Raw genomic sequence first — 144,179 nt, 5'->3', positions numbered from 1 at the left:
GGCCCGCATGGAACTGTTCTTATTCCTGACCACCATCTTACAGAACTTTCACCTGAAATCTGTGGTGGACCCAAAGGATCTTGATATCACGCCAGTTGCCAGAGGGCTTATCTCTATGCCACCTGCATACCAGATCTGCTTCATTCCTGTCTGAAGAAGAGCAGTGTCCTTTGGCTGCTGCTGTGCTGTCCTCTGGAATCTCCTCTTTGGAGCATGCTCCACCACCTTCCCTGTCAGGCATATCTCCTCTGACCTGCTTCTCCCCACCTCATTCCTTTGAATTCCAGTGAACATCCAGCCCCACTGGAGAGAGTGTCCTCAGTTTTCAGAAAGGTGTGCTCCTGTTCCCTTATTCCAACACTTGCATTACCCACTCTGCATTTTAACACAAAAGTGGTTTTTCAGTATGCCATCACTCTAAACCAAGAAGAATCTGGGGGACATTATGGGAAGTGCAATAAGTCATGCACAGCAAGATAAAGTAACATGATTTTAATTTTTGAATAATAGAAAAACAAGAAACTCTTAGATTAGTGATAAGCAATGGTTGCTAGAACTTGGGATGGTAAGAGTGTGAGTGGATTCAGAAAGAAGAGAAGATAGTTAAAGTTTCAAAGTTTAGAGTAGACAGGAGGAATGAGTTCTGATGATATAGTGCAGAACATGGTCCCTATTATTAATAATGATTTCTTGCATGCTTGAAGATTCCTAAAAGGGGAGGTATTAAATATCCTGCCCATAATTAAAGGACAAATGTGTGAGATAATGACTATGTTTATTATTCTGATCAGTCTTCGTTCCATGTGTACATATATCACAATGTACCTCATAAATACATATGATCACTACTTGTCAACTAAAAAAGATATGGATGTAGATTAAAAATTAAAATGCACATGAAAACTATATTGTTTCCATTTTTAATAATATTCATTGGAAAAGAAAAATACATTAATGAGGTGTTGACAGAAGTGTGGAACAATAGGCAGCTTTATACCCTGACAGAACAATGTTTCAATATTGCTACTCTAATTATCTTACCAAAATATATAATTTTCCCTTCACCACCATCTTCCCCATCATTCACCTCTGGTTCCCCTGCCCTCCTTTAGCCCTTTCCTCTTTTCTTTTTACTTACTCTTTCTCATAATTCTGTGAGATAGTACTTGTATGAGTCACCATTACTGCCTCAACAAATAACACAAATATAATGACTGAAAACAACACACATTAACTATCGTAGATTTCTGGGGATGAGATCTAATATCATCTCCCCTGTTGTAAATTGATTCTGTCAACTAGTATAGTTCTTTTTGGGCCTCTAGGTGAGATACATGTTCCTAAATTTTTCATTTTGTAGAGATTGCCTGCATCCCTTGGCTTCTGAGTCCTTTGTCACATTAATTCAACCTCAGTGTCCACATCTGCTACCCCCTCATAGCTTCTCATTTTTCTTTTATATAATCTTTGCTGAATCCAGGTGTGGTGGTGCAAGCCTGTAATCCCACTGGATTGCAAGTCTGAGGTGCAATGTTCACAAGTACATGGCCAACCTCAGCAATTTAGGAAGGCCCTAAGCATGTTAGAGGGATTCTATCTTAAAATAAGAAATAAAAAGTGCTGGGGATGTGGCTCAGTGGGTAAGCAGCCTTGGGTTCAATGTCTGCTACCAACTCCCAATGCAATCAACAAAAACCTTGTTGATTGAATTGAACACACCTGCATACTACAGTAGAATCTATCCATGTTATGACCCTGGACATAATCACATCTACAATATCACTTTTATCATGTAAAGTACCAAATTCATGGGTTCACAGGTTTCAAGGATTAAGATGTAGATGCTTAGGGATGTGAGGTCATTATTAAGACTATGACATTATTACTACCAAGATAATTCAGACAGACTTTTCTTAAGTATTGTGTTTGGATTCACATGTCAGAACAAGGAGGGGAACCTAAGAGCCATCTGGCTATAAAACTAAAGTTTCCTAATCATGTGATGTTAGTTCTTTCAGTGTCTTTAAAGGTTTTTTTTGGCAGGTAATGATTTACTGATATATTTGTTAGTATTTAATGGAAGGAGAAGATAGTTTCAGATTTCAAAGAAAAAAAAAAAAAAAAACAGAGTTCACACCATGGATCAATATTCAGCAAGGAATGCAATTTCTTAAACACAGCACAGTAGACTAAAATGTACTAGAGATAGGCCTTTAGGATTTTATTTTATTTTGGGTACAGAGGGTTGTTCTAGGGGAGCTTATCCACTGAGCCACATCCCTAAAACTTTTTAAAATATTTTATTTAGAGGAAAGTTCTCACCAAGTTGCTTAGGGCCTCTATAAATTGCTGAGGCTTACTTTGAATTCATGATTCTCCTTCCTCAGCCTTCTGAGATGCTGGGATTACAGTCACTCACCTCCCTGCCTGACTGCCTGAAGGATCCTAAAAGAAACTATTTAAAATCTAGAAACCTAGGCTGAGTCAACTTTCAATCATTTCATAAGGAAATATCAGTGATATTATTGAATGTATTGGATTTGTAGTATTCAGAGAGAAAAAGAGAAAGAAACAGAGAGAGAGAGAGAGAATCAATGTGATAGATATAGATAGATGATAAGGAACTTATTTGAAAAATTGACTCATATCTTTGGGAGAAAGAAAAGTCCCATGGTAAGTGATCTGCAGTCTGCAGAACAAGGACAACCAGTGGTGTGACTCAGTCTATGTCTGTTGGCATGAGCATTGGCAGAGTATTGCCATTTGAAAACCACCTCACAGATATACCCAGAAATTAGGCTCTTGTGTATCACTTAATCCCATCAAGTGGCAGTCTAAAATTAATCAATATATCTCCCCAGCACATTCTTCCCCACCCTGAGGGGAGGGTTCTTGCAAAAAAGAGAGAAACACAAGACAAAGGCGAAGCTGGATTCTGGCTCAAAATTTCCAAGAGGGTGGTCAAGGTGAAAATCTCAGAGGATGTTAAGGTTGGTCACAGGAGGAGAGATGGGCTCTAGGGTTCCAGACCAAGTAGAGAGAAAGAGGAAGAGAAAATGAAAGTATTGAAAGTTACTAACCCCTTCCTCTTTTTGCCTTGCTCACTGATCTGTCAATTGGAGTGACATAAACCTGAAGCAGTTGTAACTCTCAGCTTCCTTTCTCACTAGTACAAGGTAGGATGGAATTGCCAGTACTGTAGGTTGAAGTTTATCTAGACAGACATGATTGAGAAACTCCCAGGGTGGAGCTGATACAGAATAAAATGAAGGGAATTCCAAAGTTGTGGCTTAAGTCTAATAAGGCCTCTGTGGTTTTGTTGGGTGATACCTTCCCTGGAAAGATGAGACCAACACACACTTAGAACCTAGAAAATGATGATTTATGCTGGGAGACTGGAAGTCTGGGGTCTCCCAAGAATTCTGCTCCTGTAGGAGAGGAGTCAATCCACAAACTCTGCTGCCCACAAACAAAGGCTCCCCAACTGAGTCCTTAAGTGTGTACACACCCTCCTGTTCATTTTCCCAACTCTCTGAAGCTGGTCATGTGAGCTGCCAGATTCAAAGGGAAAATGAGTTGGATTCCTCTTTGTAAATCCCCCTGGGAAATTCCTTGTGTCTGCTTCAATCATGCTCTACGAGACACACTCTAGACCACTCATAGGCACTCGTGGGAGCACTATGGCAATGTTGCCATGATCTTACACGCTCCTGCAGCAGAAAGCTGCAGTGTGGCCTCTTCAAGATGGTGCCCAACCTCAGCTTTCCATAGCCAGTTAACAAATACAGAGAACTTATCAAACACCCGCCTCCTCATTAAACTTTTCAACTAACAATCTTGGGTGTGTGCCACCTGTTTCTATCAGACTGTTAAAAAGTAAGAGAAAATAGTTAAATGTCACTTCCTTAAAATTTTTTCCTTTACCCTCTGACTGCTCTTCCTGCTTCCAAAAGGCCAGTCAGGAGTTCCTCTCCTGGGACTCCCATGCCAGCCTCTAGATAGCACTGGCCACACTACTGTTTCATTGACTGTTAATTCATATTCCTCTCTCTGAGAGGGAAGCTCTGTTTCTTATTCACATTTGTATCCCTGGATGTGAGTTTGGAATTGATACATATAAGAATCTTGGTAATGCTATTGATTGAACTGGCTTTTCAGGTTCAATGAGAAGAGTCTTTTTAGAATTGGACTTCTAGGAGCTCCTAAGAATCTCTATAGGCTCAGGAAGTAGAATTAGTGGGTGGAGACTCAAAGCCACTGAGAAAAATAACTAACATCCTGGACATTGGTAATAGTGCCTCTGACCTCCAAGAAGAGGCTGTGCTTATAGCCCAGAGTAGTCTCCACACATAGCCTGCTCTGGTCTCACTTAAGCACTGATGCAGAAATGAAAACAGAGCTTGCTTGCCTGCTGAGAAAGCCATGAAGTAGTCATTGTCCTCAAAGTTGTCACTTGCATGCAGAAAGAAGGCAGGGTCAAACTTCTCTAGACTGGGAAACTCCTTGTCATCATGCAGGACAGAAATCATACATGGTATTGTGTCTGTTCCCTGATAATCTGAGAAACAGTTGAGTTTGTAAAGCAATCATGCAACTTGAAAAAAATGGACTTCCCTCACTTAATCTCGTTTTATTGATGAGTAGAGTGAGACACAAAATGAGAATATTTTTGTTCCCTGTCACATAATAAATTAATAGCAAGTCCATCTAGTTTTAAATCATGCAATACCTGGTCCCAGGCACTGTTTCATTGACTGAAAGGCCATCCTCACCAGGGTGTAGGCTGACACCAGTAGTTACTGTGCACATCAAGTTAGCTTACTGAAGTGCATTGCTCTACACAAGTAAATTGCAATATTGTGTAACAAAGTTGATACAACTGAAAACTGAGCTTTTCTTTCTTTACTTTTTATTTTCATAGAATCAAGTTTGAGGCATTCTTCCAACCTCAGCTTGAACAACCTAGAATTCTCCAAGATGAGAGAAACTGGTACACACCTACTGCCATGTTTCCTTAATAACTACATCATCGTCTTTGTAGAAAGCAGTTGCGATTTCTAAGTTTTTCAGAAATTTGGAGTTATAATTGGCACATCCTACTTTTTTTAACATAGATTCACTGCTCTCAATGTTCTTCTGTGGAGTGAGTTTTCCTGCATACCATTATTTTTTTACGTTGAGTTTCATTTTCACTTATCTTTACTTTTTTCTAGTTTTCCTAGTGATTTCTTCTTTAACCTATTGGTTGTCTAAGAGTATGTTCTTTAACATTCACATTTCCTTGTGTTGTTGGTTTTTAATTTCATTCAACACTGATCAGAGAAAATACATGATTTTAATATTTTAAATACTTGAGAATTATGCCTCATCTACATATGGTCTATCCTGGAGAAAATTCTTTGTGTACCTCAGTTAAATGTGTATTGTATAATTGCTAAGAAAAGTGTTCTGTTATGTGTTAGTTATAGTTGATAACTGGTAGTATTTAAATTTTAACATTTGTCCAGATGCTTAATATCTTATTGAAAGTTGAGTGTTGGAATGTCCCACTTCTATTTTACAACTATTTTTTCTCTTCCATTGTCAATGCTTACTTTTTACATTTTCAGGCTCCCTTGATTGTTACCTATACAATTATAATGTATGTTGTAGGTACATTACCTTTTTTTCTAATAGAAAATATTCTCATTTCTAATATAAAATATATTTTATATTGAATTTGTTCTTTTTAGATATACATGACAGTTGAGTGTATTTTGACATTATATACACATGGAGTATAACTTATTCTAAGGAGGACCCAATCTTGTCCTGACTATTTATTTGTGAACACAGGAATGTTATGTTTAATTCACTCTACTGTTTTTCCTATTCCCAATCCCTCTCTTTCCTTCATTCCCCTTTGTCTAATCCAATGAACTTCTATTCCCCACCCCCACTTTATTTTGTGTTATCATCTGCATATCGGAAAATCATTTGACCTCTAAACAAATTTTTATTAATATGGATTGTGTGATATTGCTATGCCATCTCCCTATTTGGTTACTAATTGCACAGGAAATCATTCATTTTCTAACTTTCAACAGAATTGTGTTTGGTATGAGTGAGTCTCTTTTACACTGCATATTACTTCTATAGCTTTTTTTAATGGTGTGCCTAATACTTTTCCAATTGTAGAGCATAATGATATTAATAATTTTCTTCTCCTGTAATTCTATCTTATTCTGCATGACTTTTATACTTTTTTCCACATTTCTTCTTCTGTTGACAAGTTTTATTTGATCACTTTGTTTATATTGCATTTTTTGATTCCCCCTTGGTTTTTCTCTGTATAATTTTTCAAGTTATTTTTTAGTAGTTACCATGGGGAATACTGTTAACATCCTCAATTAACAAATATCTAATTTGAAATGATTCTCAGTTAGTTTTCAAGTACATACAGATTATTCTGCTCTGATCCAACAGAGTACTTTCTCCTTGTCTTCTTTTGGTCATAAATTACGACTTTTTTCATTTTGTGCCCATAGCATATGTCTTTAATTTTTTTTAATTAAATTCATTGATATAATAGAGAAAACAAAAATGGGTTAAATACAAAGTAGAATGTTATTGATATTTAAATTCATTGGCAGAGCTACAATTCATCAGGGCTAATTCTTAATTTTCAAGTGATTTATTTCCTTTTTTTTTTGCATTTTATTCTCTTTTTATTGGTTCTTTTTAGTTATACATGAGAGTAGAATCCATTTTAATATAATTATACAAACACTGAATATATTTTATTCTAAATGGGATCCCATTCTCATGGAATAAAAAATGGTGGGTTTTGCTGGTGTATTTCTATATGACACAGGAAAATTATGTCAGATTCCTTTTGTTTCAGCAACAAAGCTGAGTTGCATAACATTTCTTGTAGGAAAGTTGTACACATGATGAATTGCCTTACCTTTTGTCTTACCTTGAAATATCTTAATTTCCCACATATTGTGAATGGATAGTGTTGGCAGGCAGAAAATTCTTCATTGACAGTTTTTCTGTCAGCACTTTAAATCCACGTTGCCACAGATTAATGCCCTCCATAATTTCTGAGGAAATAACAGCTGTCACTTTTATGGAAGATCCTGTATGTGATGAGTCACTTCTTCTTTCTACTTTCAACAGTTTCTGTTTTTGGTTGTTAAGTGTTTTTAAAATATGCCTTGATATGTGTCTCTTAGGCTTTATCCCACTGGAGTTTAATTTCCATCTTCAGTAGAGTCACGACTTCCCTTAAATTTTAAAGTTTTCAGCCATTATTTCTTCAGACAGAAGCTGCCTTGTCCCTCTTCTCTTTCTGGGACTTCCATTAAGGATATCTTGCCATAGTAGGTGGACATCCATAATCCCCTTGGTTCTATTCACTTTCTTTTGTTCCCTTTTCTTTATGTTCTTCATACAAGGATATTGCTCTTGTTCTATCCTCATGTTTGGTCTTCTGTCTTTCCTTCATAGAAGTCTGCTTTTGAACATTTGTGCTGAATAAATTATTTTATATATTGTATTTTTAATTTTGGAATATCTGTTGGTTTCTCTCTTTAATTTCTTTCTCCACAATTGATATTTTGGCCTTTTTCACACATTGATTTTGTGATTTTTTTCAAGTTTACTTTTCAGAATACATATAATTTTATCAAGTAAGTTTGTTATCTGATCTCCTGAGAGGAGGTTTTTGTCAAATACTTATTTTAGCTATTTATGGACTTTATTACTGACTTTTTTCACTGCATAATTTTTATAGGATATTTAAAACTTTGGAATCTGTTAATTCAAAAAATAAATTATTTTTATTCTTCCATTGATACAATTAATATAACATTTCAAGAAATGTATTTATTTTCATCTGTGATCAATTGAATTTCTATCCCTTTATGTCTATAGCCAATTGGAGACCTGTTAAATGTTTCCTTACATTTTTACACCCAATAAGTAAATGAATTCATTTTATTTCTTAAAATTCTTCACTTAGTGATTCTAAGAACATTGCCTGTGTCCATGATTTTTAAACAATAAATAATGTCTGCTCCTGTCCACCAGCAATCAAAGTCACAACTTAAGCAGGGCATGGTGACCCACCCCTGTAATCCCAATGGTTTAGGAGTTGTAATCGCAGAGACTCAAGAGGCTGAGGCAGGAGGATAGCAAGTTTGAGGGGAGTCAGTGCATCTTAGGAAGACCTGTTTCAAAATAAAATGTAAAAAAGTGTTGGAATGTAGCTCAGTGGGAGAATTCCCTGGGTTCTATCCCCCAGTACTACAAAGGAAAAAGAAGTCACAACATTGATGTTTGAAGAAAAAAGTCCCCATTGCACAGTTGGAGGCCAGCAATCTGCACAGAAACAGTACACTATCCCCCATACTGCCTCCCATATTGCTGGGTGTGAGAAATGTTAGCTTTTGTGTAAGATGCCCAATGTACTGACATCTGTCAGACACTTTCTCCATCAAGTAGTTGCCAGGAAGATGCACATATTTGCCTAGATTTTGGAGCCCTAAAATAATTTCTCCAGATTGATTGCACATAGTCAGTGGTTGATATGCTTTAGAGACAAATTTCTGACATCTGATCTGCCATCATTGTGACATTACTCTAGTAATACCACAAAATCATATGAATATTTCAATCTCTGGTGTGGAATGCATTCCACATAGTTAAGTTTTCTTTCAACAAACTTGATTTAACCTAACAACTATGATAAGCTACATGCCTGTAACTGTTCAATCTCCAACTTCACTTCAATAGGTCAAAATATTAACCTTGGTTTGTAAATGTACCACTTGAACTAATTTTATTTTGACTTAAGCCTTCAGAGTAACTCCATGAGCTCAGAAAAGAACCTGAGGTTGGCATTACCATGAAAGACTGTCTCTCTCTAGTTATTACACATATTGGGAGGGTTTACATCTTGCTAGTGGGGCTGCTTTAGAAAACATTGGACACACTACAGGTGATCTGGAGGTTAAAAAGCATTATCAATTTAATGCTAGGCAAGAAATCTGTTTTAAAATTATATATATATATATATATATATACTGTGTGTGTGTGTGTGTGCATGAGTGTGTGCATGTGTGTGTGTGTGTGTGTGTGTGTGTGTTATGTTAATTTTCTCCTGTACTCAGTACTTAATTATCAGTCTTGTTGACAATACCGTGTGGCGTCACCTTCTCGGTACTAAACTTTGGCTTTCTCGTTGGAATAACTTCTACATATCACATTTCGGCAGTTGATGCATCAACTGCATGACTTCAACTTTGAGTGTCACTTCAGTCTGTATTTTCCTCTTATTGTGGTATTTGTTCCCTTGACCAAGTAGCAGTGGCCTCCCACTGGATCACCATAATGGTGGCATATCTCTGTGTGTTACTTCATTATTGTGCACTAGTAGCTAGTTCACTATTTTAACTTCATAAGGGGTTTGTAGGCAAGATTGAGTCCACTGAAATTTTTGGCAAAAGGGGTAATTTGCAGACCCTTGATTCAGGCTTATAAGATCTAGCATGAAATGTCCCTGTTTTTCCAATTCCTTTTAATTTTCTGCTTCTCTGGAAATAAAAAAAATATATATAGTTATTAATGTGCTAAGTAAATATTTGTTTTATTTACCATAAATACATGTAGTCTCTCTATGATTGCTTCTAAGACTAGAACAATAGCCCAAAGCATTAGCAAATTGAGTACTTTCCATTTTTCCATACTTTCCAGATTTAGCATATAATCTTCATTTTCATGATTAAAGTCTCATATTTCAAAATAATATTTACTTTACCTCCTCATCATATCTATGATTTGAAGAAGGAGAGATGAAGAAGGAATGAACCACAATAGTTTTAACTTTCATCTTTTTAGGAAATAAGTGACCTCATGAGACTTAGAAGTAAAGAGACTCATAAATGAAAATTTTAAGCAAAGAAGGAGTAAGGTAAATAATATGACCTCTGGTCAACTGACAGCAGTGTGTACCATACCATATAGATATTTCTCCTGATCCTAGGATTACCACAGTCTGTATTAGCCAACTGTAAATTACTGTGACTCATTTTGGATTCAGTATGACTGCATATGCTGGTAAATATTTGACAAAATAAAACAAATATTCCCAGGAAAAGCACAATCAACAGTTGAAGTTTATTTACAATCATTTGGTAATCGCTGAGGATGGTGTGCTTAGTGCTGGGACAGAGACAGCAAGCACCAAAGAGAGAGGTGTTCTCCAGCACCTAGTGAAACACACATGTCAGAGTTCTGACCACAGGTGATGACTGATGTGAATTCCCCAGGGATGTGGGGAAGAGGCTCCTAGTGTGCCCCTCTTGTTTGCCTTAGAGAAGCTTCACTCTTCCAACTTCTGTGCCACCAGCTATAATCAGGAGGATGGCGAGAGAAGTGAAGAGGGCATGGCAGAAGGAGACAATGGAGCTGTGGTGCAGAGTCTGGATTTCAGGGAACATGGAGTGTGGTTGGCACAGCACATAAATTGGCATGGGATTATCTATCAGGTTCCTTATATAAATGCCCCTTTATGTAGCAAGTGAATTCTTGCAGATGCCTTTTCCCATTCTGATAACTCTAATTCTGGTAAGAAAAAAGGAAACTCTGTTGTCAGGATAATGCTTATAATTAAGTTAGAAATGTTCCCTGCTGTGGGTCTTCTTACATTTCCTTCCCTCTGTGACTACTTTGTGGTATCTTTGAGATATGAAACAATTTTTGTTAAGTTTCAGATATGATGCATCAAACAAATGCAGACTTTCAGCTGGTGTTTATCTCCTTTCAAAGTATCCTTCTCCCTGGGCATTCAAAATGATGTCCAGTTCTGTCCATGATACAGAATTGAATTTGATATAAATACAATCACTGGTAGAATGTAGGCACTAAATTCTCTCTCGGACATTCTCCTGTCACTGGAATACTGAGAACAATTGTTGTCTCACAGTTTTTGATTGCTTTGTGACACGTGGTATCTGGTGTTTAATTGGTTGGAACACATAAGAGGAGCAGTGACAATCAAGTGCACCCTAAAGGTGACTGAATATCAGATAAATACACTTAGATGTAGTTGGAATGCATCTTAACAACATAGCAATATACTTTCAAAGCAATACTAGAGAATATATTTCACAGTCATTACATTGGTAGGTATCTGTACGGTTATTCTCATTTTTGGTGTTGAATATTTAACCTCTAGTACTGATTGAAGATCTACAATAAATGCAAAAATTGGTTACCATTGGATTGAATACATTTTAGTCAATTACATAATTCATAATTAATACATGAATGCTGGTTTGAAATGAAACTTATACATCTTCCCTTCACTCTAGCCTAAATACCCTAGAACGTCTCTGAAATAATTTTTTTCACTTCCAAAAAAATAAATAAATAAATAAATAAATAAATAAATAATTAAATAAAAAAGTAAAAGAAAAGTGATTACTTCATGACTTCCTCATCAGGTAATAGAAACTCATTTCCATGTGTTACAGAGGACTAGAAATCTTTCTGGGATTGGTTGGAAATTATGTGATGCCTCCCTAGTTCTACTAGATTGTTTCTTAGGAGCATACTCCAATGCTGGTGCACTTCCCTTGCTCATGATATCCTCAATTATGGGTCATAATAGTGGGACTTTAAATTTTTAACATGAACATTTCTTCCAAATTAAGAAGCTATTATATAAAGTGTTTGTGTCCTTCATTTATATACATCACAGATGTATGAACGATTACCCCTAGAAGGTAAAACGCATTAAAGTTCTCTTCATTCATTAGAAGACGTGATCCCACTTCACAACTTGATTGTCTTCTGGGTAGTGTTGCACATATCCTAGGCTCAGCTGTGAAAATAGAAGTCTCCTGTAGCAGAGAACACACCAATAGCCTGCTCCCCAATCAGGGAATCAGATGAGTAATCAGTCCATTGTGATGCAATAGAACTAGTGTCCTGTGAGAGCAGGGAGCACAGAACACTGGGGTAGAGGCAAGTCTGCATGAGAAGATGGCAGGTTTGCATCATTTCATACTCCACTATGAAACAAAAAATGGAGAAGAAACTATCATAGTATAAATGACAGCTGAGCTGCCTCAAAAGGGACAGAATGGAAGAGAAGAAAAGGGAGAGCATTTTGAGGAGGGAATGTATCACAGAAAGAGGACAGTAGTTCTCAATCAGGATTGCCAGAAATTCTGTTAGAAAAAATGGAGACACCAGGCACGGTGGCACATGCCAATAATCCCTGCAACTTTGAAGACTGAGACAGGACGATCATGAGTTCAAAGCCCGTGTCAGCAATGTTGAGGAGCTAAGCAACTCAGTGAGACCCTGTCTCTAAATAGAACACAAAATAGGGTTGGTGATGTGCTCAGTGCTTGAGTGCCTCTGAGTTCAATCCCCTGTACCTGACCCCCCCAATACCATTAAGTGATGGAAACATGGAAAATATCAAGGTATTTCAGGTACCCTGAAATAATCATAGAGCATACCTCTTCCAGTGATGAGCATGTGTCTTGCAAATTGGATCACCACACCTGCATTGTGTATCCTGAAGACTGACCATGGAATCTCTGTCCTTGATTCTGTCACTTCAATGCCTGCTCTATGCCGGGATTGTAGATACAATTAGAAGGACAGACCTCTCTTCAAGTTCACATTTCCACACAACAGAAAGATAAACAAAAAAATGGAAATAAGTATGTACAGATGAGATGTATCAATGAGAACATGAAAGTTATGTTGAGAAAAACTAATGATGGCAAGATTTTATTGCTTGAGAGGATCACAAAGAGTAGAAAGAGGAAATGAAATTTGACCTTGGTACTTAGGTTGTATAACAAAAGGGCATTGCAGACAAAATGAACCACATGATACAATACTGTAAGTTATTACTCTGTTGCAGATGGATAAACTGTGGATTGAGGGGGTCAAAAATAGTGAAATATATGTAAATATGTATTTTTTAAAGATGAAATATTAGATAGTTAGCAGTCTGTCATTCTTTGCCCATATACCTATCTGACTATCTTTCCATACATTTCTTCATCCTTCCTTTCATCCAATCATTCAACACCAATTACTGTGTATTTTATTAGAATTGCACTCATCATCATGTCACAGTTACACATAAAGAGTAACTACTGCCTTTGTTTTTTTCTCTTCTGGAATACAGACATGTGTGGAAAAGGACATGGCTCTCATAGAGCTCCCTTTATTCTTGACCACTATTGTATAGCACTTCAACATGAAATCTCTGATTAAGAAACTTGATACCAAAACATTTGCATTTGCTTCTCTGCCACACAGGTACCTGACTATCTGGCTGCTTCTGGGTTGTCAACGACAGTCCTCTCCTCTCGGACACTGTTGACATACTTCCCCTACTGAGGATGCCTTCTCTGCCTTCTTCTCACATTTCCCCATACCCACAGGATCCAGACAATACCCTGTGTTAATTTTAGAGTATGGGACAATGTACAAAGATATCTGCTATTCTCTGTGCCCTGGTACACTAGCATGGGTGACCCCAAGTGCCAATGATTACCTAATGTTGAGTTGTTCATGTGTCATTCAGGTACAACAGAAAAATGATTAACATGTGATAATACAGGGCATTTCTCCTCCAGATGATCTCAATAATAATCATGATTAATTTCTGGTTTCAATTTCAACTTTCAATTTGGGTAAATAATTCCAGTAAAATTGGATCCCAAAAGGACATGCTGGCTCTGAAAATGATAAGCATAGAGTGTGGAAAGGGGAAGTGTTAGAGAATCTCCTTGGCAGGACAGGGATGTAGCCAAGAGGTAGAACACTTACCTAGCATGTGTGAGGCTTGCAATCAGTAGCCAGCATGGAAAAGAAAAAAGAAAAAAATATATAAAGCAAAAAAAAGTTGTTTGGATGAATGTCACCTATAGTTACTAGATATATAGATTTAAGACACAGAAATAGCATCAGGCCGCTGAAAACCATAGTAGGATACTGTGGAGATCAATCATGGGGGGAAGCAAACATTAAGGTTACAATTCATGCCCCTGTTTTGTGTGTTAACATAAAAATAAATGAAAATTTGGGATAGTCTCTGTACTGCATGTTTCCAACTCAGAATCAAGTATGAATTTGTTCTCCTATTACATATATAAGCATATATTGAGCATATATTGAGCTTAGTCTTCCCTCCCCAACAGAACAAATTGCCTGAAAGCACGAGCTTTCCTATCATTTTTCTACCTTCTACACATTGTTTTACACTCAACATAAATGTGATGGCAATTTGTTGCTATGTCTCTGAAGTCATGAGTCTCATTTCATCTCCAGAACACACCAAGTGACCTTCTATTTCATGTGTAATTCTACTTATTTTTCCCTTCCTTCTGTGCAGAAATGTATGAAAGGAGAAGGGTCACACACTACCCTTTCTGACCTCCTCTCCCAGAGGAAATCACTGTATCAGGTGTTTTAAGGTAATGCACTAGTGCCCAGATGCACTACTCTAGCTGAGCATATGTACATCCTCAGTGTTTCAGGTCCAAGGCCCCTACTCAATTCCTTTCCCCTCCCCCATGCAGGGGCATCTTTTTCTGCCACATGGCTTAGAGTTGGGGTTGGGGGTGATGCAGGCCAGTCTTTCCTTCTTACCTTCTTTAATGTGTTTTTTTATTGTCCCAAACTCAGGCACTAAGACTCATCTGGCTTTTTAATCTCCTGTGAAAGTGATTTGTTGCATAACTAGATAGTCTTTCTGTGTGTGCACAATGTTTATATTGCTCATGTTTAATAAACAAAAACTAGAAAAAAATCAAAATTATCCATCTCCTTATAAGTGTACAAAAAAATCAAGGTACTCTATGTAATGCAATGCTATTCACTAATAAAAAGGAATGAACTACTAATACATGCCAAGGAAAAGGAATATAAAACATATTCTTGTACATTAAAAAAAAGATACAAGAAAATATAAAAACCAGTGGGGTATAGGGAGGAATTCAGGGGGAGGAAGAGGGGAGGGGAGGGCAAAAGAAGGTACTGGGGAATGAAATTGATCAAATTATGTTATCTGCATTATGAATTGGCCACAATGAAGCATGCTTTCTATAAAATTCTTATTCACCAATAAAATTTTAAAAAGAAATTTGAATCTATGTAAGAAGAGCAGAGGAGAAGGAGTGAATGAAGATAAAACAGCCAGAGATAAAATATTTGTTTCTGCAGTGTTCTAGGTCATATCCTATCATATGACATTCTTGATAAGTCAAAACCATAGATAAAGAAAGCAGATCCATGGTCGCCAGGGCCTGGAAGTGCAGAAGGACAATTGGTTGAATAGGAGGACAGAGAAACTTTATGTGGTAATTAAAATATTTTATATATATATATATATATATGGAAATATATATATAAATAAATATAAATATATAAATATTGATATATATGATTATATATCATATATTTTATATATTATAAAAAAATTAAGACATAAAATATAAATAATTTATATAAATATATTATATAAATAGACTCAGTATTTACTATGCTGCTTAGGCTGGGTGTAAGCAATCCTCCTGCCTCAGCCTCCTGAGTAGCAGGGCTTACAGTTGTAGACCATCATGCCAGCAAAATTTTATATCTTCATTGTTGTGTGGTTGTAACATTGCATATATTTGTCACAACTCATAGGAATATACACAAAAGAGTCAGATGTATGTCTGGAAATGTAGCTCAGTGTTAGAGTGCTTGCATAGTATGCACAAAACCCTGGGTTTGATTTCCAGCACTGAAAATTATTTTACATTACATTACTTAGAACCCCATTACAAATAGAACAAGGTATTGTATAAAAATGAACATATGGCGGAAAGCAAGTTTCCCTCTCATTTTAGCCCAGAACCCAGTTTGGACTTTTCAGACACATCTGCCACCATCAAATAATAATATATCTCTCCAGGGAATATGATCCTTCATAATTACTCTATGCACATAAGGCAAATAAACCTGAATGCAACAAGTTTATGCAATTTGTTAATTTTATCTTTATGTTCACCCAAATTAAAGGTATTCTACAGTGCTTTGATTTTGTATTTAATAAAACAATGCAGATATTGACCTATGTTGACACATATATCCACACTATTTATGCTTAATAATATGAATACATTATTATGCTGCTGATAAGATTCAGGCAATTTGCACAATTTCTTTGTGACAAAAAACTATGAAATGAGAATATAGTAGAAATTTTTGTTTGCACATGGGGTATATTTTTCTTTTTCTTTCTTTCTTTTTCTTTTTTTCTTTTTTTCTATTTTAAACACCAGGAATTGAATTGAGGGTGCTTAAACACTGAACCATATTCCCAACCCCAGCTATTTTTTATTTCTTATTATTTGAAACAAAGTCTTGCTAAGTTGCTAGGGCATCACTAAGCTGTTGACGTTGGCTTTGAACTTGCAATGCTCTACCTCAGCTTCCCAAACTGCTGCAATTACAGGTATGTGCTACTGCACCTGGCTTACATTTTTATTCTAAAAGATACTGCCAAATTGTTCTTCAAATTGCAAGTACCGGTTTAGCATCCTGCCAGCAGCATGAGAACGTGCTAATTTACATATATCCTCACCAACATAATGTTTTCTCAGCCTTTGAGTGCATCAATGATGTGGGCAAAATGATATCTCCTAGTGTTAGCTTTTATTCTCCAGTTATTACCTGGTTGAATTCTTACAGCATCATAATATAAATAAGTATTATCAACAGCGTGCAAATGAGAAAGCCAAGGCTCAAAGGGATTACAGACTACCCAATATGACAAGAGTTTCAGAGCCAGAGTTGATACTAAAGTCCTCTGAACTCCTGGAGAAGACAATTTTTTAAATTAGGTAAACATTTCTCAGTGGCTGCCTGATTTTTCCTTTTCTAGATACACTTGAGAGAAAGCAGTACCAGATTTATTTAGAAGAGACAAAGGGGAAGTACTCTTTCACATAAGTGACACTTCTTTCATCCTCTTCCCTATGTATGTGACTGTGATCCTGATGCTTCATTTTCCTGGCTGTGAAATCAGAACTCCCAGCTGAGCCCACCTGACCCCCACACCAAGGTCGGAGTCCAGCAGCTGAGCCTGCCCGCCTGTCCCCCTACTGCTGAGTGACTCTGCACCTGCCTCCATGCTGACTCAGCACACCCTCGCTGGGACTCCCCAGCTTCTTTGGAGGATGGTGTAGGCATTTTGAATTATTCACGAGGGCACTGCCATCATCATTGGAAGGGAAGCTCCCTTTCTGTGACACCTACATGAGACTGGAGGCCCTTTGACAGGTATCTCTATTTACTCACTTACATCCTACACCCTTCCCCATCCTCTTGTTCACAACTAGAAATGCTGTAATAGTAACTAAACTCATTCTGTTTATTTTAAAAATGTTAAAGTCTTTATAGGGGCTATCTGGTTCAGCGCTACATATTCTTTGTATTTGGTGCTATTGGTATTAATCTCCCATTCAAAGGAGAGGTAGTGGAAAACTGCAGGGTCGTAATAAGCCTGCAGGGGGAGAACTTCAATATCTCTGATTCACTGCTAGAGGGGAATATACAGAAACAATATGAAAAAACAGGGGAAGAAAGTGTCCCTAACAAACCAAAATGCTATTGTGATAGAATCCAATGACAGTATGGCAATAGAAATGACAGAAAAATAGTTTAGAATCTGCATACTTAACATGATTCAAAGCAAAAAATGAGATAAGAGAGCAAATGCAGGTAATGCATGACCATTTCAGTAGACAGTTAAAAAAGAAAATGCAAGAATCAAAAGAACAATGAAGAGAGAAAATTCTGAAAAGAAAATAAACAGAAATACTTGAAAGAACGATACACCAAATTAAAAACTCAATAGAAAGCATCACCAACAGAATAGACCCTGTGGAAGACAAATCTCAGACAATGAAGACGAAATATTTAATCTTGAAAATAAAGTTGAACAAACTGAGAAGATGTTATGAAGCCATGAACAGAACCTCCAAGAATCTTGGGATATCATAAAAACATGGAATTTAAGAATTATTGGGATTGAGGAAGGCACAGATACAAACCAAAGCCATGAACAATCTGTTCAATGAAATAATATCAGAAAACTTCCCAAATCTGAAAAATGAAATGGAAAAACAAATACAAGAGACTTACCGAACACCAGGTGCACAAAACTACAACAGATCCACAACGAGACACATTATAATGAAAATACTTCATGCAAAATAAAGATAGGATTTTAGGGGCTGTGAGAGAAAAACATCAGATTACAAATAAAGGGAACCAATACAGATATCAGCAGATTTCTCAGCCCAAACACTAAAATCAAGAACGGCCTGGAACAATATATTTCAAGCTCTGAAAGAACATGGATGCCAACCAAGAATCCTATACCCAGCAAAACTAAACTTCAGATTTCACGATGAAATAAAATATTTCCACAATAAACAAAATTTAAAAGAATTTACAAATAGAAAGCCTGCACTACAGAACATTCTCAGCAAAATGCTTCATGAGGAGGAAGTGAAAAGCAACAATACAAGTCAGCAAAGGAAGGAACTACCCTAAAGGAAAAGCAAATCAAAGGACAAGTAAAAAAAACAAAAGCAACCAAAATGACCAGGAATACAAATCATATCTCAATAATAACCCTGAATGTCAATGGCCTAAACTCAATAATCAAAAGACACAGACTGGCAGATTGTATGAAAAAGAAGGACCCAACAATATGCTGTGTTCAAGAGACCCATCTCATACAAAAAGACATTACAGACTAAAGATGAAGGATGAGGAAAAACATTCCACGCACACGGACCCAGTGAAAAAGCAGGGGTCTCCATACTCCTATCAGATAAGGTGAACTTCAAACCTAAGTTAGTCAGAAGGGATAAAGAGGGACATTTTATACTGCTTAAGGGAAGCATAAAACAGAAAGACATAACAATTTTAAATATTTTTGCCCCAAACAATGGAACATCTATGTATATCAAACAAACACTGCTCAATTTTAAGAATCAAATAGACCAAAACACACTAAGAGTGGGGAACTTTAACACACCGCTCTCACCACTGGATAGATCCTCCAAACAAAAACTGGCCAAAGAAACTATAAAACTAAATAATACAATCAATGATATAGACTTAATGGACATTTACAGAGTATTTCATCCACATTGAGTGAATGTACTTTCTACTCAGCAGCTCATCGATCCTTTTCTAAAATAGACCATATGCTATACCACATAGAAGTCATTAGTAAATAAAAAAAAAATAGAGATCCTACCCTGTATCCAATCAGACCATAACGGATTGCAATTAGAAATCAACAATAAAATGACAAACAAAAATTAGTCCTACACCTGGAGAGTAAATAATATGCTATTGAATGATGCAATGATAACAGAAGACATTAGGGAGGAAATAAACACTTAGAGGTAAATGAGAACAATGACACAACTTATGAAAATCTCTGGTACACTCTGAAAGCAGTACTAAGAGGAAAGTTCATTGCATTGAGCTCATACATTAAAAAAATCCAAAGTCAACATCTAAATGACCTAACATTACATCTCAAAACCCTACAAAAAGAAGAACAGATCAACACCAAAAATATTAGAAGACAGGAAAAAATTAAAATCAGAGCTGAAATCAATGCAATTGAAACAAGAGAAACAATTCAAAAAATTGACAAAACAAAAAGTTGTTTTGTGGAAAGAGTAAACAAAATTAATAAAACCCTACCACACTAATAAGAGAAAGAGAAAGAAAACTCAAATTACTACAATTCAGAATGAACAAGGAAATTTCACGACAGACACCATTGAAATACAAAACATAATTAGAATCTATTTTGAAAATAAATACTCCAACAAAATAGAAAATATCAAAGACATTGACAAATTTTTAGAGACATATGATCCTCCCAAACTGAATCCTGAAGACATACACAATCCAAACAGACCAATTTCAAGCACTGAAATAGAAGAAGCCATCAAAAGCCTACAAATGGAAAAAGAGGGGTGGGAGGGGTGGAGGGGAAGGGAAAAATAATAGAATGAATCAAACAACAATACCCTATGTAAATTTATGATTACACAAATGGTATGCCTTTACTCCATGTACAAACAGAGAAACAACATGTATCCCGTTTGTTTATAATAATAAAAAAACAAGGCTTACGAACCAGGACCAGATGGATTCTCAGCCGAATACCACAAGAACCTAAAGAAGAACTGATACCAGTACTCCTCAAAGTATTTCAGGAAATAGAAAAGGAGGGAATACTTCCAAATTCATTCTATAAGGCTAGTATCACTCTGATAACAAAACCAGAAAAAGACACATCAAGGAAAGAAAACTTTAGACCAATATCCCTGATGAACATACATGCAAATATCCTTAATAAAATACTGGCAAATCACATACAAAAATATGTTAAAAAGATAGTGCACCATGATCAAGTGGGGTTTATCCCAGGGATGCAAGGTTGGTTCAACATCCAGAAATCAATAAATGTCATTCATCACATCAATAGAAGAATCACATAATTATTTCAAGATGCTGAGAAAGCATTGATAAAATACAGCACCCCTTCATGCTTAAACAGTAGAAAAAATAGAAATAGCACGAAAATAACTCAACATTGTAAAAGCTATCTATGCTAAGCCCACAGCCAACATCATTCTTAATAGAGAAAAACTGAAATCATTCCCTCTAAAAACTGGAACAAGACAGAAATGCCCACTTTCAACACTTCTTTTCAACATCATCCTTGAAAACACTTGCCAGAGCAATTACAACAAAGAAATCAAAGGGATGCAAATAGGAAAAGAAGAACTAAAGCTGTCACTATTTGCTGATGACATGATCCCATCTTTAGAAGATCCAAAAACTCCACTAGAAAACTTCTAAACTAATAAATGAATTCAGCAAAGTAGCAGGATATAAAATCAATACATGTAAATCCAATGCATTTCTATTCATAAGTGATGAATCCTCTGAAAGAGAAATTAGAAATACCACTCCATTCACAGTAGTCTCAAAAAAAAAAAAAAAAAAACTTCAGAATTCATCTAACAAAAGAGGTGAAAAACCTCTACAATGAAATCTACAGTACATTAAAGAAAGAAATTGAAGAAAACATTCAAAGATGGGAAGATCTCCCATGTTCTTGGATAGGCAGAATTAACATTGTCAAAAAGGCCATTCTACCAAAGGCGCTATACAGATTCAATGCAATTCCATTTGAAATCGCAATGACATTCCTCATAGAAATAGAGAAAGCAATCATGAACTTCATCTGGAAGAACAAGAGACCTCGAATAGCTAAAACAATCCTGAGTAGAAAAAGTGAAACAGGAGGTATCACAATACCACACATTAAACTATACGACAGAGCAGTAGTAACAAAAGCAACATGGGATTCGCACCAAAATTGGCAGGCAGACCAATGGTACAGAATAGAAGACACAGAGACAAAACCACATAAATATTGTCACCTCATACCAGGCAAAGGAGCCAAAAACATACAATGGAGAAAAGATAGCCTGTTCAACAAATGGTGCTGGCAAAACTGGAAATCCACATGCACTAAGATGAAATTAAACCTCTATCTCTCACCCTGCACAAAACTCAACTGGAAATGGATTAAGGACCTAAGAATTAGAGCAGAGACCCTGCACCTAATAGAAAATAAAATAGGCCCGAATATTCATCATGTTGGCTTAGGATCAGACTTCCTCAACAAGACTCCCAAAGCACAAGAAATCAAAGCAAGAATCAATAAATGGGATGGACTCAAACTAAAAAGCTTTTATTCAGCAAAGGATACAATCAAGAATGTGAAGAAAGAGCCTACAGAGTGGGAGAAAAATCTTTTCCACACGCACTTCAGATAGAGCACTTATCTCCAAAATTTTCAAAGAGCTTACAAAACTTTACACCAAAAATACAAAGAACCCAATCAATAAATGGGCCAAGGAACTGGACAGACGCTTTACAGAAGAAGACATACAGGCAATTAATAAATATATGAAAAAGAGTTCAACATCTCTACTAATTAGAGAAATGCAAATTTAATCAACTCTACGATTTCATCTTACTCCAATTAGAATGGCTATTATCAAGAACACAAAAAATAATAGATGTTGGTGTGGATGTGGAGAAAAAGGCATACTTTTACATTGCTGGTGGAGTTGCAAATTGGTGCAACCACTCTAGAAAGCAGTGTGGAGAATCCTCAGAAAACTTGAAACGGACCAACATTTTGACCCAGTTATGCCACTCCTCATTTTATACCCAAAGGATCTAAAATCAGCAAACTACAGTAGCACAGCCACATCAATGTTTATAGCAGCTCAGTTCACAATAGCTAGAATTTGGAACCAACCTAGATGCCTTTCAATAGATGAATGGAAAAAGAAACTGTGGTATATATATACACAATGGAAGACTATTCAGCCATGAAGAACAATAATATTATGGCATTTGCAAATAAATGGATGGAATTAGAAAATATCATGCTAAGTGAAATAAGGCAATTCCAAAAAACCAAAGACTGAATGTTTTCCCGATAAGTGGAGAATGATACATAATGGGGGTTGGGGGTTGGGGAATGAGGGAAGAACTGGGGAACTTTAGAATATGTAGAAGGAAATGAGAGGGAGGAGGGTATGAAAAATGGTGGAATGAGACAGACAGCATTACCCTATGTACATGTGTGATTACACAAATGGTATGAATCTACATGTGTACAACCACAGAAATGAAATGATGTACCCCATTTGTGTACAATGAACCAAAATGCAGTCTGCAAAAAACTTAAAAGCTAAAAACAAAAAAATTAAAAAGAGAAAAAAAAAAAAAAAAAAAAAAAAAAAAAAAAAAATCAGAACACCCCAACACAAAAGAGGCATGGTCTTACGGCAGTAATTACCACCAGCCCGTCCATGTCTCAGAGGAAGCCATCCTTCTCAAAATTTTTCATCAACCATTCCAAGATTGTGTGTGTATGTGTGTGTGTGTGTGTGTGTGTGTGTGTGTGTGTTTGTGTGTTAGGAGAGCACAGTATTTTTGTGTCCTACCTTTCTGATTAGGTCCTTAAGTATGAATATTGGTCTCAGAGGTGCAATTGCTGCATTGTCAGTCTGTTTAACATTTTAGAAAGGCTTTATGATGTGTGCACTGTAGATATTTATAATACTCCCAATTTGGTAATGGAGGATAAGAACATAGAATCAAATGCAATGGATATTTTTAGAAAAATTAATGAATAATGAATAGAAAGTGGAATAAAAAAGAATATCAATAATTCACTCCAATTCAATTCAATTTGGCCACACAATGAGACAGCCCCCAAAATCCATTTTTTTGTTTTCAGAGCTTTTAGTGGTGGAAGATGTCTTTTTAAAAAGTGTATTCATGGTTTGATAATGTACTGTGGGTATACAATATGTAATGAGCAAATCAGGGTAAGAAGCATCTTCATCACCTTAGTTTTTCCTTGAACTTCTCTCTTTTGGTCATTTATAAGATATATAATAAATATAATAACTAAAGTTCTCCTGTATGCTGAAAACCATTAGGGATTATTGCCACTATCTAACTATATTTTGTTACCCCTCATCCAAAAATGATGAAAGATACCAAATCCTATTTGGAAAAACCTAAGATATGTGCTGTCCAAAACAAAGATCTCATGACACACATCTAAATTTAAATTGGATAAAAATTAAATTGAAAATTTTAATAAATTGAAAATGACCACTGTATTGGGCAGCAGAGATATAGAACAATTCTATCATTCAGAAAGTTCTATGGACAGGACTAAGACTAGTAATTAGCAAATCACAACCCATCCAAATCCACTCTATAATCTGTTCACATAGAGTCTTTTATCTAGTAATTTTTAAAAGGAAAAATAAATGTATTCTATGACAGATTATAAAAATCACTGTCCATAAATATTGGAACGCACCTTTTCTCTCATTTATGTATGATCTAGGAGAGTTTTCGTGTAACTAGAGCAGAGATATAAGGGAAAATAAGGGAGACCCTATTGCCTAAAAAACTAAAATATTTAGTATTTGGTTGATTTCAGAAGAAGTTTGCGAACTTTATCTTAGACAATTCTGTTCATGTCACTGACTGACTCAATGTTTGAGAGCAGAACTTCTTTTTATAATTCATATGGGGATCATTAGAATATGCTATGCAGTGTTGCAACTTCCTTCATTGGATTGTACCATGCAGAAAAAAGCTCACTTCCTTGGACTGTGGACCTTCTATACTCAACAGAAACCAGGCATAACAGGATTCTTGCTTGTATGCTTTACAGAAAACAGAATGAAGTGGAGCATCTAACCATTGTATGAAATCTCTCATCATCAGGTCAAGGCCCAAAACCTCTCAGGAAATTCCTCATTTTCCTCTTCTACAAAAAGTGAAAATAGTACTTCTAGCCTTACTAAAATCACAGTTCTTTCTCTACCTTGAAACCTCAACTTTTAGTACTATCATTTGTAAATTTCATTAATATGTTGTACTTTAAGTGAAATGGAAGAGCTAGGAGCATAAGGACCTGAAAGTCTAAATGAATATAGAACTTAATTTCAGTTGGACTCATTGGAAAGATGCTGAGATAAAAACCTGTGCACAGCTGGTGGAACGTCAGAGGTTGACTGCAGTCAATTTTCAATGGTGTTAGTCAATAACTCTGAGTCAGGGTAGGAAGTGTTATGGCAATCTGACTACCTAGTAGGGGAGGGAAGAATTCTTTCTGGAAGAAGATGAATATCATTTGAAACTGCAGTTTTTCTATAGAACTGTACTTATGCAAATATTATTAGGCATTCCAAATACAAATCTGAGAGGCCACAAAAAAAAAAGAGTGGGAGGAGAGAAAAACAAGAAAAATAATAGTTACACAGTAGGAAATACGATCTCCTTTATTTTATGAGACCAGCATTACACTGACAGAAACATGACAGAGTTCAAGAACAAAAATTGGAGAATAATCTGTCAAAATGTGAATAAAATTGCTGGGGAGTGATATTGGCCAAATTAGTGTTATACTGTTTGCAGGCACTTATATGTGACAACAAATCTCATTCTCATTAATGGGTACAAGAGTAATGCACCAATAAAAAATGTAGGAAGAGGAAAAAAGTCCTTAACAAGCTGCAGTAGATCAAGTTATGCTATGTGTCTAAACTTACAATATGCATATTTAGTGGAGAAAGAGACCAAAATATATCACCATCAATGTATGATCAATGGATGCAGAGAATCCATTTCATAAATGTGTACCTTAGTGGCAAACAGAATGATATATAAGAAGAAAACATCAAAAAACAAAGAAAAGGAAAACATCCCTCATCTGATCAAGAATATCTTCCAAAAAGTACATAAAACATTATTCTCAGTAATTTGATGTAAAACTTTCACCTCCTGCTGGAGTAAAACAAAATAAAAGCATGCTCAACACACCACTTGTATTCAACACTGTGCTGAATTTCCCAACCAATGCAATAATGTAAGAAACAGAAAGTAAGGTCATTATCATTGGAAAATAATAAATAAAACCAATACTAACCAGATAGAAGGGTAATGTACATAAGAAATTCCAAATGAATCTAAACACAAATTATCAGTGATTAATAAAGTTAATAAGAATTCGAGCTATAAAGTCATTAAAATAAAACTGTGACTATATGTCCATATGCCAAGAATAACAAAATGGAAAAGGCATTATTTAAATTGTACAATTTACAATGCCTTCTGAATTATTCATATTTCTAAATAAAGATCTATTTTGGATTCTTGATATATACAGTTGTGGAACATTTCTTCCTGGTAAGGAAGTTTAAGATGGATCTCTACTCCATGCAAAATACAAACCCCAAAGAAATGTGCACCCACATCCCTCACATCCCTCATATCCCTCACATATTAGCTTTCAAAATATTAAACAGTTAATTAATTATGCTGAAAAATATGCCAGGAGAATGTTCTAGGAAATTAACAAACTGATTCCAAAATTTGGAGAGGGTAGAAAAACAATCTCGAAGGAGTAGAACAAATATATAACATTCACACTGCTGGATATGAGGAATAGTTCGAAGCTTCATGACCTACAGTGATCCAGCATGAGTCCAACAAGGTGATATGGATGAGTATTATACTTCTCTCATTTAGTGTTGGTAGAGGATTGGGACCATTCTGCTAATTTGGGGACTTCACTGTGGGAAGAACAATCTTACTTGGGAATGGAGTGGTTTCTGAATTTAATGTCACAGGTCACTGCATGGGGCAGACTGCTTGGGAGGAGGTCTATGTATCTGGATCTCATGCAGGACAGCCTCTGTATAAGGCATACTGCTCTTGTCCTGCATGCAGGGGCTTTGGTGTCAGCAAATCACATGGTCAATCTCTTCCTGAACTTTATCTGGTAAGATATAGTTAACTAATGGAAAATATAAAAACAATACATTTCTTAAAATAATTCCAGGTTATATGAAACTTTGTGGTTGTATCTAAAAGGTATTAGACTTCTATGCAAATAATACTTCTGGACATATAACCAGATCGCCTTGATACTATCTGTAACTATCTATTTTATCAATATTTATCAACAAATATTGACAGACATATATATTTATATACATATATTGTGAGTCATATACATTTATGACTCTCCTATAATCTAGATATTAAAATATATGTACAAACTTGTATAAGCCTAACATACCAGCATATATATCAAATATTGTTAAATGACAAAATGTTTTATAATATCAAGTTAACACAGAATTACAGAATTATCATTGCAGAAGAAAACAGGAATAAACATTATTTATATCAAAATAATATGATATTATAAAATTAATTTTCACTGGATTTATATACATGCATATCTGTCTCTGTATGTGTGTGGTTTTTGTGTAAGTGTGTGTGTGTGGTTTTTAGTGGGACCGTTTTCAATCTCTCATTCCTTAAAAGTAGCCTTTTAGAATCATTCTAGAAGTCTTATGAATTATTCATGTTTCTAAATAATATTCTATTTTGGTTTCTTGATTTATACAATTGTAGAAAATTTCTAATGGCTTCCCAGTAAGGAAGATTAAGATTGATCTCTACTCCATCTAATATACAAACTCAAAGAAATATGCACCCACATCCCTCACATCCTTCCCCTCTCCACTGCTATATATTTGGATCACAATTTTTGATTGTATCAATGTACTTTGTTTACAGGATTATGAACATATAACTAATGTTCACTCTGTAAGTGTATGCTTCATTCATTGCATTTGTTTAACCTACATTTGAACAACTTAAACCAGTTCCTAATTGTCTAGTTGCTTATTTTATATTGTAAACAAATGCTTAGGTTGATGTTCCAAACATCTAGTGATAATATTCTAAATTTTAAACTTCAAATACTCTCTTCTATTTTCCTTATCTTTTATTGCACCTGATTTATCTTCTTGCTATGGACAATTGGTTGTTTTCTAGGCCTGGGGAAGAACCTTTCCTTAAACTCCTCTCCTTATACATGGTTCCACTGATTCCTGGGACTTGGGACTGCCTCTTCCTTGATTTCAAATATTTGGATGGAGCATATCCTCTAGTAACTATCTGTGAAAGTGAAAAGAGGAATAAATTATGTAGCAAACATGGATCTTAAAACATATTCCATTTTGTTGATTTTTTAGTTTTGTTGTTCTTTTGAGTGTGTCTGTTTATTGGTTGTTTGTTTGTTTGGTTGGTTTGGGTGGGGGTATTTGTTTCTGTATTTTGTTTCCTCTTGTTTGTCCTGGGGATTGATCCAGAGACCCTCTAACTCTGAGACACCACCACAGACCTTTTGTTTTATTTTGAGACAGGCTTCCTAGCTAGCCTTGAATTTGCCTAAACTTCGTGTTTCAACCTCCCAATAGCTGGGAGTATAGGCTTGTGTCAGGACAGCTGGCTCTTACATTTTCCATTGACATACAAAACAACAGTTGCTCTTTAAAACTCTGATGCCCTCCTGATTCATTGTGCTTTATATAAGACTATGTTTATTTCCAAAAGTGTATGTGATTTTTAACTTTACTTTGATGTTCTAAAACTGATTACAGAACTCTTAGCTTCAGTTTACCTAGAGAAGAAACCACTCTTCCTATGACAGAAAAACACTTAAGTGCTCAAAAGAGTTCTAGAGGGCATATGTACATTCATTCTGCTCTCTGTGCTTCAGAAATTTGTTCAAGGTTTGTTGGCTGTTTCCTCTACTCCTCTTCTCCCACTTCCAAAGGAGTAATTTTCATTTGTGACTAACTTATAGTAGTATTTATGGGGTCCTTAAATAGGAAAAGATGGTGTTTCTTCTATTCTGCTATACATTACTGAAATACTTTAAAGGTACATTTATAGATAGAGATGTTCATGAAAGATAAAATTAATGGAAATATATTTCTAGAATAACAAAATTCTTTTCAGCATATCTTCTAAGTAGCAACACTTAAAAAGGTTCGTCTTCTAACATTTTAGCAGACTTCTCAGACTGTAGTCATATGCCTGCAGTGTCATTAATTTTCTAAAGTTAATATTGATGCTCCAATAAACAGTTTTGATTTCCGTATCTAGCATTAGAGCATGAAATTTTGAGAATAGGAAAGATTTCCACAAAATCTTCCAAGAACACACCTAATATTCCAAGTTGTTTTTCCTTTCAAAGACAAATGTGCAGTCTTATGCCAACTGATGCTGGCTGTTGCATGCTGCAAATCACCTTCAAGTGGAATCCAGACATAACCAGAGCTCCCCTTCTTTGCTACTGCCCATGCTGTCCTTCACTTCTCTCAGTCACTGTGTCCTACTCTGCCATGTTCTCTTATTTTTATACCTTTATTAAATTTGGACATATTATAAAGGGAGGCACAGAAATTGCAATAATGTCTTTCCTCAATACAAAAAAGATAAAGGACACTACCCGTGTCTCTCCAAAATTATGTTGTGAAATTCACCCTGCTCACCATCAGCAGTCATATTTGTGACCCCTGGGTGCTTCAGCAGGAGCAGGAGTCCATATCTCAGAGTGGTGTTTGTTGTCTCTGTCCCAGCTCCAAACAGGTCATTCACAACATTTACTAAGGCTTCAATGGTAAATTCAGAATGTGGGTTGCCCTTTTCCTAGGAATAATGCAATGCACATATTTCACAAATGATATAGTATTTAATTATAATAATTTCTAAAGAAATCAAATGGTTATAAAGGTAAGTGAACAGAGAAACAAAAGAACACAATAATATAAAAGAGTCTATGTGGTATGCTAAACTACAAATTAATTGACCAAATGTCCATTTTTCTACCCTCTTATACCTAGTTGTTTCCCATCCTTTTTGCAAACAGGAAGAACATACAATGTATTTCTAATTAATAAAACACAAACAAAAGTCTGTTGGTGCCACTTCTCTTTTCTGCTTTCTACATAACATATAGACACAAAATGTAGGTAAGAAAGAAATGGTTTTGAGATTGCAAGATTTAAGAATGAAGATAAAAACTAGAATATTAAATACAATGTTTTAGTTCATTTTCTGTTGCTGTAACAGACTACCAGAAACTGGGTGATTTATATAGAATATATAGAATTGTCCCAGCACCTGTCACCACTGTTACATTGCAAAACAACTTTCAACATGAGTTTTTGAGGGGACAAACAAAATGCAACTGTAACATATGGTGAAGGAAAATGAATGTACATGAGTCTCTGATATTTTGGCCTATTGTACTAACTCTAATCTGACCCACCACAAGTCTTTCTTTATGTAAGATAAATAAACCCAGTATTTAAACTCTCATAATTGAGTCTTCTCTTACTTGTAGATAAAGGTGATCACAATTCAGAAATAGATAAATTAGGATTATATCACGGGAGATAAAATAACTTAAATCAACCTACCAACCTACATACTATAAATGGATAAATTGTATGGTATGTAAATTACACATCAATGAAGTTTTTATTTTAAAGGAAAAAAAAGAATATGCAGTTTTCTTCTTCTGATGAAAAATTTACTTGGACTTAGGATTTCCCACACATTCATTCAGAACTGAAAAATATGCAAAAGCTAATATGGCAACACAGTGTAAAATACATTAAACAACCAAAAAATAAAACAAAAAAGTAGAAGGAATTATAAAGACAGAATGTATTCCAGATGTGAGGTGCCAGGCAACATGGCTTAGGAAGAAAGTACAGAAATGAATTCACCCAGAAATTCAGCCTGCTCTTAGGATACCAATTGAACAAGATACGACAAACATGAAGACAGAGTTGAGATCTTAACTGTTCATGTAGAATTAAGGAGAGAGTAGGGATGACACAGATTCTGAGAACAAGGGGCTGACTCAATACAGCTCTCACACACTGGAAATTTAGAAATAGAAAGCATGTGATAAGATCAACTAATGTTGATTTAGGACTAGAGTATTATTTGACACAGACCTGACATCAATAAGGGTTAATTTTAAATAATGAACATGGGAGATAAGAAAACATAGAGAAACTCTAACATATAATTTACATATAAAATATGTAATTTCATAACTAATCCAAAGGACAGAATTCATTTTCCAGGGCTTATGTAATATCCAGGTAGTCTAGAGGATGTTTAGTAACATGAATTTCAAAGAATACCCAAATAGGAACATATTATACAACATGGAGAAAAGCATTTAGTATAGCTAAAATGGAAGTACTAAAAATAAGGAAAAAGGAAGACCAGAGGAACCCACAATATTATAGCAATTCTCGAGCATGAATTAAACATCAGTTCTACAGAAAAAAAACTCAGATAGGAAGACTGTGGGAGATATTCAAAGTGCTAGCAGACAGGTGAATACCAGAGACTTCAGGTTCTGCAGCAGAAAGGAATTAATAAAACCAACCTCAAGAGTAGCATCCAGTGAGTGCTGGCTCAGTGGGGAAGGGGAAGCTTCCCTTCCATGAGACACATGAATCTGTCCTCCAAGTTTAAGAAAAGCAGACATCATTGTCCAACACAGTCACATTGTGAAAAGAAAATATGTCAGATGACATGATCCTATTCTTAGAAGAACCCACTACCCCCACCAAAAAAAAAAAAAAAAAAAAAAAAAGACCAGTAGAACTAATTTTATAAAATCATGACTATAGCAGGATACAAGATCAATATACAAAAATCAATAGATACTCTGTATTCTTAAAAAGAAATCTGAGAAAATTTTGAGAAAAAAATTCCATTCAAAATAGCTTCAAACTTCAAAATGACTAAGAATAAATCTAACCAAGGAAGTGCAGATCTCTACACTGAAAATCATAGAATGCTAAAGAAAGAAAATAAAGACAACCATAGAAGATGGAAAAACCACCCATGTTTTTGGACACACAGAATAAATGTTATTAAAATGGTGATATTACCAAAATTGACGTACAGATTTAATGCAATCCTGATCAAGATACAAAATATATTCTTCACATAACTAGGAAAATCACTCTTAGAATTTATATGGAGAAACAAAATACGCAGAATATCCTAAGCAATATTGAGTGATTAGAATAATCCTGGAAGCATCATAAAGCCTCATATAAAATTATAGTTTAGAGTGATAGTAATGAAAACAGCATAATATTGGCAGAGAAAGAAACATGAAAACTAATCATACAGAATAAAAGACACAGACAAGTTCATGCAGATGCCGTCATCTGGTACTTGACAAAGCCGCCAAAACATACTTTGGAAAAAATACTATTTTTAACAAAGGATGCTGAGAAAACTGGATATTCATATGCAGAATAATGTAACACGATTACTGTGATTCACCCTCCATAAATGTAGACTAAAGTGAGTCCATGACATAGGCATTATATTAGAAACTCTTTAACTCCTGGAAGAAAACAGGGTCAGGATTCTAACATATTGTTATAGGTACCAACTTCCTGAATAAGATATCGAAAGCTCAAGAAACAAATCCAAGAATCAATAAGTGGGATGTCTTCAAATTTTCTTCACAGCAAAGAAAGCAAGGGTATGAAGTGCCTACATATTTGGAGAAAATCTATTTCAGGTATTGTTCTGACAGGGAATTAATATTGCGATTTTATAAAGATCTAAAAAAAAATCCTTAACACCAAACAAACATAACACAATTAGGAAAACAAAAAATAAACAGACATTTTTCAAAAAAAGAAATGTGAATCCACAAATATATAAAAAAATCCAGAATTTCTGGTCATCAGGGAAATGCAAATCAAAAAGTTATACTGAAATATCACCACACTCTGTTAGCATGTCAACCATCAAGAATACAAAGAACAATAATTGCTTTGGAGGATATTAGGGAAATGGTACACTCATACATTCTCGGGGGGACTGAAAATTTGTAAAACCACTTTGGAAAGCAGTGCAGAGCTCTGCAAATACCAGGAATGGAAACACTACATGACCCAACTCTTCCACTCTTTAGAATTTACCCCAAAAGAACTAAAATTAGTAACTGTAGTGATACATGCTCACCTGTGCTTATAGCGGTGCAGTTCACAATTACTAAGTGATGGAAACAAGCTTTATGTCCCTCAATGGAAAAATGGATAAAAAAATGTTGATAAATATAGACAATAAAGATTCATACTATCATAAAGAAGAATGAAACTGTGTCACTTGCTGGTCTATGGATGAAACTGGAGAACATCAAGATAAAAAATGCCCAGACTCAGAAACTCAGAAAGGTAAAAACTCAATGTATTTGCTTCTATGTCAAGTAGACGAAGGGGATCAAGAGGGAGAAAGAAGGGAGGGCGTGGAGCACAAAATGTACCAAATTAAGCATACATGCAGGACTCATTGTGGTATGTTCACACATGGACACAGTTATTTATATGTATGTGTATATATATATATATATATCCATCATCCTCAGTAGAAATAGTTAAAATAGGGAAACCATGATAGCTTTAAAAAATCAGTTTGAACTTTTAAGTGTTAAACTACAAATCCCTGCAATTTAACTTTCTCTTTCATATTCCACTATTTTTTTCTCTTTTTCCTCCTTTCTTCACTTTATACATTTTACTGTTTCTTTTTACACTTGCTTTTAGAATAACCAAGACCAATTAGCCTCTTAGACTTCATTCATTTGGTTGGTGACTGTCTACCCTGTGATAAATTTGGGCACATGGAGGGCAGCAAAACAGAATGGGGAGGAACAAACTTACTCATAGGAGATTCTGAAATTGAAAACCTGAAAGGGGAAAAGACCTCTATTTCAAAACCCTGAGAAAGAAAAAAAACATTTTTTTCATTAAGGCAGATATTGCATCAACTTCTTTATTCTGTTTCCTAGTGTCTGCCCAAATTTGGTATTTTGTGTGAAATATCTCTAATTTTATGTATTTTGTCAATTAACTGAATCATCTCAATTTATATTTTCTTCTCTTTGGTATCCATTTCCTTCCCAAGTCCTTCATCTTTATATTAACCTCATTTTAACTTGAATCTCCATTTCCTCCACCACACTCTTTCTTTCATTTTTCCTTTTCCTTTTACTTTATTTTTAATTTACTCACTTTATCCCTACTTCCAATGAAATTTATTATACTACTATCAATACTTAATCTTCTCAACCTATTATAAACCCATATTCTTTGGTCAATAGAGGGGTAGTGATCAGTAATAATAACTTCTGTAATCATTATGTTAATTATGGTTTGCTCCTTAATTACCATTGTATGAGTGGTTATTCTCTCCTACAAAGGGATACCCAAGAGTTAAATTAAAAATTTTAAATTCTAATTCGATGTGCTGAAGCTAATGTATCAGGTCTTATTATAAGGAGATAACTATTTACAATGGGCCCTACAATAAAACAGGAAGAGGAATTCATCTCAACAGATAACGTGAGCAAACAGGACAAGAGGACATCTACAGTTATATATATCTTGCCAATAACTGAATTCACAGATTTAGATGGAGATAAACTGTCAAAGAATTAAAAGTTTAATGATTAAAATGAACAATGAACCAGACAAAGGTCTAAGTGATGAACGAGGAGAGAAAATATGAAAAGTGAAAAAACATTTAAAAAAAAAGAGAGATTTTTTTTTCTCTTTTTTTTTTATTGTAAACAAATGGGATACATGTTGTTTCTCTGTTTGTACATGGCACAAAGGCATACCATTTGTGTAATCATAAATTTACATGGAGTAATGTTGTTTGATTCATTATGTTATTTCTTCCCTTCCCCCCACCCCTCCCACTCCTCTTTACCCTCGATACAGTACTTCCTTCCTCCATACTTGCCCCCCTCCCTAACCCTAACTCTAACCCTAACACTAACCCTTCCCTCCCCCCCATTATGTGTCATCCTCCACTTATTAGCGATATCATTCATCCTTTGGTTTTTTGAGATTGGCTTATCTCACTTAGAATGATATTCTCCAATTTCATCCATTTGCCTGCAAATTCCATAATTTTGTCATTCTTTATGGCTGAGTAATATTCCATTGTTTATGTATACCACAGTTTCTTTATCCACTCATCAATTGAAGGGCATCTAGGTTGGTTCCACAGTCTGGCTATTGTGAGTTGAGCAGCTATGAACATTGATGTGGCTGTATCTCTGTAGTATGCTGATTTTAAGTCCTTTGGGTATAGGCCAAGGAGTGGGATAGCTGGGTCAAATGGAGGGTCCATTCCAAGTTTTCTAAGGAATCTCCACACTGCTTTCCAGAGTGGCTGCACTAATTTGCAGCCCCACCAGCAATGTATGAGTGTACCTTTCTCCCCACATCCTCGCCAACAACTGTTGTTGCTGGTATTCTTGATAATTGCCATTCTAATTGGGGTGAGATGGAATCTTAGGGTGGTTTTGATTTGCATTTCTCTTATTACTAGAGATGTTGAACATTTTTCCATATGTTTGTTGATTGCTTGTAGATCTTCTTCTGTGAAGTGTCTATTCATTTCCTTAGCCCATTTGTCGACTGGATTATTTGAATTCTTGGAGTAGAGTTTTTTGAGTTCTTTATAGATTCTGGAGATTAGAGCTCTATCTGAAGTATGATTGGCAAAGATATTCTCCCACTCTGTAGGCTCTTTCTTCGCATTGCTGATAGTTTCCTTTGCTGAGAGAAAGCTTTTTAGTTTGAATCTATCCCAGTGGTTGATTCTAGCTTTTATTTCTTGTGCTATGGGAGTCCTGTTAAGGAAGTCTGATCCTAGACCAACAAGGTGAAGATCTGGACCTACTTTTTCTTCTATAATCTGCAGGGTCTCTGGTCTGATTCGGAGGTCCTTAATCCATTTTGAGTTTAGTTTTGTGCATGGTGAGAGATATGGGTTTAGTTTCATTCTGTTGCATATGGATTTCCAATTCTCCCAGCACCATTTGTTGAAGAGGCTATCTTTTCTCCATTGCATATTTTTGGCTCCTTTGTCTAGTATGAGAAAATTGTATTTATTTGGGTTGTGTCCGTGTCCTCTATTCTGTACCATTGATCTACCTTTCTATTTTGGTACCAATATCATGCCGTTTTTGTTACTATTGCTTTGTAGTATAGTTGAAGATCTGGTATTGCAATACCCCCTGTTTCACTCTTCCTGCTAAGGATTGCTTTAGCTATTCTGGGTTTCTTATTCTTTCAGATGAATTTCATAATTGCTTGCTCTATTTCTGTAAGGTACGTCATTGGGATTTTAATTGGAATTGCATTGAATTTGTATTGCACTTTAGGTAGTATGGCCATTTTGACAATATTAATTCTTCCTATCCAAGAACATGGAAGATCTTTCCACCTTCTAAGGTGTTCTTTAATTTCTTTCTTTAATGTTGTATAGTTCTTATTGTAGAGGTCTTTCACGTCTTTTGTGAGATTGATTCCCAAGTATTTTATTTTTTTCGAGGCTATTGTGAATGGGGTAGTTTTCCTAATTTCTCTTTCTGAAGGTTCATCACTTATGTATAAAAATGCGTTGGATTTATGGGCATTGATCTTGTAACCTGCTACTTTCCTGAGTTCACTTATGAGTTCTAAGAGTTTTCTGGTGGAATTTCCAGGTTCCTCTAAATATATAATCATGTCATCAGCGAACAGGGATAGTTTGAGTTTCTCTTTTCCAATTCGTATCCCTTTAATTTCTTTGGTTTGTCTGATTGCTCTGGCCAGAGTCTCGAGAACGATGTTGAATAGAAGTGGTGAAAGAGGGCATCTGTGCCTTGTTCCAGTTTTTAGGGAGAATGCTTTCAGTTTTTCACCATTTAGAATAATATTAGCCGTGGGCTTAGCATAAATGGCCTTTACAATGTTAAGGAATGTTCCCACTATCCCTATTTTTTCTAGTGTTTTGAGCATGAAGGGGTGCTGTATTTTATCAAATGCTTTTTCTGCATCTATTGAAATAATCATGTGATTCTTGACTTTAAGTTTATTAATATGGTGAATTACGTTTATTGGTTTCCTGATGTTGAACCAACCTTGCATCCCTGGGATGAAACCCACTTGATCATGGTGCACTATCTTTTTAATATGTTTTTGTATGCGATTTGCTAAAATTTTGTTGAGAATTTTTGCGTCGATGTTCATTAAGGATATTGGTCTGAAATTTTCTTTCCTTGATGAGTCTCTGTCTGCTTTAGGTATCAGTGTGATATTGGCTTCATAGAATGAGTTTGGGAGGGTTCCCTCCTCTTCTATTTTATGGAATACTTTGAGAAGTATTGGAATGAGCTCTTCTTTAAAGGTTTTGTAGAACTGGGCTGAGAACCCATCTGGTCCCGGACTTTTCTTTGTTGGTAGGCTTTTGATAACTTCTTCTATTTCAGTACTTGAAATTGGTCTATTTAAATTGTGTATGTCCTCCTCGTTCAGTTTAGGCAATTCATATGTCTCTAGAAACCTGTTGATGTCTTCGAGGTTTTCTGTTTTGTTGGAGTACAGATTTTCAAAATAGCTTCTAATTATGTTTTGCATTTCAATCCTGTCTGTTGTGATATTTCCTTGTTCATTCCGAATTTTAGTGATTTGGGTTTTCTCTTGTCTTCTCTTTGTTAGTGTGGCTAAGGGTTTATCAATTTTGTTTGTTTTTTCTAAGAAACAACTATTTATTTTGTCAATTTTTTGTATTGTTTCTTTTGTTTCAATTTCATTGATTTCAGCTCTGAGTTTAACTATTTCCTGTCTTCTACTACTTTTGGTGCTGTTCTGTTCTTCTTTTTCTAGGGCTTTGACCTGTAGTGTTAGGTCGTTTATTTGTTGAGTTTTACTTCTTTTATTAAATGCTCTCCATGAAATAAATTTCCCTCTACGTACTGCTTTCATAGTGTCCCAGAGATTTTGATATGATGTTTCTTTGTTCTCATTTACCTCTAAGAATTTTTTAATTTCCTTCCTAATATCTTCTGTTATCCATTCATCATATAATAGCATATTGTTTAATCTCCAGATGTTGGAATAGTTTCTGTTTTTTACTCTTTCATTTATTTCTAAATCAATCCATTATGATCTGATAGAATACATGAGTCTCTTGCAGGCAACATATTGTTGGATCTTTCTTTTTAATCCAATTGCCAGTCTATGTCTTTTAATTGATGAATTCAGGCCATTAACATTCAGGGTTATTATAGAGATATGATTTGGTTTCCCGGTCATTTGGTTCATTTTTTAAATTTTATTTATTTATTTGTTTGACACAACTTGTTTCCTCCTTTATTTGACAATTCCTTTAGGATAATTCCTCCCTTTGCTGATTTGCTTCTTTATTTTTCATCTCTTCCTCATGGAATATTTTGCTGAGAATGTTCTGTAATGCTGGCTTTCTTTTTGTAAATTCTTTTAGATTTTGTTTATCATGGAAGGATTTTATTTCATCGTCAAATTTGAAGGTAAGTTTTGCTGGGTATAAGATTCTTGGTTGGCATCCATTTTCTTTCAGGGCTTGAAAAATGTTGTTCCAGGACCTTCTAGCTTTTAGGGTTTGGATTGAAAAATCTGCTGATATCCGTATTGGTTTCCCCCTGAATGTAATTTGGTTCTTTTCTCTCACAGCCTTTAAAATTCTGTCGTTATTTTGTACGTTAGGGATTTTCATTATAATGTGCCTTGGTGTGGGTCTGTTGTAATTTTGTGTATTTGGAGTCCTATAAGCCTCTTGTACTTGATTTTCCATTTCATTCTTCAGATTTGGGAAATTTTCTGATATTATTTCATTGAATAAATTGTTCATTCCTTTGGCTTGTTTCTCTAGGCCTTCCTCAATCCCAATAATTCTTAAATTTGGCCTTTTCATGATATCCCATAGTTCTTGTAGATTCTGTTCATGATTTCTTACCATCTTTTCTGTTTGTTCAACTTTGTTTTCAAAGTTAAATATTTTATCTTCAGTGTCTGAGGTTCTGTCTTCCAGGTGTTCTCTCCTATTGGATATGCTTTCTATGGAGTTCTTAATTTGGTTTATTGTTTCCTTCATGTCAAGAATTTCTGTTTGTTTGTTTTTTTTTCAATATCTCTAACTCTTTATTGAAATGATCTTTTGCTTCCTGAATTTGCTCTTTTAATTGTTGATTGGTGTGATCATTCAATGCTTCCATTTGCTCTTTCATCTCATCATTCAGTGCGTGCATTTGCTCTTTCATCTCATCGTTTGCTTCTCTGATCATTTTAATTATGTACATTCTGAACTCCTTTTCTGTCATTTTTTCTGCCATGCTGTCATTGGGTTTTATTGGGTAACATCTAGATTTGTTTGCAGTATTTTCTTTCCTTGTTTTCTCATATTGTTCAGGTATCAGTTGACCGCTGTGACATTGCAGATTTCCTCTATTGACTTACAATATCCCTGAAGATTTCTATATATATCCCCCCTTAGCCTTCAGTAGGCTGAAGTCTTGGAGGAAGTTGATAATGCGGTGTTCCACAAGGAAGCTGCCTCTCTAGGAGTGGTGGCCTTCAGGTGGGGTATAATCCCTGCTAGTGGGCAGAGGTGCCTCCACTTGTTGACCAATGGTCATCCATAGGGGACCTAGGCTGCAGGCTGAGGCAAGGCCTGTTTGGGCCTGAGTCTCTGGTTTTACCGTCCTTGTGGGGGAACCTCACCCGGCAGGGAAGACTCACCCGGTGGGGAGGTCTCACTGGTCAGTTCCCTCCTAGAGGTTCACCTTAATTTACAGCTACTGCCTGGGCTGGGCTGCCTTCCTCTGCAAAGTTCCCAGGGGCCCGGCCCTACCTCCTGGGCCTGGGAGCCTCACCCTTCGCAGATGAATCTCCTTAGGCTGCCCCTCCTCAGAGAATCTGCCCGCAGGCCTGGAACCTTCGCTCCGCCCTAAGCCTGTCTCTGTGCGGCTCTTCCACCCAGAAGCCTCCTAGATCCTGGGACCCTGCTCTGCACCTAATCGCCTGGCTATGCGGCCCCTCCTCTGAGCAGCCACCTGGGGCCCCGTACAATCGCTCTGAGTCCCAGAGACCCGCCACACGCCTCTTCCTCCAGACAGTCGCCCAGTAGTCCGGTGCGATCACTAGGAGACTAAGAAACTCACTGCATGCCTCCTCCTCCCACCAACCACCCGTAGCCTTGGGCAATCAACCACTCTGAGTTGAAGTGACCCTCCCCGTTCCTTCTCCTTCTCCAGATAACCCCCCGGGTGTTCTGGAGCGGTCGCTCTGAGTGGCTCTGAATCCACGTGACCCGCTGCAGGGGTCCTCTGGGCAACCGCCCGGAGCTCTGGTGTGACCACTCAAGACCAAGCGACCCACCACGCTTTTCCTCCAGGCAGCCCCCCTGTATTCAGGAGCTGTCACTTTAAGTCCAAACAACTCACCACTCGCCTTCTCCTCTGAGCAGCCGCCTGGAGTGCTAATGCAGTCACTGCGAGTCCAAACGACCCGCCGCACTCCTCCTCCTCCTCCTCCTACTCCTCCGGGCTGGCCCCGGTGTTCAGAAGTGGTCTGAGTCCAAACACCTTGCCACGCAGCCCCTCCTCTGGCAACCGCCTGTAGCTCTGGTGCAGTCACTCTGAATCCAAGTGGCCATGCTCCTCTTCCTCCTCCTTGTCCTCAGGGCAGGCCCCGGTGTTCAGAAGCAGTCGTTCTCGCCACACGGCTTCTCCTCTGGCAACCGCCTGTAGCTCTGGTGCAGTCAATCCGAATCCAAGTGGCCATGCTCCTCTTCCTCCTCCTTGTCCTCAGGGCAGGCCCCGGAGTTCAGAAGCAGTCGTTCTGAGTCCAAACAGCTCGCCACGCGGCTTCTCCTCTGGCAACCACCTGTAGCTCTGGTGCAGTCACTCCGAATCCAAGCGGCCACGTTCCTCCTCCTCCTCCTCAGGGCAGGCCCCGGTGTTCTGAGCCCACACAGCTCTCCTCGCCACTCCTCCCCTGGGCAGCCACCGGAGCCCCAGTGGTTGCTCCAAGTCCCAGCGCTGTGCCGTGCGGCCTCCTTTACGGTGCTCCCAGTTGTCTGAGTTCACTGCTCCAGCGGGGGGAGGGGCGTCTCGCCGGCAGCTCTACTTCACAAAGTTTCCTGTGTTCCGGGACCACCGTCCCATCCGGACGCCTTCCTAATGGGTGAGAGTCACCCGGCTGCTTTGAGTTGGTCCCAAGTGTCTTAATATCTCCTCTTTTGAATCCTGAGTCCTGGAGCAACATGAAATGCAGCCCCCCTCTAGGCCGCCATCATGAAACCTCCCGAGAGATTTTGAAAAAGAATTTTCCACACCTATGGAGTGAGAGGCGCTCCAGATAGGACACATTCAGAACCCCAAATAAAAAAGATCAAAAAAGAACCTCTCCAGGACACATCACACTTAAATACCTATCATACAGAAAAGAAGAATTTTAAAAGTCTCAAGAGATAATATTATATCACATTTAGAAGTATTCCAGGCAGAATTACTTCTGATCTCTTAACTGAGACTCTAAAAGGACAAGTTGGAATGGTGTATTCCAAGAATTGAAAGAAAATAATTGCCAATCAAGATGACCATATCAGGAAAAACTAGCTTTCATTACTGAAGAGGAATAAAAAACTTTCCATGTGAGAAGAAACTAAAATAATTCATCAATACTAAGTCATCAATACCAAATAAATAAATAAATGAATAAATAGAAGAAATGCTATACACAGAAGTTAAAAACAAACTTTAAAAACAGGAAATAGATAAATCAATGAAAAGACTAGACCAGCAAATGAGAAACAGGAAGTATTTAAACATTGTAAACAAATCAAAATGAAAGTAACTATTAAATGCATTTCTATAATAACTGTTATGCTTTAAAAATGAGGTGTCCTACACAAAAGTTTACATGTAAGAAAGGGCAAGAATTCTCAGACATAAAATGACTAGATTATGAGAGTTGTAGCCTAGTCTTTAAATTAACCCATTGATATGGTTTACATGGGCAGTAAAGGTTTGCAAGTAGGGTGTGGCTGGATGAAGTGGGTCACTAGGGGGTGTGCCTTTGGGTTTACATTATGTCTTTGGTGAGTGGAGCTCTCTCTCTGCTTTCTGATCATCATGTACTGAACTGCTTTCCTCCAACATGCCCTTCTGCCATAATGTTCGCCTCACCTCGGGGCCCAGAGCTGTGGTCAGCTAACCATAGACTGGACCTCTGAAACCACGAGCCAAAATGAAATTTTCCTCCTCTTAATTGTTCTTCCCAGGTCTATGGGCACAACAACAAAAAAGTTGCTAAAAGAGAAATTGGGGAATGGGGCTATAGTTCAGTTGATAGAATGCGGGCCTTGCAAACCGAAAGCCCTGGGTTCCATTCCCAGGACCCCAGGAAAAAAACAAAAGAAAAATTAATTAATCTGGCAGAAGAAATTTCAAGGAAATATAGGCTGCTGTGTCATGCATATTGCTAGTGAACTTTGGCCAAGTTTACTGTGATAATTAGAAGCAGAAAAAAAAGCAAAAAGATTTGTTTAGCCTGAAACGTCCAAATAAAACTGGGGCTACAGAATTTTTGGTTTTTAAAAAGATCATAGTCACTAAATACATGCTAAGTACTTTCAAAAGTTGGAAAGATGGCTTGTGGACCTCAAAGGAATTGGCAATGTCACACCTATCTCAGGTTTAAGGGTTTAAAAGTAAAAATGAGTTTGAGAAGCCACCTTGGGAGCACCCTGCCTTCACAAGTGCCTAGGAAGATGTTTCTATATGCAGAGTGATGCAGGCAGAGGGACTGCTGCAGCCATGGTCCCTGGAGGCCTGTTTATTGCCCCAGATGGTGGCAAATCTTGGTGTCAACCATGTGGTGCTGGTACTCCAATAATGCAAGATGCTAGAATCAGGAGGACATAGAGGCTTTTGCCAAGATTTCAAAGGAGATCTGGGAGGCCAGACTAAGTGGAACAGGGTGAGATTCTGTGCAGATAGCCCCTGAAAGGGCAATGCATGAAAAAATGAGCAGGAAGCTGACGCTGTTGTGGAAACCCCAAGTTTAAGAAATGCTAATAACATGAAACATCTGCCAAGGACAGCTATAGGAATTGAGTATGGATTAACTGGACAGTAGCAGTAGGCCAGTTAGGTGTGGCTGGAGAAGTAGGTCATTGAGAGTGTGCCTTTGGGATTTATATTTTGTCCTTGGTGAGCAGAGCTCCCTTTTCTGGTTAACATGTCCTGAGCTGGTTTCCTCCACTATGCTCTTCTGTCAGGATGGTCTGCCATATGTACCGCCCAGACCTGTGGAGTCAACCAACCATGGACTGACCCTCTAAAATCTTGAGCTAACATAAACATTTCCTCTTCTATCTTGTTCTTGTCAGGACTTTTGATCACAGAAACAAAAAGCCTGACTAAAAGTGATGAGTGTAAATGGTCTCAACTCTTACATTCAAAGTCATATACTGGCAGAATGGATTTAAAAATAGGTACCAACTATATACTACTTTCAAATTTTCATCTTATATGCAAATGCATACATAGGTTAAAAGTGAAAGGATGGAAAAAGATATTTCATGAAAATAGAGAACCAAAACAAGCAGGAGTAGGTATTCTAAAATAAACAAAGCTGGCTTCAAGAGGAGGGGAAAAGTGTCAATTCATACTGATAGGAAACAATTCACACAAAGGTAGTGATAATGTGGTAAAGTGATAGTGTTTATACTCGAAATATAAGTATATATAATTACATAAGGCAGATACTACTCAACTTAAAGATTCAAATAAGCCACATTGCAATACTGGGTAATTTTAACATACCTCTCTCCCCATGAAATAGGTCATCTAGACATCAAATCACTAAGGACTGTTCAGACCTAAAATTATTATTAAGTGGGCATAGCAGACATGTATAGAATATTTCACCTAATAGCAGCTAAATTCAGCCTCTCAGTTGACCATGGAACTGTCTCCAATTTGACCATATTTCAGGACACTAAGTACTCAGTCTTAGAAAATATTCTTCTTAAGTCCCTATAATCCCTTGCATCTATCCTATCAGGTCATAAGGGAATGAAATTAGAAATCAACAGCAAGAAAATAACCATAGAAAGTACATAAGGAACTCTGAAGGAATACATTAAAAAATCAAAAGATTCTAAATACCCTAAGAATGTATCTCCAAGGCTTAGACAATTCAGAACAATGCAATCCCAAATAGTGTAGAAAGAAGGAAATAAAATGCAAGCTAAAATTAATGAAAGAATAAAAAAGTACAACAGATTAATAAAACAAAGTCTTGATTCTTTGACAAGATTAAACAAGACTGATAAAAATTAGCCAAATTAAGCAAAACAGAAAAGACACAAATTAATAAAATTCGAAAAGAAAAAGGAGTTACTGGAGACATCTCTGAAATCCAGAGACTTATTATGGACTACCTTGAAAACTCCTATTACTGTAAACCCAGAGGCTTGGAAGTTGAGGTAGAAGGATGTGGAATTCAAAGTCAGTCTCTGAAAAACTTCGGTGCTAAGCAACTAAGTGAGACCCTGTCTCTAAATAAAATACAAAAATAGTGCTGGGGAATATGACAAGATGCCCCTGAGTTCAATTCCTGGTACCAACAGAACAACAACAACAACAAAACAAAAACAAAAACACCTACTATTCCAATAAATAAGAAAATTCTAGAAGTAATAGGCCAATTAATATCTAGATACAATACTTGAACCAAGAAGTCTTAGAAACCTTAATCATAGCAATTGTAAACAATAAGACAGATGCAGTGATAAAAAGACTTCCAGAAAAAAAAAAAAAAAAAAAAATTCCAGGACCAGCTGAGTTCAATCAGATCTTTAAATAACAATGAGTGCAGTTCTTTTCCATATTATTCCATGAAATAGAAAGTGTGCATGTGTCAGGGGGTAACTCCAAATTAATTTCATGAAGCCAATTACCCTGAACCTCAAAACAGATTAGGACACATCCTGGAAAGAAAATTAAAACCAATAACCCTGATGAACATAATGGCAAAAATTCTTAATAAAGTGTTGGAAAATCATGTTTGTAAGCACACTAAAATTGTACATCTAGAAAGAACAAATAAAATAATTGTACATGATGATCAAGTTTGTTTCATTCCAAGGATGACTGTACGGATGATTCCAAATCCACAAATCAATAAACAAAATTAATCACATAAAGAATCAAGGAATAATAATCACATGGTAATCTCAATAGATGTAGTAAAAAGTCTGAGGCAGACTCTAGCACCTATTCATGCTCAAAATGCCAGAGAAATCAAGGCTAGAAAGAACATTCCTAAACATTAAGGGTTGTATATTACAAACACCAAATCAAAATATAGAAAGTAGGAAAAAACTGAAAACCTTTCTTCTCGGCACTCAGGAAAATAACATTGATGTCTATTGTCACTACTTTAACTCAAAAAAGTATTTGATCATTCAGTCAGAGCAATTAGGCAAGAGAAGGAAACAAATGTGATACAAATAGGAAAGAAAGAAGCCAAATTACCACTGTTTGCAAATGACAAGATTTTGTATTTGAAAGACCCCAAAAACTTCACCAGAAGACTTTCAGGGTTTTCAGAAAACAAGTTTAGAAAGGTAACAAGGTAAAGATCAAAACATAAAAATCAATGCCTTTTATGTACATCAATAATGAGTCCACTGAAAAATAAATCAGGAATATAATTTCATTCACAACAGCCTAAAAACAAAACAAAAAAATTCAAATTCAAATATCCTAGGAATGAACCTAATTAAGGAGGAGAAAAATCTCTATGATTAAAACAATAGAACTGAAGAAGAATCTGTAGAAGACCTTAGAAGAAAGGAAGACTCCCCATGTTCTGAAATAGGCAGAATTAATATTACCAGAATGACCATATTACCAAAGCAAGTTATAGACTGAATGAAATCCCAAATAAGATAACGATGCCATTCTTCACTGAAATGGATGAAAAGTTCTAAAATTCATTTGGAAAAATAAAAGACCCAGAATAGATTAAGCAATATGGAGCAATAAGAGCAATACCAGAGGCATCATAGTACCTAAGCTCAAATTATACTGCAGTGTTCTGGCAACAAATAACTACGTGGGTCTGTCATGTAGACTAAAGAAAAAAAAAATAAATAAAGATAAACCTAAGTGGATACAGTACTTCCTTGACAAAGGTGCCAGACACATACATTAGATAAAAAAAAAAAAAAGCTTTTTGTTCTGTTTTGTATTAATAATTAGTGCTGAGAAAACTGGATATCCATATGTCAATGAATGAAGATAGATTCTTCTCTCCATCCATTTCATGGGTCAAGTCATAATGGACCAGAGACCTAAGAATCAGACCAGAAACACTGCAATTGCTGGAGAATAACAGAAAGTCAACTATTAACTAATAAGAACAGGCATTGACTTCAACAATAAGACTTCTAAAACACAAGAAATAAAATAAAAAAATAACAAATGGGGATAGCATTAAAGGAAATATTTAAGAATATGAAGAGACAACCTACAGAATGGGAGAGAAGATTTTGCTAGCCACTCTTGTGTCAGAGGATTAATATCCAGAACCCACAAAGAACTCAAAAACTTTAACACAAAAATCCACAAAAAACCCAACTAAAATGTGAGCAAATGAACTAAGCACACACTTCTCAAGGAAGGAATAAAAATTGTCAACAAGTATATGAAATATTAGTCAACAGTGTTAGCAAGTAGGGAAATTCAAATTAAAACAATACTGAGATTTCATCTGCCTCAAATTAGAATGGCAGTCATCAAGAACACAAAGAGTAATTAATGCCAAAGATGATATAGAGAAGAAAATAATACTTTTACACTGTTGATGGGGTTGAAAATAAGTACAATAACCATGGAAATCGTTATAACGTTTCCTCAAATACTAGGACTGAAACCACCATATGACCCAACTATACTACTCCTCAGTAATTATTCTAAAGAACTAAATAAGGAAAAGAAGGTTGGGGGGATCCATAGAAACCAGTGGTTAATCAGTGGAGATAAAGGGGATCAGGGAAAATGAAGAGGTGAAAGAAAGGGGAAATACTGGACAATAATATTGACTGAATGGCATTATTATAGTGTGTGCATGTATGAATACGTATCAACAGTTGAACCACTATGTACAGCTATAATGCAGCAATAAAAATATATGAAAAAAAAAGAAAACAAAAAATAATAAATGTTGGAGAGGATCTGAAAAAAAAGGAACACTTTTACACTTTTGGTGGGATTGGAAATTAGTACAACCATTACGAAAGTTAGTATGAAGATTCCTTAAAACAGTAGAAATGGAATCAAAAAATGATGGTTATTTCACTCATTTATCTAAAAGAATTAAAGTCACATATTGTAGCAATACATGCATGTCCATTTATAGCAGTAGAGTTCACAATAGCCAAGTTATGAAACCTCCCTAGGTATAATTCTACAGATGGATGGGTAAAGATATTGTGGTAACACAATGAAGTTTTACTCAGAATTAAAGGATAAAATGTCATCTCCAAGGAAACAGAACATAATGCTAAGTGAGATAGGCCAGATTCAGAAACTCAGAGAACAAGAAGAAAAGACACCTCATCAATATGGAATAAAAGATCAGGACAGACGAGAAAGGGAATGAGGAAGGGAGAAAAAGAAGGAAAGGGATAGTATAAGGGAAAGAAACTGACAAATTTGTGCTATGTGCATATATGAAGGTAGCAGTATAAATCCCACTCTTACAGATAATTCTAATGTATCAATAAAAACCTTTTTATAAAGATGGCAGTAAGAAGCAATGACACAAAGATGGTGGAGTAGGAAGTTCCAGGTGTTACTCATGTCCAGAGAAATTACTATTGACCTAGTATGAACTTTCCAAAACAAATTTTTGGAACTCTGGAGTCTAGTTGAAAACTAGAATCTCCAGGGAAATATTTGATAAAGTTCTGAAAAATCTCAGTGTCTCCCATATCAGCTCTATTCCCTATACAGCAGCACCCACTGCAGGCAACTGTGAGGACTGATTCTACAGTTCTGTTGCACCTTGTTGGTTTCACAATGGGCAACAGGAATTATGTCCTACAAATATCCCCTTTGTATGCTGTGATCTCTTGATCTTGATCATTGAGAAGCCATTACACAGGCTAGTCATTTGATACATGCCCATTCTCCCACACATTGAATACAATCACTTCAGTTTGAATTTCCGTGCTCCAATTTTATATTTTGAAGCTTGTTTATGAATATTTCCTTTTCAACTGAGGTAGAAATTTTGTCTTTCCTCAGGTAGATTATTAGTATCTATAGAATAGGACCCATGCATTCTAACTATTTAATAATTCAATTTTAATTCTTCAATGATAATTCATGTAAATCTTTAACGAAAAGATGTGCTTCAAATGCCTGTCAAGAATGTCTTCCCTGACTACTTAACTATTATGAATAACCATAGAATTAATAACTCAAACACAAATTGCAGAAGCAATCAGATAACAGAGCTGTGGTTCACATTCTACCTCTTCCATTTTAATCAGGAAGAAGTCAATAAAGTCCCAAGGTTTGTTTATATCAAGGGATTCTTGTTCTTTTATTTTCTCCAAATAATACTGTTTCATATCAACAAAATTCTTAAGATACTTCTTATGACTCCCTGGAAAATAATCAGTAAGGGAGGAAAATTGTGGCAGACTTACAAAATAAAAATACTTATTAACTAGAAACAGGTAATATGGACATATAAGTATTATACCTAGCTATTTTAGCAACAATAGTATTAAAAATAATTTAAAAATTGGTGTCCACCTTGAGGGAGAAATTTTTATTGTAGATATTTTTAAAATTCTCAATCTTATAGAAAGGTTTGAGGGAGAGGAGTATGATCAGGAGATTATACTCATTTTTAGAGATAAGAATAAGTGTACATAAATTCTCCCTTATCAAACCAATTTTTTCCTATAATCTGGAAATACAGATTGGTATGGATTACCATGATTGATGCTTTAAAGATGAGAAGAGAATTTAAAGGACTTTGGGTAACTAGAGACAGAGTACCATGCTTGGTCACTGAGAATTATGCTCAGTGTAATAGAGGGAAGAGAACAGATTGAGGGAGGAGGCGAGGAAAAGGGGAAGTGGAGGGGACTGAATTAGAATACATTATATCCCATGATTTTCTAATTTTGTCAAATGAACCTTATTGCTATGTATAATTAAAAAGAACTAATAAAATTTTTAAAAAAATAAAAAAGGAAAGAGCATAATTCTATTCTCTGCTTTTCCTTATGTGAAGCTGTCCAATAAATATAGAATAATTGCTACAGAATGGGGGAGGTTTTGAAAATACCTGAAATGCAATGGAAAAAGTAACTGTGCACAAGCAAAATTAGGAGCCAATTTACTTCAATGAAGAATGCAGAACCTGCTAGCTAAGCATAGGATAAAACTGTTTTTTGTTTTTTTTTTTTGTTGTTGTTGTTGTTTTGTTTTGTTTTGTTTTGTTTTGTTTTGTGGCCTTACACACAGAAATGCAATAATTTCATTAGCCTAACCCTACTACCTTGTCAGGTCGGATGCCACCTGAAGCACTGTAATGGTTTAGATGAAAATTGTCCCTAAGACCTCATGTGTAAAAAAATGCTTTAAAGATGAGAAGAGAATTTAAAGGACTTTGGGTAACTAGAGACAGAGTACCATGCTTGGTCACTGAGAATTATGCTCAGTGTAATAGAGGGAAGAGAACAGATTGAGGGAGGAGGAGAGGAAAAGGGGAAGTGGAGGGGACTGAATTAGAATACATTATATCCCATGATTTTCTAATTTTGTCAAATGAACCTTATTGCTATGTATAATTAAAAAGAACTAATAAAATTTTTAAAAAGATAAAAAAGGACAGAGGATAATTCTATTCTCTGCTTTTCCTTATGTGAAGCTGTCCAATAAATATAGAATAATTGCTGCAGAATGGGGGAGGTTTTGAAAATACCTGAAATGCAATGGAAAAAGTAACTGTGCACAAACAAAGGTAGGAGCCAATTTACTTGAATGAAGAATGCAGAACCTGCTAGCTAAGCATAGGATAAAACTGTTTTTTTGTTTTTTGTATTTTGTTTTTGTGGCCTTACACACAGAAATGCAATAATTTCATTAGCCTAACCCTACTACCTTGTCAGCTCGGATGCCACCTGAAGCACTGTAATGGTTTAGATGAAAAATGTCCCTAAGAGCTCATGTGTAAAAAAATGCAAGAGGGTTTAGAAGTGAAATGACTGAGTTCTGAGAGCCTTAACCTAATCAGAGCAGTAGTCCACAGACAGGGATTAACTTGGTGGTAACTCTAGGAATTTAAGTTGTGGCTAGAGGAGGTCGGTCACTAGTGGTGTGTCTTTGTTGTATATATTTTGTCCATGTGAGTGGGGTCTCTGTGCTTCCTGGTCCAATGTCCTGAGCTGCTTTTCCCCACCACACCTTCCTGCCATTAGGTTCTACTCACCTGGGGACCCAAAGAATGGGGCCAGTCATCTAGGAATGATACCTCCACAACTGGTAGCTCCAAAGGATCATTTCCTCCTCTAGATTGTTCTTTTCAGATTTTTTGATCATAGCTGTGAAAAAGCTGACTAAAACAATCATAAAAAAATCTCTACCTGTTCAGGGCGATTACAGAATTTATGATCCCATTCTCCCTCCTTAATATCTTTAATGAAAATATTTCTATTGTGTGTATGTGTATGTCAAGCATTGATTATTATTTTTTTCTGGTACTTTTTAGTTATACATGATAATAGAATTGACATGATTACAGCAGCATGGAATAAAATTTATTCTAATTCATTCCCCTGGGTCCCTTCACCTCCTCCTTTCCCTTAACCACTGTTCCCTTCAGTCTACCCTCATGATGATTCTGTTCTTTACTCATAGATTTCTTTTTTTATGGATTAGTGTCTTGTGTATGTACATGATGGTGAGATTCATGGCATTTTATATGTGTACATATGAATGCTAGGACAGATTCAGTCCATTGTCTTTCCCTATCCCTTCCCTCCTCTCCTTCATTCATTCCCCTTTGTCTACTCAACAGATCATTCTTCTAATATTTTTAATCTACCTGATCTTATTTTGGATTAACTTCTGCATAGTAGAGAAACAATTGAACAATTGACTGTGGGATTGGTTTATTTCACTTAGCCTTATAGTCTTCAGATTCATCCATTTACTTGAAAATGCTACAAATATTTTCTCTTTATGACTGAGTAGTATCCCATTTGAATATATACCATTTTTTTTCCATTCATATGCTGAAGGGCACCTAGGTTGGCTCCATAGCTTACTTATTGTGAATCGAGTTGCTATAAATATTGATGTGGCTGCATCACTGTAGTATGCTGATTTTTCTTCCTTTTGGTATAAGACAAAGAGTGAGATAGCTGGGTGCTTCCATTACAACTTTCCTAAGAATTCTCCTTATTGCAAATCCATATATTTGTTGATCATTTACATGTCTTCCTTCAAGAAGTGTCTATTTGGTTCCTTTTCATTCATTGAATGGTTTGTATTTTTTTTGGGGGGGGTTAATTTTATGAGTTCTTTTTATATCCTGTATATTGTTTCCCTTCTGAAGAACAGATAGCAAGGATTTTCTATCATTCTGTAGGCTCTGTCTTCACACTTTTTTTAAATTGAGATGTCTTCACACTTTTAATTAATTTCTTTGCTGTGAAGAAACTCTTTAATGGATGACACCCCTTTTATTAATTTTTTAATTTTCTTCCTTGTACTCTACGAGTCTTGTTAAGGAAGCTAATTCCTTAACAACAGCTGATATGTTGGAGTGAGGGTCTACATTTTCTTCTAGCAAGTGCAGGTATTCTGGTCTAATTCCGAGGTCTTTAATCCTCTTCAAGTTGAATTTTGTGCAGGGTGAGGGATAGGGGTTCAATTTCATCTACCACATATTGATTTGCAGTTTCCCCAGCACCATTTGTTTAAAAGACTTTCCTTTCTCCAACATTTGGTTTTCGAACATTTGTCAAATATTACATAATTGTTTTCCTCCCAAGTAAAGTGATGAAATTTCTAACTGGTGATTAAATTGCAGCCTTTGTCAGTGATAAGTCCTCCACGGGGGCCTGCATGTGCAGTGAGTGCCATGACCTTGCTCAAATGCAGTAACCAAATTCTTTATAACGATTAGGCTTTGGGGGTTACTGGGTAAAGCACTGGACAGAGAACCAATGGACTTGGATATCATCTCTTATGTGGGCATTCATTTACCTGTGCATAAAGTAAAATAAAGGACTCAATCATATTTCCCTGATACTCACTTCATGATGCCCAACTCTGGGCTAGACTTTGTTGTCCAGACTCATTTCACTGCTTGGACAAGTAGAAGGCTTAAGCATTCTTCAACAAAATATCACTAATTTTCAAGTACCTTTGAAAAGATCAATTTACAAACACCTGCTCATGTAAATATTAGTATTGATTATGATGATTTGTTTGGAGTGGGTCAAAGTATGCATTATAACAACAAGCTCAGTTGCCCACAGTCACCAGAATTGAACCTTAGTTTGTATAACATGGGTGAGGATCCCAGACACTTGGGATTTTTCCAAGTCCTTTGCTGTAATTTGACATGCCTCAGGGGATTATTTCATTTATTCTTTTAACCAATTGACTAAAGCCATTGAAAGAGAAGTAGACAATTTGGAGGCTGCCAATATTCTGACCAAACAACTGGCTTATGAAAATGCTAACCAAGATTGTAAGGAAGTCATGAAAACTATTTACCATAAAGTGAAAACTACAGTTTCTGAATTAATTTGGAACTGAAACTCATAAAGCAGCTTTATTGGCCACTGATTTAATGCCCCTCATTAAACTCTGTTACAATTGTAAAAACCCTGGCCTACTTCAAAAGTATTGTAAGATAAAAAAAGAAAAAAAGGGCCACAAAAATGGCCCAATTGGAAATATGCAATGTGTCATAAAAGACTTGATTGACCTAATCAATGCATATCTCAAACAGACATGTTGGGAAACCCAATTACAGGTAACTTCCTGGCCCAGGATCAAAGGAGGAGGAACCCTTTTCACCAGCAGAAGTAGATGTCTCCTTCACAAAAGTTTCTGATCAAATGAAGCTCCTTCCACAAATCCTTTCATGCCATAAGAGGGAATGCAGGGGTAGATTCAATCACTATTGAGGATGCTCAGCTATGTTTCTCTGGGGAAGTTTGTAAAATTCTACCCCACATTTAAGACCTCTACCCAAAGATGCCTTTGTTTTAATTTTGACCCACTCCCATAGTGCTAAAGAAGGAAAAATTATAATACCTGGAGCGATTGATTCTGATAGTGGTGTACTATGCCTGCAAGTTTAGTCTCATATGTCATTAAATCTCTCTAGAGGCTTCTCCGTAGCTCAAGTAAATGTGATTCCTTATATTACTGCTCAACAACCCCTGTTATTGAAGCATGTTTACCTATTACTGAAAATAGACCAAACTTATCCCTTTTTTAAGTGAGCAGTCAATCACAGGGTTATTGAACACCTGTGCTCATGTTAGTTATACCACTCTCAATGTGGCCTTGTGCTTGGACCTTACAAAGGGCCACCCTATTTGGGGCATAGGAAGAAATAATAAACAGGTGTCTAAAAGCTATTTATGGTTGTGATGCTCTGATTCTTCTAACCCACAAGTAATTACTCATATTCAACTGAGCATATGGCAGTTCCTTTTCTTATATGAAACAGAGCCATCTTACACAAGTTAAAAATGTGTATGAAGTCACCTTTTTTATAGAGGCCTCTGTGAATTTGACCACCTTCTCCTTAAAATGGAAGATCACCACTCCAGTCTTGTTCAAGTAATAAACATTGTCTAACAAGAAGGTGGCAAGACACAGAGGTCCTTATTCAAGAATAGTTACAATTGGAACATATTAAACCTTCTATCAATCTGTGGAACACTCCCATTTTTATCAAAAAGAAGAAATCAAGGAAATAGAAATTATTACAAGATTTAAGAGAGATTCATAAAGGTATACAACGTATAGGTCCACTTAGGTGTGGATTTCCTAACCATAATCTAATTTCTCAGGGTTTTTCCTTATAAGTAGTAGACCTAAAAGAATGTTTTTTTCTTTTTCTTTTTTTTTTTTTTACCATTCCTCTCTTTCCTGATAATCTAGAGAAATTTGCCTTTGCAGTTTCTGTTTTCAAACATCATAATCCTGCTGATAGAGATCAGTAGAATTTTCTTCCTCAAGTTATGTTAAATAGCCCCACATTCTGTCAACATGTTGTGAATAAGGCTCTTCAGCCATTGTGACAATTATTCCCACATGTACTTGTTTATCATATGGATGATATTTTGATTGCTGGGACAATATATACAGAAGACATTTTAACTAAATTGCAACACATTTTATTACAATCTTGCCTCCATGTGGCTGGAAAAAAATTCAACAACTCCCTATTAACTATTTAGGACATAATATACTCCAAGGATATTCCATTCCTCATATTCCAAAATTAAATCTTCCTTCCAAATTTTCCTTAGTAAATATGCAACAATTTTTAAGACATTTAAATTGGACCTTATAATATATTACTTTAACTACTGATGTGCTGTCACTTTTTTTTCAACTGTTTAATAAACATCATAATACCACCAGTTTTTTCATTTAACTCCTGTGCTGACAGCTCTGTAGTGTGTTAATGAAAAATTATCTACAGATCTTATAGACAGACTCCCAACACTCAATGTCCCTTTATTTCTAATAATCATGACATACATAATCAAGACTTGTATATAATAGAGTGGTTATATTCTCCTCAGGACTTATTTGTCCTGTTTTACATGCAAAGGATGAAGTCAGTTACAAACTCATTTGCAATATACCATGACTACTAAACAGAAGACCCAAATTTGGACCTTTATTTTGTCCACTTTGGAAGTTTGAAGAATTTATCAGTTTCCAGTGCTTATCCACCTATGCACCAATACCCAGCTGAATTTTTCTGGATCATTAGCAGGGCTTATGTCATAGATGTTTTGACTGAGTAAGTCTATGATAAGTACTGGAAGTCTGTATTTTTAATGGTGACCCCAGATGATCTTAGCACTCATAGGTTGAGACCACAGATATCTCTAATACAGCAAGAGATTGATTACCATGGAGGCAGCATCAGGCCATGCAGTACAGCATGGAAGAATAATTTCCCTCACCTTGCCACAATTCATAGTGTACAGACTGCAGCTTTGGGCAAAACCCACAAGGATTCTGTAAACAGCTGGTGAACCCTGAATGGTTCTTTCCTTCACTCTTTTATGCTACTTCCCAGCCCATAGGTTTTTTTTTTTTTTTTTTTTTTTTTTTTTTTTTAATTGCTTTATTGAAGTATGGCAGAAAAATTTAAAAAAATTATATATATATATATATATATATATATAGTGTGTAAAAGTGTGATACTTTGATTTATGTAGACATTGCCAATTGATTATGATGGCCAAGCTAATAAATATGTACACCATCTCACTGTTCACATTTTCATGTATGTGTGGTGAAAACACATTAGCAAATTTCAGGTGTAAGATATGTTATTATTTACTGTAGTCACAATGATGTTCCTTAGGTCTCCAGTGCTTATTTACCTAGTAGCAAAAGGTTTGTACCCTTGGATCAACATGTCGTTTTTTTTCTCCCACATCCCAGCCCCCAATAACCACCAATCTACTCACTGTTTCTATGAGTTTGAGGCCTTCTAATTGTTTTGTAAGATTTCACATGAATGTATGGTCATGTAGTGAATGTCTTTCTGTGTGACCATTTCCCTCATCATAAAATCCTCAAGGCTCATTCCATGTTGTAGTCATGAGTACGTGGACCTTTTCAACATAAGGACTGAATAAGTTTGTCTTTTATACATAAATCACGTTTGATGTACACATTCAGACACTAGTGAATGCTTAGGTTGGTGTCATTTTTTGACCACTGTAGATAAGGCTGTAATGAATGTGGAGTATGGATACAGTTTGCACATACTCATTTCAACCCTTTGGACTCATACTAAGAAGTGGTACTACTGGATCATATTGGACTCCTATTTTTAAATATTTTGAGAAGCTTTACAGTTATTTCTGTAATGGTTGTATCAATTTACATTCCCCCACTCCTAAACAAAAGTTCCATTTTCTCTGCATCTTTGCCAAAACTTGCTATGTTTTCACATTGATAACAGCATTCTTAACATGAGTGAGATGATATCTCATGGTGATTTGAATTGCATTTTCTTGATGATAAATAATGTGGCCATCTTTTCACATACCTGTTGACCATTTGCATGCTTTTTGAAATATTATCCATTCATATTCTTTGTCCCTTTTTTGTAAATGTAAATTTTTACTTATGAAAGTGACCATAGTTGAATGAGAATGAAATATTTCTGTTAATTAGCATCATAATACATTTCTGTGCTATTTTTTCCAATTAATTTTTCATATTTTAATTAATTTTTCATATTTTAATTAATTTTTATTTGTTTTAATTAGTTATACATGGCAGAAAAATGCACTGTGATGCATTCTCCTTCTTCTGGTTTTACATGACATAGGATACCATCAGTCATATAGTTATACAGAAAATACTTTCTGATACATTCTGATATCATTCCTACCCTGATACCCCTCCCCTCCCTTCACTCCCCTCCACCTAAGTAACTGTATTCTTCGCTAGCCACTCCCTTCATTGTTGTGAATTAGCATCCACATGTCAGAGAAAATGTTTAGTAATTGTTTTTTGGGTTTGACTTGTACCTGTAGCATGATATTTTCCAACTCCATTCATTTACCAAAAAATGCCATACTTTCATTCCACTTTAAGTCAAGTAATATTACATGGTGTATATGTATATGTGTATATATATATATGTGTGTATATATATATGTATATATGTACATATATATGTATATGAATAAAATGTATATATCAGATTTTTTTGAATCCACTCGACTTTTGAATACTTAGGTCCTAGGCCTGAGACCCAGAGACCTTATTCCTAATAGAAGAAAAGTAGGCCCAAATGTTTATCATGTTGGCTTAGGATCTGACGTCCTCAATAAGACTCCTAAAATATTAGAAGTTAAATCAAAAATTAATTAATGAAAGCATTCAAACAAAAAGCTTATTCTCAGCAAAGGAAATGTTCAATAACATGGAAAGGCAACAGAATGGGAGAAAATCTTTGCCACATGAACATCAGATAAAGCATTAACCTGTAGGATATATAAAGAACTCAAAAAACTTAACACGCAAAAATGCAAATAACCCAATCAATAAATGGGCTAAGGAACTGAACAGACACTTAACAGATGAAATGCAACTGATCAACAAATACATGCCAAAATGTTCAATATATATAGCATTTAGAGAAATGAAAATCAAAGCTACTCAATAATTTTTTCTCACCCCAGTCAGAATGGCATTTATCAAGAATACAAACAATAATAAATGTTGGTGAAGATATGAGGAAAAAGTTACATTCATATATTGCTAGTGGAAATGAAAATTGGTCCAATTTTTATGGAAAGAAGCATGGAGATTCCTCAGATAACTTGGAATGAAACCCCCATTTGACCCAGCTATCCCACTCCCCAGTTTATTCCTCAAGGACTTAAAATCAGAGTACTACAGTCACACAGTAACATCCATGTTTATAGCAACTCTTTGTCCATTTTTTATTAGTTGGTTTCAGTTTTACCTAAATTAGTGCCTTGTGGATACACACAAAATTAGATTCATCGTAGTCTATTTGTGTATATATACATAGAAATTTTTGTCAGATTCATTCCTTACTTCTTCAATACTCCCATCCCATTTCTCACCCCTCAATCCCCTTCTTCCTACTAGTAATTTCTTCTATTTTTGTGGAATCTATCCTTTAATTTTTGTCCCTTATTTTGGTCTAGCATCCACATATCAGAGAAAACATTCAATTCTTCACTTCCTAGATCTGACTCATTTCCTTAGCATGAGGGTCTCCAGTTTCATTCATTTTACACCTTGCCCATTTTTAGTAAGGTTATTTGTGAAGTTTTTTTAAGTTTAATTTTATTATTATTTATTTATTTATTGGGGATTATTAGACATTTTGGTAGTATTTTCTTTCCTTCAATAGGGATATTTTCTCTTTATATATTCCTTTGGTGTGCAGAAATATTTGTAGCATGATTTACTCAAACACAGAGGTTGAAAGCCCATTTCAATAAAGAAAAAGAGATATTGATAAGAAACTAGTCAGAACTCCTGGAAATGAAAGACACACTGAAACAAATAAAAATTCATGCAGAGCATCACAAAGAGATTAGATTGTGCAGAAAATAGAAAATCACAGCAAATGACCCTGAATCACTGAAGAGCAAGTGTACTCCAGATTTTTGACATTTTCATATTGCTGTCAAAATGTTAAACTTAAATGTTTCTTTTATCCCAGTTTTATCCCAGCATTTTTTTATTACATTACCTCTAACGATGGAAAACTATAAATAAAATTTAAAAATTAAAATAGAATTAAAAATTACTTCACACTTTACAAGTCATTGTCAATTTATTAATCCTTTACAAGCCATGTGCATTGACACAATTACATTACTTAAGGATTTGATGAAGTTTTCAGTAGCTATCTACAGGGTATTCCCAAGTAGTGGGAGAGCCATGGGTCATGGTAGGAGTTTCCCTCTTCCAGAACTCTACCTCCACAGTGAGAAGAGAAGCAGACATGTGAGACTGATCACCAGGATCACAACTGGATCCACTGAAGACTTCTCCCTTTCCTGAGACAACTGTGAGCTTGCAACCAGTGTAAACCATACTCTTAATCAGAATGTGTTCTATTAACACAAAGTGCTGAGCCAATCTACTGGATAAATTCTGACCCCTTCTCCTTATACATTGGTCACCTGTTAAGAATAAAAACAAACTTTTTTACTCTTGCTCTCCTTCCTGAAACTCTATCCATGAAAATCTAGTTTAGCAACTGCGGGGTAGATCCCAGTAATTGGTATTTTAAAACAAACAAGCAAGAAAACTCAGAATCACCCAACCTCTGGAGGTACCAAAGTGCAGGGAAGATTAAGAAAAAATGAGGCATTTGGTAAAAAAAAATTGCTCAACAGGCTAGATTCTCACACTGATGACTGGTTGGAAATTCATGACTTGGAAGAAATAAGTGTACTCGTGTACTCTGACTTTTATATAAAATATTGAACTTGTAATCATCAAACTGAAAGAACATTTATCTTTAAAAATCAAGTTTTTTAAACATTTTAGATATTTTGGCTGAATTTACATCCAAAGTACCTAAGCATACACTAGGTAAAACAACTTAAACGTTTTGAAATACCAAACACACATCATTATGTAACTAAGTAAACATACATAGCATTTCCTATTTAGCAACCCAAACTCCCAAATCCTGGGGACCAGAGGGCAGAGATTATTATTTTTATTTGACAAATGGGGAAACAGAGATTCTGTTGAGCCTGGAAGACCTTCATTCACACAGCTCACAAGGGTCAGAACTGGAGTTTGAAGGAGCTCTGATGCCCATAATGGTGTGCTGTGGCTTACATCAGAGCTGCCTCCAAAGCCACTTTAGAAAAGTAAAGCAAACACCACACTGGTTCTGTTCATAGACCAACAAGCTTCTCCTCATTTCTCTACCCATTATTTCACTTCCAGGATAGCTGGGTCATAGATTGTAACAAAAGGAAGAGTCACAGAAGGAATTCTCTCCTCACCCATCAATAAAGAGGTAAAACTTATTCAGCAGAACTGAGGAAGAGTTGATCATGGAGAATTGAAGGGGAGGACTTGAGAAAATATGGCTCTGCCAATCTCTCACCTCTTCCAGATGGCATGTTTCTGTTGCTGTTTAGTATGTCCTTGTCAGTAGTGGAATGAAAAATATTGGACCATAAGGAATATTTGAGACAGATAAACAGGCATGTGGTTTAGAGGTGGATAGGAGCCAGAGAGTACACTTAATAGATTCCGAGCACAGAAGAAACTATGCAAATTGGACTGTGAGACGTTATTTGATAGTCATGAGTTGCATTTCATTGGATTGCTGTGTACTACTAGATCACTAATGCTAATGCTATGCAAAGATGTGTCCCATAAAGAGACCATTGTGCTTGTTTCAAATTGGCAGGCATTGTTATTTACAATGTATTTAGTAAGGAAAATTCTGTGAAGACCCCAGTAACATAATGTTAAAAGGTGTTCTCAAAATAAACATGTAATTTCACATTCATATCACTTTTGATTTTCTTAATTATCTTTAGCTAAAGTAAAATTATCTGCACCTTAGAAATGAAGAAGCAGTACCTCATAGATGCAATGTCTTGGCCAATGGTATACAGACTGCAGGTGGCAGAGGTGAGACTGAAGTCATATACCCTGCTGTAATAGAGTTTACTCAAAGTAAAAATACAGTTCAGGGCCTGGGGGTGTAGCTTAGCAGTGGAGCGCTAGCCTCTCACATGTGAGGCACTGGGTACAATCATCAGCATCACATATAAATAAAGGTATTGTGTCCATCCACAACAAAAACAACAATAACAACAATAACATATTTTTTAAAAATGCATTTCAAACAAGTTTAGTGTTCAGGAAGGTGCCCTACTTTGAAATAATGCCTGATTACACTAATTGACTTTGGAAATAGTTGTTGACAATATTACAACATTCATTGCCTAAAACAGGGTCTGAAGAATTTGATTTTTTAACCTTTAGAATTTTCCATAACTTAGGTCTTGATGAACTTTTCATCCATGTGAAAGTGCAGCAGTACTGTGTTGTGTGACTCACAGAACTAGGATCTCTGAACTAACCATCTCAGACTCTAAACACAGATAAACCACATTTTCTTAATTTTGATAAAATAAATATTATTATTAGTGTATTAGCTCGATTCTCCATGAGATGATTTTCTATCCTATCTTTCTTCATTCCCTCAAACTCTTGCCTTACCCTTTCTCTTTTTATAGAGACAATCACATAGGAATTCAAAATGAAGGACCTAGCAAAAGTAGTACTAAGACGGAAGTTATAGCAGTGAATGCCCACATGATGAAATCAGATTCAAATATACAACCTAATGATGCATGTCAGGGACCCTAGTAAAGCTAGAGGAAACTAAACCCAAAATTAATAGGAGGAAAGAAATAACGAGGATCAGAGTAGAAATAAGTGAGGTAGAGATTTAAAACTGTAGAAAAAGATTAATGAGAAAATGTAAATATAAAATCAACAAACCCTTAACTAGACTAAGAAGAGAAGATATAAATAAATAACATTAAGGATGATAAATGTAGACATTACAACTTATATCACCAAAATACACATTTTAATCTAGAGTATTATAAAAATATGCAAGAGGATGAATGGGAAAGTTAATGGAAAGATTAAATTTCTGAACACACTTTGCTTTCCCATATTGAATTTTAGGGCATGATATCCACAAAAAGACCAATAATTGACAGTGAAATTGAAGTAATAAATATATTCCAACAAATAAATGTTGAGGATAGAATAACCTCACTATGGAAGTCTATCAAACTCTCACAAAGTTAATACCATTTTTTGTTTTTTGGTCAAATAATTGAAAGTGACGGTATTTCTTCAAACTCATTTAACAAGGTTGGCATCATACTGGTTAAAATGGGGGTCAGTAAAGTTTGATTATTTAACCTTTAGAATTTGCATAAACCCAGGACACAATGAACTGTTTTCCAGGGCTAGAAAAAGCAAACTTGCTTTCTGACTCTCAGAGATCTAAAGTCAAAACCAACCAATCTAATCTCTGATAGAACCACACAGACTTAAAAAAGAAAAAAATCTGATTGCTGTCTTTGCATCAAGTTTATTCTACATGATAAGAATGTTTCTAATCTCCTCCTACAGAGTTTCTTGCTTCCCCTTTTCTCTTTTTAGTGGAGGAAATAATCACACAACATATCAAAAGTTATGGAAAAACTACAGGGTAACTCTAAGAAGGAAAGCAAATAAATGCCTGCCTTCAAAAAATTAAAAAATAAAATGAAATAAAGAATCTAAACATTCATCTTAAGGACATCGTAAAGCAATGGAACACTAAAACTAATAGGAGAAATAAAATAGTAAATATTAGATCAGAAAAAGATAAAACAATAGTCTAAAAAAACCAATGAACCAAGGTAGGCAAAATCAACAAACATTTAGACAGACCAGGGAAAAAGAAAGAAAACAAATAAGTAAAATTAGAGATAATAAATGACTCATTACAACTCATAGTACAAATATAACATAGAATATTACAAATTTTTAAAGAGACTATACATTGAAGTAGGGGAAAACTTAAAAGAAATAGATGTTTCTGGACACGTAAATCACCAAAATTGAAATATATGAAGACATAAAATCACCAACAGGCCATGGTGGACCGTGAAATTGAACCAGTAATCAAATATTTCCCTACTAATAAAGGTCCAAAATAGAATGATTTCACTGCTTATGTTAAGTCTACTAAATTACTAATTTAATTAATTAGTTCTACTAAACTCACAGAAGAACTAACAACATTGTGTTTTGTCAAATAATTCCAAAGAATTGAAAGGGAGGAAACTCAAACTCATTCTTCAAGTTAACAATATTAAAATAAGTGGAATTTTTATATACCATTAATAGGATTTCTGAGAAAGAAACAATGACAGGAATCCCATTCATTAAGACTACAGGAAAATATTAAGGATCTAGGAAAAAACTTAATCAAGGAAGTGAAGGATCTCTATACCTTTCCAAAGTATTTATGAAAGACATTAAAGAAAACACACACACACACACACACACACACACACACACACACACACACACACAGTATTTGAGAGATAGAAAATGTAAAGACCTCTGTCTCATGTTTATGCATTGGAAGAATTAGTACTGTTGGAAGGGTTACAAAATTCAAAGGAAATTATATACTATATATAATCCTCATGAAAACACCAATGAAAGTTTTTATATGACTGAACAAAAGAGCCCTAAAATTTATATGGAAGTATATTTTTAAAAAAGGCAATATTATCTTGAACAATTTCCAGACTCATGACAGATGCATGACAGAGGCACAGTTAGAAAGCTAGCATGATGCTGGCATAAAAACAGACACAAAGACCAAGGGAAAAAATAGAGGTTCCAGAAACGAATCCATGCATCTGTGGAAAATGGTTTTGAGAAAAGGAGCCAAAATCATACATTGAGGAAAGTCACCCTTTTCATACAACTGTGAGAATTATAAATCCACATGCAGAGGATTGAAAGCTGACTCTATCTCTCATCTGCATAAATCAACTCAAAGTGGGTTTTGTCAAAGAAGTATAAGTAAGACATGACGTCAAAACTGCTGGAAGAAGATACAAGGGAAATTCTACGTGGCTTTGCTAGAGGCAATGATAATTTTTGCATATGATCCCAAAGCACAGAAAACAAAAGCAAAAGTGCACAAGTGTATTACATCAGATTAAAGTGATCCTAGACAATGAAGTAAATAAATAATAGAGTGTAATAGAGTGATGAGTCAGAATACAGGTTAGGATAAAATATGTGCCATGTATTCATGTGACCAAAGATTAATATCCAAAATATATAAAATAAACAAACAAACAAACAAAAAAACTAAAAAATCAAAGGTATCCAATTAAAGCCTGGGTTAAGGATCTTTAAATTTTCTGCTTTGTTTTTCTCATATTTTATTGGTTTATTATAGTTGTACTTAAAGGTGAAATTTGTCATTACGTAAGTGTACACATACAAAGTAGAATGGTATAACTTGGCCAGTATCATTCACTAAAATTTCACTTTATCTTTATCTCCTTCCTCTCTGTGGTCCCTAACCTCTACTGATGTTCCTTTGATATTCATCATATCCCTCACACCTTTCTTTTACTTTCTTCTCTCTAGCTACTACATATAAGAGAAATCATATGACCATTGATTTTCTGAGTTTGGCTTATGTTACTTAACATAATTTTTCCAAGTTCCACTCATTTTCTTACAAATGGCATAATTTCACTTTTCTTTATGGCTGAATAAAACCCCACTCTGTATGCATGTATCATATTTTATTTAGCCATTCATTCATGGACAGACACCTACGTTGGGTGAAGTGTGTCATGGAGGGAGGCTGCTTGTTCCCTTTATGACAGCAAATAAGGGTGGGGGAAGGAAGGAAGCAGGAGAGGGAGGGAGGGAAGACCTTAGGGAACAGGCACCTATCCAAGGCACACACCTAGTGACCACCTCCTACAGCTATGGCACTCCTGCCTATAATTACCACCCAGTACTTTTAAACTAGATGGACCAATTAAGTTACAACTCTTACAGTACAATCACGCCACATTCTGGTACGAATACAGAAACTTTTAGAGGGGGAACACCTTATATTCAAATGGTAATAACAAGTATCACTTCTCTTTGTGTGTGTGTATATATATATATATATATCCATCCAAAGGAAATGTTATCACCTCATTATTTTAGGCAAAATAAGGCAGATAGACAAAGAAAAGTACTATGATATACTGAATGAAAGAAAGGTGTCAACATGAGTTTACAATAGTGATTAATAAAGGTTGGGATACAGTGAGAAGTAAGGAGGATAATAAAGGGAAGTTGGATTTGACTTAATGCAAGATGTCTACAAGTGATGGACTATCACCTGAGTCATGCTAATATGTAGAATTAATGCATGTTAAAATTTATAAAGAGAATTGCAAACAGACACAGAAGTTATTTCAGAGATCCACTGGTCTACTACCTTAATTTAATTTAGTTTAGTAATAGGATATCGGTGACATAGTAGGGAGAAATGTCACCAAGGACTCAATACAAAAGTTTGTTTTAGAATTCATGTCTTATGGATTCTAAAATCCCACTTCAGTTATTCTCACATCATCAAGACTTCTCTTCACTGCCTAAATGAATGGAGAGGAGGCCTTAATATGAAGCCCCTCACAGATGCAGATGCATCAATCTCTCTTGGCTAGAGCTGTATGCTTTTATGTAAATATTTTCATTAAATAATAATTTCAAAATAATTACAAATGAAGAGTCTGAACATTTGCAACACCTGGAAGTGATAAATGTTTGAGGAAGCAGAAATGATAATTATTGTGATGACCATTATGAATTTTATATGTATTGAATTATCATACTCTACCTCATAAATATTAAATAAATGGATATTATGTGTTAATTCAAAACGAATTTAAGTAAAGTAAAAGGAAGCAGTAGAAATACAATTTCTCAGCAAGATGAGTGATTGAAGTAATTCAGGGAAATTTAATATCAGACTATCAGAGAGTGAAATTCTGGTGTTCTGAACACAGGACAAGAAAAGGTACATTGGAGTCAAATTACTGACAGTAGTAGTATCAGGTCACATCAGATGGGCTGGTTTGCACCAACAGAAAGAAGGAAAACATATAAAAAAATTTGGCACAGGAATATTGGTAAAATGGAAAGGCAATCTGAATTTAGCTAAATCAAAGGTGACATAGTGAGCTGTTGTTTAAAAAGTGTCCATGTTTCTCAAAATTTAAGCAGAGAGCTGTGGTGGAGAGCATCATAAACAGGTCACATAGCAACTTACTGTACAGGAACCTGGGAGATCATAGCACATATTGAAACAACATCCTAGTCAACACACAACATGTGGGCTGGGTACTCCTGGAAGAACACAATTGAAACAGGCACAGAGAAAATTGTGCCCAGGGGGATCAAGTCAGAGATATGGAGGTGAGGGCAACTCACTTTCCCTTTGTGTGCTACCTCCTGTGATCAGCTGAAGAAGATGGTTAAAATAAATAGAAAGATATGATTGTGTTTGGGGACTGTGTCTTAAAAGGCCATTTATGGGGGTTGTGGAGTGTGTGACCTGCAATACCCCATCCATCCATGCTGTTGGTTACCCTGCCCTGTGAGTCCAATTCTAAAAAGACTCCTTCATGTTAGAGGCCCAACAGAGATCAGTGTATGTCTGAACCTAGCGATGTGTTGATCTAATCTTTCTAAAGTATACGCCACCTGACAAAATATCTGTGTTTTAATAAGAACTAGACTCCAGACACAGAAACATTCCTTTTCTAACTCTGCATTATCCCGGCCCAGGGATTGCATCAGTCTTACCTTTCTGGACAAAAGTCCAGTACACAGTACTTTCCACTCTATCCTTCCTTGCACAGGTGAGCAGAGAAATTAAGGCCCATTTCAACCAGGTTTTGATTCTAGGCCTCTCTAGTAGGTAGTTTAGTAAACAACACAAAAGGAGAAAGAGTTTAATAACCCTGAGCTTTTGCTCTTTTTAAGACACAATAATTTGAAAAAAGTGCTGCTCATCAGCAGGAAATTAATATTCATCCTTATCCATAGTTTCAACCAACACTAGTGGAGAGATAATGTTTTCATTTTTCAGTAAAAATTTTTGGTTGTTCTTGATATATTTGCAAGTAGGTACATGCTTATACATATATCCATACCTGTTTACATATTTTTCTCATTTTTCTTCATTATAATTCTGTTATTGTCTTTGATTTGTTTTTGGAGGATAAGTTTTTCATTTTTTCTCTTGCTATTCTTTTTTATTCTTTCTTATCCCTGTAATTACCACATTCTCTTGCTCTTTTTCATCTTTATATTTTGTTTCCTTTATTTGTATTTTTTTTTTTCTCATTCTTTATGGTCATGGCTGGCTACTTCTCTCTTGCCCTCTTCTTGTTACCTCTTCAGTATTTAAAACTTTCTTTTACCCTCCAAATATATGTTCTGTTCTTTTTCTTAATTTCTTTCTTTCTTTCTTTCTTTCTTTCTTTCTTTCTTTCTTTCTTTCTTTCTTTCTTTCTTTCTTTATTCTGAATTGATTTCCTTGTTACAACCCATGCAGCAAGGATTAGTAATAAAAGGAGGGGTGAACAAGGGTTTAAAATTAAAGGACTGAAGAAATACTTAGAAATATGACTCAAATGAATGAAAAATAGTTTCAAAAGTTGAGGTCTGGGAGGTGGATCAGACCTGATGGGTAAGATCCGTAATAAAGGAAAGAAAACATGAATTGTTTAGTTAAAGGATTCAAAAACAGGCTCAGCAAAAGCAAGACCCTAAACAAGTCAGTGAGACCCTGGCTCTAAATTAACAATACACAATAGGACTGGAGATATGGCTGAGTAGTTGAATGCCCCTGAGTCCAATCCTTGATAGTTCCCCACCAAAAAGAAATTCATTTAAAAATCTCACCAATATATTATAATATAGAACACAAAACTTCAAATATTAAAGAAAATGTATATGATTTTGAATATTAAGTCAATAGTTTGTAAAAATCATAATCAGGATATACAAGAATTCTGGGAAAACATTAAGTGATGAAACTTAAGAATAATTTGAAGTGAAAAGAAAAGGGATATAAGTGAGATACAAGTCAAGGATATGGTAAAACTTTTCAGTGAAATAATTTCAAAAAATTTCTAAATCTTGGGAATGAGATGGACATCTATGTACAGGATCATTCAAAATTCAAAATAGACAAGACATAAAAGAACCTTTTCATGACACATTATAATTAAAAGTCTAAACCTAAATTGAAAACACATATAATTTTAAGAGCCTCCAGAGAAAAATGTCAGGTCATATTTAGAGGTAGGCCAAATGAAATTGCTTCTGTTTTCTCAACTCAACCCCTAAAATTCATGTGGTCATCATTCCAAAAAGAGAAGGAAAAGTATTGTCAAGTAAAATTGCTATATCAGGCAAAACTATTCTTCAGAATTGAAAGAGATATAACAAATCTCTCAAAAAGAATGGAAAGCAAAACAATTGATGAGTAAAATGTTTGCACAAAAGAAAATACTTGAAGCAAAGAGAAGCCATTAAATATGAAATTTAGCATTAGTGAGTGGATGAATCTCATTGGAAAAGTAACTAATCAAATGAGAAACAGGACAAAATTAAACATTAGAAACATCAAATGGCAGTAATTAACAAATATTTCTCTATAATAACACTGAATATAATTGGTTTTAAATCTCCTAATAAAAGAAGATTGAATTAAAAACAGCTATATGTTCTTTGCAACACACCTTACAGTCAACCAGAGATATATGATAAACTTGAAAGGGTAGAAAATGATATTTCATTCAAAGGGCATCCCAAAACAAGCAAGGTATTTACTCTCATATCCGACAAGACAAACATCAAGTCCAAATGAATCAGAAGAGAAAAAGATATCAGTTTATATGGTAGGGAACAATCCAAAAAGAAGATGAAAGCATATACATGTTTATTTCATAAATGTCAGTCCACCTAGTTACATACTCTAAAATACTTGACATGAAGACTCAGATAGACTGCAATACAATAATAGGAATGATTTCAACACATCTCTCCCACCAGATGAGTCACCCAGGCATAAACTCATTAAGGACTCTTCAGAAGTAAAAATACTATAAATCAAATGGTCCTAGCAGACATCTATAAAGTAGGTCATACAGCTACCTAAATTAACTTTTGAACCAGCTGCTCATGGAAACTTCTCCAAAACAAAACCAGTAGAAGAACAGGAATCATTAAAGTCAATGCTAAAGTTAATGAAATACACAATAAAAAATACAAAATAAAATATATCAGTGTAATGAAGAATTGGTTCCTTGAAGAGACAAACAAGGTAAAAAAACCTAAGGGATCATACAGACAGAAAGAAGGGGACCCAAATAAATAAAATTAGAGATGAAAATGGTGATGTCCTCACTTATATTACAGAAATCCAGATTATCATTAGGGACTATCATGAAATTGTATATTCCCCAAAATTGAAAAATCTAGAGGAAATGGAAAAATATGTAGGCACAGATGACATACCAACATTGAACGAAGTGGATCTAGAAACCAAGGTAGAAAAATAACTAGCAATAAAATGAACCAGTAATAAAAGCATGCCAACAAAGATAATCCCAGTATCAGATGAATTCTCAGCTGAATTCTATCAGACCTTTAAAGAGGATGTAATGCTAATGCTCCTCAAATTACTCTGTGAAGTAGAAAAGGGAAAACTTATGCTAAATTCATTACAGGAAGCCAGAATCACACTAATAATAAAACTAGATAAGGATACACCTAGGAAAGAAAACTAGAAAACAAATGTTACTGATGAACATAGATGCAAATTTCCTTAATAAAATGTTAGCAAATTATATTTAAGAACACATTATAAAGTTTGTACATCATGATTGATTTGGTTTCTTTCTAGACATATAAGAGGGTTCAACATAATCTAACCAACACATATAATTAATCACAAGTAGTATTAAGGAACAAAATCATATGAACATCTCAGTAGATGCAGAAAAATTCTTCTTAAAAATGTAGCGCCCATTCATAATAAAAACTGATCAAACTAGAAATAAGAGCATGCAAAGATACCCTACAGACTGAAGAAAATCTTTGCCAGGAAATCTTTTTAAAAATGTTTATTTATTTATTTTTTGGTAATTTTCTACTTCTTATTTTTAGATCTACATGAGAGTAGATTGTGTTTTTTATTTGCATTTCAGAGTCATTTTGAAATATTATACATATGTGGAGTTTAACTTATTGTAATTAGGATCCCAATCTTGTGGTTGTACATGACTCTTTTCTCAGTAGGATTATTATCTAGAATAATTAAAGTACTCAAGAAACTTCTTGCTAAAAGCAACAAGGGCACAAAAACAAACAAAACTCAAAAAAATAAAGATATTTTACCAAAGAACAAATATACAATGCCTGACCAAAACTATATTAAAAAGAGTTCAATATCTTTAGCAATCAGGAAAATGCTCTCTTTAAAACTACACTGACATTTCGTCTCTCCAAGGTAGAGTGGCAATAATCAAGAATATAAATAATAAATGTTAGCAAGGATGGGGGAAGAAAAGAACACTTACACATTGTCAGTGTTACTGCAAATTACTACAAACACTATGAAAATCAGCATGGAGACTCCTCAGAACCAGGGATGGAAAGACCTTTGACCCAGCTATTCCACACATAAAAGTTACCACAACAAAGTAGTATGAAGATGCTATAGAAATACATGCAATGCAATGAAGAAAGTGCAATTCACAATAGCCAAGTTATGCAACCAGCCTAGATTTCTGCCTGCACCTAAATGGATAAAGAAAAACTGGAACAAGACAAAGGTGTCCTCTTTTACCACTTCTATTCAACATAGTCTTCAAAAGTTTAGCCAGAGCAATGAGACAGATGAAAGAAATGAAGGGATAAAAGAGGAAAAGAAGAACTCAAAGTACTACAACATGCTGATGATATGATTCTATGTTTAGAAAATACAAATAGCTCCACCAGAGAACTTCTAGAAGTAACAAATGAATTCAGCAAAGTAGCAGGATATAAAACCAATACCCACAAATCAAATGCACTTCTAAATGTCAGTGATGAAATTAGGAAAACGACCCATTCACAAGAACCTTAAAAATATATATACTTGTGAATCAACCTAAGAAAAGAGGTGAAAGACCTCTGCAATGAAAACTACAGAACACTAAAGAAAGAAATTGAAGAAGTCCTTAGAAAATGGAAATGTGTCCCATGATCTTGGATAGACAGAATTAACATTGTCAAAATGGTCAGACTCTCAAAAGTTCTATCCAGATTCATTGCAATTCCAATTAAAATCCCAATGACATTCTTCATAGGACAAGTAAAAAGCAATCGTGAAATGCATTTGGAAAACAAAGAGATCTGGAAGAGACAAACCAATCCTTATGAAAAAGAGTGAAGAAGGAGGCATCACTATCCAGTTTCCTCCACATCCAGCATGCCTGAGGGAAAGGGTTTCTGTTTGAGGGATGGGCTGGCTGTATGTTAATCTCTAAGAAACTTATTCAATAAAACAACCACAGGAGACAATGATCCTTTGAATCAAGGACATGACCCATTGAACCATACCAATGTGGCTCTAATAATAATGGAGGAGACTAACTTCCCTTTTTTTTATAGTTGTAAAGGGGGACTGAGAGGAGTTTCCTCTGTGAGAAACAAACAGGATGGGGTGGAGTTGAGGAAGCCATTTGCTCTAGCAGGTTGTCCCAACAGGACCAGCAAATTATGGACGACCAGTTACTCTACACTGAAATCACATATTCAGGAAATTGGGTACAATCCCTCAATGAGTGCCTGTTCCTGAAAGTGAGACCTCTGCTTCTGATGGTTTGAACAAGACTCATCTTGCTAGTCGTAGATGTGTCCCCATATATCACAATAACAGACATTGAACTGTACTACAGAACAGTAGTAACAAAAATGACATGGTTTTGGCACCAAAACAGACAGGTAGACCAATGTTAAGAATAGAGGACACAGAGCCAAACCCACACAAATAGTGATATCTGATAATAGACAAAAGTATGAGAAACATATGTTGGAGAAAAGATAGCCTATTCAACAAATGGTGCTGGGAATATTGGAAATCCTATGTAGTAAAATAAAATTAAAACTCTATCTCTCACTCTGCACAAAAATCAACTCAAAGTTGATGAAAGATGAATGTACTTGAATAGAGAACCTGCACACAATAGAAGAAAACTTAGAATCATTCTCCACCATGTTGGTTTAGGACCTGACTTCCTTAACAAGAATCCTAAAGCACAGGAAGTAAAATCAAGAATCAATAAACAGGATGGATTGAAACTAAAAATCTTCCTTTCAGCAAAGGAAACAATTAATAACATGAAGAGAGAGCCTACAGAGTGGGAGAAAATCTTTACCACACACACCTCAGATACAGCACTAATCTCCAGGATACATAAAAACCAAAAAACAAAAAAAAACAAACAATCAAGGAAAAAACAAACCTTAACACCAGAAAAACAAATAACCCAATCAACAAATGGGAAAAGGAGAAAAAACTTTTTAGTTTGAATCTATCCAATTTATGGATTCTTGCTTTTATTTTTTGTGCTATTGGGGTCTTGTTAAGGAAGTCTGGTCCTAAGCCAACATGATGGAGATTCGGGTCTATTTTCTCTTCTTCTTGGTAAAGGGTCTCAGGCCTAATTCTTAGATACTTGATCTATTTTGAGTTGAGTCTTGTACGGGGTGAGAGATAGAGGTTTAATTTCATTTTCCTGCATACAAATTTCCAGTTTTGCCAGCACCATTTGTTGAAGAGGCTATCTTTTCTCCATTGTATGTTTTTGGGACCTGTGTCTAGTATGAGATAACTGTACTTATATGGGTATGTCTCCATGTCCTCTATTCTGTACCATTGGTCTACCTGTCTATTTTGGTGACAATACCATGTCATTTTTGTTACTATTACTCTATATTAGAGTTTAAGATCTGATATTGTGATAAGTCCTGCATCACTCTTCTGCCCAGGATTGCTTTGGCTATTCTGGCTCTTTTATTCTTCCAGATGAACTTTATAAATGATATTCTGTTTCTTTGAGAAATGTCATTAGGATTTTAATTGGAATTGCACTAAATCTGTATAGCACCTTTGGCACTATGGCCATTTTGGTAATATAAATTATGCCTATCCCAGATTATGGAACCAACCTAGATGCCCTTCAGTTGAAGAAGGCATAAAGAAACTGTGACATATATATCCAATGGAATATTACTCAGCCATAAAGATGAATAAAATTATGGCATTTGCTTGTAAATGAATGAAGTTGGAAAATATCATACTAAGTGAACTAGGCCAATTCCAAAAAATTAAAGGTTGAATATTTCCTCTGATAAGTCCATGACAATATATAATGAGGGGGCTGGCTGGGGGAAGAGAAGAAAGAAGGAACTTTGGATGGTGTAGAGGAAAATGGAGTGCAGGGGGTGGGGGACAGAAAGATAGTAGAATGAGACAGTCTTACCCTATATATATGTATGATTACAGGAATGGTGTGAACCTACATTGTATACAACCATGGAAATGAAAAGTTTTAACCCATTTGTGTACAATGAATCAAAATGAAGTCTGTAAAAATTTTTAAAAAAAGACTTTAATAAAAAACAAAAAACAAAAACAAAAACAAATGGGCAAATGAACTAAACAGACACTACACCTAAAAAGAAATACATACAATCAATCAACAGAGATTTGAAAAAATATTCATCTTCCCTATTGATTAAAGAAATGCAAATCAAAACTTCTCTAATATTCCATCTCACTCCAGTCAGAAAGGCAATTATCAAGAACACAAGGAACAATAAGTGTTGGCATGGATGTGGGGAAAAAGGTACACTCATACATTGCTGGTGGTATTTCGAATTGGTGCTACCACTATGGAAAGCAGTATGGAGATTCCTCAGAAAACTTGGAATAGAACCACCCCTTGATCCAGTTATCCCACTCCTGAGTTTATCCACAGAGGAATAAAAATAAGCATATACAGTGACACAGTCACATTAATGTTCATAGAAGCTCAATTCACAATAGGTAAACTATGGAACCAACCTAAATGCCCTTCAATAGATGAATGTATAACAGAAGTGTGTAAAGAATAATACTCAATCTTAAAGAATAAAATTATGTCATTAGCAGATAAATGGATGGACCTGGAGAATATCATGCTAAGTAAAATAAGCCAAATACCAACAACCAAAAGCTGAAGTTTTTCTCTGATAAGTGAATGCTAATCCATAATGCGGGTGTGGGGGAAGAATGAAGGAACATTGGATTTTGTGGAGGGGACCGAGGCAACAGGAAGAGGTGTGGGAATGGGAAGAACAATGGAATGAGACAGACATTATAACCCTACATACAGGCATGATTACACTACTGGTGTGACTCTGCACCATGTTCAGCCAGAGGAAGGAGAAGTTGTGCTCCATTTGTGTACAATGTGTCAAAATGCATTCTACTATCACGTATAATTAATTAGAACAAATTTTTAAAAATTTCAGTCTTAATTGGTTAAGCCTTGAAGAGACTGCCCATGAATTCTACTTTCTTACTATTGCCCAAATTATACCTCAGAGGAGAATATTTTTCATTCTATAATTCTCCAATAACACAACTAAAAAAACAGAGAAAATGTGATTTATATACTCAATGTGTTTGCTTTGTACATGTATGAATACAGCACAATGAATCCCAATTTTTATATAATTATAATATACCAGTCAAGAAAAAAAGAAAAATAAAACATACATCAAGAATAACAAGAACAACAACAAAAAGAAAATCCAGTAAAAAAGTAAAGGGGAAGTGCCGGGGGATGGAAAAGAGTAAATTATGTTATGTGCACATGTGAATGTCACAAAAGATATTTGTTATTTTATTTCTCCTATTACCGTTAGTTTTCCCTTCTTTTACTAGATCCTTGAGATGCATCATTGTTATTTGAATTGTGTATTTTTGTATAGGCATTTATTGCTGTTCCTTCTTACAGTTACCCTTTCTTTTTCCCACAACATTTTTTATGTTGTGTTGTGTTATTCTTTTTTTCTATAAAAAGAAAATAGGGTAAGCAAGATTTTCTGTAGGGGGAAAGTAGAAATACTCATTTTATTAGGAATAAAGTTAATGATGCAAAGAGAGCCATCAAGTCACTTGTATTTAAAATAAGTCAGTATGGTTCTTTCAGAGATTGGAGCCTGATTTGATTGGTTTGGACTTCAGATCTCTCTGAGTCAGAAAGCAAGTTAGTTTCTGCTTGCCTTGGAAAAAGAGTACATTGTGTCCTGCGTTTAAGCAAATTCTAAATGTTAAAACTATCAAACTTTTCTGACCCCATTTCAACCAGTATGATTCTGAGATTTTACATTGAGAGTACTCTGCCATTCAATTTTTTGTAATTATTTGACCAAAAAAAAAAAAAAATGTCAGTTCTTTCATGACAATTTGATAGAATTCAGCAGTGAGGACATTCTATCCTTAACATATTAATAGGAAAATATTTTCTTATAACTGACAATATTACTACCCATGTTGGTCTGTTTATTGTGCTCCTATCTCATAGATGACTTTTGGTAGATTATATGTGTGCATAAAGTTAACCATTTCTATTAGATTTTCCATTGTTTGATTTACAACTTTTTATAATATTAATGATCTTTGAATTTCTGTGGCATCTTTTGTAATGTCTTTTTCTCATTTTATGTACTTTTTTTTCTGCTTTTTAAGCTTAGTCTAAAGATTTTTTTATTTCTTCTCATAAAAATCATTCATTGATCTTTCATGATTTTTAAATTTCTCACTTATTTCTCCTCTGATTTTTGTTATTTCTTTCCTTCTGTTAATGTTGAGTTTACTAGCTTCTTCTTTTTCTTGGTCCTTTAGATACTTACTTAGATACATATATGAAATTAATTTTTAGCTTAGCAATTCATTGTTATAAACTTCCTTCATAGTATTATGATTGATGTATCCCATAATTTTCGTATGCTGTGTGCTTTCTTTCTTTCACTAAAAGAGAAAAGTTCAGGCAGGAAATCATGGAAGGATGGAAGAGGGTAGAAAAGTCTATCTCATAGACAATAAAGCTAATGATCTAGATAAGACCCATGAAATCAAATTTGTCTAAAATAAATAAGTGTGGTTCTATCAGAATTAAAAGCCTGATAGCACATTGAATTACATGACATGCCATGTGAATCATACAACAAATTGCTGTGTCCCCTTAACATGGATAAAGAGTTCATCCAAACTTCAGTTAATGAAATTTCTAAAAGATAAAAAATAAAATTTTATGAACCACCATTTTAAACAATGAATGCTGCGATTATTGTCAGGGATTTTTTATGTCACTGATTAGTATAATCAGGAGACTGCAAAATAAAATATACTCAGTAAATATTGAACTTGTTTGAACTACCTGTTTTACTCTAGGGAAGACTGAGACTAGAGGCACAGGAGTTCCAGACTCTGTTCTACCACTTATTATCTGTGTCTTTGGCCAAGGCATTGCATCTCTGAGGCCCAGCTTCTTCATTTCTAAAGTGGGGATAATTTTACTTTAGCTAAAGGTAATTAAGAAAATCAGAAGTGATATAATAATGTCTGAAATTACATGTTAATTTTGAGAATACATGTATATGTGTGCATTAAATATACATAACTGGAGTCTTGACAGTAATCATCCTTACTAAATACATTGTAATTAACAATGCTTGCCAAATTAAACAAGTACAATAGTCTTCTTAAAGGACACATATTTGCACAGCATTACCAGTAGCGATCTACTAGTGTACCCCAATCCAATGACATACAATTAATCAGTACCAAATAAAGTCTCATATTCCAATTTGCATAGTTTCTTCTGTGCTGAGAGTCTATTTGGTGTACTCTCTGCCTCCTATCCACCTCTAAACCACATGTCTGTTTATCTGTCTCTAATATTATTGCCTGTGGTCCAATATTTTTCATTTCATTATACCTGACAAGGACATACTAAACAGCAACAGAAAGAATCCCATCTGGAAGAGGTGAGAGATTGGCAGAACCATGGTTTCTCAAGGCCCACCCATTCAATTCTTTGAAATCAACTCTTCCTCAGTTCTGTGGAATAAGTTTCACCTCTGTACTGATGGGTGGGACTCACTTATATGCCTCTTTGCTTGTAGAATCTATGACCCAGCTATCCTGAGATTGAAATGATGGGTAGTGACTTGAGGGGAAGCTTGTTGGTCTATGAACAGAGCCAGTGTGGTGTTTGCTTTACTTTTCTAATGTGGCTTTGGAGGCTGCTATGATGTAAGCCACAGCACACCATTATGGGCAGGAGATCTCCTTCAAACTCCAGTTCTGACCCCTGTGAGCTGTGTGAGTGAAGGTCTCTGGGCTCACAGAATCTCAGTTTCTCCATTTGCCAAATTAAAAATAATAATAATCTCTCCCCTGTGGTTTCCAGGATTTGGGGATTTGGGGTGCTAAAAAGTAAATGCTATGTATATTTACTTAGTTATATGATGATATGTTTCATATTTGAAAATGCTTAAGTTGTTCTACATAGTGTATGCTTAAGCACTTCGCATGTAATTTCAGTGCGTTTAAAAGACTTGATTTTCAAAGATAAATGGTCTTTTTGTTTGATGAAATATTAGAAGTTCAATATTTTAATAAAAGTCAGAGGTACACTTATTTCTTCCTCTTCATGAATTTCCAACCAGTCATCAGTGTGAAAATCTAACTTGTTGAGCAATATTTTGTATCAAAGTCCTCATTTTTTCTTAATCCTACCTGCACTTTGGTACCTCTAGAGGTTGGGTGCTTCTGTGTTTTCTTGTTTGTTTTAAAATACCTATTCCTGGGATTTATCCCAGAGTGTTTGAAGTAGATTATCATGGATAGAGTGTCAGGAAGGAGAGCAAGAGTAAAAAAGTGTTTTTTCATTCTTATCTGGTGATCAATGTGCCCTCAGAAGGGGTCAGAACTTATCTAGTAGATTGGCTCAGCACTTTATGTCAACAGAACACATTCTGATTAACAGAGCACTATAAAGGTTTACACTGGTTGCAAGCTCACAGTTGTCTCAGGAAAAGGAGAAGGCTTCAATGGATCTAGTTGTGGTCCTGGTGATCAGTCTCTCCTGTCTGCTTCTCCTCTCACTAAGGAGTCAGAGATCTGGGAGAGGGAAACTCCCACCAGGACCCATGCCTCTGCCAATTATTGGGAATATCCTGCAGATAGATCCAAAAAACATCAGCAAATCCTTAACTAGTGTGAGTATGTTGATGCTTCTCCAGTGACTTGTAAATGGTAAATAAATTAATTCTTCATTTTAAATTAAATGGTAAATACATTAATTCTTCATTTTAAATTAAATTTAATTAAATTGCACACGGTAATTTATTAAAAGAGATTGTTGCACAGCAAATACTCTGTGGATTTTCATGTTTCCATTTCTTTTTATAGTTTTCCATTGTTGGAGGTAGTATAATGAAACAATGCATCTGAAATTTAAAAAGCATTTAAATTTAAGATTTTGGCGGCAATATGAAAATGTCAAAATTCTGGAGTACACTTGCCCTTAATTGTTTCATGGTCATTTGCTGTGATTTTCAATTTTCTGCACGATCTAATCTGTTTCTGATGCTCTGCATGAATTTTTATTTGTTTCACTGTGTCTTTCATTTCCAGGAGTTCTGACTAGTTTCTTTTAAATATCTCTATTTTGTTTTATTAAAAGCATCTTTCAACCCTTGAGTTTTCTCTCAATTCATTTTTAGGTCTTCCTTTGGATTATTGACCCTTTGAATAATCAGTTTTTTATCATCTCTCCCTGGAATTTCATGTACTTTCCTCTTTTGGAATCTTTTTTAGGAGAATTGTGAATTTGGGGGAAGAATTGTTTGTCTGTTCCCTAAAGTTCTCAGAGGTCTTGAACTTGCAAGTTCATTGAGCTGGATTCCCCTTTCTTTTTTATAGCAATGTCCTTTTGTTTTGAGACTTTTCTCTGTTTTTGATATTTGAGGAGGTCGAGGAGTGTGACCTGAGGTCCCCTTTGGTGGATCCTCCTTGGGGCCTGGTTGTTGGTCTCAGGGTTTTGTCTCCCCAAATCTATGTGTTGAAGTAATGTTGAGGATGAGGTGGTGCTAGAACCTGTGTGGGGGGGTTTCCTTGTTACTGGACTGAATTGGGGGTGTTGCTTGGGAATGGGATGTCTAATCTGTGAACCTGAAGTGACCCTCTTACTTTCCAACCCCCGTGAGAGGAAGTGGTGGGCCAGGAGCAGCACTACTGTTATCCACACATTACAGCCTTAAGACAATGTCCAGTATTTATTTTGACATCTGGAACACTCATTGCCACCTATAGAGGAAGGCATAGATCAACAATAAAAAAAAATTGTGTCTACATCATGTATAATGATAGAAATGAAAAGATCTACACCATTTGTGTAGTGAATCAAAAAGAAGTCTGTAAAATTAAAAAATATTTAAAAAGAAAAAAAAACAAAAAAACAAAACAAACACACAAACAAAAAACTGTGAACAAGATCATTCATTAGACAGCAGAGATCTACTACATTGCGAGCTGTGTTAATAATGATAGCAGCACGAATCAGTAAGGAATTGCATAGACTACATAATTCTACATTTAGGGAAATTATAGTTTTTTGTGTGGAGAGAAAATAGGGTAAAAATGCAAGACAATGTTTGAAATGTTGTAAAAAAAGCAAGGAGAGGAGAGACAGGCGATAGATCATAAATGTTAATTATAATGAAAGAGGAATAAAAAATTTACACTAAGTACTTTACAAATTAAGAAGAGGAAGAAGGAAGAGGAAAATTTGACTCTTATAGGGCGAAGAGAGTGAAGAAGGGGCAGTAAGAGGGACAAAATCCAAGGTACAGCCATCAAGCAAATGTAAGATCAAAACAATCCAAACCATGTGTGAATACACCCCTCCTATGTGAAATGAAGGCTAAATAACAACAGGCGCAGAAGAAACAGTACAGGTGAAAACAAAATATATATTCATGCTGTGAGAACACACACACACAAATCTTGCACAATGGAGCAAGGGAAAAAAAATAAAATACAATGAAATGATATTCAAAAGTGAATTAGACATACATGACAGCAGAATGCATTTAGACACATCCCCCATAAATGGGGTGTAATTTCTCCTTCTTTTGGTTGTACATAATGTAAGATCACAGGGGTCATGTAGTCATATATGCACAGAGGTTATGAATATGCAATTCATCTACTATCCTTAATATCCCATACCCCTTACCTTCCCTTAACTCCCCTCTACCTAATCCTATTCTTCCCTAGCCAACCCACTCCCCTATTGTGAATTACCTCCTGTGTATCAGATAAAACTTTCCACCTTTGTTTTTTGGGGATTGGCTTATTTCACTTAGCATGATATTCTCCAGTTCCTCCATTTAGGGGCAAATGCCACAATTTCATTTTTCTTTAAGGCTGAGTCATAGTCCATTGGGAATATACACCACATTTTTTAAAAACCAATTCATCTGTTGAAGGGCACACACACAAATCTTGCACAATGGAAAGAAGTAAAAAAAATAAAATAAAATACAATAAAATGATATTTGAAAAAAATATTTAGAAAATCTTTATTTGTCGTTTTTAAATATACATGACGGTAGAGTATTATTTGACTCATTATATATACATAGAGTACATTCAACCCAATTAGGATCCCATTCTTGTGGTTGTACTTGATGTGCAGTTACGCTGGTTGCGTATTCATTTATGAGCTAAGGAAAGTTATTTCTGATTCTTCGTACTGCCTTTTCCATTCCCGTCCCTCTCCCTTCCCTTCATTCCCCTTTGTCTAATACAATGAACTTCTATTCTCCTCTCTCTACTACTATTCTTTGTTATGAGTTAGCATCCATATATCAGAAAGAACATTCGACCTTTGGTTTTTTGCTATTTTCTTACTTCACTTACCATGATGTTTCCCATTTCATCCGTTTACTGGAAAATACCATAGTTTCATTCTTCCTTCTGACTGACTAATATTCAAATCATTGTGTATATACTGCATATTCTTTATTCAGTCATCTCTTGAGGGTACCTATGTTGGTTCCACAGCTTGGATCTTATGAATTGAGCTACTATAAACAATGATGTGGTTGTGTCACTGTAGTATGCTGATTTTTAAGCGTTTGGGTATGAATTGAGGAGTGGATAACTGGGTTAAATGGTGGTTCCTTTCCATGCTTTGTAAGGGGATCTGCTTTCTAGAGTTGTTGCACCAATTTTCAGTACCACCAACAATGTATAAGTAAAACTTTTTCCCCACATCCTTGCCAATATTACTGTTACTTGTATTCTTACTAATTGCCATTCTGACTTGAGTGAGATGAAATATCAGTGTAGTTTTAATTAGCATATAGAGATGTTCAACATTTCTTCATATATTTTTTGACCATTCTTATTTCTTCTGTGAAGTACTCGTTCAGTTCTTTGGCTCATTTGTTGAATGGGTTATTTGCATTTTTGTGTTAAGTCTGTGAGTCCTTTAATTTTTAAAAATAAAGCAAAGAATGTATATAAATGGGGTGAACATGAGGGGGAAAACAGGAAAAATATTAAATGGAACTAACAAGGCTTTTCCTACCATGGTGGTCTGAATTGTTAATAGAGATGGGTTTCATTCATATTTATTTATTTTTTTGCTTTGTGAGTCTAGATTTGAAGTTTGGACTTTGTTAAGCCAAGTATTTTTGCATTCGTAACTTAGTCAGCAGTCAGACACTGTGGCTAGGAGCCCCATTGTTGTAGTAGCTCTCATTTTCCATTTTTCCAGTGTAGGTGGCATTCACTGGGGAGTGATGACAAATTCTAAATTCCTGTAATGGGAATGGTGCAGAGTTCTAAATTGGAAGTTAGTAGTTGGGGTTTAGTTTTGGTCATTTACTGTTACTTTCTGCCTAAGGATTAATTATACTTACAGTGTCACTATTTCATTAACAAAGTGATCTGCTGCATACCTTGTAGCCATCAAAATTAAATTTCTCTGAAGAAGAGAAATATACTTCAGGCAAAGAAATACATATGAGATATACTGTGGTAAGATGGTGAAGTATGATATTCCAGTCTTCATCACCTTTTTCACAAGAACAATAGGAGAACATAACTAGAAATGAAAAACCTCCAGTAATCTCAGGAGTTCATCACAGCAACACTATTATGTAAAAGATCAAAAATAACTTCTCCAGTACTAAGGAGAATAATTCCATTTTACCTGCATCTTTCTGTGCTCCAGCACATTACAGCGATCATCCACCAGAATCACACAGGATTCATCCCAGATATCCAAGGGTGATTCACATGCATAAATCAATAAATGTGACACATTATGTTAATGAAATGAAGGACAAGAACCACAGGAGCATTTTGATAGATTCAGGAAAAGCATTTGACATATTTCAAAGTCTTTCATGATGAACATTCAAAAACACATGACACAGAAGGAATTTTTCACAGAACACTAACGGCTATGGGTGACTACCCAATATTTAACATCACACTGAAAGTATTTCTCAAAAATTTGTGAAAAGTCAGGAATGCCCACTGTGCTACCCTTACTCAGCATAGAACTCAAGTCTGGACAGAACAATTAACCAACAACAACAAAAAAAAAATAAAACTAAAAGCCATAGAAACCAAAAAGAAAGAAGCAAAATATTATCTGTTATGGAAAACTTTAATCTGAAAACAATTAGAACTAATAAATGAATTCTAAATAAACAGGAAGGGCTGGGGAGATAGCTCAGTTGGTAGAGTGCTTGCCTTGCAAGCACGAGGCCCTGGGTTCGATCCCCAGTACCGCAAAAAATAAATAAATAAATAAATAAATAAACAGGATACACAAATGACATACAAAATTCAGCAGCATTTTTAGTAATAAATAGATAATCAGGAAAGTATTTCTTTTACAACAACATGAGAAAGAATGAAATATTTAGAAATAAATTTCAACAAGGAGGTGAAAAATCTGCATGCTGAAATATAAAAAAAATCAATGAAAGAATTTGTAGCAGACAGAATTACATGGAAAAATAATCCATGTTCACAGATTGGAAGAATTATTCTATGAAAAATACAAGGGTATCTATCAAAGAAATTTTCCAAGTCTTAAAATTTGCATAGAACCTCAGAAGATTTTGAACAACAAACAGTACCTTATGCAAGAAATCTGAGGCTTCAAACACTGTACAAAGCTGTAGTAAATGAAACATGACCATGCAGGCATAAACAGATACATACACCCATGGATCCCATGGAGAGTCCAGGAAATACACCTACTCACATACATTGACTATTTATTCACCAAAGGGCCAGGAATACACAGTGGGGGAAGGTAAGACTCTTCACTGAATAGCATTTGGGAAATTGTACATCAACATGCAAAAACCAAATGAAATTAGATTCATTTGTAACACTACACACAAAAATCAATTCCAAATAGATTCAAGACAAAGGGAAGCCCTGAAACCATAGAAGTACTGAAGGAAAACGTGGGGAAGATGTTTCCTAACCTTTTTCTAGCCATGCTTTGTGTACATTTCCCTTTTAATTGACTCCCAGGAGTCATACATATTTATGTAGCACCATTGCATGTTTGATACCTGTGAATTTTGTGTAATGTTCAAATCAAAGTAAAAATATCTATCTTTTCAAACGCTTATCATTTACTAATGATGAAAATATTCCATATTCTTTCTTCTAGCTGTTTTGAAATGAGCAGTACATTATCTGTCATTGTCCTTCTGCACAACATAATGCTAGGACTTATGTTTCCAATCTATATCTTTATAATGAATGAGGACTTTATAATGAAGGAAATGGCCACACAGAAAGACCATTAATAGTGACTGTTAAAAACAAATAAAAAATCCTCAAACTCATAGCAATAAAGAGAAGAATGGTGGTTTTTGGGAGTTGGGATGTGGGAGGAAGGTGAATTTTTTATTCCAAGGTTATAAAGAGATTTAGTTACAAGGTGAATAAGCACTGGGGACCTAAGGCACAACATTGTGACTGCAGTAAATAATAATGCGTCTCATACTGAAATTCCCTAACCTGTTTTCACACACACACATGAAAATGTTAACACTGAGAGAATGTATATATTAATTTGCTTGGCTGTGGTAATCAATTTGCACTGTCTACATAAATCAAATTATCACATTTTACACTCTAAATATATAAGCTTTTTATTTTTCAATCATACTTCAATAAAAGCATTAAGAAAACAAAAACAAAAATGAAAAACCTATTGGCTAAGAAGCAGCATAAGAGAGTAATATAGGGTCCACTGGCTGATAACACAATCCTTGTGGGTTTTGCACAAAGCTGCAGCCTATACTCTGTGACTTGCTGCAAGGTGAGGGAAATTGTTCTTCCATGCTATGCTGCATGGCCTGGTGCTGCCTCCATGGTAATCAATCTCTTGCTGTGTTAGTGATATCTGTGTTCTCAACCTATGAGTGTTAAGATAATCTGAGGTCACCATTAAAAATACATACTTCCAGTGCTTGTCATAGACTTACTTAACCAAAACATCTATGACACTACCCCTGCTAATGAACCAGAAGAATTCAGCTGGGTATTGGTGCAAAGGTGGATAAGCACTGGGGACCAATAAATTGTTCAAACTTCTGAAGTTGACAAAACAAAGATTCAAATTTGGGTCCTCTGTTTATTAGTCATGGTACACTGCAAATGAGTTTGTAACTTTCTGACTTCATTCCCTTAGCATGTAAAACAGGACAAATAAGTCCCCTAAATGCATTGCTGTGAGACCAACCATAACTGACAGCTATCATTGCCATCACATTTGTAGAAAATATTCAGAAATATGTACAGATTCTTGTGGCACAATAAAATATAATAAATATAATGAGAATAATCTGAATGACAGTCTGAATCAGTCAAACATGTAGATCGAATTCTGATCTTGTTTATGAAATATTTTCACTTTCTTTCCCATTTCCAGTTGTCAAAAATCTATGGCCCTGTGTTCACTCTGTATTTGGGTATGAAGCCCACTGTGGTGTTGCATGGATATGAAGCTGTGAAGGAAGCCCTGATTGATCATGGAGAAGTATTTTCTGGAAGAGGCAGTTTCCCAGTGCCTGATAGAGCTAGTAAAGGATTAGGTAAGTGTGTGTGCATGTGAAATGGGAGAGCAATGGTCATGGTGATGAGGAGAAAGGAAAAGAGAAAGCCAGGTTGAGCTTGACCATCTCTGTGGCTGCCATTTGTCAACTTCCTCTACCTCGCCTGGGATATTCCTCCTAGATTCTGCTCTCCCTCATTTAGGAGTTGCTTTCACTAATGGAAGCAGATGGAGAGAGATGAGGCGCTTCTCACTCATGACTCTGCGCAATTTTGGGATGGGGAAGAGGAGCATTGAGGACCGCATTCAAGAAGAAGCCCGCTGCCTTGTGGAGGAGTTGAGGAAAACCAAGTGTGAGTGACTCATCGTATCACTGTCCTTAACAGACTGCTCTCTTCTGTGTCTAACAGACACGTTTCAGCAACAGCCAGATGGTAATTATGGGTGCTGTCAGTCCTCATGTGGAGGAGGGATGATTTGAAGCAGAAAGTCAGAGTCTGTGGATCTGTGCTGCCTGTGCACAGGCATGAGTGGGCTGCATGGTGGGTGTAAAGGTCATGTAATCCTCCTCTGACCAGTGTTATTTCTGTTTTCAAATCATTGCATCTTGAAGAGAGAAGGCTTAGTGATCCATTCCCTTAAAGAGACAAAGAGCAGGGTATTCTCAGGGCACATTTGTGAGCTTCCCATTCCACATTTCACCATTGTCCATTGGACACAGTGGATCTGAAGCAAGTGAGGTGTGCTTGCTCCTAATTGGACTGTGGTTGTAGAGTCCCTTTTGCTGTCTCACATCTCTCATGATTTCTTCCAAGACCAGTGCCTAGTAACTATTTTTATCAATTGTTTTCCATTGATTTGAATATCTCCTGGAAAGTGTCACTAATCATGCTTACGGTAATCACTTACTTCTCAATGTCTTCTCTACTGACTCATGAAGTGTTATTCAATGTCTCTGATTTTCAGGTTGAAACCAGATTGCTCTATTTTTACATTTCTCTTCCAATTTAAGAAGAAAAGAAAGACTAACAATCAGACCTTACCAGTGAATGATATACATAAAGAATTTTGCAGGCTTCTCTAATTACCCTTCAACTCCCTACTTAAAATAAACCTTTGTTGTGAACACTCAGGATACTGGAACACTTAGAGAGCCTGATGGAAGAGTAGATGATTTGAATGCCTTTTCTGATCCATGCACTATAATTCCTTTGCATAATTTTTTATTCATTTTAAAATTATTTTATTGTAATTTTTGTTGACATTTAATCAGTTCATCTTAATGAGGATCTCTATGGTATTCCCACACATGTGTGCAGCAAATACTATTAAAATCCATCCTCTTCATCTCTCTACTTTCCTCACCACCACCACACATCCTTCCTCTATTCTACTCTCAGGTTCACATTCATTTTACCTTCCACACCAGAGAGAGACCATGCAATACTTCACTTTTGGATTCTGACCCCTTACTTACCATCAGTTCCCCCAGTTTTGTCTTCTTTGCAGTAAATGACAAGATTTCATTCTTCTTTATGAGTGAATACAAATATATTGTGTATTTATAACATATTGTCTTTATCCACTCATCTGTTGATAACCACATAGTGTCATAATTATCTTAAACATGCAGGAATGTATATGGTATCTTGATTTCATATCTTTCATCTGTGTACCAGAAGCAGGACACCTGGATCATATGGAAGATCTGTTTATGTTTGACGAAACAATATACTGTTTTCTATATGAATTTCCTAATGAACATTCCCACCAACCCTTATAAGGTGCCCTTTTTCTGCACACCTCTCCAATAATGTTATTTATCGTATGTAGTGGTTGTAATTAAGGTATCTAATTTTCGTTTCTGTGTTTTAACTATCATATAGTCATTCTAAGTGGGGCAAAATGATATCTCATGGTAGCTTTGATATGCCTTTCCCTGATGTCTAATGATATTAAGCATTTTAAAAATGTGTTTATTGGTCATTTCATTTCTTCTTTTGAGAAGTGCCTATTAAGATCATTTGGCCATTTATTATCATATTACTTGGGGTCTGTTGTTATGTTTTTCATTTCATATATATTGTTGATTTTAATCTTACATGAGATGAATAATTGACAAATATTATTTCCCTATCTTTAGGGTGTCTCTTCACTCTATTGACTATTGTGTAAGAGCTTTTCAGTTTGATGTAATATACTTGCCTACTTTTCTTTTAGGGTCCAATACAAAAATGTCAACATTTGTATCCATCTCCAGGTGTTTCCCCTTTGTTTTTTTCTTGTTCTTTTAGGGTTTCAAGTCTTATAGTAATGTCTCTGAGCCCTTGTGAGTTGAATTTTTGTATGAGGTGAGAGACATGGGTCAAGTTGCAATCATCTTCATGCTCCATTTATTGAAAAGGGACTCATTTCTCCACCATAACTTTTGGTAACTTTTATACGAATCAGTCAAGTGTAGATGCATGTCTTCCCTGTCCCAACCCCCGGAATCTTCTCTCTCTTTCTTTGTTTTATTTGCCTGTTTTTCCACCAGTTCCATGATATTTTGCTTACTCTGGCTCTGTAGTATGGCTTGAACTCAGGCATTGTCCTGCCTCCAGCTTTGTTTCTCTGCTCACAATTGTCTTGCCTTCTGTACTTCCATGTGAATTTTAGGATTTTTTTTTCTAGTTCTATGATAAATGTCTTTGGTGTTATCATGGGAATTCTATGGAGCCTGCAAATTGATTTGGAGAGTAGGATTCAAATGCTCCAGTTGATGAGCATGGGAGATTTTTCCATCTTTGTGTGTGTGTGTTTCTTCTTCAACTTCGTTCATCAGTTTTTTGAAATTTTAATTGTAGAGGTGTTTCACTTCCATGGTTAATTATTTTTATCAAGTAAACTTTAAGGCTATAGTTTTGAAGGATACTTGTTTCCAAATGAAATTTATTGATCGCCTAATTTTAATTTTCTTTTTATATTCCTAATTATCTACAGTTTTGATGACAAATATAATTCTGCACTGAAATTGTATTAACAGGGGCCTTTAAAGTGAACTTTTAAAATGTTTTCAAAAAACTAAGGAATACTGTGTGTTAGAATGGCTTTAAAATGCAGTGGATTTGAATGGAGTTCTATGAAAACCACTTTTACACTGTCTAGAAGGTAAAAGTCAATTTGACATTAACATAAAAGTGATAATAACTTTTAGCATGCTGAATATTTTTCATCTCAAGGGAAGTTCTCAATAGATATTGCTAAGAGGTTCTACAATTACCTTTCCCTGCTATCTCAAAGAGAAACACATTTTTATGTATATTTTAATGTTAACTTTTAATGTTTCCATTTCTTTAGCCTCACCCTGCGATCCCACCTTGATCTTGGGCTGTGCTCCCTGCAATGTGATCTGCTCCATTATCTTCCACAATCGTTTTGATTATAAAGATCAGCATTTTCTCAACCTTATACGGAAATCAAATCAAAGCCTGGAGATTCTGAGCTCCCCATGGGTTCAGGTGAGACAGAATCCTATCCCTTCTTCCTAAAAAAACACATATGATCTTTATTCCGACCAATATGTCCAAGCAGTGAAGTGAGTCTAGACACCAAAGTCTAGACCAGAATTGGGCATCATGAAGTGAGTATCAGGAAAATGTGACCGAGTTATTTACTTTATGCACAGGAAAACGAATGCCCTCATTAGAGATGACATGTAAACACTTTGGGTCTCTGGCCAATGCTTTTCCCTGCAACCCCCAGAGACTAATCTTTATAAAGTACTTTGGTGTTTGCATTTGCGCAAGGTCATGGCACTCAGTGGACATTCAGGACCCTGTTGGAAACTCATCACTGACAAGGTTGCACTCCAATCACCACTTAGAAATTTCACTTTACTTGGCAGAAATAGAGTTATCTGAAACTTGACTAGGTTTCCAACAGTATATATTGGAGAAAAGATAGCCTTCTTAACAAACAGTTAGGGGAAACTGGAAATGTATGTGTAGTAGAAGGAAATTGAACCCCTATCTCTCACGTGAACAAAACCAAACTGAACGTGGATCAAAGATCAGGCATTAAACTAGAGCCCTGTACTTACCAGAAGAAAATGGAGGCCTTTCTGTATCATGCTGGCTTATGAACTGACTTTCTCAATAAAACTCCAGAAGTGCAAGAAGTAAAATCAAGAAACAATAAATGGGATGATATCAAACTAACATCTTCACAGCAAAGGAAACCATCAAGAACATGAAGAAAGTGCTACAGAATGGAAGAAAATCTTTGCCACATGTACCTCAGACAGATTGTTAATCTCCAGGATATACAAGGAAGTCAAAAAACAAAATATCAAATAATTCAATCAATAAATGGTAAAAGGAACTAAACGGACACTTATCCAAAGAAGGAATATGAATGTTCAACAAATATATTAAAAAGTTCAACATCTCTAGCAATTAGAGAAATGCAAATCAAAACTACACTATGATTTAATCTCACTCCAGATAGAATGACAATATCCAGGAATACAAGTCACAGGAGATGTTGGGAAGGATATGGGGAAAAGGGTGCACTCATATGATGTTAGTGGGACTGCAAATTGTTACATTTACTGTGGAAAGCAGTATGGAGATACCTCAGAAAACTTGGAATGATACCACACTTTAACCAGTTATCCCACTGCTTGGTATATATAAAAAGGATTTGAAATTAGCATTCTACAGTGATGCAACAAGATCAATATTTATAGAAGTTCAATTCACAGTAACTAAACTATGGAGTAACCTAGGTGACCTTGAATAGATGAGGGGACAAAGAAAATGTGTTATATATCCAGTCATAAGGAAGAATGACTGTAGTGGCATTTGCCAGTAAATGAATAGATCTGAAGGCTTATCATACTAGGTAAAATAAATCAGTTTCACAAAACCAAAGATCAAATGTTTTCTCTGATACGCAAAAACTAATCCAAACTAAGGTGGGTCAGAAGAAAGAGAAAGAATAGAAACAAGATCAGTGGAGTAGATGTAGGGGAATGAAAGAAAGGGAGGAGGAGTGAAGGGATAGAAAAAATGGATTGAATCTGTCCTAACATCCCCGTGAACACATACAAATATGCTACAGTGACTCTCACCATCATGTACATACAGAAGTCACTAATCTAAAAAAGGATAAGTAAATAGCAGAAAGATCAGAAGAGTAGAGGGAAGGAATCAGTGGTGGGAGGAAGAGTGGAGGAGGAAAAGTACTGGGGACTGAATTAGGATAAACTTTATTTGTGCTTTCATAACAATGTCAAAATAAATTCTATTGTCATGTATAACTAAAAGGAACCAATAAAAGATAAGCCCTACAGAGGCACACACACACACACACACACACACACACACACACACACACACACACATTACCTTCGTTTCTAGTATTAAGGAGGGAAAAGGGAATACAGATGCTGCAAGGAAACTGAACTGGGCAGAGATTATTGATGTTTGTTTTAGTCACTGTTTGGACAGCTGTGACCAAAAGGCCTGAGAACAATTTAGAGGAAGAACAGTTTCTTGGAACTCACAATTTTAGAGCTCAGTCCATAGATGGCTGGACCCATTCTTTGGGTCCTGAGGTGAGCACGACTTAATAGCAGAAGGGCGTGGTGGGAAAAGCAACTCAGGACGTATGACTAGGAAGCACACAGACCCCACTCACCATGAACAAAACACATACACCAAAGACACACCCCAGGGAACCCCCTCCTCTAGCCACACCTACCCAGAGATAACCCGAAAATAATCACTATCTGTGGTCTACTGCTCTGATTTGGTTAAGGCTCTCCCAACTCAACCCTTTCACTTCTAAACCCTCTTGCGTTTTTTCACACATGAGCTCTTGGGACACAACTTTCATCTTAACCATAACAATGCTTCAGATGGCATCTGACCTGACAAGGTAGTAGGGCTAGGCTGATAAAATGATTGCATTTCAGTGTGTAGGTCCCTGAACAAACAGTTTTACCCTAAGCTTAGCTTAAAGTAAATTGACTCCTAACTACTCTTATGCAGTTACTTCTTCCATAGAATGTCCAATTGCATTTCATAGTATTTTCCAAACCTCCCCTAATATATGGTAGTTACATTATTTATGAGGCTGCTTCATAGAAGGAAAAGCATAGAACAGCATTGTGCTCTTTATTTTTAATTTAATAAAATTGTTATTAGTTCTTTTAGTATGCATAACAATAAGATTCATTTTGACAGAATTAGAAAAGCATGGAATATAATACATTCTAATTCAGACCCCATCACCTCCCTCTTCCCTCCCCTCTTCCCTCACCCTGTTCTCTGCCCTGTACCCAGTGAGCACAATTCTCTATTATCAAGCATTGTAGTCCTTTTCTGGTTACCCAAAGTCTCTTTTACTCTGTTCTCAACTTCAAAGCATCAATCATGGTAAATCATGGTAATCCATATTTATAGATTGTAGGGAAAAAGGGGTTTGAATAAAGGAAAAAATTTATATAGTCGTATTTTTATTTCTAAATATGATATAGAATATAGGAAAGGGTTCCCATTACTGATCCTATGATCATAGTTCTCGCTCTCTAATCTTTTCATAAGCATGGGAATTTTTAAATATGAAGAGTTCTCCATCAAAATTTTTAAACTTTGTTTTAAAGCTATAGTTTGTATGATGGACTAGGAATAATATACACGTTTTTCTTATCTGTTTCTAGCTAAAATAGATTTTTATTTTGTAGGTCTGCAACAATTTTCCTATTCTCATTGATTACTTCCCAGGGAGTCATAAAACATTTTTTAAAAATACGGCTGAATTGAAACAGTACTTTTTGGAGAAAATAAAAGAACACCAAGAATCCCTGGATATGAACAATCCTCGGGACCTCATCGACTGCTTCCTGATCAAAATGGAAGAGGTAGAATGTGAACCAAAACTCTGTGATCTGATTGCTTCTATATTTTGTGCTTCATTGATTCATTCTATGGTTACTAGGGCTAGACACATGGTCAGGAAAGACATCCTGACAAACACTTGAAGCATATCTTGTCTTTAAAGATTTACATGAATTATCATTGAAGAATTAAAATTGAATCCTTAAATATCTAGAATACATGAACACTGTTCTATAGACATTAATAATCTACCAGAAGAAAGGCAAAATTGACACCGGAGGTAAAAAGGAAATATTCATAAACAAGTTACCAAATATAAAATTGGAGCCAGGAAATGCAAATAGAAATGATTGTACTCATTGTATGGGAGAAAGGGAAAGTACCCAATGCAAGCCTGTGTAATGGCTTCTCTGTGATCAAGATCAAGTGACCAAGGCATACACAGGGGATTTTGTAGGAACGAGCCCTGTTTCCCATTCTAGCACCAACAAGATACAACAGGACTGTAGAATCTGTCCTCACAGTTTCCTGCAGTGGGTGCTGCTCTATGGGGAAGAGTAGCTGGTATGTGAGACACCTAGATTTTTCAGAACTTTTCTCTATCAAATATTTCCCTGGATACTATCATTTTCAACTAGATCCCACAGTTCCAAAAGAGGTGCTTCAGACAGTTAGTTGTTTCTCTGGAAGGACTGACACCTGGAACTTCGTACTTCGTACTTCACCATCTTTGGGTCATTATTCCTGTACTGTACATTTTAAAATGGTTTTTATTGATCCATTATAATTATTATAAGATTGGGATTTATTGTTCTATCTTCATACATGCACATAGTACAAATTTGTCAGTTTCTTTCCCACATACTTCTTTTTTCATTCCTTTTCTCCCTTCCTCATTCCCTTTCTCTACTGTTCTAGTCTTCTTTCGCATTTTGATGAGGTCCCTTTACCTTTTCTTTTCTGTCTAGCTGCCAGATAGGAGAGAAAACACGGGACCCTTGACTTTCTGAGTCTGACTTATCTCACTTAGCATTATGTTCCTCAGTTCCATCTGTTTCCTTGGAGATGACATTTCATTCTTTTAGACTGAGTAAAACTTCATTGTGTGTACATACCACATTATGTTTACCCATCCATCCCTTGAAGGATACCTATGTGGGTTTCATAACTTGGCTGTTGTGAACTGTACTGCTATAAATGGGCATGCATGTCTTGCTAGAGTATGTGACTGATTCTTTTTGATAAATATCAAGGAGTTGGATAGCTTGGTCATTTTTTGTTCCCATTTTACCCTTTTGGAGAAATTCCATAGTAATTTTCATAGTGATTTTTTACAATCCTAGCACCAAGTATATGAAAGTATTTTTTCCCTCCACATCATATCCCTATTTATTATTGTTTGTGTTCCTGATGACTGAAATTCTACTTGGAGTGAAATGAAATCTCAGTGCATTTCAATTTGAATTTCCCTAATTGTTAAAAATGCTGTATATTTTTTCACATACTTCTTCAACATTTGTATTTTTTCTTTTGAGAAGTGTGTGTTAATTTATTTGTACACTTATTAGTTTGGTTATTGGTGTTTTTTGGTGTTAAATTTTTTAAGGTTTATACACATTTTTGATGCTAATCTTCTTCAGAAAGAGTAGCTGGCAAAGATTTTTCTCTCCCATTCTGTAGGTTTTCTCTTCACATTCTTTCTTATTACCTTTGTTGTACAGAAATTTTGTAATTTGATGCCATCGCATTTATTAATATTTTTATTTTCTTTATTGCATTTTAGGAGTCTTATTGTAGAAGTCAATGCCTAAACCTCTCAGTTAGATTGTTGCCCTTCTGTTTTGTTTCAGCTATTGCAGTGTTTCTGGTCTAATTTCTAGGTCTTTCACACACTTTGAGTTCACCTATGGACTGGATGAAGGAGAGGAATCTACTTTCATTCATTTACACATGGATATCTAATTTTCTCAGCACCACTTCTTAAAATAAAGCTGTCTTTTCTCTAATGTATGTTTGGCTCCTTTGTCAAGGATCAGATCAGTTTATCCACGTGGGTTTCTCTTGATGATTTGTTTTCCATTCGTCTACATGACAGAGCAATGTAGTTTCTGTTGCCAGAGCACTATAGCAAAATTTGATCTTAGGCATTCTGATGTCTCTAGCATTGTTCTTATTAATCCATATTTCTTAAGCTATTCTAGGTCTTTTATTTTCCTTACTGAATTTTAGGACCTTTTCTACCAGTTCCATGAAGAATGGCATTGTTATCTTGTTGGAATTTCACTGAATCTATAGATTGCTGTGGTAATATGGTCATTTTGATAAAGTGAATTCTGACTATTTAAGATTATGGGAAGTCTTCCCTTCTTCTATGGTCTTCTTTGTTTTCTTTCCTCAATGTTCTGTAATTTTAATCATAGAGATTTTCCTCCTCTTTAGTTAGATTCATTCTTAGGATATTGGGATTTGGGTTTCCTTGTTTGTTTCTAGGTTATTGTGAATGGAATTTTTTTCTGATTTGTTTTTCAATGGATTTATTTTTGTTCAGGTGAATTTTTTTTGGGTCTTCCAAATACAGAATCATATCATTTTCAAACAGTGATAATTGGATTTCTTTCTTTCTATTTATATCACATTAATTTCTCTGTCTTGCCTAATTGCCTTGTCTACAATATCAAATACTTTGTTAAGTAGAATTAGTGACAATGGACATCCTTGTCTTTTTCCTGAATGTAGGGAAAAATATTGTCTATCATTTAACATTTGCTATATGTTGGATTTGAGTTTGTTATATACAGCCCTCATGATATTTAGAGAAGTTCTTTATACCCTTATTTCTTTGGCATTTTTAACATGAATAGGTGCTATATTTTGCCACAGTGTTTTTCTGCACTATTGATATTATCATGTGATTATTATTCCTTAATCAAATTTATGTAATGAGTTATGTCGATTGATTTGTAAATGTTGAACCATTCTTGCATCTCTGGAATGAAACACACTTGGTCATCAAGTACAATTTTGTTATTGTTCTTTTGAGATGTACAATCTTATTGTGGATTCAAACATGATTTGTTAAAATTTTATTAAGAATTTTGGCATTTATGTTCATCAGGGTTACTGAATCCTAGTTTTCATTCAGTGGTGTGTCCTTATCTGTTTGGGGGATTATGGTGGCATGGGTTTTATAAAATGAATTGGGAGTTATGCCCCTCCCTCCACACTTTTTATTTCATGTAATAGTGTGAGAAAGAGCTGCACTAATTCTTCTTTAAATGTCTGGCTGAGTTCAGCAGAGATCCCATCTAGTCTTGGGTTTTTGTTTTCTGGAAGGCTTTATGTTACTGCTTCAATCTCATTGTATACAATTGCTATGATTAAGTTTTTTATATCCTGTTGTTTCAAATTTTGTAGTTCATATCTGGGTATAAATTTATCCCTTTCTTCTGGATTTTCTAATTTATTGGAGTATGATATTTCAGTGTAGTCCTTAATAATCCTCTGGATTTCAGAGATTTCTCTGGCATTGCTTATTTTTCATTTCTAATTTTACTATTTCCTGTCTTCTCTGTTTCGCTTAGTTTGGCTAACGTTTATCAGTCTTGTTACTCTTTTCAAAGTATCAAGTGTTTGTTTCAGAGTTTGTTTATAGTTTTTTAATTTCTTATTAACTTCATATTACATCTTCATTATTTTCCTCTTTATTCAGCATTTGGATTGTGTTTTAATTTTCTAAAGACTGGAGATTCATTATTAGTTTATTTGGGATCTTTCTGATTTTTTAATGTATTAATTCATTATAAACTCTTGTCTTAGAATTGCTTTCCTAGTGTTTCTGAGTTGCTTGTATTTTGCATCCCTATTATATTTTGTGTCTAGGAATTTTACATTAGTCCCATCATTCTCTCAATGATTAATTCATCATTTAAGATTGTATTATTGAATCTCCATGCCCATATGTAATTTCTATGGTTTGTTTCTTGCTAATTTCATTCCATGATAGCATGATAGTTTAGATGGAAGAGATTACATGAATTTAAAAAGAATATTGGCTAAGACTTCCTACTGTGTTTCCTATAATATGAACAATTGGAGATAGCTCCATGAGCAGCTAAGAAAAAGTTGAAATTAGCTGTTGTTTAATGAAATATTTTATGACTCTCTGTTAGTCCATTTAATTCATAATATTTTTAGGTCATAAGGGTCTTTAGTGATTTTATGTGTGAATGACCTATCTCATGGGGAGAGAGGTGTGTTGAAATTACCCAATATTGTTGTATTGTGCCCTGTTTGGATCTTCAAGTTGAGTAGTACCTGCTTTAGGTACACTGATGTTTGAAGTATAAACACTATCCTCACCTTTTCAGTGAATTGTTTTCTACCAGTATGACTTGAATGTTTTTTTTTCTCCATTTTCATGGAATATTTTTCCGCCTTTCACTTTTAGACTGCACATGTCTTTGCCTTTAAGAAGAGTCTCTTGAAACAGTGCATAGTTGGGTCCTATTTTTAAATCCAATCTGTCATTCTATGTTTATTAATGTGAGAGTTTATACTATTTACACTCATCTTTGTTAGTCAGCTTTTCTGTTTGTGGGATCAAAAAACCTGACAAAAATAAGATAGAAGAGTAAATGCTTAGTTTGACTCATGATTTCAGATGGCAATTCATGGTTGGATGGTTCAATTGCTCTGGGCCCAAGATAAGCCAGAACATCTTGGCAGAAGAGCATAGTGGAGGAAACCAGCTCAGGGCATGACAAGCAGAAGGCAAGAGACCTCTGCTCACCAAGGACAAAATATAAATCCCAATGGCACACTCCCAGTGACCTCCTCCCTTCAGTCTTACCTTACCTGCCCACAGTTCCTGCCCAGTTAACCCACATTAGTGATTAATGAACTGATTGTTTTATACCTCTCACTTTTAATCATTCCATCTTTGGAAATTTTTTCATTGTCTCATATATGATCTTTTGGGGAATCCCTCAACTCTAAATTATAACATTCCATGAGTGGTCCCCCAAATCATTATGAATTCTTTTAGTTTCTTTTCATTTTGAACGTCTTACTATTTCTCTTCAATTCTGAAGGCTAGTTTTGCCTGATATGGTTATTCTGATTGGCAATTATATTCTGTCAAGCTTTAGAAGACACAATTTCAATTTCTCTTCTCTTTTTCATTCTCAGCTAAGAAATCAGGAGTAATTCTGCCTAGAATACCTCTCAGTGTGACATAATATTAAGTTTTAGCCTTTTAAAATTCTTCTTTTTTGTATGACAGGTGTTTAAATGTGCTGTGTGCTGGAGAGGTTCTTCTTTGATCTTGTTTGTTTGGGGTTCTGAATGTGTTCTATCCAGAGCCCCTCTCAGTCCATAGATGTGGAAATTTCTCTGAAATATCTCACTGAAAAGGTTATTCATTCCTTTAAATTTAATCTCAGTTCTCTCTTTAATCCCAATGATTCTTAAGATTGGTCTCATAGACTTGTCCCAGATTTCTTTAACTTGTGATCATGATTTCTTATTTCTTTTATTTTTTGCTGTCTGAGTTTTAAAGTTCATACACCTTATCTTGAATCCCTGAAATTCTGTCTTCTATGTGGTCTAATTTATTGGAGAGAGGTTTAACTGAATAATAGATTTCTTTACTTTTTCTTTCAGGATTTCTGTATATTCTTTTTGCAAAATCTCTATCTGTACTTTGAAATGCTCTTTCATTTCTTCCATTTTCTCTCCCCTTTCTTTACTTATATCTTCATTTAGTTCATTGATCATTTTCACCATTAAAGTTCTTAATTTTTTGACACTTCATCTGCATCTAAATGGGTGGATTCAGACATTGGTAGGTTATATGTATTTTGTAGATGTCCATTTGACTTGTTTACTCATGTTATCTTGGGTCCTATTTTGTGGGTCTCTTGAGATGGATTCCTCTTCCTCTTTTAAGTGAGGTACTTTGTACATAGGTACATCTCAAAAATGTGCCTCAGACTTAGCTTTAACACATCCAATTAGCCTGTTAAAATTTTTAATTCAATCATTGCTACCACTTTGAAAGGAGAGAGTAGCCACTCATGCAATGGTAATTCAAGAGCAAATCCTATAACAACCTAATATTCACAGAAGTTATTATTACTGACTACTTCAACTCTATTCACCAAAGACTATGGATTTGCAATAGGCAGGGAAAATTAAGATTTAATAGTACATTAAATTTCATTGAAAAAGGGATAAAAGGTGCAAATAACAAATAAGGAAGCAGAATATATAAGGAAAAAAGGAAGAGTGCTGCAGGAAATGGAGATACAAGTTAAAATGATTTATATATAAAGGATGAAAGACAAGGGAAGGAAATGCACATGAAAGAGAAGAAAAGGTGTATTAAGAGATGATCCAATTAATTGACAAAATACATAAAATTAGAGATATTCTGACAAAATGCAAAATTTGTGCAGACAGTAGGAAACAGTTTTTATCAAGTAGTTGATGCAATATCTGTTCTATTAAAAAATAATTTTTCTTTCTCAGATTTTTGAAATAGAGACCTTTCCCTCCAATGTTTTTATTCCAAAATATTCTGAGATGAAGATCATCTTGCCAATTCTATTTTAACACCCCCTCTGTGTCCAGACTGAGTCACAGCTTGGGCCCTCACCAACGCAGTGAATAGTGCATCATAAGTGGCTATTGGTATTGTGTATTAGAAAGCCAGTGTACCAATACCCAGTATTATATGCAAGTGATGAAAGGGTGAAAAAATACTGCAGTTTGAAAGAAAAGGGTAAACTTCAGGAATTTCTAGTTTGACACTTAAGAAGTTCAAACAGATTTTTTTAGACTTCCTGGTTTTCCTACTTAAACTCTCCCCACTGTGGCAGGCTGGGAATTTCTAATTCTAGCTTAACTTGCTGTTGCTGAGCTATGTGTAAAGTATGTGTGTGTACATACACACACACATGTACACAGGTATGAACACACTACCTTGAGTCCTGTACATACATAAACATTGTAGTATGGTTCATACATGAACATAGCATAATTTGGTAGACTTTGTGCACCAGGAATTCACGATGTCCTGTCCTTTTGTCTCTCTCTGGATCCTCTTACTCTATCATTTTCCCCTTCTACTTCTTTTATCTCTCGATACTCTACATATAAGCAAACATTGATCTTCTGTCTTTATGAGTAAGGATATTTTGTGGCATGATGTCCTCCCTATTCATCCATTAACTAACAAGTGACACAATTTCATTCTTCTTTATGGTAGAATGAAACTTTATTGTGTATATTTATCAATATTCATTTTCAATTTGTCTATTGAAGACATCTAAGTTGATTCCATAACTTGGTAATCGTGAATTGTACTGCTATAAATGTGGGTATGCTTATATCACTACAGCACACTTATTTTAGTTCTTTTGGGTAAACACCTAAGAGTGGAAGAGCTTGGTTATGTGCTGGTTCCATACCTGGATTTTTCAGATCTCTATATTGCTTTCCATAGTGGTTGTACCAATTTTCAGTCCCACCAAGAATGTATGAGTGTAGTTTTTCACTGATATCTTCCAAAGCAATTATTGTTCTTTGTATTCTTGATGGTTGTCTTTCTAACTGGAGTGTAATAATATTTCAATATAACTTTGATTTGCATTTCTCCATCACCAGGGATGCTGAGCATTTATATTATTATATTTGTGGGCCATTTAAATTTCTCCTTTTGAGAAATGTCTGTTTAGTTTATTTGCCCAATTCTTGATTGTGTTATCTGTCTGTTTGGTGTTAAGGATACTTTTAGTTCTTTATACATTTTGGATATTAATCCCCTGTCATAAGAGCACTTGGAATAGATAGTCTCCAGATTTCTAGGCTTTTCATGCTTTTTTGTTTGTTTGTTTCTTTGTTTGTTTTTGCTGTGAAGAATCTTTTGAATTTGAAGCCATCCCATTCATTGATTCTTGGTTTTGTTACTTGAGCTTTAGATATCTTGTTCAGGAAGTTGGTAACTGTACAAATATATTAGAATCCTGACCTGATGTTTTATTCTAGCTTTTGTAGAGTTTCTGATCTACTGCCTCTCTCATTAATTCACTTTAAGTTTACTTTTGTCGAAGGTAAGTGACAGTAATTGAGTTTTAATCTTCTACATGTCAATATTCAGTTTTCTAGCATCCTTGGTTAAAAATACTATCTTTTCTCCAACATGTTTTTGGCAGTTCTGTCAAGTACCAGATGACTTTATCTATGTGGATTTGTCTCTATATTGTTGGATTTGATCCCTTTTTTTGCCATACTATGATATTTTTGTTACTAATACTCTGCAGTGTAATTTGTAGTATGTATTGTGTTGCTTCCAGAATTATTCTTATTGCTCATTATTTCCTTGGATGTTCAGAGTCTTGCTAACTTTAGGACTGATGTTCCTAGTTCTGTGAAGAATACCATTTGTTTCTTGATCAAGATTGCATTAAACCTAAATCTCATTTTTATATAATATCACCAGTTAAATAATGTAAATTCTGCCTGTCCAAAAATATGGATAGTTTTCCATCTTCTATGGTTCTCTTCAATTACTTTCTTTAGCATTCTATGATTTTCAGTGTAGAGATCTGCACTTCTTTGGTTAGATTTATTCCTAAACCAATTTGAGTTTTTGAGGTCCTTTTGAATGGAATGTTTTTCCTGAATTCTTTCTCAGAAGATTTATTATTAGAGTACAAGAAAACCATTGATTTTTGCATGTTGATCTTGTGTTCTGCTATGTTCATGATTTTTTAAAATCAGTTCTATACATCTTGTCATTATTTTTTGGTGTTGTTGTTGTTTTATTTTGTGTAATTTTTGCATGGGACATACTTCTAAGTATTAGATCATGGCATCTGAGATTGTTTCCTGCTCAGTTGTGACTGTGTTAAATAATGATGTCTGCTTTCCTTAAACTTGGGGAGAGAGATTCATTTGTCTCTTGGAGGGGAGCTTCCCCTTACCCACTGAGCCACCACTCACTAATGCTGCACCTGTCTGTTGCTTTTATTCGTTCTCTTTTGCTGGATAACATAACATTTTTTATATTCACCTGTCTGCTAGCTCTATGAAAATTTCCCACAGTCTTCTTGCCTGAGATTTTCTGTGTAGAACTGATGTTTTCATTGATAACTAAGGGAACTACTACAATATTGTGGGTTCCTCTGCTCTTCTATTTTACTTATTTTCAGTAGTTTGATCTTCACTATACTGAATGTTTTACTCCATGCCATGGAATATGCTCCTATTTAGGTCTTCTTGGAAATTTTGAATGACAATCTCAAAAACTAGGTAAAGTCAATGTTACCTTGTCCAGAAAATATGCCTATTAAGATAGCTGACTCTCTAAATGTTGATTATATATTATTGAACATCCTATAGCCCACCTGGATATTATATAAGCTGCAGAAAGTGAATCATGCCTATGGCATAGTTATAAAATTTCATATTTTATACCTAATTCAAGTTTTAGAGTTATTCTAGGTTTTCAACATTCTGTTAGTTGATATTTTTTTATTAAAACAATTTTTTTATTTTTACAGACAATATTTAAAATTCATCTTTGTTGATGTCATGTCTGTGTCAATTCATACATTCAATCCTAAATCAAAATTAGTTTTTCTTATCAAGTACTACTATATCTCATTTTGCAATGTATGAGAGCTCTATTGAGCCTGCCCCTTATCCTCAGAATGTGCATCATCCCTATGCACTCCTTAATTCTAAATGAATGGTTAATACCTAAACTCTGTATCCAATTTGTTCTGTCTTGTTCAATTTGTATCTTAAGAACAGGGTAAATTTCAGTAATTCACTCCTGTAAGTTTTTCCTAAGCCAAGATAGCTGTCACCTCACATCTGGAGTACATTCTGTCTTTGTAATCCGTTCCCTTTTTGGTTGTTTATACTGTGCTGCCACATTAGCTTTTGCACATTTTCCAATTCTTAATGAATGTATGGGAACTCCTGAGCCCAAGTGAATTATCAGAAGAAATGTGCATATTCTTGATTTGTTATTTTATCTTCCATGATATAGCCCTAATTTACCAATTTACCTCTTGCTATCAGTCATGATCATTTTTATGTACAAGTTAGAGAATACTCTTTGTCAGTGCTTAAGATAGTGGATTTATTGATCTTACATATAAGGAAGTTTTGTGTTGGGCCACACTAGGGTTAGTACAATAGTCCAGAGACATTGGAGACTCAAGTGTCTTCCATTTTCCTTCACCATATGTTACAGCTGCAATTAAACTGTCCTGCTCAAAACTCATAATTAAAGTTGGTTCACAATGTAACAGTGTTGACAGGTGCTGGGACAAAAGAAACATCTATTCTTTATAAATCACCCATTTACTGGTAGTCTGTTGTAGCAACAGAAAATGAACTAAAACATTGAACTTAATATACTAGTTTTTATCTTCATGCTTAAATCTTGCAATCTCAAAAATATTCTTGTCATAATAATTTATGTGTATTATGTATATTACATATTTACCTAGAAAGAAGGAAAGAGAATGGCACCAACAGTCTTCTGTTTGTGTTTTATTAATTAGAAATACTTTGCATGTCATTCCTATTTGCATAAAGGATGGGGAACAAATCTTTCGGCAACAAGGGGTAAGAGGGTAAGAAATGAAAATTTGATCAATTAATTTCTAGTTTAGCATCCCATGCAGACTCATATTATAAAATTGTACTCTTTTGTTTCTATTTTCTATTCTTTATAACCACCTGCTTTCTTTTAAAATTACTATAATTAAATGCTTAATTAATTATGAAATAAGTGCATTGAATTATTCCTAGGAAAAGGACAATCCACAGACTGAATTTACCCCTGAAGCCTTAGTAAACCTTGTGAATGATCTATTTGGAGCTGGGACAGATACAACAAGCACCACTCTGATATATGGTCTCCTTCACCTGTTGAAGAACCCAGAGGTCACAGGTATGACTGCAGATGGTCAGCAGGGCTCATTTCACAACAGAAATATGGGAAGACACTGCTAGTGCCCTCATTTATTTCTCTGAAAGAAGTGTCCATATTGATATTTCTGTGCTGCCAGTTATATTTGTCCAAATTTAGTGAAGGAATATAAAAAAGAAAACATGGCACAGTAGGGGACAGTGACAGAGAAGCGAAGGACAGCATGGGCAGTAGCAAAGCAGTGGAGCTCTGTTCATGTCTGGATTCCACTGGGAAGTGATCTGCAGCATGCAATAGCCAGCATGGGTTGGCCTAAGACTGCATATTGGTCTTTCCAAGGAAAATCCACTTGGAATATTAGGTGTGTTCTTGTAAGATTTCTGTGGAAATCTTTTCTAATTCTGAAAATATGCTCTAGTGCTAGACAGGGAGAATAAAAATTCTTTATGTGCATGTAAATAGAAATTTTAGAAATATAATGAGGTTGCAGTTGTATTATTAGTGTCTGAAAAGTCTTGTAAAAGGTTAGAAAAATAACCTTTTTTTAAGTGTTGCTACTTAGAAGATATGCGTATAGGAATTTTATTATTTCAGAAGTTTATTTTTATTAATTTTATTTTTCACCACCAACTCTATTTATAAATGGACCTTCAAAGAGTGCCAGTAATGCATAGCAGAATAGAAGCAAAACACCATCTTTTCCTGTTTCAGAACTACATCAAAACTATTATATGGGAATTACAAGTGAGAATTAGTCCTATTAAGGTGGAAGAAGAGGAGTAAAGGACACAGCATACAAAATTCAAAAATTTCTGAAACACAGAGGCAAAAAGAAGGAGCAGAACTCTGCAGAGAGGATCAAGCTGTAGCCGATATGTCAGATGAAGTTTTATTTGTGTGGAAAAGCCAGTTTAAGTACGACCAATTATCCATGAAGTTCAAGATTGGAAGCACCACATGTCAATCAAGTTAGGGGAAAATTGAGGCATTATATAGGAGCCCCTCTATGCTCAGGAAGAGGACAATCCACAGACTGAATTTACCCCTGAAGCCTTAGTAAACCATGTGAATGACCTGTTACAACTCCTTTGAGCAATTAAGTGTTTTCCTCTCATAGGAAGAGAGGTTTAAACTCTAGAGGAACTGAAGCTAAGAGGTTGTGCAATCAATTTTAGAACATCAAAGTAAAAAAAAAAAAAAAGTAAAGTTAAAAGTCACAAACTTTCAGAAATAGATTCTGCCTTGTATAAGAAATTATGAATCAGAAGGACATCAGAGTTCTAAAGAGCAACTGTTGTTTTGTGGTAATGAAAACTGTAAGAGCCAGTTGTGGTGGCACAGGCTTATAATCCCAGCTATTGGGAGGTTGAAGCAGGAAGTTTAGGCAAATTCAAGGCTAGCCAGGACAAACTGTCTGAAAATACAACAAAAGGACTGTGGTGGTGGCTCAGAGGTAGAGGACCTCTGGGTCAATCCCCAGGAAAAACAAAAGAAAACAAAATAAATAAACAAACCCCCCACCCAAACCAACCAGCCAACCAACCAACAAACCCAAAAGAATCCCCCCAAAAAAGTCATAAAAATGAAAGGGAACATGATTTTAAATCTATGTTTGCTACAAAATTTATTTCCCTATTTCCTTTCACAAGAAGATATTAGAGCATATGCTCCATCCAAATATTTAAAATCAAGGCAGAAGCAGTCACAGATTCCACGAATGAGGGAACCTTAGGTATAAAGATGGGAGTTGAAGGGAGTCTTCTGGACAACAGGCCTAGGAAACAACCAATTGTTCATATTAAGTAGACAAAGCACATGTGATAGAAGATCAGGAAAAAGAGTCTGAAGTTTAAACATTAAGAATATTATTACTATGATTTGGAAAGAGTAACATGACAATTTGGATACAACATAAAATAAGAATCTAGAAATTTAGGAGTTGGTATAAGGTGTTGAAAAATAAGTGAAACATATGCAATTAACAAACATACACAGTTACCTTACCAGTGAACACTGTTTTGGAGGTTATAATTGTGTAAATAAAATATATTAATATAATGAAAAATTGTGATCAAAATAAATAGGAGTACAGAGGGAAAGTATGCGAGGGGTGTGGGCATGCATATTTATTCATGATATGTATTTTGCAAGGAGTAGAGATGGATCTTAACCTTTCTTTCCAGTATGTCATTAGAAATTTTCGAAAATTGGAAAAATCAAGAATCCAAGATAGAATATAATTTAGAAATATAAACATTTTAGAAGATACTACTTGAATGATTATAGAAGTCTACTTTTGAAGAATGAGAGATTGAAAAGGGTTCCACTGAAAACCACACACAGACTTATATACATAAACAAAAGCACACACATGTATACATACAAATAGATTCATGAGTAGAATTTAATTTTATGATTGTTTTTTATTTTGGCATAAAATTAATGTTTATACCTGTTTTGCTTTCAGCAATGATAATAATTAATTACTTATGAGATAAGCTCATATTTTGAAACATTTTATCATTTATATTTATATTTGATATAAGCTAGAATGTTAAGCTTATATAAATTTGTAGATATGTTTTAATACCTCATGTGTAGGAGTGTCATAAATGTATATGAATCATACATTTATGTATATTCATGTATGTATTTTTGTATGTGTATCAGTATTTGTTGATGGATCTTGATAAATAGATATAAATAGATGCATATAGTATCAGAGTGATCTTTTTAATTCCCAGAAGTACTTGTTGCATATAAGTCATATTTCTAATACCATTTGGATACACCCATGTTGCTTTACATTAACTTGAATTATTTTAAGAAATATACTATTTGTCTCTTTTCCATTAGTTCTTATTTTTATCTTATCAGAAAAAGTCCAGGAAGAGATTCATAGTGTGATTGGCAGACACCGCAGCCCCTGCATGCAGGACAAGAGCAGTATGCCTTATACAGAAGCTGTTGTGCATGAGATTCAGAGATACATTGACCTTGTACCAACCGGTCTGCCCCATGCAGTGAACTGTGACACTAAATTCAGAAACTACTTCATACCTAAGGTAAGATTGTTCTTCTCACATTGAAGTCCACAAATTAGCATTATGGTCCCAATCCTCTGCCAACTCAAGGGAGAGAAGTACAAAGCTCATCCAATGAAGCACCTTGATGGTCTCAGTGCTGGACAGACTAGGTCATGAATTTCCATAACTGTTCCTGATATCCAGCAGTGTGAATTTTGCATGTTTGTTCTGCTTCTTCAAGATTGTTTTTTTCTACACTCAACTCTTTCTATTTCCAAGGTGAGTTTTGGAATCATTTTGTTAATTTCCAAAACCACTCTCCTGGGATATTTTTCAGCATAATATTAAATCTATAGATCAGCTTGGAAAGAATTGACATCTTAACATGTTGAATATTTCAGTTAATCAATATTGTATATGTTTTCATTTTTTTTGTTTTCTTTATTTTTTCCAACAATGTTTTGTTTTCCATGGAATGATTTCACGCATTTTGAAGATCTTAAAAATTTTTTATTTTGTATTATTATATATTTTTTGTGGTGCTAGGAATTGAACCCAGGGCCTCCTGCATGCATGGCAAGCACTCCACCAACTGAGCTATATCCACAGCCCCAATCGATTTTAATTAGTTAATTAATGTTTGAAAGCTAATATAAATTTTACTGCTTGAATAATATCTTTTCCAATGTGATGTTCCAGGTATTTGGGCATATTGCTAGTTTTATTTTAATGACTTTATATCTATAATTCTTAGTAACTCTTCAAATCATTGCTAATAATTTGTGTTTAGATCCATTTGGAACTTCTTATGTACCTTACCCTGCTATCTTGTTAGTATTTGTTTTATTTATTATTTTCCATTCCTAGTGACCTTAATTTCTGTTTCTTACATTATTGCACTGGCTGGGATTGCCAGAAGAGTGTTGAACAGAAGTGGTGTGTTAAGCAAGCTTTTAATTGTGTTTTAATCCTAGAGGGAGGTGAAGGTTTAGCATCATACTATTGAGTGTGATGTTTTATGTACATTTTTGCAGATATTCTTGACCAGATTAGAGAAGTTTTCCTTTTCATATTTGTGTTTGATATTTTCTTATACTATATCATTTTTTAAGAGTAACATAGTGTTTTATCAAATAGATTCTCTGCATCCATTGATCACGTGTTAATGGTCATGTATTCTGTTCTCTTCTCCACTAAATATGCATATTGTAAATAAAGACACACAGCAGTAATTGTTCTTCTATATTTTGATATAGACTTTTCTTCTTCCCATATTTGTATCAGTGCATTATTGTTGTGATGGGAGTTGTTGTCACATATATATGCATGCACACAATATAAGAATATAATTCGGCCAATATCACTCCCCAGGGTTTTTATAATATTTTGACAGATTCTACAGATTCTTCATCAACTTTTCCTCTTGATTTTTCTTTGTCATATTTCTGTCAAATAATGCTGACCTCATAAAATAAGGGAGACTGTATTTCCTTCCTTGAGACTACTTTTATTATCTTTCTGTCCTCCCACTTTCTTTTTTTTCAGTCTCTTAGTTGTATCTTTGGAATGCCTAATAATATTTGCTTAAGTACAGTTATGTAAGCAATGTTGCAATTTCAGATGATGCTCACCTTTTTCCAGAAAGAGTTCTTTCCTTCCCTACTAGATAGTCAGAGTGCTATAACACCTCCTGCCCTGACTCGGAGTTGTTGACTAACAGGGATGAAAAATGACTACAGTTATGAGCCAATCTCTCATGTTCCCCTAGCCGTGTAATCTTGGAAACAATTTTGATCACAGCAACTTTCCAATGAGTCTAACATAAAGTTTCTTTATTTATTAGATGTTCTGGTCAGTATGCTCCTAGCTACTGTAATTCCCTTAAAGTCAGAACATATTTCTAAAGAAATTTATGAAAGATAGAAATGAAAGTGGCGTTTTCATGGTGAAGAAAGAATTATGACTTTACTAAGTTTAGAAATATTGTTTTCTTCTTCTGGAGAAGAGGGAATGGAGAACTTTCCTGAGAGGTGATGGGGCTTGACCTGATGATGCAAGATTTCATACAAGGGTTAGATAGTTGTACATTCAATTTGTTTTCAGCAAAGAATACAAGCAGGAGCTCTTGTTATGCCTAATCTCTGCTGAGTGTAGAGAGCCCAGAGACCAAGGAAATGAGCTTTTCCTGTCTGCATGGTAAAATGAAGGAAATTGCACCTGCATAGCTTATTCTAATGACCCTCTTTTTAATTATAAAAATAAGGTCTGCTATCACTCAGTGAGATGGACAGATATCTCATTCTAGACAAAGGTTTCAAAAACATGCAGTCAAGAAATGCTAGCCTCTTCAACAAATAGTGCTGGAAAAACTGGAAATCCATATGCAGCAAAACGAACCTAAATCCCTCTCACCCTGCACAAAACTCAACTCAAAATGGATCAAGGACCTGGGAAGTAGACCAGAAACTCTACACTTAATAGAAGAAAAAGCAGGTCCAAATCTTCATCATGTCAGCAGAGGACCAGAATTCCTTAACTGACTCCCAAAGCATAAGATATAAAAGCAGTAATCAATAATTGGAATACAATCAAACTACAAAGCTTTTTCTCAGTAAAGGAAACAATCAACAATGTGAAGAGAGAGCCTTCAGAATGGGAGAATAATCTTGCCACACATACTTCAGATAGACCCCTAACCTCCAGAATCTATAAAGCACTCAAAAAAATTTACACCAAGAATACAAAAAACCCAGTCAATCAATGGGCTAGGTAATTAGAAGATACTTCACAGAAGATCTACAAGCAATTGACAGATATATGAAAAAATGTTCAACATCTCTAGTAGTAAGAGAAATGTAAATCAAAAGTACCCCAAGATTTCACGTTACCCCAATTAGAATGTCTATTATCAAGAACAAGCAAAAATTAATATTGGCAAGAATGTGGGGAAAAGGTACACTCATACATTGCTGTTGGGGTGGCAAATTGGTGCAGCCACTCTAGAAGTAGTATTGAGATCCTTAGAAAATTTGGAATGGAACCACCACTTGACCCAGCTATCCCACATTTTGACCTATACCCAAAGGACCTAAAATCAGTGTAGTGCAGTGACACAGCTACATCAAAGTTTACAGAAGCTTAATTTACAATAGCTAGGTTGTGGATCCAACTTAGATCCCCTTCAGTACATGGATGGATAACGAAACTGTGGTATATATACACAATGAAATATTATTCAACCAAAAAGGAGAATAAAATTATGGCATGTTCAGGTACATGAAAAGAGTTGGAGAATATCTGCTAAGTGAAATAAGGCAATCCCAAATACTGAAAGGCTGAATGATTTCTCTGATAAATAAATGATGACACATTATGTGGGGTGGGAAGGAGGAAAGAATGGAAGAAGGATGGAAAGTATAGAGGAAAATGAGGGTGGAGAGGGTGTGGGGGAGGAAACTAATAGAGTGAGACAAACATTATTACCCTATGATTACACAAATGGTATGACTCTACTTTGTGTCCAAAAAGAGAAATGACCGTTGATCCCATTAGAGTACAATGAATTAAAATTTTAAAAATATAAAAATAAAAACAAGACGTATCATATAAAGTATTAATATTGTATTTTTTTACCAATTCACACGATTTTATCAAAAGAATATTTGAATCTAAATATTAGTATTAAATGTGATTTAAAGATTCTAATCCATCTTTTTTTTTCTTTCTTTCTTTTTCTTTTTGGTATTTGGGTTGAACCCAGTGGTGCTTTACAAGTGAACGGAACCAGGCCCTTTTAATTTTTCATTTTAAGACAGGGCCTTACCAAGTTGGTTAGGTTCTCACCAAGTTTCTGAGCCAGGCCTGGAACTAGGAATCATCATGACTCAGCCTTCCCAGTCACTGAAAGTATAGGCGTGCCTCACTGTGCTTGACTTCCTATTGCTTCATAGTTCATAAGCCTAGAACACATAAAATAGGGCGGTCATTTAATTTTTAAAAAATGCTATATATGAACAGGTGAGAGAGTGGATTTGGATGGGTTCTGATTTTAATTATTGGTCTGAACCCTTTCCACAAAACATTATGAATGATAAAATTGTTCTATATCTCTACTGCCCAATGTTAGTTTACTTTAAATTTGTTTGATTTTTTATTTAACTTAATTATTCACTAATTAAATTTAAATGTGTGGCTTGAGGTCTTTGTGTAGGACAGGCTTTTCCCAAGTAGGATTATCTCAGTCTTTTCCTAAGAAGGATTCAGTATCTTTCATCTTTTTTGGATGAACGGTGACAAAATATTGCTAGATAGAGGCAATACATCCTAGTGTTCTATAGCACAGTAGGACAACATTACTGTACAGCCTTTGATTATGTATCTTATAAGTAATGAGGACAGCAGTTCAAATATGACCAAAGAAAAGGTAACATGATGAGAATGCTACTTATGGTGATTTGATCTTTACATTCATGCAATACATCTTCACACCATAAATAAGTACATAATTGAAAAAGAAATCCTCCATACCTAAAAACCTAGAACACACAAAAATGTATTCTGGTGCTGTCTCATTAACTGACCAAAATTAATAGAATTGCAGTGAATCATTGACATTCTTTATTTTATTCTATTGTCTATAAAATATGTATTTATTTTGCTAAAATATTCTTTTATTTAATTCTATGATATTATTCTACATTATACCATTGAAAGTATCATGAATATCCACATTGCATATATCATGTTGCCTTTCTAAAACGTTAAACAGTGTGACAATGGAGCAATTGCACCTCTAAGACAGAGGTTCATACTTGAGGGCTGAATCAGACACATAGCAGGCAATAAAACTGCCCCCTTCAGACACACACACACACACACACACACACAATTTTGAAATGGTTGATGAAACATGTTGAGAAGGATGGCTTCCTCTGAGATGTGGAAGGGTCAATGATGATTACTGCAGTAAGAGCATGTCTCTTTTGTGTTGGGGAGTTCTGATTTCTCAACGAGGAAAATGCAGAATCAGGATCACAGTTGCATATACAGGGCAGCAGGTGAAAGCAGTGTCACTTGTGTGAAACAGTATTTCTCCTTTGTCTTCTAAACAAATCAGGTACTGCCTTCTGTCAACTGTATCCAGAAAATGGATATCAGGCAGCTACTTAGAAATGCAAGTCACCTTGAGGATTGCAAGTTCAATACCAGCCTCAATAGTTTAGTGATGCCCTAGCAACTTAGCAAAACTCTATCTCAAATAAAAAAAAATAAAAAGAGATGTGGCTTGGAATGTGGCTCAGTTGTTGCAGCTTCAGTTCAATACTTGCTCAAAAAAAAAAAAATATATATATATATATATATTCTATGATGTAGAAATTCTAATTTCTGGTGTACATTCCAAGTGCAAACCGGAATGTCCAATGTGTGCTCATTACATGTGTAACATAAGGCAGTACCTGAATTTTATTGTTAATACAAAATAACATTGCAACAGAATACGTTTAATTTGGGTGGAAAAAAAGAGCAACACAAGAAGTTACATAAAGCCATTGAACACAGGTTTATTTGTCTTACATCCATAGAACATTTATGAAGGAACATATCACTGATAGGTGGCAACAGTGGTTTCTGAAGTATCCAAATGGGTTCTGTGGTAAAACAAGAGGAAAACTTAATTTTCACCATATATTCATTTTGATAAAATTTCTTATTCTATATTTTTATTTATTTGTTCTTTTAAATTATACATGACATTAGAATGTATTTTTGGTGCTCTTCAACAGAAGAATGGATAAAGAAAATGTGGGATATAAATGCAATGGTATATTACTCAACCATGTTCTATTTTTGATGGAGTTCTAAGTAATGTAATACAAAATAAATTCCCTACTTTCTTTTTCTTCAGTGGTTGTGATCAAACTCAGGGTCTTGTGCATGCTATGCAAGTATTCTACAACTAAGTTACATCCCCAAACTACAAATGAATCTCTTATGTATACAGCTCAATGAGTTGGGACAAATATATGCACTGCTGTAGCCACAGAAAAATTAAAATATAAAGTATTGCTGGGCATGATAGGCCATGCTACTCAGGAGGCTGAAGCAAGAGGATGGCTTGTGCCCACAAGATTGAAAGCAGCCTAAGAATCACAGAGAGATACTTTTCTATGAATATAGTATTTCCATCACCTCATAAAGTTTCTTCATCCTCCTTTTCCAGTCAACCACCACGAGGACATAACATTTTCATCCAAATTTCTCTACTGATTTCTGTACCTATGGTTCTGATTTATCAAGAGAGTCATACAATAGAATATGACATAGAACACCACATAATCAAATCATTTATCTCTGGCTGTTTTACCTTCATTTTTTTTTTCTCCAATACTCTTCTTATTGATACAAATTTTTAAAATTTTTATTGGCATTCAATAATTGTACAGAAAAATGTTTCATTGTGCTCAATTGATACTGGCACATAAAGTAATTTGATCAGTTTCATTCCCCAGTATCTTCCCATGCCCTCCCCTCCCCTCCCCTCTTCCTCCTCCTAATCCCCTCCCTATACCTTACTGGTATCCCTTATATTTTCATAATTCTCTTTTTTATTATACAAGAATACATTTTAGATTCATTTTCATTCACATGTATTAGTAGTTCATTCCCTTTATTACTAAACAGCATTCCATTTCAATGAATACCTTAAATATTTTATTCACTCATAAGGCTTTGGATAATTTTGGTTGTTTCTGGTTTTTGACTTTTTAAATATAAGCAATATGAACATTTGTGTAACAATGTGAGGTTGATTATATTTTAATTTCTATTAAGTAATTACCTAAGATGAATATTATTCCATAATTTTATGACTTTATGATAAACTAACAGAATCAATATTTTCTTTTATAATTTTCCATTTATTTGCTATGTACAGAATATTTTCCAGCTCAAATTGCACAATTTGCCCTTACACGTTTTCAAGAATTCTAATAGTTTTAGCTCCTACAATTAAATTGGTGATTGATTTCATGTTAAATATTTATGTCTTGGAGTAAATGATCATGTAATTGTTTCCTTTCTTTCCCTTTCTTTTTTTGAGACTAGATTTCTCTATGTTTCACAGGTTGGCTCCAAATTCCTGGCTCAAGCAATCTTTAGGCCTTAACCTCCTTAGCATCTAGGGCTATAAGTACAGGCCACCATGTCCAGCCTATTTGTTTCTGTATGAAAAGTGCTCAATTGATACAATTTTTGATATTATATCGATCTTTACATTCTCAAGAAACATTTGTATCTTCAGGGTCCAAGCATAATTGAATACACCCCTGCATTTATTCTAAGTACTTCAAGTAGAATAATAAACTGATACAAGCATATCCATGTTAACAGCAGCAATATTCACATCAGTCAATACATGAGCCAGCTTGGATATCCATCAACAGATGAAAGAATAAAGAAACATGGTACATATACACAATGGAGTTTTATTCAACTATAAAATTGAAATTACATCATTTTCAGGAAAAGAGATGGAAGTTTAGTGCGTTATGTTCAGCAAAATAAGTCAGACTCAGAAAGTCAAGGGACACATGCTTACTGTTGCATGTAGAAAAAGAGGGAAAAAGGAAAAAAATTCTGTGGGTGTATCATTAACTTTTAATAAAGATCAATGAAGAAGACAAAAGGGACCAGGGGGAGTTTGGTGTGTGACAGGAGGGGAAGAACAAGGTATTGACACTGACTAAGTTACAGTGTTATATTATGTGCAAATGTGAATTTAAAACGAAAAAATCCCAGTAATATGTATAATTGTAGTGAACCAATAAAATATGGAAAAAATAAACATTTTTGCATACTGATTTTAAACAAATATGAAACATTTGAAGTACTTTGGCCTTTATTTATGATTGTCAACAAATTTTTGAAAATATTCTTTTCAAAATTTATCGTCCATATTGCATTTGGAAAGATCACCCAGAGTTCTCAGAAAACTCAAATTTTGTGATAATGTCAAATACATTCAGTTGGCCTCTGCTGTACTATTTATTATCTTAGAAAGGTCTTATAAAACTATCCTGGATATTTAAAAAGCCACAGACCCATTTTAAAGCAGAATCCTATACAAGATGTGTGAAAACTGAAGTTATAAAATAGAGTATTCATTAACAGCAGACATCAGCATCCAAACATGATGATGAAGAGAAAAGGAAGTTTGGTGCTCAAGTACTCAAGTACTCCCTATGTCAAATGCTACTGGGCATACTTTAACAATGTCCTAGTCACTGGCATTAAACTTGCATTTTATTACTTGTTTGGTTAACTGCTCTTCTTTGGAAAAGGGCTTCTTATCTATAGATCATAATGTTTGGGCTAAGCTCTAAGTCTTCTTTGGTTTATCTGTGTGTGTTCATTGCAGGGAACAAGCATAATAATATCACTGACTTCTGTGCTACATGACAGCAAAGAATTCCCCAACCCAGAGAAATTTGACCCTGGCCATTTCCTGGATAAGAATGGCAAATTCAAGAAGAGTGACTACTTCATGCCTTTCTCAACAGGTAATAAAAATTTATTTCCACTGGGAGTTCAGTGGATCAGACACCGTCATGGGATCAGTTAAACCTGCATAATGCTCATTTTGGATCTGATAGAAATGTTCTTTGCACATGATCAAGAGCAACACTCCCAGTGCTCATACAGTGTCCAAGATCAAGCTACAACATCATTTCTGGGTTCTCCTAATGGGACTTTGGGTTAATTGACCTACTTCTTCCAAAGTATCAAAACTACAGAGAGGGTCTATTGAGTCATGCCTCAAAATACAATACTGTGTCTCAGACACTTCTCAGAAGATGAAATTCATCTCAACTCTCCTCATCTTCCCTGTGAAAAGTATCTAAATACACAACTTTGGTGAGTACCTTCCATGGGGTGGCTCTCATTCCTCTGATGTGCTCTGGGTATGGTAAGTACCCCAGCACACAATAGGGCAGCAAATGTGTCCCACACTTCAGTTAACCAAGCAGATTGATAAAGAGATTGTTGTAATCCAATATGACAAGTCTTGTGGGAGAAAGAATAAAAGATTGGCTGTTCATGATGGCAGAGGGAGAAAATGCCTCCTGCTTGTTCTCTCATACCACATAGTGAGGCATCAAATGAATTGAGTGGCATTCAAGTAGAAGAAAGGACACTAGAGCTCCCTTATAAGAGGCAAAGAAAATGAGCTAAAGCGAGACAGGGCATTTTTACAGAGGCAATTGACCATAGGAGTAGGATATTTGCTTCTGGTTAAGGATGCCAGAGCCTTCTGACTGGTGAATGAAGGTCAGCAAACCTTGTGAGTGAGGCACATTATGGTTTTAGGACACCAGAGCACCCTGATTTCCCTACATCTACTTCATTTTTGGAACAGAGGGATCTTCACCCCTGATGTGCTGAATCTCTGACATATCATGGCCCAAATGTTTCTTTGATACTTCAGTCTTGCTTATAGGTTTTGCACTACAGATACTCATATGACAAAGATTAGCCATTCCTTAATGAAAATCCTATTTCAGAAGGTTAGAAAAATAGTGAGTAATGATTTATATAATACAAACTTCACTGCTGAGTAAAACCAAAGAGGATAAGACTCTAGAGCCTGGTGGAATCACAAACAGTGTTAAAGAAAATAACATTTGATCTAGGATCTGAGAGAAGTATGAAGTGCATCCTGGGCAAAAGGAACAGAGTGAGATAAAGCTTGAAACTACATTCTATGTTTAAGGCTGATGAGGCTCATTGGATCAGAAGAATGGGAGGAGAGATCATGGAAATCAGACTGAGAACAGGGAACACAAGTAATCAGTGTGTGTTTCTGGGAAAAAAATTGGTGGAAACATGAAATGTCAAAAAAATAATTTTAATGTGGTATGGTTAATGTTTTTCATGGAAGAAAGCTGATGCTTATTAAGTATTGATGGAATGAGCAGTGCTGATATATTATTAGGTGGATAACAGGCATGTTCATCCTTCTCTCTAATCATCTGTCATTTATATTTATTCATTTAAAAAATTTTTAGTTGTAAATGGACACAATAACTTTAATTTTTTATTGATTTAAATTATTTTATTTTTATGTTGTGCTGAGGATCCAACCCAGTATCTCACATGAACTAGGCAACTCTACTACTGATCTATGACACCAACCCTATATTTATTCTTGGTCCATCTATCCATCCATTCATCCGTCCATCCATCCATCCAATAATTTATGAATAGTCAATACATTTTTCTAGGACCAGACAGAATTATAGTGTTGAAGGAGAATTTACCCTCTCTCACTTTTTTTTTTTTTTTTTTTTTTTTAAGGAAAACGGGTTTGTTCAGGAGAAGGCCTGGCCCGCATGGAACTGTTCTTATTCCTGACCACCATCTTACAGAACTTTCACCTGAAATCTGTGGTGGACCCAAAGGATCTTGATATCACGCCAGTTGCCAGGGGGCTTATCTCTATGCCACCTGCATACCAGATCTGCTTCATTCCTGTCTGAAGAAGAGCAGTGTACTTTGGCTGCTGCTGTGCTGTCCTCTGGAATCTCCTCTTTGGAGCATGCTCCACCTCCTTCCCTGTCAGGCGTTTCTCCTCTGACCTGCTTCTCCCCACCTCATTCCTTTGAATTCCAGTGAACATCCAGCCCCACTGGAGAGAGTGTCCTCAGTTTTCACAAAGGTGTGCTCCTGTTCCCTTACTCCAACACTTGCATTACCCACTCTGCATTTTAACACAAAAGTGGCTTTTCAGTATGCCATCACTTTAAACCAAGGAGAATCTGGGGGACATTATGGGAAATGCAATAAGTCATGCACAGCAAGATAAAGTAACATGATTTTAATTTTTGAATAATATAAAAACAACAAACTCTTAGATTAGTGATAAGTAATGGTTGCTAGAACTTGGGATGGGTGAGAGTGTGAGTGGATGGAGAAAGAAGAGAAGGTAGTTAAAGTTTCAAAGTTTAGAGTAGACAGGAGGAATGAGTTCTGATGATATAGTGCAGAACATGGTCCCTATTATTAATAATGATTTCTTGCATACTTGAAGATTCCTAAAAGGGGAGGTATTAACTATCCTGCCCATAAATAAAGGACAAATGTGTGAGATAATGACTATGTTTATTATCCTGATCAGTCTTTGTTCCATGTGTACATATATCACAATGTACCTCATAAATACATATGATCACTACTTGTCAACTAAAAAAGATATGGAAGTAGATTAATAATTAAAATGCACATGAAAACTATATTGTTCCCATTTTTAATAATTTTCATTGGAAAAGAAAAATACATTAATGAGGTGTTGACAGAAGTGTGGAACAATAGGCAGCTTTATACCCTGACAGAACAATGTTTCAATATTCCTACTCTAATTATCTTACCAAAATTTATAATTTTCCCTTCACCACCATCTTCCCCATCATTCACCTCTGATTCCCCTGCCCTCCTTTAGCCCTTTCCTTTTTTCCTTTTACTTACTCTTTCTCATAATTCTGTGAGATAGATAGTACTTGTATGAGTCACCATTACTGACTCAACAAGTAACACAAATATAATGACTGAAAACAAAACACATTAACTATCTTAGAGTTCTGGTGATGAGATCCAATATCATCTCCCCTGTGCTAAGTTGATTCTGTCATCTAGTATAGTTCTTTTTGAGCCTCTAGGTGAGATACATGTTCCTAAATTTTTCATCTTGTAGAGATTGCCTGCATCCCTTGGCTTCTGAGTCCTTTGTCACATCAATTCAACCTCAGTGTCCACATCTGCTACCCCCTCATAGCTTCTCATTTTTCTTTTATATAATCTTTGCTGAATCCAGGTGTGATGGTGCAAACCTGTAATCTCACTGGATTGCAAGTCTGAGGTGGAATGTTCACAAGTACATGGCCAAACCTCAGCAATTTAGGAAGGCCCTAAGCATGTTAGAGGGATTCTATCTTAAAATAAGAAATAAAAAGTGCTGGGGATGTGGCTCAGTGGGTAAGCAGCCTTGGGTTCAATGTCTGCTACCAACTCCCCATGCAAACAACAAAAACCTTGTTGATTGAATTGAACACACCTACATACTACAGTAGAATCTATCCATGTTATGACCCTGGACATAATCACATCTACAATATCATTTTATCATGTAAAGTACCAAATTCATGGGTTCACAGGTTTCAAGGATTAAGATGTAGATCCTTTGGGATGTGAGGTCATTATTAAGACTATGACATTATGATTATATCCTATTACTGTAGAGATAATTCAGACAGGCTATGTTAAATATTGTGTTTGGGTTCACATGTGAGAACAAGGAGGGGAACCCCAGAGCCATTTGGCTATAAAACTAAACTTTCCTAATCAGGTAATGTTAATTATTTCAGTGTCTTTTTGTTTTAAAGCTTTAATGGTAGGTAATGATGTAAGGATATATTTGTTAATATTTAATGGAAAGAGCACATATTTCAAATTTCAAAGAAAAAAACCAGAGTTCATACCAAGGATCAATATCCCCCACTCTGAGGGGAGTGTTCTTGCAAACAAAAGAGAAAAACAAGACAGAGGAGAAGGTGGATTCAGGCACAGAATGTCCAAGATGTTGGTCAAAGAGAAAATCTCAGAGGATGTTAAGGTTGGTCCTAGGAGGAGAGATGGGCTCTAGGCTTCCAGACCAGCTAGAGAGAGAGGGAGAGAAAGTGAAAGGATTGGAAGTTGCTAATCCCTTCCTCTTTTTGTGTTGCTTACTGATCTGTCAATTGGAGTGGCATAAACCTGAAGCTGTTGTAGCTCAGCTTCCCTACTCACTAGTACAAGGTAGGATGGAATGGTCATTACTGTAGGTTGAAGTTTTGTCCAGACAGACAAGATCAAGAAACTCCCAGTTGGATCTGCTGCAGAATAAAATGAAGGGAATTCCAAAGTTGTAGCTTAAGTCTAATAAGTCCTCTGTGGTTTTGTTGGGTGATATCTGCTCTGGAGAGATGAAACCAACACATACTTAGGACCTAGAAAATGATGATTTATTCTGGGAGTGTGGAAGTCCCGGGGCTCCCAAAAATTCTGCTCCTGTAGGAGAGAAGTCATTCTACAAACTCTGCTGCCCACAAACACAGACTTCCCAACTGAGTCCCTGAGTGTTTACACACCCTCCTTTTCGGTTTCCCATTTCTCTGCAGCTGGTCATGTGAGCTGCCAGATTCAAAGGGAAATTGAGTTGGATTCCCCTTTGTATTTCTGACTTAAATCTCCCTAGGAAATTCCTTGTGTCTGCTTCACTCATGTTCTACAAGGTACACTCTAGACCACACATAGGCACTTTTGGGAGCACTATGGCAATGTTGCCATGATCTTCCAGGCTCCTGCAGCAGAAAGCTGCAGTGTGGCCTCCTCAAGATGGCTCCCAACCTCAGCTTTGCATGGCCAGTTAACAAATACAGAGAACTTATCAAACACCAGCCTCCTCATTAACCTTTTCAACTAACATTCTTGAGTGTGGGCCATCTGTTTCTTTCAAAGACCATTATAAAGTAAGAGAAAATACTTAAATGCCACTTCCTTAAAATTTTTTCCTTTACCTTCTGACTGCTCTTCCCTGCTGCAAAAAGGCCAGTCAGGAGTTCTTCTCTCTGGATTCCCATGCCAGCTTCTAGCATAGCACTGGCAACACTACTGTTTCACTGACTGTTAATTCATCTTTCTCTCTCTTAGAGGAAAGCTGTTTCTCATTCACATTTGTATCTCTGGATATGAGTTTAGGATTGCTACATATAAGTTTCTTGGTAATGCTATTGATTGCACTGGCTTTTCAGGTTTGATGATAAGAGTCTTGGTAGAATTGGACTTCTAGGAGCTCCTAAGAATCTCTACAGGTTCAGGAAGCAGAACTAGTGGGTGGTCCTCCATACCAGTGAGATAACTAATAACCTGGACATTGGGATTTGTGCCTCCAACCTCTGAGAAAAGGCTGTGTGTACAGCCCAGAGTAGCCTCCACACAAAGCCTGCCCTAATCTCACTTGAGCACTGATGCAGAAATGAAAACAGAGCTTGCTTGCCTCCTGAGAAAGTCATGAAGTAGCCACTCTCCTTAATGCTGTCACTTTCATCCAGAAAGAGGGCAGGGTCAAACTTCTCTAGACTGGGAAACTCTTTGTCATCATGCAGGACAGAAATCGTACCGGTTATTTTCTCTACTCCCTGACAGAAGGAGAAACAGATGAGTTTATAAAGTAATCATGGAACTTGAAAAAATTAGACTTCCCTCACCTAATCTCCTTGTTTTATAGATGAGGAGAGTGCGACAAAAAAAAAAAAAAAAAAAGGAGAATTTTTTTGGTTCGTGTCACATAATAAATTAATAGCAAGCCCAAAAAGTTTTGAATTTGAATGCCTAGTCCCAGACACTGTTCATTGAGTGCAAGTCTATCCTCACGAGGGTATAGGCTGACACCAGTAGTTACTGTGCAGAAGCTCAAATTAGCTTCCTGAAGTGCATTGCTCTACACAAATAAATTGTGATATTGTGTAACAGACCTGATATCACTGAAAACTCAGCTTTTCTTTCTTTACTCTTTATGTTTTAAATTTTTTTTTTATTTTCATAGAATCAAGTTTGAGACATTCTTCAAACCTCAATTGCTTGAATGGCCATATTCTTGAAAAACCTTCAATTCCCCACCAAGATGACAGAAATTGGTACACTCCCATTGCCATGTTCCCATAATAAGTACAAGATTGTCTTTGTACAAAGCAGTTGCAATTTCTAGGTTTTTTCAGAAATTCAGTTATTATTTGCACATCCTACTTTTTTAATATAGATTGACTGCTCTCAATATTCTTTTATGGACTGAGTTTTCCTACATACCATTATTTTTTATGTTGTGTTTCACTTTCACTTATCTTCACTTTTTTCTAGTTTCCCTAGTGATTTCTTTTTTAACCTATTGATTGTTCAAGAGTATGTTCTTTAACATCTACATTTCCTTGTGCTGCTGGTTTTTAATTTCATTCCACTGTGATCAGAGAAGATTCATGATTTTAATATTTTAAATACTTGAGAATTATTATGCATCATATACATATGGTCTATCCTGGAGAAAATTTTTTGTGGGTTTGAGTTGAATGTGTATTGTATAAGTGCTAAGAAAAGTGTTGTGTTATGTTAGTTATAGTTGATAACTTGTACTATTTAAATTTTGATATTGGTCCAGATGCTTAATCTCTTTTTGAAAGTTGAGTGTTGGAATGTCCCCCTTCTATTTTACAACTATTTTTCTCTTCAATTGTCAATGCTTACTTTTTACATTTTCAGGCTCTCTTGATTGTTACCTATACAATTGTAATGTATGTTGTAGATACATTCACCTTTTTTTAATATAAAATATTCTCATTTCTAATATAAAATCTTTTATATTAAATTTGTTCTTTTTATATATACATGACAGTTGAGTGCATTTTGACATTATATACACATGGAGTATAACTTATAATAAGGAGGAATCCATTCCTGTGGTTGTACATGATGTGGAGATACACTGACTGTGTATTCATATATGAACATAGGAAGGTTATATCTAATTCACTTTACTGTTTTCCCTATTCCCATTCCCTCTCTTCCCTTCATTCCCCTTTGTGTAATCCAGTGAACTCCTATTCCCCACCCCCACCTTATTGTGTATTAGCATCTACATATCAAAAAACCATTTGACCTCTAACCAAATTTTCATTAATATGGCTTGTGTGGTATTGCTACGCCATCTCCCTGTTTGGTTACTAATTGCATGGAAAATCATTCATTTTCTAACTTTCAACAGAATTGTGTTTGGTATGAGTGAGTCTCTTTTACACTGCATATTACTTCTACATCTTTTTTTTAATGGTGTGCCTAATACTTTTCCAATTGAAGAGCTTAATGTATTGATAATTTTGTTCTCCTGTAATGTTATCTTATTCTGTATGCCCTTTATACTTTTTTCCTCATTTCTTCTTCTATTGACTTAAATTTTATTTGATTACCTTTGTTTTATTGCATGTTTAATTCCCTCTTGGTTTTTCTCTGTATATTTTTTGAAGTTGTTTTTTAGTAGTTACCATGGGGAATACTGTTAAGATCCTCAATTAGCAAATATCTAGTTAAAAATGATTCTCAGTTAGTTTTCAAGCACATACAGATTATTCTGCTCTGATCCAACAGACTACTTTCTCCTTTTTCTTCTTTTGGTCATAAATTACACCGTCCCCTATTTTGTGCCCTCAGCATATATTTATAATTATTTTTAATGAAATTCATTGAACTAATATAGAAAATAAAAAAGGGTCAAATACAAAGTAGAATGTTATTATATTTAAATTGATTGACAGAGATACAATTCATCAGGACTATTTCTTAATTTTGCAGAGATTTATTTCCTATATCATTTTTTTTGCTTTTTATTCTCTTTTTATTGGTTCTTTTTAGTTGTATATGAGAGTAGAATCCATTTTAATATAATTATACAAACACTGAATATATTTTATTCTAAATAGGTGTTGGGGGCTGTGCCATGTTGATGGCACCAGATCACATCGCAGAGGAGGTTAATTGACATAAGCACACTCAGGTGATTTATTGTCCACGCACACAATGTATGCACATGTGTCCTCAAGCACTCCTAATTGTGCCTGCTCAGACTGTCCTAATCTTTGCGTAAGAGGCGTGGCCCTACTCTCTGCCTCCTGGAGGTGATATAAGCGTAGGCGGAGCGAGACACACACAGCAGCAGCCAGAAGAAAGGAAGCAAAAGCGGCAGCTAGTAGGGAAAAGCACATCAGGTAGTAGAAAGAAGAACACAGCAGCTAGCAGGAATAGGGCAAGAAGAAAGAAAAGACCTCAGAAGCAGCAGCTAGTAGAAAGAAGCAGCACAGCAGCTAGCAGAAAGCGGCGTAAGGCAGATGACAGAGTGGAGAACTGAGATGCATCACTAAAGCACCTTAGGTAGACGCACCCTTAGTTCACAGGATGCAGGACGCACCAGTAAGAAGCAGCAGAAAACTAAGAAGACATAGATATCTCTGAAAGCTAAGTCTCCCCCCCCCCCCTCTCTCTCTCTCTCTCTCTCTCTCTCTCTCTTCTCAAAGCAAGTAAACCTCATTTCCTCTATCCTCTATAAACAAGCAAGCAAGGAAGCAGCCCAGAGATAGAAGTGGCTCAGTTTCCAGTCCACCACCCACAAGACCCGTGCAAATTGTTGCTGCAGGTGGTGACAAATATCCACGGATTTGGTACCGCAAAGAGCCAGAAACAAATAGGTTCCCATTCTCATGGAATGAAAAATGGTGGGATTTGCTGGTGTAGTCCTATTTGACACAGGAAAATTATGTTAGATTCCTTTTGTTTCAGCTACAAAGCTGAGTTGCTTTAACATTTCTTGTAGGAAAGATGTGCACATGATGAATTGCCTTACCTTTTGCTTATCTTGAAATAACTTAATTTCCCACATATTGTGAAAGGATAGTGTTGGCAGGTAGAAAAGTCTTCATTGACATGTTTCCTGTCAACACTTTAAATCCATGTTGCCACAGATTAATGCCTTCCATAGTTTCTGAGGAAATACCAGCTGTCACTTTTATGGAAGATCCTGTATGTGATGAGTCACTTCTGTCTACTTTCAACAGTCTCTGTTTTTGGTTGTTAAATGTGTTTAAAATATGCCTTGATATGAATCTCTTAGGCTTTATTCCACTTGGAGTTTAATTTCCAGCTTGGGTAGAGTCATGACTTTCCTTAAATTTTAAAGTGTTCAGTCATTATTTCTTCAAACAGGATCTGCCTCCTTTGTCTCTCTTCTCTTTCTGGGACTTCCATTAAGGATGTCTTGCCATAGTGGGTGGAATTCCATAATCCCCTTGGTTCTCTTCACTTTCTTTTGTTCCTTTTTCTTTATGGTGTTCATACAAGGACATCTCTAACCTCATGTTTGGTCTTCTGTCTTTCATTTATAGAAGTCTGCTTTTGAACTTCTGTGCTGAATAAATTAATTTATATATTGTATTTCTTTAAATTATGAAATATCTATTCATTTCCCATTTAAATTTCTTTCTCTGCAATTGATATTTTGACGTTTTTCACACGTTGATTTTCTGTTTTTTTTTTCAAGTTTACTTCAGAATACAAAAGAGTCTATCAAGTAAGTTTGATATCTGATCTCCTGAGAGATGTTTTTGTCAAATATTTATTTTAGCTATTTATGGACTTTATTAGTGATTTTTTTCACTGCATAATTTTTATAGGATATTTACAACATTGGAATATGTTAATTAAAAAATAAATTATTTTTATTGTTCTAATGGTACTATTTTAATTAATTAATTTTTACTAATTAATTTTTTATTAATTAATTTATTTTATTGTAAACAAACAGGGTACAACTTGTTTCTCTGATTGTACAGGACATATAGGCATACCATTTGTGTAACCATGCATTTATAGGGTAATAGTATTTCATTCATTCTGTCATTTTTCCTTCCCCCCACCTTTTCCGCCCCTCTTTTCACTCTGTACATCCCTCCTTCCTCAGTTCTTGCTTCCCTCCCACCCCCCATTATGTGTCATCATCCGCTCTATCAGCAAGATCATTCATCCTTTGGTTTTTTGAGGTTGGCTTATCTCACTTAGTATGATATTCTCCAATTTCAACCACTTGCCTGCAAATGCCATAATTTTATTATTCTTTATGGCTGTTTAATATTCCATTGTATATATATGTATACCACATTTAGTTTATCCATTCATCAATTGAAGGACATCTAGGTTGGTTCCACAATCTGGATATTGTAAATTCAGCAGCTATGAATATCGATCTGGTTGCATCACTGTATTATGCTGATTTTAAGTTCTTTGGGTATAGGCCAAGGAGTGGGATAGCTGGGTCAAATGGTGGTTCCATTCCAAGTTTTCTAAGATATCTACACACTACTTTCCAGAGAGGCTGCTCTAATTTGCAACCTCACCAGCAATGTATCACTGTACCATTTTCCCCCACATCATTGCCAACACATGTTGTTGCTTGTATTCTTGATAAAAGACATTTTAATTGGGGTGAGATGGAATCTTAGGGTAGTTTTAATTTACATTTCTCTTATTACTAGAGATGTTGAACATTTTTTCATATATCTGTTCATTGCTTGTAGATCTTCTTCTGTGAAGTGTCTGTTCATTTCCTTAGCCCATTTGTTGATTGGGTTATTTGTATCTTGGTGTAGAATCTGAAGTATGAGTGGCAAAGATTTTCTCCTACTCTGTAGGTTCTCTCTTCACATTGCTGATAATTTCCTTTGCTGAGAGAAAGCTTTTTAGTTTGAATCTATCCCAGTTATTCATTCTTGCTTTTATTTCTTATGCTATGGGAGTGTCCTGTTAAGGAAGTCTGATTGTAAGCCGACATATTGAAGATTTGGACCTACTTTTTCTTCTATAAGATGCAGAGTCTCTGGTCTGATTCCAAGGTCTTTGATCCATTTTGAGTTGAGTTTTGTGCAGGATGAGAGATAGGGGTTTAGTTTCATTCTGCTGCATATGGATTTCCAGTTTTCCCAGCACCATCTGTTGAAGAGGTTATCTTTTCTCCATTTCTTTTTTTTGACACCTTTGTCTAGTATGAAAAAATTGTATTTGTTTGGATTTGTGTCCATGCTCTCTATTGTGTACCATTGATATACCTGCCTATTTTGTTGCAATATCATCTCACTTTTGTTATTATTGCTTTGTTACATAGTTGAAGTTCTGGTATTGCAATATCCCTGCTTCACTCTTCCTGCTAAGGATTGCTTTAGCTATTCTGGGTTTCTTATTCTTCCAAATGGATTTCATAATTGCTTGTTCTATTTCTGTAAGGTACATCATTGGGATTTTAATTGGAATTGCATTGAATCTGTATAGCACTTTTGGTCGTATGGCCATTTTGACAATATTAATTCTGCCTATTCAAGAACATGGGAGATCTTTCCATCTTCTAAGGTGTTCTTTAATTTCTTTCTTTAGAGTTCTCTATTTCTCATTGTAGAGGTCTTTCACCTCTTTTGTTAGATTGATTCCCAAGTACTTTATTTTTTTCGAGGCTATTGTGAATGGGGTAGTTTTCCTAACTTCTCTTTCTGAGGATTCAACAGTTATGTATAAAAATTCATTGGATTTATGAACATTGATCTTGTAACCTGCTACTTTACTGAATTCATTTATGAGTTCTAAAAGTTTTCTGGTGAAATTTCTTGATTCCTCTAAATATATAATCAAGTCATCAGCCAGTAGGGATAGTTTGAGTTCTTCTTTTCCTCTTCAAATCCCTTTAATTTCTTTGGTCTTTCTAATTGCTCTGGCTAGAGTCTCAAGGACAATGTTGAATAGAAGTGGTGAAAGAGGGCATCCCTGCCTCATTTCAGTATTTAGGGGGAATGCTTTCAGTTTTTCACCATTTAGAATGATATTGGCCTTGTGCTTAGCATAGAAAGCCTTTAAAATGATAAGGAATGTTCCTCCTATGCCTATTTTTTCTAGTGTTTTGAGAATAAAGGGGTGGTATATTTTATCAAATGATTTTTCTGCATCTATCATAATAATCATGTGATTCTTGTCTTTCAGTCTGTTGATATGGTGAATTACTTTTATTGATTTCTCGATGTTGAACCAACCTTGCATCTCTGGGATAAAACCCACTGATCATGGTGCACTATCTATTTAATACATTTTTGTATGCAATTTGCTAAAATTTTGTTGAGAATTTTTGCATCGATGTTCATTAAGGATGTTGGTCTGAAATTTTCTTTCCTCAGTGTGTTTCTGTCTGGTTTAGGTATCAGGGTGATTTTGGCTTCATAGAATGAGTTTGGAAGGATTCCCTCCTCTTCTATTTCATGGAATACTTTGAGGAGTATTGGAATGAGCTCTTCTTTAAAGATTTTATAGAACTTGACTGAAAAACCATCTGGTCTGGGTTTTTCTTTGTTGGTAGGCTTTTGATGACTTCTTCTGTTTCATTATTTGAAATTGATTTATTTAAATTGTGTATGTCCTCCTGGTTCAGTTTAAGTAATTCATATGTCTCTAGAAACCTGTGGATGTCTTCGAGATTTTCTATTTTGTTAACTATAGATTTTCAAAGTAGCTTCTCAATACGTTTTGTGTTTCAATCATATATTCCGTGATATTTCCTTGTTCATTCTGAATTTTAGTAATTTGAGTTTTCTCTCTCCTCTTTGTTAGTGTGGCTAAGAATTTATCAATTTTGTTCATGTTTTCAAAGAACTGACAATTTATTTTGTCAATTTTTTTTGATCATTTCTTTTGGTTCAATTTCATTGATTTCAGCTCTGATTTTAAAAATTTCCTGTCTTCTACTACTTTTTTTTTAAATTTTATTTTATTGTAAACAAATGGGATACATGTTGTTTCTCTGTTTGTACATGGTGTAAAGGCATACCATTTGTGTAATCATAAATTCACATAGAGTAATGTTGTTTGATTCATTCTGTTATTTTTTCCCTTCCCCCCACCCCTCCCACCCCTCTTTTCCCTCTATACAGTCCTTCTACTACTTTTGATGTTACTCTGTTCTTCTTTTTCTAGGGCCTAGAGCTGTAGTGTTAGGTCATTTTTTTGTTGATTTTTTCTTCTTTTATTGAATGCGCTCCATGAAATAAATTTTCTCTTAGTTCTCCTTTCATAGTGTTCCAGAGGTTTTATATGATATATCTTTGTTCTCCTTTACCTCTAAGAATTTCTTTTTATTTCCCCCTTGATGTCTTCTCTTATCCATTCATCATTCAATAGCATATTATTTAATCTCCAGGTCTTAGAGTATTTTCTGTTTTTTGTTCTGTCATTTATTTCTAATTTCTATCCATTATGGTCTGATAGAGTACAAGGTAGTATCTCTATCTTATGTATTTGCTAAAAGTAGCTTTGTGGCATAATATATGGTCTATTTTAGAGAAGGATTCGTGTACTGCTGAGAAGAAAGTGTATTTGCTCTTCGTGGGATGGCATATTCTATATATGTCTGTTAAGTCTAAATTATTGTTTGTGTTATTGAGATCTGTGTTCTTTGTTCAATTTTTATTTGGAAGATCTGTCCAGTGGTGAGAGAGATGTGTTAAAATCACCTAGTATTACTGTGTTGTGGTCTATTTGATTCCTCAAATTCAGAAGGATTCGTTTGTTGTACATGGATGAGCCACTGTTTGGGACATAGATATTTATGATTGTTATGTCTTCCTGATTTATGCTTCCCTTAAGCCACATGAAATGTTCTTCTTTATCCCTTCTGACTAACTTTGGCTTGAAGTCCACATTATCTGATAGGAGGATGGATACTCAGGCCTTTTTGCTGAGTCCATGTGCATGGTATGCTTTTTCCCATCTTTCACCTTTAGTCTGTATGAGATGTGTCTCTTGCAGGCAGCATATTGGTGGATCTTTCTGGTTAATCCAATCTGCCAGTCTATGTCTTTTGATTGATGAGTTCAGGCTATTAACATTCAGTGTTATTATTGTGATATGATTTGTATTCCCAGTCCTTTGGCTCATTTTTGGTTCTGGACATGACTTGGTTTCTCCGTTATTTGACTATTCCTTTAGCGTAGTTCCTCCCTTTGCTGATTTACATTGTTGTTTTTCATCTCTTCCTCATGGAATATTTTGCTGAGAATGTTCTGTAATGCCAACTTTCTTTTTGTAAATTCCTTTAGCTTTTTTTTTTTTTATCATGGAAGGATTTTATTTCATTGTCAAATCTGAAGGTATTTTTGCTGGGTATAAGATTCTTGGTTGGTATCCGTATTCTTTCAGGGCTTGAAAAATGTTATTCCAGGCCCTTCTAGCTTTTAGGGTCTGGGTTTAAAAATCTACTGATATCCATATTGGTTTCCCCCTGAATGTAATTTGACTTTTTTCTCTCATTGCATTTAAAAATTTTTACTTTATTTTGTATGCTATGTATTTTCATTACAATGTGCCTTGTGTGGGTCTGTTGTAATTTTGTATATTTGGAGTCCTATATGCCCCTGTATTTGATTTTCCATTTCATTCTTCAGATTTTGGAAATCATCTGATATTATTTCATTGAATAGATTGTTCATTCCTTTGGTTTGTTTCTCTTAGCCTTCCTTAATCCCAATAATTCTTAAGCTTGGCCTTTTCATAATATCCCATAATTCTTATGGATTCTGTTCATGATTTCTTACCATCTTCTCTGTTTGGTCAACTTTGTTTTCAAGATTAAATATTTTGTCTTCAATGTCTGAAGTTCTGTCTTCCAGGTGTTCTATCCTATTGTTTCTGCTTTCTGTGGAGTTTTTAGTTTGATTTATTGTTTCCTTCATTTCAAGGATTTCTGTTTGATCTTTTTTCAGTACCTCTAACTCTTTATTGAAATGATCTCTTGATTCCCCATTTGCTCCTTTAAATGTTGATTGGTGCGATCATTCAAAGCCTGCATTTGCTCTTTCATCTCATCGTTTGCTTCTCTGATCATTTTAATTATGTACACTCTGAACTCCCTTTCTGACATTTCTTCTACCATGCTGTCATTGGATTTTATTAATGTAGCATCTAGGTTTGTTTAGGACATTTTCTTCCCTTGTTTTCTCATATTGCTCAGGTATCTACCCCGCTAGTAGTAAAACTCTGAGATGTTGCAGATTTCCTCTATTGACTTCTAGTGTCCCTGTAGATTTCCAATAAATCACCTTCTAGCTTTCAGTAGCCTGAAGGTTTGAAGGAACTTGATAATGCAGTGCTCCACAAGGAAGCCACCTCTCTAGGGGTGGTGGCCTTCAGGTGGGTTATAGTCTCTGCCAGTTGGCTGAGGTGTCTCCACTTTTTGACTGATGGTCAGCCAAAGGGTACTAGTCAGGAGACTGGGGCATGTCTGGTCTGGGTCTGGGTCTTCTGTTCTACCGCCCTGGTGGGAAAGCCTTGCCTGATGGGGAAGACTCACCTGGTGGGGAGTCCCACTGAGCAACTGTCCTCCAAGAAGTTCCCTTGGGTACAGAACTACTGCCTGGGCTGGGAAGCCTGCCCTGCGGTGAAGTCTCTTGCTGGGCTGCCTGCCTCTGCAATGTTCCCTGGGGTCTGGACCTACCGCCTGGGCCAGGGAACTTCATCCTGTGCTGAAATCTCTCACTGTATGGCCCTCCTCCGAGAAGCTGCCTGTGGTCTGGTCCTACCACCCAGGCCTGGGACCCTCACTCTGTGCTGAAGCCTCTGGCTGAGCGGCCCTCCTCTACAATGCTCCTGATTGTCTGTGTTCACCACTCCAGCAGGGAATCTCACTGGGCAACTCTGTTCCACAAGGTATCCTGCGTTCCAGGACTACCACCCCATCTAGGGAGCTTCGCCCAGTGGGAGAGATTCAGCCTGCGGCTCTGAGTTGGTCCCCAGTCTCTCAATACCTCCTTTTTTGAATCCTGATTCCTGGAGGGACATGAAATGCCATGGAGGGACATGGTGCTTTTAGTCCACCATTTCCCCAGCTTCATTCTTAAGTGTATTTCCTCAATGGTACTATTAATATAACTTTTAAAGAACTGTATTTCTTTTCATCTGTGATCAACTGAATCTCTGTCCCTTTATGTCTATAGCCAATCAGAGACCTGATAAACGTTTCCTTGCATTTCTACATCCAATAAGAAAATGAATTCATTTTATTTCTTAAAATTCTGCACTTAGTGCCTCTAAGAAAGTTGCCTGTCCCCACGATTATTAAACAATGAATAATGTCTATTCCAGTCTGCCAGCAATCAAAAGTCACAACTTAAGCAGGACATGGTGACCCACACCTGTAATACCAGTGGTTCAGGAGTTGTAATCCTAGTGACCCAAGAGGCTGAGGCAGGAAGACTGCAAGTTTGAGGGAGCCAGGGCATCCTAGGAAGGCCCTGTTTCAAAATAAAATGTAAAAAGTGTTGGGATGTAGCTCAGTGGTATAATGCCCTGGGTTCTATCCCCAGCACTATAAAGGACAAAGAAATCACAACATTGATGTTTGAAGGAAAACGTCCCCATTGCACAGTTAGAGGCCGGCAATCTGCACAGCAACAGATCACTATCCCCAGCTGCCTCCCATATTGCTGAGTGCAGGAAATGTTAGCTTTTGTGTGACTTGCCCAATGTAATGACATCTGTCAGACACTTTCTTCAAGTACTTTCCAGGAAGCTGCACATATTTGCCTAAATTTTGGAGCCATAAAATAATTTCTTCAGGTTGATTACACAAAGTCAGTGGTTGATACGCTGGAAGACAAATCCCTGAACATCCGGATCTGCCATCTTTGTGACATTACTCTAGTAATACCACAAAATCATATGAATATTTAAATCTCTGATATGGAATGCATTCCACATAGTTAAGTTTTTTTTTTATTTTAATTTTCTTTCAACAAATTTGATTTAACCTAACTTAACTATGATAAGCTACATGCCTGGAACTGTTCAATCTCCAACTGCACTTCAATAGGTCAAAATATTAACTTTGGTTTATAAATGTACCACTTGAACTAATTTTATCTTGACTTAAGCCCTCAGAGTAACTCCATGAGCTCAGAAAAGAACCTGAGCTTGGCATTACCATAAAATATGACTGTCTCTCTCTAGTTAGTACACATTTTGAGAGGGTTTACTTCTAGCTAATGGTGATGATTTACAAAACATAGAATCACATTCTATGAATCACATACTTAGAATCACATTCATCATTATGTCACAGTTACACATAAAGAGTAACTATTGTCTTTGTTTTTTGTCTTCTGGAAAACAGATAAGTTTGGAAGAGGGCTTGGCTCTCATGAAGCTGTCTTTATTCTCCACCAGTATTATAGGACACTTTAACCTGAAATCTCTGGCTAAGGAACTTGATACCAACCCATTTGCAATGCATTTGCTTCTCTGCCACACAGGTACCTGACTGACCAGCTGCTTCTGTGTTGTCATTGACAGTCCTCTCCTCAGGGACACTCTTCACATACTTCCTCTATTGGGGATGGCTTCTCTGTCCTCCCTTCTCACATTTCCCCATTCCCTCAGGATCCAGACAACACCCTCTTCATTTTAAAGTATTTTCTTGATCACTGTCCAAAGATATGTGTTATTCCCTGTGTCCTGGTACACTAGCATGGGTGACCTCAAGTGCCAAGATTACCTAACGTTGAGTTATTCATGTGTCATTCAGGCCCAACAGCAAAATGATTAAGATGTGACAATTCAGAATTATTTCTCCTCCACATGATCTCAATAATAATCATGGATAATTACTGCTTTCAAACTGAATTTTAAATTTAGAGAAATAATTTAAGTAAAAATGGAATAAAATTGGGTCCCAAGAGGACATGGTGGCTCTCAAAATGATAAGCAAAAAGTGTGGGAAGGAGAAGTGGATTAGAATCTCTTTGGCAGGTCTAGAGTGTTGCCAAGAGGTAGAACACTTGCTAGCATGTGTGAGCCTTGCAATCAGTCACCAGTATGGAAAAAAAAGAAAAAAAAAAATATATGCGGCAAAAAATAAAGTCTCTTTGGATGAGTGTCACCTACAGTTACTAGACATAAAGATTTTAAAGACAGAAATAGCATCCAGGCAGGTGCAAACCATTGAAGGATACTGTGGAGATCATACACGTGGGGGAATAAACATTAAGATTACAATTCATTGCCCTGTTTTGTGTGTTAACATGAAAATAAATGAAAATTTGAGATATTTTCTGTTTTGCATATTTCCAACTCAGAATCAAGTGTGAATTTGTTCCCCTGTTACTTACTAAGCATATGCTTTAGTCTTCTGTCCCCAGCAGAACAAATTCCCTGAAAGCATGAGCTTTCCTATTATTTTTCAGACTTCCATACATTGTTTTACATTCAACAGAAATGTGATGGCAATTTGGTGCTATGTCTCATTTCATCTTCAGAACACTTGCAATTGATCTTCTATTTCATGTCTAATTCTACTTTTTTTCCCTTCCTTCTGAGCAGAAATGTATTAAAGGAGAAGGGTCACACACTACCCTTTCTCATCTCCAGAGATGATTTCCTCATCTCCCAGAGGAAATCACTTTGTCAGGTGTTTTTGTTTTTTGTTTTTGTTTTTTTGTTGTTTTTTTTGTTTTTTTTCCAGTTCTGGTGATCTAACTCAGGGCCTTGTGCTTGCAAGGCATGCACTCTACCAGCTGAGCTATCTCCCTAGCCCCCTGTCAGTTGTTTTAAGGTAATGCCCTAGTTCCCAGATGCACAACTCTAACTGTGCATATGTACATCCTCATTGTTTCAGGACCAAGGCCCTTACTCAATTCCTTTTCCCTCCCCATGCAAGGGCATCTCTTCCTGCCACATGGGGTTGGGGCGAGGCAGGTAAGTCTTTCCTTCTTACCTTCTTTAATGTGTCTTTTTATTGTCCTAAACTCTGGCACTAAAGACTCATCTGGTTTCTTTACCTCTTGTGAAAATGATTTGATGCAGGACTAGGTAGTCTTTCTCTGTGTTTCTCTGAGATGCAAGGGGTGGGGGCAGGGAACAATGCAACCACTGTAGAAATCTACTCATCCATGACCTTATGTAAAATCTAAAAATGTGCTTTGCGTAGCACACAAGAAGTATCACTCCTAACAGCAAATACTAATTTGTTGAAAGTCTTAGACTGAAAACCAATTCTGAATGTGTTTAGTATCTATAGAACTGAGTCATCCCAATTCTTATCTCCTTCCCTCCCTCTTCCTTCTTGACCAGTATTGTACAGCACTTTAACATAAAGTCTCTGGCTAAGGAACTTGATACCAACCCATTTGCCAATGCAAATATCTGTTAAATACCATATTCCACTGTGGGTTCACCCAATTAGGCATTTATGGTAGTAATGATGCACCTGTGTTTTTCAGGTTAGTTATCAGAGCCCTCTCAGAGTGAAAAGGGTGCACAAGAAGGGTTACACAGGAAGGTTGCATAGGAGAGTTATCCTGGGGTGGTGGATGAAACCCCATTTCTCTTATCAGGTAACAGACACAACAGCACTTATGACTATCATCCTGTATGATAACAAAGAGTTTCCCAGCCTACAAAAGTTTGACCCTGCCCATTTTCCAGATGAAGGTGACAACTTTAAGGAGAGTGACTATTTCATAGCTTTCTTAGCAGCCAAGCAAGCTCTGTTTTCATTTCTGCATCAGTGGTCAAGTGAGATTAGGGCAGGCTTTGTGTGGAGGCTACTCTGGGCTGTACACACAGCCTTTTCTCAGCGGTCAGAGGCACTAATCCCAATGTCCAGGTTATTAGTTATCTCACTGGTGTGGAGGCCACCTACTAGTTCTGCTTCCTGAACCTGCAGAGATTCTCAGATGCTCCTAGAATTCCAATTCTACCAAGATTATTCTCACTGAACCTGAAAAGCCAGTTCGATCAATAACATTAACTGAGCACCATATGTGTAACAATCCCACACTCAGATCCAGGGATACAAATGTGAATGAGAAACAGAGCTACCCTTTAAGAGAGAGGAAGATGAATAACAGTCAGTGAAATGGTAGTGTGGCCAGTGCTGTGCTAGAGGCTGCCATGGGAGTCCAGAGAGGAGCTCCTGACTGGTCTTTTTGCAGCAGGGGAAGAGCAGTCAGAGGGTAAGGGAAATTTTTTTCCGGAAGTGACATTTAAGTATTTTCTCTTAATTTGTAAGAGTCTTTGAAAGAAACACACTCAAGAATGTTAGTGGAAAAGTTTAATGAGGAAGCTTTTTTCCGAGGTGTTCACAGAACAAGGGAAGTGGCAAATTGTGCTAAAGAATTCTGGACTAGCGTCAGCAGGAAGATATCACCAGCCCAGGTTAGAAGGTACAAGGAAGGAGGGTGTCACTGGAGACCAAAGAGACCTTTAGCCAAGGTACAGTGGATGCCTAAACTGGAAATGAATATATTAGTAGATGAGTACAGTCATTGCCAAAACTGTGACCTGGAAGGTTGGGAATGAAAGAATAGTTACTCTAAACATTTTCATACTCAGTTATCTGAATTCAAAGGATTTGGCTCCTGGCTTAAAGTAGTCCCTAGAAGTCAGTTTCCAGGAAACAGGTAGAAATAAGGTAAGGAAGGCAGGGAAGGGAAGGAAAGAAACCATGTTTATACATGAATACTAGCCAAAGGTGAATTAGTCATTCATTAATTTTTCAATTACACATTCATTTAATCCTTCCCATGTGATAACTCAGGATCAGAATGAAATGAATAATCAATTCATATGTCATTTTCAGGAAACAGGGTTTGTGTTGGAGAGGGCAGGCCCAACATTTGGTCCTTTTTATTCCTGAACACTCTGTAATATTTTACCTTGAAATCTCTGGTTGATCCAAAGGACACTGAGCCACTCCAGCTGGAGTGGCTCTATAACACCCTTCTGTGAGCTCTGTCTCAGTCCAGTCTGAAGAAAGGGCAGGCTAACAGATTTCTGAATGAGACACTGCAGAACAAGTGTTTTGTTCTTGTTGTTGTTGGATTGTTTTCTAACTAGTGCATCAATCATTCTACACCCCTTAGCAGCAAGAATACTGTCCATGAGCTCTGTATCTACTAATTTTCCCCACCATTCAAGATCCCATTCAACTTTCTCTGCATGAAAGAAATATCACTGTTGTATATCCAATAAAATTCTTATAACACAGTCCTGAGGTCACAAACTACATTTAACTTTCAGTACATTCCAAAGAAAAAATTGTTATGAATTTAATATTCTGTTTTAGCCAAAATAAATAATCAGAGATTTTCTATGCCTTTAAAATTATTTAAAAGAAAATATGAAATTAGCTCAACTTAATCTCATATGTAAATATCCAGGGAAGTAATCACTTGACAGTTTGTCTTATATGCTTTTTGTGTTTTCCAATGGTTACAAAAATATAATTGTGAAAGTGACATGCATTTTATTTATGTATTTATAGGCAAATGTACAACTTTAGAAGAGGAAAAGTTTATTTGAGGGTTCACAGTTTCAGAGGTCTTAGTCCATATACAGTAAACTCTATTATTTGGGACTTGAGGTGAGATTAATAACATCATGACAGAAGACTATAATTGAAGGAAACAGCTCACAAGTTGATCAGGAAGCATAGACATATCTCTACTTGCCAGATACAGATATACACCCCAAAGAAATACCCCCAATGCCCTACCTCCTCCAGTCATACCTTCTTGCCTTCAGTTACCCATCAGTTAATGCCATTAGGTGATTGATTCACTAATTGAGTTAAGACTCTCATAACCCAATCATTTTTCCTCTAAACCTTCCTGCACTATCTCACGCTTGAGTTTTTCAGGGACACCTCACATTGAGACATAACAGAGCTGTTCATAAAAGACATCAAGGAAGTCTGACGTACTCCTGGGGCATTAGAAGGTCATGAATGCACAGGAAATAACTAAGAAGGTCCTATGTTATCACCTTGGGCCACATTCAGGTCTCTGTATAAGCTGGCTCCAATAAACACACAAACAAAGAAACAGAATTTACCATATGATCTAGAACTCCATTTGGAGGTGTTTACCTAGACCAATTGAAAGCAGGGAGTTGAATAAATATTTGTACATCCATGTTTATACACAATATCAGAAGGTTGGAAAACTCCAAGCTGTGCATCAATGGAAGACTGGATACACAAAAGGTGGTAAATACATTCGTGGAATATTTTCCAACATTAAATAGTAATGGCACAGTTTATGCTATGGTCAAAGCTAGAAGACACAATAAAACAAATATGGTCCTACTTTTCTGAGTTAGCTGGTATAGTCAAATTCATGGACTGAAAGTGAAATGTTAGTTTCAGGGAAAAATTAAATAGGGGATGTTGTTTAATTGGGATAGAATTTTAGTTTAGGAAGATGAAAACATCTCTGGATATGAATGTTGGTGATCCTTGCACAAAGATGCAAATGTGCATGTCACTAATTTTAAACCTAAAAATGATAAATATGGTGGGTTTCATGTTAGGCATATTTACCACAGCAAATAAGATGTGTGTTTTTTTGTTTGTTTGTTTTTCTTTTTTTTTTGTGTGTGTGTGTGTGTGTGTATGAGAGAGAGTGAGAGAGAGAGAGAGAGACAGAGAGAGGAAGAGATGGAGGGAGGGGTAGATCACCTAAGAGAGATCTGATTTAAAACACATGTGGGAGAAAGAGATGTAAGTGAAGATGGAGGTAAAGTTGGAATGATGCAACCACAAACCAAGGAGTTCTGTCAACAACCAGAAGATAAGGAAAAGAAAGAAATATATTCTCCATAGGAGGTAGTACAAGTCTTTCCACATCTTGATATTGACTCAGTGAAATGGATTGCAGACTTCTGACTTCTAGAATGGTGTGAGAATATTTTTTTTTCTATTTTAAAGGTATAAATTTTTTAAAAAGTAAAAGGCAAAGACATTTTCAGACAGAAAAATCTTAGAAATATTACCATCCTTTATAATAAGGAAAGAAAACAGTATGAGATTGTAGTTCAGATATGCAGGATATAATGAAGACTGGTAAGAATTATAAACATATGGTTGTTTGTAATTTATCTTTATAAATGTGGTGATACTTAGCAGGGTGAATGAGAGAGTTTAAGTCAGCTTTTCCATCACTGTGATCAAAAGACCTGACGAGTAATTTCATAGGAGAAAAAGTTTCTTTGGGGGCTCATAGTTTCAGAGGTCTCAGTCCCCAAATAGACAACTCCATTCAAAGGGATTTAAGGTGAGTCAGAAAAACATGGTGGAAGAGTGTGGTGGAGAAAATCAAGTCAGGAAAGGACAGGAGGAAGCAGAGAGAGAGAGAGAGAGAGAAACTCCTCTCATGATGAACAAAATATACACCCCAAAACCACACCCTCAATGACTCACCTCCTCCAGTGACAACCTACCTACTGACAGTTACCACCCAGTTAATCCTCATCAGTTGGTTAATGCACTAATGGGTTATGGCTTTCATTAACTGAACATTACACCTCTAAACTCTCTTACAATATATCACCCATGAGTTTTGTAGGTACACCTCATATCTAAATCATACAAGGAGATTTCACTAAAGTTCAATATTGGTCTGAATATCTCAGAGACATAAAAATTTAGGTGCATAGAACAACAAAGACAACTTTGGAGCAAAGTGACATTGTACTGCAGTGGGAGGGGGTCACAACAAAGGGGAGGGATAACAAACACCGTGACAGATATGGCATGGAAAAACCTGAAGATCAGAAAAGCTGAGTAAACTTTACTGTTCCAGAAGCTACACAACAAACTGGTGTTTGAAAAGTTCTCTGTATTTGTTAATTGACCATGGAAATCTGAGGTTGGGAGCGATCTTGAAGAGGTCACACTGCAGCTTTCTACTGCAGGAGCCTGGAAGATCATAGCAACATTGCCATAGTGCTCCCAAAAGTGTCCATGAGTGGTCTAGAGTGTACCTTGTAGAACATGAGTGAAGCAGACACAAGGAATTTCCCAGGGGGATTTAAGTCAGAAATACAAAGGGGAATCCAACTCATTTTCCCATTGAATCTGGCAGCTCACATGACCAGCTGCAGAGAGATGGGAAACTGAACAGCAGTTGTGTACACACTCGGGACTCAGTTGGGAAATCTGTGTCTGTGGGTAGCAGAGTTCATGGAATGACTTCTCTCCTACAGGAGCAGAATTCTTGGGAGCCACGGGACTTCCAGACTCCCAGAATAAATCACCATTTTTTAGGTCCTAAGGTGTGTTGGTCTCATCTCTCCAGGGAAGATATCACCCAACAAAACCACAGAGATCTTATTAGACTTAAGCCACAAATTTGGAATTCCCTTCATTTTATTCTGCAGCAGATCCACCCTAGGAGTTTTTCAATTTTGTCAGCCTAGACAAAACTTCAACCTACAGTAATGACTATTCCATCCTACCTTGTACTAGTGAGAAGGGAAGCTGAGAGTTACAACAGCTTCAGGTTTATGCCACTCCAATTGATAGATAAGTAAGCAACACAAAAAGAGGAAGGGGTTAGAAACTTTCAATCCTTTCCCTTTCTCTTCCTCTCTTTGTAGCTGGTCTGGAAGCCTAGTGCCCATCTCTCCTCTTAGGGTCAACCTTAACATCCTCTGAGATTTTCCCTTTGACCACCCTCTTGGACCTTCTGTACCTGAATCCAGCTTCTTCTTTGTCTTGCTTTTCTTTCTTGTATACAAGAACACACCCCTCAGGGTCGGGTGGAATATGCTGGGGATATGTAATGATTACATTTAGACTTCCACTTGACTGGATTAAGTGATACACAAGAGCATAATTTCTGGGTATGTCTGTGAAGGTGTTTTCAAAGAGCAATACTCTGGCATTATCCATTCATATAGACTTGGACTGAGTCACACCACTGGTTTACCTTGTTCTCCAGACAGCGGATCACCTATCATGGGACTTTTCTTTCTCCACAAACATGTGAGTCAATTTCTATAATAAATTCCTTATCAACTGTTTAGCAGCTATCTGTCTATATCACTTTGATTCTCTCTCTTTCTCTCTTTCTCTTTGAATACTACTAATCCAATATAGGCAATAAATTTGCATGATGTTTCCTTATCAAATAGTTGAAAGTTCACTGAGATTAATATTCTAGATTTTAAATAGTTTCTCTTAGAATCTTAGAAATAGTCAGGAAGAGTGGTGAATGGCAATAATCCCAGCATCTCAGGAAACTGAGGTTGGAGGATCATGAATTCAAAGCTAGCTTCAGCAATTTATAGAGGACCTAAGCAACTCAGTGAGATGCTTCATCTAAATAAAATATTAAAAAAGGTTTGGGAATGTAAGCTCCCCTGGAATAATCTCCTGTACCCAAAATAAAATTAAAAATCCTAGAGGCCTATCTCTAGTACATTCTAGTCTACTGAAGAAATTGTATTCCTTCCAGAATATTGATCCTTGGTATGAAGTCTGTTTTTTTCTTTGAAATCTGAAAATATCTTCTCTTTTCATTAAATATTAACAAATATATCTTTACATCATTACCTTCCAAAAAAACTTTAAAACTAAAAGACACTGAAAGAATTAACATCACCTGATTAGGAAAGTTTAGCTTTATAGCCAAATGGCTCTGGGGTTCCCCTCCTTGTTCTCACATGTGAACCCAAACACAGTACTTAACATAGCCTGTCTGAATTATCTTGGTAGTAATAATGTCATAGTCTTAATAATGACCTCACATCCCAAAGCATCTACATCTTAATCCTTGAAACCTATGAACCCATGAATTTGGTACTTTACATGATAAAAGTGATATTGTAGATGTGATTATGTCCAGGGTCATAACATGGATAGATTCTACTGTAGTATGTAGGTGTGTTCAATTCAATCAAAAAAGTTTTTGTTGTTTGCATGGGGAGTTGGTAGCAGACATTGAACCCAAGGCTGCTTACCCACTGAGCCACATCCCCAGCACTTTTTATTTCTCATTTTAAGATAGAATCCCTCTAACATGCTTAGGGCCTTCCTAAATTGCTGAGGTTGGCCATGTACTTGTGAACATTCCACCTTGCAATCCAGTGAGATTACAGGCTTGCACCACCACACCTGGATTCAGCAAAGATTATATAAAAGAAAAATGAGAAGCTATGAGGGGTAGCAGATGTGGACACTGAGGTTGAATTGATGTGACAAAGGACTCAAAAGCCAAAGGATGCAGGCAGTCTCTACAGGATGAAAAAATTAGGGACAAGATGAAAAAATTAGGGACATGTAAGTTCCCTAGAAGTTCAAAAAGGAAGTGAACTGGTCGACAGAATCAACTACCCCAGGGGAGATGATATTGGATCTTGAACCCCAAATTTGTAAGATAGTTAATGTGTGTTGTTTTCAGTCATTATATGTGTGGTAATTGTTTAGACAGTAATGGTGACTCATACAAGTACTCTCTCACAAACTTATGAGAAAGGGTAAGTAAAAGGAAAAGAGCAAAAGGCTAAAGCAGAGCAAGGGAATCAGAAGTTGAATGATTGGGAAGATGGTGGTGAAGGGAAAATTATAAATTTTGGTAAGATAATTAGAGTAGCAAAATTGAGAAATTATGCTGTCAGCATATAAGGCTGCTGTTGTTCCACTCTTCTATCAAAAACTGGTTAATATATTTTCCTTTTCCAATGAAGATTGTTAAAAATGGAAGCAATATAGTGTTCATGTGCACTATAATTTTTAATCTGCTTCCATATCTTTTTTAGTTGACAAGTAGTGATCATATGTATTTATGGGGCACATTGTGATATATGTATACATGGAAGGAAGACTGATCAGGATAATTAACAGTCATTATCTCACACATTTGTCCTTTAATATGGGCAGGGTATTACATATCTTCCCTTTTAGGAATCTTGAAGTATGCAACAAATCATTATTAACAGTAGGTACCATGTTCTGCACTATATCATCAGAACTAATTCCTCCTGTCTACTCTAAACTTTGAACCTTTAACTACCTTCTCTTCTTTCTCCATCCGCTCATTCTCACCCATCCCAAGTTCTAGCAACCATTACTTGTCACTAATCTAAGAGTTTGTTGTTTTTATATTATTCAAAAATTAAAATCATGTTACTTTATCTTGCTGTGCATGACTTATTGCACTTCCCATAATGTCCCCCAGATTCTCCTTGGTTTAAAGTGATGGCATACTGAAAAGCCACTTTTGTGTTAAAATGCAGAGTGGGTAATGCAAGAGTTAGAGTAAGGGAACAGGAGCACACCTTTGTGAAAACTGAGGACACTCTATCCAGTGGGGCTGGATGTTCACTGGAATTCAAAGGAATAAGGTGGGGAGAAGCAGGTTAGAGGAGAATCGCCTGACAGGGAAGGAGGTGGAGCATGCTCCAAAGAGGAGATTCCAGAGGACAGCACAGCAGCAGCCAAAGGACACTGCTCTTCTTCAGACAGGAAAGAAGCAGATCTGGTATGCAGGTGGCACAGAGACAAACCCTGTGGCAACTGGGGTGGTATCAAGAACCTTTGGGTCCACCACAGATTTCAGGTGAAAGTTCTGTAAGATGGTGGTCAGGAATAAGAACAGTTCCATGCGGGCCAGACCTTCTCCTGCACAAACCCGTTTTCCTTAAAAAAAAAAAAAAAAAAAAAAAAAAAAAAAAAAAAAAAAAAAGTGAGAGAGGGTAAATTCTCCTTGAACACTATATTTCTGTCTGGTCCAAGAAAAATGCAGTCACTATTCATGAATTATTGGATGGACAGATGGATGAATGGATAGATGGATGGATGGATGGATGGACCAAGAATAAATAAAATATATTAAATCAATAAAAAATTAAAGTTATTGTGTCCATTTACAAGTAAAAAAAAATTTAAATGAGTAAATATAAATCCATCTGATTAGTGAGAAGGATGAACATGCCTGCTATCCACCTAATAATTTATCAGCACTGCTCATTCCATCAATATATATTGAGCATCAGCTTTCTTTCAAGAAATACATTAACCATACCACATTAAAACTGTTTTTTTTTTTTTGACATTTCATGTTTCCATCAATCTTTTCCCAGAAACACACACTGATCACTTGTGTTCCCTGTTCCCAGTCTGATTTCCATGATCTCTCTACCCATTCTTCTGATTCAATGAGCCTCATCAGCCTTAAACATAGAATGCAATTTCAAGCTTTATTTCACTGTTCCTTTTGCCCAGGATGCACTTCATACTTCTCTCAGATCCTAGATCAAATGTTATTTTCTTTAACACTGTTTGTGATTCCACCAGGCTCTAGAGTCTTATCCTCTTTGGTTTTACTCAGCAGTGAAGTTTGTATTATTTAAATCATTACTCACTATTTTTCTAACCTTCTGAAATAGGATTTCCATTAAGGAATGGCTAATCTTTGTCATATGAGTATCTGTAGTGCAAAATCTAAAAGCAAGACTGAAGTGTCAAAGAAACATTTGGGCCATGATATGTCAGAGATTCAGCACACATTTCAGGTGTGAAGATCCCTCTGTTCCAAAAATGAAGTAGATGTAGGGAAATCAGGGTGCTCTGGTATCCTAAAACCATAATGTGCCTCACTCACAAGGTTTGCTGACCGTCATTCACCAGTCAGAAAGCTCTGGCATCCTTAACCAGAAGCAAATATCCTACTCCTATGGTCAATTGCCTCTGTAAAATTGCCCTGCCTCTCTTCAGTTCATTTTCTTTGCCTCTTATAAGGGAGCTCTAGTGTCCTTTCTTCTATTTGAATGCCACTCAATCCATTTGATGCCTCACTATGTGGTATGAGAGAACAAGCAGGAGGCATTTTCTCCCTCTGCCATCATGAACAGCCAATCCTTTATTCTTTCTCCCACAAGACTTGTCATATTGGATTACAACAATCTCTTCAACAGTCTGCTTGGTTAACTGAAGTGTGGGACACATTTGCTGCCCTATTGTGTGCTGGGGATACTTACCATACCCAGAGCTCATCAGAGGAATGAGAGCCACCCCATGGAAGGTACTCACCAAAGTTGTGTATTTAGATACTTTTCACAGGGAAGATGAGGAGAGTTGAGATGAATTTCATCTTCTGAGAAGTGTCTGAGACACAGTATTGTATTTTGAGGCATGACTCAATAGACCCTCTCTGTAGCTTTCATACTTTGGAAGAAGTAGGTCAATTAACCCAAAGCCCCATTAGGAGAACCCAGAAATGATGTTGTAGCCTGATCTTGGACAGTCTATGAGCACTGGGATTGTTGATCTTGACCGTGTGCAAAGAACATTTCTACCAGCTCCAAAATGAGCATTATGCAGGTTTAACTGATCCCATGAAGGTATCTGATCCACTGAAGTCCCAGGGGAAATAAATTTCTATTACCTGTTGAGAAAGGCATGAAGTAGTCACTCTTCTTGAATTTGCCACTCTTATCCAGGAAATGGCCAGGGTCAAATTTCTCTGGGTTGGGGAATTCTTTGCTGTCATGTAGCACAGAAGTCAGTGATGTTATTATGCTTGTTCCCTGCAATGAACACACAAGATAAACCGAGTTGTAAAGAAGTCTTAGAGCTTAGCCCAAACATTATGATCTATAGATAAGAAGCCCTTTTCTAAAGAAAAGCAGTTAACCAAACAAGTAATAAAATGCAAGTTTAATGCCAGTGACTAGGACATTGTTAAAGTATGCCCAGTAGCATTTGACATAGGGAGTACTTGAGTACTTGAGCACCAAACTTTCTTTTCTCTTCATCATCATGTTTGGATGCTGATATCTGCTCTTAATGAATACTCTATTTTATAACTTCAGTTTTCACACATCTTGTATAGGATTCTGCTTTAAAATGGGTCTGTGGCTTTTTAAATATCCAGGATAGTTTTATAAGACCTTTCTAAGATAATAAAAAGTACAGGAGAAGCCAACTTAATATATTTGACATTATCACAAAATTTGAGTTTTCTGAGAACACTGGGTGATCTTTCCAAATGCAATATGGATGATAAATTTTGAAAAGAATATTTTCAAAAATTTGTTGACAATCATAAATAAAGGCCAAAGTATTTCAAATGTTTCATATTTGTTTAAAATCAGTATTCAAAAATGTTTATTTTTCCCATATTTTATTGGTTCACTACGATTATACCTGTTACTGGGATTTTTTTGTTTTAAATTCATATTTGCACATAATATAACACTGTAACTTAGTCAGTGTCAATACCTTGTTCTTCCCCTTCTCTCACACACCAAATTCCCCCTGGTCCCTTTTGTCTTCTTCATTGATCTTTATTAAATTTTAATGATACACCCACAGATTTTTTTCCTTTTTCCCTCTTTTTCTACATGCAACAGTAAGCATGTGTCCCTTGACTTTCTGAGTTTGACTTATTTTGCTTAACATAATGCTCTCAACTTCCATCTCTTTTCCTGAAAATGATGTAATTTCATTTTTTATGGTTGATTAAAATTCCATTGTGTATATGTACCATATTTCTTTATTCTTTCATCTGTTGATGGATATCCAAGCTGGCTCATGTATTGACTGCTGTGAATATTGCTGCTATCCACATGGATATGCATTCATCACTTTAGTATGCTGACTTTAAGTACTTAGAATAAATGGAGGGGTGTATTGGATTATGCGGTGGACCCGGAAGATACAAATGTTTCTTGAGGATGTAAAGACAGGTATAATTTCAAAAATTGTAT

At 35.7% G+C, this 144,179-nt stretch overlaps 3 protein-coding genes across 4 annotated transcripts in view; 2 read left to right on the top strand and 1 right to left on the bottom strand.

The window, feature by feature from the left end:
- Positions 1-318, top strand: part of LOC306660051 (cytochrome P450 2C18-like) — a 132,983-nt gene extending 132,665 nt beyond the window's left edge. Inside the window, exon 9 of the mRNA XM_079138130.1 lies at positions 1-318. This exon is cut by the window's left edge and continues 28 nt beyond it. Within this exon, the coding sequence (XP_078994256.1) occupies positions 1-154 (154 nt within the window). The 3' untranslated portion in view covers positions 155-318.
- A 76,712-nt stretch (positions 319-77,030) lies between these two features.
- On the top strand, positions 77,031-116,212 carry LOC306660060 (cytochrome P450 2C18-like). The gene is made up of 9 exons (XM_079138135.1): positions 77,031-77,239; positions 84,004-84,166; positions 84,330-84,479; positions 87,466-87,626; positions 90,857-91,033; positions 101,838-101,979; positions 104,836-105,023; positions 113,401-113,542; positions 115,338-116,212. Exons 1-9 carry the CDS (start codon positions 77,072-77,074, stop codon positions 115,517-115,519), a joined length of 1,473 nt encoding a protein of 490 aa, XP_078994261.1. The 5' UTR covers positions 77,031-77,071; the 3' UTR covers positions 115,520-116,212.
- A 24,699-nt stretch (positions 116,213-140,911) lies between these two features.
- The window catches only part of LOC306660050 (cytochrome P450 2C18-like), a 77,264-nt gene continuing 73,996 nt past the window's right edge, over positions 140,912-144,179 (bottom strand). For both annotated transcript variants that reach the window (XM_079138128.1, XM_079138129.1), the window contains exons 8-9: positions 142,856-142,997; positions 140,912-141,108 (exon numbers count right to left, since the gene is read on the bottom strand). In XM_079138128.1, the coding sequence (XP_078994254.1) occupies positions 140,927-141,108; positions 142,856-142,997 (324 nt within the window). In that variant the 3' untranslated portion in view covers positions 140,912-140,926. The remainder of the gene's footprint in view (positions 141,109-142,855; positions 142,998-144,179) is intronic.

This window comes from Sciurus vulgaris, assembly GCF_902686455.1.
Source record: "Sciurus vulgaris genome assembly, chromosome: 4".
In the NCBI taxonomy this organism is placed as follows: Eukaryota; Metazoa; Chordata; class Mammalia; order Rodentia; family Sciuridae; genus Sciurus; species Sciurus vulgaris.
This window is presented reverse-complemented; position numbering and strand designations above follow the sequence as displayed.

Coding starts and splice junctions, on each gene's coding strand:
- LOC306660060 (XM_079138135.1), top strand. CDS start 77,072: ATGGATCTAGTTGTGGTCCTGGTGATCAGTCTCTCCTGTCTGCTTCTC. Junction 84,167..84,329: donor TAGAGCTAGTAAAGGATTAG/GTAAGTGTGTGT, acceptor TCCCTCATTTAG/GAGTTGCTTTCACTAATGGA. Junction 87,627..90,856: donor TGAGCTCCCCATGGGTTCAG/GTGAGACAGAAT, acceptor TTTATTTTGTAG/GTCTGCAACAATTTTCCTAT.